The sequence below is a fragment of the Uloborus diversus genome, chromosome 3 (genome assembly GCF_026930045.1).
Source record: "Uloborus diversus isolate 005 chromosome 3, Udiv.v.3.1, whole genome shotgun sequence".
Taxonomy (NCBI): domain Eukaryota; kingdom Metazoa; phylum Arthropoda; class Arachnida; order Araneae; family Uloboridae; genus Uloborus; species Uloborus diversus.
This window is the reverse complement of record NC_072733.1, coordinates 157,343,772-157,456,742: the sequence shown is the minus strand read 5'-3', so window position 1 is coordinate 157,456,742 and position 112,971 is coordinate 157,343,772. Positions and strand designations below refer to the sequence as shown.

The following is a 112,971-nucleotide window of genomic DNA, read 5'->3' as shown; positions in this document are numbered from 1 at the left end:
TTATCCTTTCGTATATTATATATTTTTTCGTTTACTTCAATTTCATTTTACTTATACAAGTTTCAAAAGAAATAAGATTTTTAGAATAAAAAAATAAAAATGAAGGAGAGATTAAGCATGAAATTATTGCTTTACTTCTAGTAAAATAAAATCTGTCCAAGTATGTTTGTAGTATTGAAACTACAGCCATTTTTGTATGTACACTATCGAACATTATCTTATTGAAGACACGTTAGTTATGAACACAGAGGCTTCCCAATGGGAGGTCACTGTGACCTCCCAAAAATTTCCTTGTTCGGTAATTTTTGTCTGACGATTCGGTAAATTTGGAAACGTATTTTAATGCTGCAATTTTCAAATGCCTGATTGTCCCTTTTAGTAGATGTTCTTTTGTGTACCCTTATTTTATCATTCTGCAAAATTTGGAGTTCCATTCGGAAAATTGAGAATTTCTGCCTTCCCAAAAGTTTAAGGTCGGGGTGCCCCTGTATGAAAGCTGAGTTATAGTGAACCTTCCCTCTTTGCTCAACTGAACTCTTTTTAAAATTACATAACTTTTTAAGCGTTCATGGTGAATTTTTGAGGTGGTAAATGCCGCTTAGAGTGATTTAAAACTGCCCTTCAACACATATTTTTCACTTAAGTTCTTCAAAGTTAACTTTATACACGCTATACTACACTACACTGCGAGGTTCTCCGTATGTACCACTATATTTCAACATAACTTAATAAACGTGCATTGGTATCACGAATACAGCTAAACTTCTATGTCAAATCCGATTTTTTCTAAAAAACCATGGATTCTAGGGATTCACTCGCTCCTGTAAACAGATCCCATTATTCATACCCCCTTAAAAATCCAGTCAATTGTGGAAAGGATAATTGTTCCACCTAGATTTTCGAAACATAGGCAATGATTCGTGATAATTTTTGGGGAAAATAGTGAATAAAGTATCAATTTCAATTACATAAAGTTTACATGTATAAATGTGAGTTAGTTATAGTAGTTTCACATTTTAGGTTTTACAATGTATATTTTTCAGAAGAAACATCAACTATCTTAGTAATTTTTTGATGAATAGGGAAACAACTCGCTGTGAAAAACTCCCTGTGGTCAATTATGAACCCATAGAGCTCAATTCCTGATATAGATTATGAATTTCCTAAATAAACGATGCTTGGACAGCTCTAGAGCAATCCGCATTATGACATTTTCCAGAAAACTTTGTAAATTCAAGACCCGGTACTTTGTCCTCTTGCAGACGGTTAATTGTGGCTGACTAAGTTTTTAGGTTTCACGCACGTTCATCATATCTGTCCGAAAACTTCAAAGTAGGAGTGGAATTAATCTTGAAATCATACATGCACGTGTAGTTTGCCTTAAATAAAGCAAATATTTTTTCGACGGACCAAAATTGCCTTTCAAGCAATTCAAAAGCTGGTAGAATTTAAGAAATAAATAAATACCCTTGTGCAGAGGAGTGAAAGGAAACATCCACAAAAATACAAATAGCACAAAATTACGGATTACTGAAAACCGGGGTTTCAAGGAACCCTTTTTTCAATGGAAAATAGTGTGCTTTTGGATGAAAGACATCCGGAAATTTTGTGCTACAAAACGTTGAATATTTTCTTTTACTGGTAGAACTTATCGGATGATTTACTAGAACTGGTCTATTCAGTAATAAAACGAAATGCTTTTTTTGCACTCTCAGATAATGTTCTATTTAAAATGCTTGTCGATGAAAGATAATTGAGGCAGTGGGAAGCAAAGGGATGTAAGTGGCAAAATTTAAAATTTGGAGATAACCAGTATAAATTGTTGGAGAACCTCTCCTCTGTCTTGAGGCAAGAGAGCCCTGGTAGGTGCTGCTGTACAGCATCATTTAGGGGAAAAAATTCAATGAAAGTCTACCTAGGTCGCTATCTTTAAACGCATTTTACTCAAAACTTGAAAATGTCCACTTGCATCCCTATGCTTCTTACTGCCTGGTATGTTCGGAAGCTCGGTTGTAGGAGAATCTCAAAAGCGAGACAAATCTTCCCAAAAAAGAAGACAGAAATTTCGTAACACCGAAAACGTTACGAAAGACTCTTCACGCTTCTGGCTACAGATTGTACAATGGAATTATTTTTTAGAAATCTTTCGTGGCATAGCCTCCGCCAACTTCGCGGGACTTACCTGAAATGGATATTAAACCACTCAAATTCTGACGCAACACTCATCAGAGAAATACAAAAAATTCCTGTCATAGGCAGGACTTATGGAGAGGCGCATCAAATTTGTGATGGAGGGCTTCAATAAAGAACATGAAGTTGAATATATTTATATCCGAGAAACACGAAGTTTTAGATTTATCACACTGTAAAAACAATTCAGAAACGTTCCTGAAGCATAATGGGCAGCTAATGTGCCCAATTTCTGCGAGTAACATATCTTGAAAACAACAGGAATGTTTCAATCGGAACGCATCCTCTTTTGTGTATTGCCATTAGTCTTGAATCAAGTTTTTCTAAGCAAATGCTTTTCGTCGCAAGCCAATCCTTCCAACGCCAGTTGTGGTTTTCTAATACTCTGATCAATTGGCGCAATGGAAAAGTGAATGTCAACTTTCGACAATTCAAAATTCTCCGACAAATTCAAAAATAGGACCGTAATAATGAACATTGCGTTTTGTTTGACAGCACCATGATCTCCAGCTAATGCCTTCAGGCAAGCATATGTGACATTTTGGTTGGATTGGTTCAGCGGATAGGCCACTAGGGTTTCTTGTACAGGGTAAACTTCTTTTACACCGACCTGTATATTAGTATTTATCTAAAATAATTAGGGATACAGATTAATCACAGTACCGAGAACTTCAGGGAAAAGAAAGGATTTGAAAGAAACTCAAAGGATTCTAACTCAATTAAAAACGTCAGATCTTATTGATAAAAATTAATTCATAAATTTCAATTTAGTTTAAGTAAATAAGAGCACACACACACACACACACACACACACACACACAAAAAAAAAAAAAGATTTGAACTCTATTTTAGTGTTGCATAGGAGAAACGAAAGACCTTTATGCGAAAGTAAACTTTAAAATGTTGCATGTATGCTTAAATTTAGACTAAAGAATATTGCTCTGTTTATTTGAAGTAAAAGTGTAACTATTTAGAGAACTTGAACCCTGTAACGTTGCGTACAATGAACGAATGCTATTTGCATATAAAAACAAATGAGGTATTATTCTTGAAATCTTAGAAGAAGAGAGGACAATTAACCTTTATATTAGGAAAACCGCAACGAGAAGGTATGGTTTATTCTGTGAAATCTCGCTAAGGTTCTTACATAAGCAGATAAGCATGAATCACATGTGAGAAACGTTCAGTAACTGCTTTGAAATGTTTTCTTGAATAAAGTTTTAGTTATTGGGTAATAAATTCAGAAATATAACGTGCATTCAATATGTTTTTCTGAAAAGTGTTCGTTTATAAAGTTTAATTTTAATTAATTTAATCTTAATTATTTTATAACTCAAGTTTTATAAGAACTACTGAGTTGCATAATAGCTCATTTTATAGAGAAGAAACTGCGTCATCAGGTTTTGCACGGTCTACTTCGAAAATAAAAGGTTTAACAATTGAGCTTAAATTTTAAAAAAAGTTTAAAATTGCCAATAAGAATAACAACAACAGTCCCGAAAATCCCAACTGACATATGACGTAAGTCCCTAAAGGGTACCGTTTGAACACAAAGTTGAAACTCTCCTAAAACTCTCAATTCCTCTAGATTATGTCAGGTGCTGCGTGAGCTATCTCAACTGTTGCATCGATCCCTGTCATAAAAAAATGAACTGCGGGCATATGAGCCATAAAACATGTCCTTTTCTCTTGAATAAATGAGGAGAATATAGCTAGATGAGTAATTAGAATGAAGACAACATTCCTACAATAGTGCAAAAGACCCTTTATATAATCATTAGAATTAAAACAACAGCCCCCCAAAATCTCCATTACAATCTCGATATTAGTCCCCAAAAATCCTTTATTGAATGAGAACAAGTTCTTAAAAGATTCCTATCAGAGTAATGATAACTGTCCCTAAAAATGTCCATTAGAACGAAGACAATGCTCTCCAAACCATTGAGAAGAGATAAAATAGAGAGGAAGAAGACTTTCATTTGTTAATCAAAGACCCTAAGTCACGTGATAGATTTTAAAGCAAAGCATTGGAAGAAATCAGGTTTCTTTCGCTAGTTTCACACAAAACGTGTCAACCATTCGTCGTTGTTAAGTCGTGTGACTTGGAGTCTTTGCCTCAGCTTTTGCTAAGTCAATGACTATCCTTGCTCCCTTCATTTACTAATTCCTGATCCAAACTCTGAACTCTCCATAAGAAAAAACAGTCCTTAAAATTCCCTCAAACAAGGACGTTAGTTTCTAAAAATCCCTGTGAGAAAAGGGTTACAGTTTTCGAATAACATCAACAGTCCCTCGAACAATATCTATCCGGAAGAGTAAAATAACTCCAAAAGTCCCTTTCAGAATGAGAGAAAAATTCAAAATAACATCTCTTCTAAACCCCATCAGAGTTAGAACAATAGTTTCAAAAAATTTCTTTTTGAATAAGTTTTCTAAGAGTTCCTATTAGAATAACGACGTCAGTCCCTCAAAATCCACATTAGCATCAACTTTTCTGAAGGCAAATCTAAAACGGTTCGGAACCTTTTTTGCTTTCGAAAACCTCTCTATGACCCTTTCCAGGTGCAAAAGTTCGCCAAATTTGGTTCAGGATCCGACGTAAACTAGATTTGTATAGAGAACACAAACACACATACATACATTCATACATACATATTCTGTTTTATTTATACGGATTGCATTCATGGTAATTAGATCAGTAACTTTACTAATATTTGAAAAAAAATTCTTCTGCACGAAATATAAAACTTAAAAATTCCAAAATTTTCATGATACTGTCCTTTGAAAATTTTGAAAAATATATATGAATTTTAATGCATTTTTACGTCTAAAAAGTTTTAGGGCGGGACCATTAATTTTTTTTGAATACATAAATTTTAAAATTTTGTGACAGCAAAATGTTTCTAAAAAATTTATTTAAGTTATGTATCAAATTAAAGTGCATGTAAGTGTCTTTAATATAAGCTATTATATGTAACTCTGTAGTTCCAGTAGAACTTGAGTTACAACATTTTACTGCAATTCCGGCGAGTAAAAAAATCTGATTTTAACGAATTTCAAAAATTGATTTCTCATCAATAGATCATGATAGATTTTTTAGATAATTACATAGAAATTTAAGATGCCAAAGAGTTATATTTCTGAAAGTCTCACAAAAATCTGAAGATCAGATTGAGAAAATATTTTGTTTCTTTGGTTAAGTTGAATAGTACTATTCTTGAGAGAGATACTATTCTTGATAGAAGTACTATTCTTGAGAAAAGTTTCTTTCAATTATTAATTTGCGTTCGATATGCCTTTATTATTATTATTTTTAACGTCTTAACCAAGGATTTTGCACTATCCGTAATGTCAACCTAAATAATCCTGCATAAAATACGAGCGAAAGAGTACGTGCTTTAACGTACTAGGTTAAAGGTGTTAGATTAAAAAGAAAAATATAAAATCCGAAATAAAATACAGCTGCAAAACCAAAGAAGGAAAACCATACTTCGAGAGCATGTATCATTTAGATCCCATATTTAACAGGATGTATAGTTTCTTTCTACTGAAAAATAAATTAATATGATGAAAGATACCAGATGTGGGAACTGAACCAACACGTTACGTCTGAGAAAGCACGTGGCGTCCTGAAATCGACTGTTAAAAAAATTTGTGATAAAAAGGTGCATTTTCTTTTTAAAAATACCGCTAGGGGAAGCACGTATATATATATATTGGCAAGCTAAGCACAAAAGTCGTATCAACACTTTTTCTCAAATATGTAACACTTCTTGTCACATATTTTACCTAAATACGATGTTTTATAGTCATTTGTGAAGGAGGAATATTTTTTAAAGAATTCTGAAAAAGATGCATCTGTATCAAATCCTATGAAGGTACACAACTTTAAACGGCAATTTCTCATTGTGAACTCAGATGCAGATACGATTCTTGCCCTTAGGACGGCAGTATATATAGTTATCTTAAAGTCCTTTTTGCCCATTCTGTCATCTTTAACACACGAGTCTTTAGCTTTTTTTTTTTTTTAACTCAAGGGCCGCATTGCAAACTTTTAGAGGCGAGGCGAGGTAACAATGCTTAACTTTGAATGATCTAGTTAACGTCATCCCCCTCCCCCATTCACTACGAACTTGTTTTAAATTAAGCTTCTAGGGGTGGTTTTTGTGGCTTAGTTTTCTTTAATATATGTTCTAAAGGAAATATATTATCAAACAAAGAACTTTTTTTTTCAGTTGCTAGCTTTCCGCAGGCAGGACAAAATCTGTTCGCGAGCTGAATGAGGCCCCGGGACTCCTCTAAAATCGGTCGAAGACTCCTATTTTAGCATATTTTTGAAGATTTGACTCCGCTTGACTACGATTACGTCGTGCGTGTGCATGTGTTGCTCTTTACAGAAATCTGCTGTTCACGTCCTGTGCGTGTATTTGTTTGTTCCCCATGCAAATCTTCAGTTTGCATCAAATCTTGACAGAATTTGGCACAAAGATGCTAGGAACCCGACAATCGTCGTAGAAAGATTTTTCAAAATAGAGAAAAAGATCCAATCCCTTCAAATTTGCATTCAATAGCCATAGCACTGCTCGTTTTATACAAAATAATTACTGCCTCCTTTCGAATTTAGGATAATTGAAAAGTACGGAAAAAATGCCCAGAATCCCGTCAACATTCGAAAGTTAGTAGAGTTATAATATTTTTAAGTGAGCGAATCCTAATTCTTTAAGTTGTCCAGGGCACAAGTTGTAAGCAACGCGAGACGTAACGACTGAAAAAAAAATATAACTGAAATATACAGGGATTGGACAAAAATATGGAAGCATCTAAAAAAAACAAAAAAAAAAAAAAAAAAAAAAAAAAAAAAAAACATAATATCACACCTAATACCATGTAGGACAACAATTGGCATTTAAAACAGCTTGGATTCTGTTAGGTATCGATAAATGCAGGTCCTGTATGGTTTTCAAGAGAATCCTATACCATTTTTCCTGCAAAATAGTGGCAATTTCAGTTAGAGATGATAGAGGGGGATAGCGATCATGCAGTTTTCTCACCGAAGTAGACCACAAAGGCTCAATAATATTGAGATCTGCTGACTGTGGTGGCCAGGGGAGATTCAACAAATCCTCCTCATGCTCATAAAACCAGTCTTGGACGATGCGAGTGGTGTGAACAGGGGCTCAACCGTCTTGGTACACAGCATTACTATTGGGGAACAAACACTGTACCATGGGATGGACTTGATCGGCCAAAATGGTCACATAATCTTTACCAGTAATACGACCTTTTGAATCATGGGGCCCACAGAATACCACGATATGACTGCCCAAACCATGACCAAAACCCCGCCGTGTTTTACTCTTGACAGCAAGCAGTCTGAATCGTACGCTTGTGACGGCGTTCACCAGACGTAAACTCGGGTCAGAAGTTGGAAACAGCGTGAAACAAGACTCATTCGACCAAAGGAGTCTTCCATTGCTCCATCGTCCAGGTTTTATGGCTTCGCACCATATTTTCCTATTACAGGCATTTGCATGTCTGATGAGTTGTTTTGGTATTGCAGCTCGCCATGCAATTCCCTGCTTATGGAGCTATCTTCTTATTGTTTTAACGCTGACAGGGTTTGTCAGACAGACATTAACTTCAGAAGTGATTTTAGCAGCTGTCGTCAGAATCATCTTCAATGACCGTCTGTTACAATCACTCAACATATAAACTTCGATACCGTGCCTCTTGAGACACCAAACACCTCGACTACCTTGGTTACATACGCACCTATAATTAGAGCTCCAACAATTTGTCCGCGTTCGTATTCACTTAGCTCAGACATATTGCACTGGAAACTACACAGAGTACTATTCTGACAACAACTGACACTTACAACGTATTAAGGACATTGCACTGATGGTGTTAGTGAGGAAATACAGCAGCGCAACCTACAGGTTTACCTAGAATCAACTATTACGTTTAAGCAATCATTTCACAAGGTGTTTCCATATTTTTGTCCAACCCCTGTATTTCCACAGTAAAAAAAAAAAAAAAAATCTTTTAAAGTTATTGTCTCTTCTTTGATGGAGTTGCGCTTTTAGTACATAACAAAACATGTAGTGTAACTATTAGAAACCACTATAAGGTTTGTACTAAATGTAAAACCATTCATTTTATTCCTCAAAATTTGGCTTAATGTCCGAAGAATTTGGAGCTACTAATATTAAATTATGGAAAATAATGCATTTTATTACCTGCGATTTCTTTCCCCGTCCAACAGATTTTTTAACAGTTTCTTTAAAGTCAACTTCACTGCAAAGAGACTACACATTTCCATTTATTATTTAACTTTAATGTAGTTTTTTTTTTTTTAATTTCAGTGTTTGCTTATCGCACGAAATCTGTTTATTGACAATCTGAATTTGATCACGAAATTTCACGCTTTAAATGCATACAAATGATAGTACATTTATGAAAAATGAACAAAGACACCTTTTGCAAAATTCACTTCAATTTCTCCTTCTCAGTTGCAAGTTATAGTTATTTTGAAGATTACATGCAAAATCTTACTGTGGTTTTAAATTGTATACTATAAAGTAAAGCTTTTATCCATGTTTTTAAACTGTTTCTCAAAAATATATTTTCCATGAGTTTTCTGAAAAATTTCATTTAATTGTAAATGTATATCACTTATAAATGAATAGTGTTTGTAAATAAAACTTACTTATAAGTAAACATAATTTGAAAGTAAATATTTCCTGTGAATATAAGTTGTATGTGTAGGATGTGAGCAAATATCATGTAAATATATACTCATTCATTTTCATCATGTATTGAAAGTTATGACTAAAGATGTGGATCAGTGTTAACCCTGAAATTGTGTACCTCGCAGAGAAATGATAATAAATGTTGCAGAAAGTCACCTTTCCATCGATCGGACTATTAGGTCCTAAAAGCGCTTGTTAACTATGATCGGAAATGAGATAAAAGGCGCCGTGAAATGACTTCGCATAGATTATGTGCAAAATGAGTGATTTTGACGCTCATTTTCGGACGTCCGACGCGAGAAGGTAGTTACATATCTGGAATCCCTTCGATAATATTCTGTTTGTGTTTTCAACGACCTATTATTTGGTCGTGATCCGACTCTTGGATCTGAAACACCATACTTTTTTTTCCGGTTAATTACTTAAAATGAAGTCATTGAAAGGTGCTGTTTTTCATGAGTGTCTAGATAAAAGAAAAAGGAAGCCAATATGTTTTTTGCCCTCCATAAAGAGAAAATAAAAAAAAAAAAAAACATAAAAGACGAAATATGAATGCCATAAAGAAACTGAAATCAGCATTGTTCGAACTTTGCTTAGCCAATTTAAAAAAATGAATAAAATCATAATAATAATGAAAAATAAACTTTGTAACGTGAAAACATTTAATGTTTTTAAAATATATATTAGGAAAGACTTTATATAATACTTTTATTAACTATTTATAAATATTATATCTCTTGCTCAAAATTTGAAAGGAAAAATACCTACATAGATATTTTCCGAGTCATTAAGGTAAAACCTTAGTCCAATAGTTGGCATTGCACAACTAGTAGACACTTATAAAGAAAAAAATAAATTAGCAAAAGAGACACAGGCTTTAAAAGATAGGCTAAAAATAAGCACTGCAAGTTTAAACATATTTTTTTTGGATTACATTGTAATTTTTGCGCAATTTTATAATTTTCTTTCTAAATTTCAACTACTAGTTCAGTATCAACTATTAGTCCCGTGTTGATTACTAGTGGTTTTGTTTTAAATCTTCTGAAAATAAAATATATCTTGTAAAGTAGTTGTCTATAATATGCAAAGTAAAAGGACGTGGTAGAATTGTTTTGCAATTCATTTGTAGTATCTATATTCATTTTTCGAAAATGTTATTCATGGGATTACATTAATATGCTTATTATTATAATTGCACGTTGCATTTCGTAAGGAAATAAAAAACCCCTTTATTTTTAGGATATGGGATCAAAGAAATTAATTTTAGAAATATGTGGACGTTATCATAATTAGCCAAAGATTGGATTACAATAAAAGTAGGAATTGGAAATGGCAAAGTATTGGTTGACGTCTCTCTCTTGTATAATGCTGCTTGTATTTGTTCCTAACGTCAGAGGCAGACATCAAGAACTTCGAAAAGATCTCTTATCTATTAAAGATATCATAGCTGGAGTAGAAAGTAAGTATTTCTAAAGTTGTATGTCAAAAGTTGTAAGTTGTACGTCAAAAGTTGAAAGTTGTATGTCAACTATCTTATTAAAAAAAAATAAATAAATAAATGAAGTAAAAGCCTATCAATTTTTATTGACGAATTTGCTTTGTTTTCTTCTTATATTGATATCTTATTATTATGTCCACAATCATTCAGCAATAGTCAATAAGTATTGACATACGCCGTTTTCCTTGATTGCAATGCTCTTGTACAGACACATCCTGATTGAAAAATCTGCTATTCTAGTCATTAAATATTTCAGTTAGCAAGGAAACAAGTTCAGGCGGGGATCTAGGATATGTACCTTTGAGGACATCTCACTTCCAAGCTTTTAAAATAGCCCTATGTTATGAAGGATATTTTCTTAATATTCGGATTGGATGTTGCAAAGGAGGTTTGTGCAAACTTGATGAATGACGTGCTATACTGCTTGTTAAATAAGCTGCAATATGATCTTCCCTCTTCAGCTATTGCTTGTTTAGTTAGGGAAATTTTTCATGTTGTCACTGAAGATTATTTATGCGCATAATTTTAGCTTACTCCACAATAACCATTTATATACAGTGGTGGTAAAAAAAAAATGCATCACCCGCACCGCAAAGGAGAGGAATATCATCCCGACTGCAATCAACACACAGTCAAGCATCCCGTATCCCAGATGATTTTGGAATGTATTTCAGATCAAGCAGTTGGTGGGCTTCACTTTGTGCAAGGAACAGTAAACGCTCAGGTGTATATTGGCATTTTGGAGGAGAAATTGCTTCCTACTACCCGGGATCACTTTACTTCAGTTCCAAACGTCATTTTCCAGAATGATTCTGCTCCGTGCCATAGGGAAAAACTGGTAAGTAACAATTTAAAAACCTTTATCCTGCCATTAGACTTAAATTGACATGGGGTTAAGTAATTTTTTTTCTCTAAACTCACACGCAGGTTCAGAAGTGGAAAAATGGGGTCAGCAGTTTGCCTTGGCCCGGAAACAGCCCCGATCTACGTAAACAATTATCGGATTCCTGCTGTTAAATGTTTATTTCATAAGTTTTTCAGAATTTCACATACATTCATCGTCAATCGGTCGACCAACACTTTTCACATAATCCCATTGTTGTGAAAATGCGAGGGTGTTGCATTTTTTTTTTTACCTTCACTGTATAGTATATGGTAGAATCCATGTCAATTCAACAAAGGGCGTAACATGATGGTCTCGGATTTTTTTGAATTTAACATATGTTAAAATTCATAAAAAAATAAGAAATACGTTTTTCTTATTTTGCCCAAAAAAGTTCCTGGGCCGAGATACAGGTCGCCAAAGATGGCGACCTGTATCTCGGCCAAAGATGATTTCTCATTTGGGATTTTCGTCAACATTTTTAAAGTCCATTATCTCAAGGATGGTAGAACATATTTTGTTGCAGTTTATTTTATTTAAAAGGATATTTTTTCTTGTTAAAAAACCTATGCAACATTTTGAAATATATGGTTTAGTTTTTTTCCCACAGTCTTTTGAATAAAAAGTTTAAAATATTTTATTTTTCTCAAATATGTCTATTTCAAAATTTTTTTTTTACAGTTTATTAGTACCACTGAGCACTACGTTCCCTGAAAAGGAGAGCTTCCATATTTTCATTTAACAGGTTTTAGAGGCATTTGAAAGAATGAGGGTTTTTAATGAACTTTTACGTAAAGGCAGACCTGAAAATTCAAATTTTTTTTCGCAGCAAGTGGCCAGAAAACACTTTTAACTCAGTTCATATAGCGAAACTTTCACTTTGAGTCGCCATTTTATCCAGGATATTGAATTTAATCAGAACAAGATGGCATTGCGATTAACGATTCTTTCGGCGGTACGCTGGAAAGTTGTGCGGGTAAATGCAGCGAATCGGCTGGAGGCCGCGTTCTTGTTTTTATAAAAAATAAAACTTCTGGATAAAGTGGAGACTCAAAATGAAAATTTCGTTGTATAACTTAATTAAAATTGTTCTCTGGCCGCGTGTTGCGAGATTATTTTTTGAATTTTCAGCTCTGCCATTACGTAAAGAGTTCCTTAAAAACCCTCATTTTTTCAAATGCCTCTATAATCTGTTAAACAAAAAAGTGGAAGCTCTCCTTTTCAGAGTACGTAGTGCTCAGTGGTACAATAAACTGTAAAAAAAAAAGAAAAATTTTGTAATTGACATATTTGAGAAAAATTAAAAAAAAAAACTATTAAACTTTTTTTTCAAAAGACTGTGGAGAAAAACACTAAAGCACATATTTCAAAATGTTGCATAAGTTTTTAAACAAGAAAAGATATCCTTTTAAATAAAACAAACTGCAACAAAATATGTTCTACCGTTCCTGAGATAATGGACTTTAAAAATTTTGACGAAAATCCAAAGTTAGAATTCATGACAGGACCGTCATCTTTGGCGGCCTGTATTTCGGCCCAGGAATTCTTTTGGGAGAAACAAAAGAAAAATGTATTTCTTAATTTTTTTTGTGAATTTTAACTTATGTTAAATTTAAAAAAATCCGAGACCATCATGTTACGCCCCTTGTTGAATTGACATGGATTCTACCATATATAAACCAGGTAAGATGAATTTTTTCTGGAGAAATGAACGGAATCATCTGGAGATACATTTTTACAGGTGTTAAAAATATCTGTCTTTCTTGATGTAGTATAACAATGTACTGAGCTTCTATATTAGGTTAGTTGCTTGCAGCTTGATTATATCTGTTTCAGACTGATGAACCCAAAACAAGAGTGAAACAGCAGTTTCTTGATGCTGTAACTGAGATCTTCGGTAATTCCTTGCAGCATCAAGAATATTGACTGCAAACTGAAATTATTTTGCGTAGTATATGTCTAATTTTTGCATTGCGTAAAGTTTAAGGAAAAAATATAAATACGTATAGTGTCGCTTGAAAACAAAAAGAATTTTACACTTAATTGAAGAAAAGTATGAATCAGAATAATATTCATATTTATAAACGTTTTGCAGCAAATGCTTTTTATCCTGAATTACCAATAGGAATTCGAATTCCCATAGAACCGTATATTCAAATAGATAAACGAACTAAAACTTGCAGTGTAACAAACACGAAAATTGACCCTGTCCATTTTCGTGTTTGTTACAATACAAGTTTAAGCTCGTTTATTAGTCCATTTTATTAGTTCCATTAGTCCATGCATTGCACAACCATCAGTTTAGAGGGAAAACATTGGGCCTTCTCTCTTTAATCTTTATGATGATAGATTTTAGACTTTCAGTTAAAAATGAAGCATATCGTGAAATCCCATGTCCCTCAAGGCGTTGATATTTTCAAGCATCAACAACTGAGGATTCGTATTCGGGCTGTAAGTTTGCATTTGTCAATGCATTAGCGATTTTGGAGTTTACAAAGAAATTGAACAGATTCATCCACAGATCTATTCTTCTGAATAGGAAGGAAAAGAAAAAGATAGCGATCGTAACTCCATTTGGTACTGACAGAACATGAGAATCAATCCCACCTTGGGGGATTAAACAATAATCCATCCAATTGCTTTACAGCAAGTCTTGTTCCGAATGGAAGAAAAATTTTCCTGTTTTATAGATATAATCGTATTGCCTAAAATGTTAAAGCTATATGAAAAAAAAAAAAATCTGAAGAACAGAGAGGATTTTTGTTCCTTGTATTCCCTTAAGACGAAGGTCTGCTTGACCTGATAAACCTGACATCATTTGTCAGTTATTGCGGATGTTTCCTGTCTTTGGCACTCTCCCTACAGAATCAAATAAAATTCTTTCTTTTTATCTTTTTGTTCCCCATAAAAGTTAGTTATTTCAGATATTTGAACTTGCAGTTAATGCAGTATACAGAAACACTAGATGGTAATATTTTTAGTATTTTCAAATTAGTTTTTCCTACTTGGTTTTGTACACTTTCAATTTCCTATTAACTTTATACGAGGCAATAGCCAGTATCAACATGTAATATAAATGTAAGTTTTAAATTTGTTTAACATAAACATTACTTACATGGCGAAACTTTTGAATAAATCTGCAGCGATGCTTTTATCAGCTTCTTTGTGTTCATTAATGTTCAATACTTATTTACTTTAACTACGTTACTCCATACGTGATGAGAGTGTTTCTAAATGGCATTAAGTCGATTTCTTCCATTCTTGAAAATAAAAACTCTGTTTTTCTATGTAACATTTAATATTGAATTTAAGGAAAACATAATGTTGTCCTAGTAATGTATAGATGATAGTTAAATTAAATTAAATATAATAAATAATAAAATTCTGACTGTATAGTTATTTAAAAATACAGTGCTGGTAAAAAAATTTGCATCACCCTCGCATTTTCACAACAATGGGATATTTTGAGAAGTTTTGGTCGACCGATTAACGATGAATATATGTGAAATTCTGCAAAACGTATAAAATAAACATTTATTAGCAGGAATCCGATAATTGTTTACGTAGATCGGAGCTGTTTCCGGGCCAAGGCAAACTGCTTACCCCATGCTCATTTTTCCATTTCTGAACCTGCGTGTGAGTTTAGACAAAAAAAAAAAAACCCCATGTCAATTTAAGTCTAATGGCATGGTAAAGGTTTTTAAATTCTTACTTACCAGTTTTGCCCTATGGCACGGAGCAAAATCATCCTGGAAAATGACGTTTGGAACTGAAGGGGGATACGGGATGCTTGACTGTGTGTTGAATGCAGTCGGGATGATATTCCTCTCCTTTGCGGCGCGGGTGATGCATTTTTTTTAACCACCACCGTATGAGAAAACAAATGACTTAAATCCATTTGGAGCAAAACTATATTACTTCCCATTTTTTGGCCCAAACAAATAACGAAATTTGCGATTTATTTACATTTGAAAGTAATTCAAGATTTATTTGTGAAGCGGCACACGGAAGAATCTTTTCCCCGTACATCCTTGTGAAACAAAACACGTGATATGAAGAAACGTTGCGATTATTTAATCATGACTTAATCTCTTTTAGTACAAAACTTGCCAGTAACTTAATTCATTTCAGGGGGAAAAAAACACGAATTCCCCGTTCTTTTTTCTATACGACTAAGCATTGTTTTGGAAAACCTACTTATGGTAAATATATTGTTAGACATGGGCTGCTATCTTTTCCATCAAAAAGTCTCTTTTTTTTCTTTTAAATTTCGAATTAACGCCTTTTTGAAACAAGATCTGCACCAAAATAGCTAAACAAAAAAAGGACTAACTACAAATATCATAATTTATAAAATTACTTTTAAACGTGATAAAATTTTGTGTGAGGTTCCCATACTTTTTTTTTTTTTTTTTTGCCTTTTTTCATAGCAGAGTTAAGTACAAAGGAAAGTATGGAACTGATGTTCAATATTTTCCTTTGGAATAATGGATGGTCATATGATAATATGAAATAATGGATAAATAATGGAACTGATGTTCAAGATTCCTTGGTTGTGTTTTGTCGTTCAATTTTTTTTTGTTTTCAATAATTTCTCTACTTCAGATCTAAAAATCAAATCGTACTCACATCACGAGAGACATTGTCTTATACTTTACAACATTTACACAATGTTTTAGGTACAGAAATCTTTGGAATTAGAAGTGAGTATAAAGTTTTAAAGTTTCGTCCTACTGTTTGTTTTTACTTTTGAGAATGCTACAGTGCAGCTCAAGGTAACGGATAAGTTGTGAGAAAAAAAAATAAAAACGGATTGGTTTTATACATAAAACTATTTATTTTTGGTACGAAATTGTTCATTTGAAATGTTAGAAGTATAAAGTACCATTTTTATAATATTTTGTTGTCGAAAGTTTTACAGAAGTTTCAATTTTTGTATAAGTGTTTTATTTGTTAGCATAAAATGTATTGGAGCTTGGTGGCAATTCATATGTAGATTTAACGCAGATTAAACCAAACATTGGCTTGTACTTTTAACTAATGCATGAACATATTAACTTATGGTTACGTTAATTTTTAACTTAATCTTTCCATCACTTTTTCAGGAAAACTTGACGCCTTTTCAATGGATAATGCGGGAAGAATTCAAAGCATTGAATCAAATCTTGGGATTTTGCTCAACAAAATGAGTGATATTAACAGAAAAAGTCAGTTATTAAGTGAAATACATCAAGACAATGACGCTCGAAGAGACATCCTACAGAGGATATCCAGAAGCCTGGAAGAATTAGGACGTAAACAAATTACTACAACCGGAAAGAAAACCGGAGCTGAAATAGACCGTTTGGAAAAGTTATCAGAAAACGTTCAAGCTTTGTTTCAAATTTTTGGTGGAATGAATAGGAAGTTAGACGATTTACAAACCAGGATTGAGCGAATGCCAAATGTGTGCCCAACAAGTGACTTGAAATTTTTTATAACAAAAAAAATTGATTCTCTTACAGCATCTACTGCTTTGCTCTCAGAATGCATTGAATGTGACAGAGAATCACTAAAAGATGTTTTACATTCTTTTATACGAAGCCCTTTAGACAATATTGCTAAAAAGTGTAGCACAGGAGATTTAGAAAAAAGTATAAGTAGGATACTTGAATCAAAATGGAAAGATATGATGGATTCCGTGCAATCCATAGTTCACTTTAAGATGGAGAGTTTTAGTAGTCGGTTAGAAAATGCTGTTCAGGATTGCAATTGCGCAAGTGGAAGTCAAGCCCAATATACAGCACATGATATAGCATATTCACATGATACCCCTAGGGAGCTTCGAGCTTCAAGTAAGGCGACAGCTGAAGATGGGAGCATTCCCAGAGAGACTCCAGGAAGGATATTTCGTAAATTATGGAGGAAAATGACTGAACCCATCAATAAAGTAGGTGAAAAAATCGAAGCATTAGCACAAACTATAGAGACATCCAATGCAAAACATCATAATGATACTATAACAAAACTTAAGGAAGTTTCAGGAAAAGCTAAACCAGGGGAACCTTGCACAAAGCAAATACAAGCAATTTTCAATGCCACAAAGGATACGGCTCAAAGAATTGGTCATATAGAATCCAGGCAACTACAAGTGCAAAATGTTTGTGCAAAAATCTTGTCGGAAGTTGAGAGGGTTAAAAGCAAAATTCAAGTGGGAAATTCTGCCTTTATCCCTGGTGTTCCAGAAGTGCACCATGAAGTTGTTGGGGAAGGTTATTTAGCAGAAAGTTGTGCCGATCTACAAACACAGGGTACCATAAGGAATGGTGTTTACAGCTTGAAGCCTAAAAGTGTTGAAGAAGCATTCTTAGCCTTTTGTGATCTCGAAACCGAGGGAGGAGGATGGACAGTATGTACACTGCATGTTTTTCTTTCAGTATTATTCATATGTTGAAATGTTTATTATTTTAATTAACTGGCTTATTGAACAAAACTCAATTAAATATGACGCTGGAATAAGTTGAATGATGAGACGAAGTTGATATTATGTCTTCAGCTTCACTTACCATGCTGTAAGGCATTTGAAATATTAAGAATAAAATATTTGGGTGGTTCTCCAGAAACCTCAAATTTTCTAATAAAATTCTTAAAAAAAAAATAAAATGCTTTAAAATTTATCTGACTAATTTATATTGAGTTTTAATAATAAGAGAAAAATTAAAGGAATTCACTTGAACCATATAACATTTTAGCTATGCTGTTATGGTATATTAAATATCAGGAGGGACATTTTTCTTACTCATAGTTCATTATCTAGGCCCGGAATCATATTTAAGGTTTAAAATATGTTATTTTTTATTTTTCTCTCTTAACTAAATTACCCACGACAGGAATAGTATTTAAAAAAAAAAAAAAAAACCTTTCATTAAAAACAGAAGTGTTGTCCTGGAAAACGACAACAAAAATGTTAAATACTTCGATTTTGAACTTCAAAACTATAGTAAGACCACCATGCAAATCAGAACTACTGAATAATCTAAGAATCCAACGAAATGGGGGAGAATAAACGTGTTGCTATGCAGCAGGTTCAAAATTCCCCGTTTTCACCTGTGATAACTTAACTCATTCCTAGGCGAGGAAAGTGACATGAAAAGCTTGGGAAAAACTTTTAAAAGATGTTCCTTGATTATTTAAATAGCTAAATAGATTAAAATAAGAATATTTTTCACCTCTTAGTATAAAGAATTTAATAATGCAAACTTAATTTGTGGAATGTTGATATAAAATTTTAAAATAATTTAAATACATTTGGGGAAAATAATTAGTGAGACCAGGAGAGTAACTTTCTGGTTGTTCAAAAATGTTCTTAAGACAAACGTAAATAAGTTCTTGTTGTCATATAAATGGAAATACTCTAGGAAAACTATTTCTAAGAATTATAAAAAAAAACTTTGTGGGTCAAGCAATTCTAGGGTTAATCTTCCCGGACACCACACTGATAGAATTTTGGAGAATCACCTATTTACCTTCGTGCCTAAAATTAAATGCTTAAAAAACAGCTTAAAAATGCAGTTTTAGCTGTGAAAATTAAAGACGGAGTTGCTAAAATTCATGTTTTCATGCTTTATCTTTTCCAAGTATAACGTACAGCCTCTGTTCCTGAGATTTCTCTATAAAAAAAAGACAGTTGTTTTCCTAAAGGATTGGGGGGGGGGGTTAGGTGTGATCCTCACAGTGTGACACCCTTAAGGTAGGGCTAATGCCCAGTATAAATTAGTAGGGAAGATATAAATGCTACTTCTGCATGGAATTGGTTGCTTAATTTTGTTCATAAATTTTAAACTGTATTTTATTTATTCAGTGAGTTACCGCCCTATAACCTGGGCTAAAGCAGAAATACATGAAATACACAGCCAGCTCAGTCAATTCCAGTCGAAGATTGCAGTTTCGTGCTTATTAGCACTCATCAGCCCGGCATAGGAGTGACTGAGCTGGAAGTGGAAAACCTCTTAAGGAAGACAAGAGTGCCAAACAATTACTAATACAGAATTACAGAATTACGAACCATTGTTTCGGTCACTTGTCTGGTCAGTGCTAATTCTGTATTAGGTACCAGTTTGTTTGGCACTCTTGGCTTCCTTAAGAGGTTTTCCACCTCTAGCTCAGTCACTCCTATGCCAGGCTGATGAGTGCTAATAAGCACGAAACAGCAGTCCTCGGCTGGAATTGACTGAGCTGGCGGTGTATTTCATGTAGTATTTTATTTGTTTAGCATTATATGTTTCATCATGACAGTTCAGCTAAAAACTCAGCTTAAAAGCTTTATTCTCTTTTTATTTTTGCTTCCTGATTCGATAATCGAGTTATTTTTTCCTCAAAAACAACGTAAAAGCGCGGGGGGGGGGGAACAATAATAATTACAGACACATGCTTTGGGATTGCAAGGAACCCCCTTTTCAGTGAAAGAAAAAAACATTCGATAATAACCTTTTCTCGGAGAGTCATTGCAACTGCTAGGGCTAGGCATGCATGTAAAACTAGTGTGATGTGGATATCTCCAAACGCTCTTCTACATTATTAAATTTTATTACTTTAAATAATATAGGTGCGTAATCCTCCCTATCGTTTGTAAAGATGGTAAATTAGGTGGTTGCTTCAGACAATGTGAAATGCAAGTATTTCAAATTAAAACTGAAAGAAGAATGACTTTAAACATTAAAAAAATTAAACTAGCATAATAAGCTTTTTTTGATATGTATATGCTTTCATATAATTTTATACCATTGCTAGACGCTATATTTTCTCCCAAAAGGCGTTATTGACGGCGAGTGTAAAGTGGTGTAAGTCACAAAACGCTGCTTTTCATATCTCAATGAATATTGATCGTGCTAATGTCAAACTTTTTCTGTAGGAATTATTTTTCAATGGAGAATATTTCCCTAAATATAAGTTAGGTGAACTATGGCCCGTATTAAAAGTGAATTTTGTATTTTTTGACTCATTTTTATTCTTGCTCCAAACTTTCAATATCTTAAGTCTGCATCTGATTTTGAGCATTTTTGCAATTGGAAGTATGTATCTAGGACTAACGATTGCTAAAATAGAAGTTTTGCATGTTAAACCGGAACACCCTGTATAACACTGTACGGGCATAGATAAAAAAGCTGAAAATGCTTTTAAACTGCATGAGCAAATTGTTTACTTCGTACAAGTTCAAACTATATGTTCTGTGTTTCTTTCTAAAAAATACTACCTTACGTTGATCACTTCCGTTTAGATGAAGACATCTTGGCAGAGGACCAGCTTGTCTAGAAAATTTCGTTTGGCAGGTGTTTAAAATTTTCATAAATAACTTATTTGAAAAGTATTAAAAATATATAACTCGGAAAAGTAGGGAAAATTTTAGGTTGCAAATCAAAAGATAGAGATATTTTTTTTGGTTTTCATTGGATGGATTATTAAAAATAAAATTGTGGAAAAACTGTTTTAAAGCATCTTGTTTTCGGAATTCATAAAAACTATTTTAAAAATATTCATATTAATTTCAAAAGAAAATCTTTCTCGTCATATTAAAACTTTTTATCTCTGAAACCAGATCAAAATATTGTGTAATTAACACTATTAATCCGGTGTACTTAAGGTAAAAAATGCTCTAAATAATAATAATAATAAAAAACTTTCCAATTATATTTAGCAAAATCCAGTCCCAGTGACGCACGAATTTTTCAAAAAATACACTTGCTTGTCAAATTTCATGTTTTCAGACCTTACAGTTGTTTTACCCGTAAAACGGTACAACTTATGTTCCGAACGCTTTCTGTATGATATAATAGGCATCACTAGGGGATTTTAGAGTACTGTCCGGATTCGAGGAATACTCTATCAGTAGTAATTTAAAAATGAAAATGATTCATCAATTTTGCATGGACTTTTTTACGCAAATTTCTCCACACAATTTTAAATTGCATGTAATTTGCTTAGCTGTATATTTTAAGTTTAAAAAAAATTAAATAACCTCTTCATAATTTCTATTTAAAAAAGCTGCTTTCTCGGATTTTTTTTCTTCCAAATATTTACTACCCGACAGAATAATTGTATCCTCTTCCATGACGTCAGAGTTCACTTCTGATTGACTTATTTTATTATTTTCTGTATACTTTTTGAAATTTTTGAATTAGTTGGAAGTACGTAATATTTTTTGTACAACAAGTACCTTTTTCTTACCTTTCTTCTCTGAAGTGGAAAAAGAAGCAAAGTAGATAGCATAAAAAAGGAACGTAGGTGTCTTTAAGTAAAGACTTATTTTAAAGGATAATCCAAATGGCCAGCTACGCTTTAATATGAGTTAAAAATAATTAATTTGGGATTATAATACTCCCTTGTTTTAGCACTTGCATTTACAAATGAAATATGCAGCTCTTATTAGAGTATTCTTTTATCTAAAAAGCAGTTTTTTATCCGCTTAGCTGAGCTTATATTTTCATTTGTTATAGTTAAAAATATTTTATCCCTTAGTTAAGTTACTTATTTTTTAATACAAATTTTGCAAATGTTTTACATTTTTTTTCTTTTTTTGTGAAGAACATTTGTAGGATAATATTGTCTTACGTGTACAAACTTGATGCTGGAATGCTACATAATGAACCGAACTTGCGTTCATAAAATTAACTGTAAGTACTAACAATGGAAAAAGCGAGCTGATGTGTGCATCGCATGACTTCCTTTTACCCCAATTTAATGTCATTTCCACATTACTGGCAATTTTAATGTGATTCAATAGTTTACTCTCTAAATATCACCAACAGTGGCCAAATTGAAATCAGATTTAAAAAAAAAAAAAAAAAAAAACTCACGAAATTTGTCGCCAAGTTGGCTACAAAACTTGGCGACCAAAAGACTGGCGATATATCGCCAAGTGTCCGTAAAATTATAACACCACTTGAGTTTACATCGAAATTAACAATGATTCCCCCCCCCCCCCAAAAGGGACAAAAGACTCTTTTAGGTACACCCGAATGCAACCAAAAGGGGAGGTGCACTACTAGACCCCATTAGGAGTCTACGTACCAAATTTCAACTTTCTAGGACTTACCGTTCTTGAGTTATGCGACATACATACGCACATCCGCACATACATACGTACATACAGACGTCACGAGAAAACTCGTTGTAATTAGCTCGGGAATCGACAAAATGGATATTTTGCCTGTCTATAATTTCTTAGGCACTTATCCACGTGTGGTCGAGTCGAAAAAAACCTCATCGTTCATTCAAGGGTGAGTAAAATGGAAATTAAGGTCTATTTTTGAGTGAAATTTTTTTCGCGGATACAATACTTCCTTTTTAGTAAAAGGAAGTAATAAGAGTTGTGCTACGTAAAACTGGGATCGAATGTTTTGCTGTTACATTGCTGAATATTTAAAATATGTGATGAAGTGAAATACTTAATATTCATTCACAGTTATGCTATATCATGCGCAATAAAAATCGATTCTTGTTTTCTTGCGTAGTTTTCACTTTACCTTGAAAGGATTTTATTGTCTGTAAAAATCCGTGATAACAGAAAATCACCAGAAAAAACAAAAAAACATCTTGGATTTTTTTTCTCGTTTTATGCAATCAGTGACTAAAAATAAAATATTCACTCCTGAAAATACGTTAATAATAATAATTCAGGTTAATTTATTACTTTAACGGAGCGGAGTTACCTAAATTACGTTTTTAGCAAACAACCTTCACGCTGTATTTTAATTCGTAATTTTATTTCGTATGCTCTTTTTCGAAGTTGCATTCCCGGAACAATCGTTAGAGGCATTTGGATATTGAAATAGAGAAAAACTGGAAAACTTGTATGAGGCAATAGGATAAGTGTTAGACAACGTGTCACCACAGCCATTTTATCTTTTTGTATATCCGAGAAAGAACTGCAGGTTTGACGTTCGAGTGTGTGGAAATTTCTAGTGACCAGATTCTTCGGTCACGATTTAAAAAAAACTAAGTCTTAAATCAACATTTTTGCAATCAATTATATATTAATGCGGAAATTTAATCGTACACTGAATCAGTTATGATTCAGCGTACAATTAAAATTCCGCAGTTATGATATCAGTTATCGAGATTGATTAATAGTCTTTAGAATGTTAGAAAGGGCGACACCGTAAACTACTTCACTGAGTGACATTAGTTCTAGATACGTCACTCATAACAGACCAAGATAATGCAATGAAAATGAGTGAAAAAAAATTTCTGAATTCAAAACTGAAAATACGAACACTTGTGACTCTTAGGCAAATTAGAGCGAGACGAAAAACAATTTATTTTCTCCGAATTCCTTCAGCATGGATGTAAAACATTCACTTTGCTCGTAGGGGAAAGGGGGGCACATGTGAACATTTTTTCTTTCATTTCTTAGCTTCCCAAAAAATATTACCAATTTCTCAGAGCAAGTGTCCCCATGATTGAATAGTCTTTTCTTTGTGCCCTGGTGTTTTTTCAGATTTAAAAAAAAATTATTTCTTTAGTTCATGGAAATAAAAAAAGAGGTTTAATTGTTCAAATGCGTCCCTATAGGGGGGATACATGTGAACAAGCCTAGGGCACATAGGAACACGATTGAAAAATGCAGGACAAGCATCACGTTTCAGCGAAAAACTCTTTAATATAAAACATATACGTATATACAAATTACATTTAAAGGTTTGTAACTTTTAGAGAATCAGTTTAAATTGTACAGTAAACTGGCAATAAAAAATATATTTTCCGAATTTTTAACTCTGCTAACTGTAAAATTTTAAAGTTTCGTTGCATATTCTAATCACTGGATCGACAAGAAAAAAAACTTAATGAGACTAAACTAAACAATACAAAGAATATTTTATTATGAAAAGTTTATTTTTGTTATATACTGCGTTTAAGCTTCAAACAGAATATGATGATTAATTTTAAAATTATTTTAAACTTCAGTTTTTAGTTAAAGGAAATAAAAATCCTTTTATTTCCTTGTAAATATTATACAACACTAAATTTTTGGCTAACTATTTAGTAAAAAATAATTAAAAAAATGAAAAATAATAAAATAAATAAATAATCAATTAATAATGATGTAATCATAAGGAACAATAAATTTACAAGCACCTTGTACGAAAATAATAATTATAAACCTTTCCATCTTTTTTTAAAATTTATAATAAGCCTACACCAATGTTATATTACGAGAGGAAACGGGAACTGTTCCCTACACGTTGTGTTCACAAGTGCCCCGTCATCCACCCTATAACTAATGTTACAAAATGAAGAATTCTTAACTCAATTTAAAAAATTAAACACTGTCATATTTACTTGAATGTTCATATAATTTGCAATAATTAATTTTAGCTAATTAGTTAGTATAAAATGTGGTTTTACGTAAAGAAGAGAGAGTTAAAATTACAACAGCATCTGCTAAAACAAAGAAGTTGTTACCACTAGAACATAAACTGGCTCATTGCTCTAAAAGCCAAGAAGTCAAGAAGTAGGACTGGTACTGCCATAAATTGAGAATTTTTAAAGATTTTTTGCTTGACGTTATCCTAGTAAAACATACTATGTTCACATGTGCTGTCCTTTTCCGTATTTCAAATTTTGTTCAAAAAAAAAAAAAAAAACTTTTGCCCATTATGAAAGAAATAGATAGCAGCAAAAAAAAAAAAAAAAAAAAAAAAAACGAGCTGATGTGTGCATCACATGACTTCCTTTTACTCCAATTTAATGTCATTTCCTCATTATTGGATATTTAAATGTGATTCAATAGTTTACTCTCTAAATATCATCAACAGTGGTCAATTTGAAACCTAATTAAAAAAAAAAAAAAACCAAATTTGTCGCCAAGTTTGCGACAAAACTTGGTCACCAAAAGATTGGCGTTATATCGCCAAAAAGGAAGTATTGTATTCGCGAAAAAATTTTCACTCAAAAATCGACCTTAATTTCCATTTTGCTCACCCCCGAATGAATGTTGAGTTTTTTCTTTCGACTCGACCACACGTGAATACCACGCCTAAGACCACGCCTAAGAACGTATAGAAACACGAAATAACCATTTTGAGGATTCCCGAGTTAATTACAATGAGTTTTCTCGTGACGTCTGTATGTACGTATGTATGGCGCATAACTCAAGAACGGAATGTCCTAGAAAGTTTAAATTTGGTACGTAGATTCCTAGTGGGGTCTAGTTGTGAACCTCCCCTTTTGGTTGCATTCGGGTGTTTCTAAAGAGGTCTTTTGCCCCTTTTTGGGGGGAAATCATTGTTAATTTCGATGTAAACTCAAATGGTGTTATAATTTCGGGGACACTTGGCGATGTATCGCCAGTCTTTTGGTCGCCAAGTTTTGTCGCCAATTTGGCGACAAATTTAATTATTTTTTTAATCTGGTTTCAATTTGGCCACTGTTGGTGATATTTAGAGAGTAAAGTATTGAATCACATTAAAACTGACAATAATGAGAAAATGACCTTAAATTAGAGTAAAAGGAAGTAATGTGATGCACACATCAGCTCGTTTTGCTAAAAGTTATTATGCTGGGAGAGAAACAATCTATTGTTTCCAAAAAACACAATAATACCAGTTATAATCATACTTCTAATAATATTAGTAAAAATAGTAGGGGAGACTGGAGATACTTGATCCTCACTTTAGTTTTCAATTTTTTCTCTGCTACGAATGATCAGTTTTTAAAAAAACATACTTGAACAAAAATAATTTTTTCCTCTTTCGGACAGTATTTTGTTAGTTGAAATTAAACAGATAGTTTTGGTAAAAAAATTTTTTCAATAATTTCATAAAGGCATCATGTATCCCCACATCAAGGGTTACTTGATCTCGCTGAGAAAATGCATAGACTTTTCAACAGATCAGCAATTTATTTATGGATTTTAGTTTCCTGCATAATGTTTCTAAAAAATAACACTATTTCTAATTTTCTTTATTAGATTATAATGAACACAAAATAACATTGTTTTAAACTCCACTAGGATATTTGTAAAAACAATGTACACAACTTTAATGAACTTATGATGCTTTTGATCAGTTACTTATTCTCCAATACAGTTGTGAACAATATATTTAATAAATAAAATTAACATCTTTTTAAAGTAGTTTTAAAGAAGCTAAAACTACAGTACATAAACGAACAAAAAAAAAAAAAAGAATGTCAAGCACAAAAATCAACTTATTTGCTTCTTGACTCGCAATAATAAAGTTAAGAGTTTTATCAATTGAATTAATTTTAAAAAAGAGGGAAGAAAAATGTAAGTATCAGTGTACTTATGAAAAAGAAAAGAAAGCCTAGCATACGTTTTCAAAACCTGAAAAGTCAAATGCAAACAACTCGTTTGTTTTAGTTCTTAAAGTTCCTCTCAACGCAACTGGATGTGTGCAGCTTGACACATTTTGTCAATTCTTCAGGAAAAATAAATTGATTAAGCATATTACCTTTTCGCTCTCGAAAACTTATTTCAAACTCTAGAAATCCAACCTTGCATTCTATCTGTTAATGGGTCTACATAATGGGCATCTCACTTTTTTTTTCTTTGTAAATCTAACTATAACAAAACATTTTTTTTTCATTCAAACAAAGATTTGACATCTATTTCAACTTGTTGAAGCTCACATGACTGATCAGAACATAATTCATCAGTAGAGTTAGTTTATGTTTATATATTTGAGGTATTATGTGGGTTACAAGTGCGAGCTGATATTTTAATTATTTAGCATATTTACTGCAGTGATTGTTTAAATCTATCATTCTATTATAAATTTTATTATGTTAACACTAGCTACGTGCCCGGCGTTGCACGGGCTACCCAAAACATGAAAGAGATGTCCAGTTGATGATTTTGTTGTACTCTGACATCAGTTTCAAACACGTTAAGATTGATTACGTAAAATTAAAGCATCAATACTTAACAAATACCATTAAGCATTAATTTAATACCAAGTCATCAGATTCCAATTAAGCTTTAGTTAAAATCATTAAGAGCAAGAATCTGAGAGAGTGTCACGCTTGTGATTCATGCCATCTCAGATTTTCTTCAAAAAATTACCAATTATCACTTATCTTAATAAAACTTAAATCCATAATTTTTTGTTCTGAAGTTCAGTTGTTCAGTTTTTAGGGGCCCTAAAGGTCAACGCACGGCAGCAAAAATTGAGCGGATTTACAAGACATGGAATTTGCTATGAGCCACAATCGTTGCCGAGAACAATTTGCCTCCAATTTCTTTTTATGTATGAAGGATAGAAGGTTCAAACTTTACAAAATGAATGCTAAATTTGTGGCAAGTTATTGCCGCAAGGTCAATGAAGTTCACAAAAAAAGTGGCTTTTTTGACGTTTTTTAGCATTTTTGAGGTCGAAAAACAGATTGCACCTTTCAGTTGCCACGGCAAAAGTACTGTCGCTTGAAAAGTAAATATGGGCACTTTGAAAAAATGCATATTAACTGAGTCAAGTTTATTGTGCTTTTAGTTACATTAGACCGAAATAGCGAAAATGTCACATTTTACTGATATTCAAACTGTCATAACTCCTTTCGCGAACAACATATTTAAATAATTTTTTGCTCTTATCATGCCCTATTATTGGTCTTACCAATACAATGAACTCCATTGAGGCGAAATGCTTTACTTTTTTTTTTAAATATAATAAATTTGCCTATTTTTGTCGTCATGGATTTTTTTTCCTTCATACTATTTGCCAGAATTTCTGGTATTCTAATAATATAGTTTGCAGAATAAATTGATGTTTTATTGTTCTGTGACACATATATGATATTTTTGATATTCTTTTAACTTAACATAAGCTTTTAACTTAACTAATAACATTTAAAGTTTGCATACTTCAGTGCAAAGTAATTTAGTCAACACTACCAATGTTATTATATTGAAAATTCTTTTTTTTTTCTTGAAATCAAACATATAGTTCCATCTAAAACTCCTGAATGTGTTTTTAGCACGGCACTTTAAAACGGATCAGTTTCAGATCGTTTCTGTAAAAAAAGAAAAAAAAAATTTTTTTGCACATTTTGTACTCAAGGCTGCTATTTCTTCTCGAAGCTACTTATTTGATCTATTACATTTTTAACATTCTAATCAGAAATAAACGTAAGATAAATTAGTTTTTGTGTGTGCGTGTTTTCAAATAATTCGCCCATTTAGCTCAGAAAAAAAACTAGGACAAAAATCAGAGCCAGAAATATGTATGTCTTGGCCGAAAATTCGTAAGTTTACAGTTTTGTCCTGCAGACAACTGTACTTGCACATTTAAAACTGCCAATGAGTTATCAATTCATATAGCAAGAGGCGAGCACAAAATTCCTTAACGTCTCTAAGGAATGGATAAAGCGAAAAATAAATTTGCAAAAATAATGGAGACTATTACAAATAAAAAAAGCTATCTAACTATCAACTCTTCTGAAAGTGCTACTGCATCGAGTAGCTATGCAATGTTTTCAAGTCAGGTTTTACAATATGGATGGGCACTAAAGCCCCCCCCCCCTCACCCAAAAAAAAAAGTCACTTGGCTAGTCCCAAGTCCAAAGCAATTTCTTAAGTGTTCAACAAAGGGAAAAAAAGGAAATAAATGTACAGTCCATAACGTTGTAAAAATGATGAGATGTTTCATTGTTCAGGGAAAGAAAAAGTTTAGCCCAGAAGAATATTTAACACAAGAGCAGGTTATGTCCTATTTTAGCAGAACGAAGAGCACGGCTAAATATTTTGATGCTGAAATGGATGACGATAATAACTTTTTCATGTCACAATTTAAGAAAGTGATATTGCTGAAAAGAAAATATCAGGGGCGAAATCCACCTTTTTGCAGATGCAGAAAAATAATTATTTCTCCATTCATTTTATGACTTTGCTCCTAAATATAAAAGTTGTAAATGTTAAATGTCATGTGCAAATTTAAATGGATGTCTATGTGTCACAGAACGTTTTAAAATATCAATTTATATTTCAAATTATATTATAAAAATACAGCAGTTTAGGCAAATAGTATGAAGAAGCAAAAAACCATGAAGACAGAAATAGGCAAAGTTATTTTTTCTATCTTCTTTTATTTTCATTTCTTTTTTTTTAAATTTAAAAACATTGGAAATTCAATTTCAACACTGATTGTTCTGATGGTTCGGATTTATTTATAATGTAGTGGTAAGAAGACAAAGGTCAAAAAACAAATAAAATAAAAAAGAATTCGTTTTGCTGCGAATTATGTTACTGAAGATGTAAATTTTAGAAGTTGAATCAATAATGTTTTAAAATATATTTTGTCAAAAACAAAAACTGATTTATTTTACCTTCATTTCTTATTCGAATGTTAAAAATTTACAAATAAGTAACTTTAAGAAGAGAAAACAGCCTTGAGTACAAAGTTTAAAAAAAAAAAAAAAAAAAAACTTTTTTTTTAGAGAGAAATTGTCTAGTATTGATCCGTTTAAAATGCCGTGCTAAAAACACATTCAGGAGTCTTAGATGGAACTACATGGTCCGATCCAAAAGTAATGAGCCTTAGTTTAAAAAGACAGATTTAGTGAGCTAATCGGTACAACTGCCTAATAGTCTTAAAAATACACACCTCCTGCAACAATGTACTTCTGTAGGCAGCTTTTCCATGACTCAAAGGAATCCCTGAAGTCCTGTTTCGGACATCTGTAAGGGCTGCCTGAGATGCGCTTGGATGTCCTCGATGGAGTCGAAACATTTCCTTTTCAGAGCTGATTTTAGTAGTGGAAACAAGAATAAATCAGGAGGCAACGAGCCCAGACTGTAGGATGGCTAGGGCACCACGGAAGAGTTGATTCGAACCTTCTTCAATCAGAACTCTCTGCATAAGTTTCGCTCATACTTTCCGCATGTGCAACTTCTCCGTAACAATGCGTTGCACCGTTGTTTCTGATAAGTACAGGACTTTTGCTACTTGGTAAAGACTCAAACACCAGTACGTGTTCAAAAATTCACACACTGGTTGCACATTCACGTCAATACGGGCCGAGAACGGGCGTCCACACTCGGGGTTCGTCAGTCACCACTTCCCGGGCCTTACGAAATGCCTCGTGCAACTTTTCTACTTGCGAATAGGACGACAGACACTCAGTTCCAAACGCCTGTTGAAGCATTGTGAACATTTGGGAAGGAAACCGAAAGCAAAATTTAATCTCTTTGCGTTGCTCTGATGAACTTTCTATATCGCCGTGTCACGCATCGCCGTATAGGGGTTACTGTTAAAGCTAATGGTACCGCTCTGAAAGCTGAAAGGCAATTGACATGCGTTGCGCTGTTAAGTCAACAGCCCCCACCACTGTCGCTGTCAAGAGGAGCGAGCTGCAGGGTGTGCATGAGTCAGTATAATGTGAGGCTCATTACTTTTGGATCGGACCTTGTATATGTTTGATTTCAAGAAAAAAAAAAGAATTTTCAATATAATAACATTGAAAATGTTGACTAAATTACTTTGCAGTGAGACACGCAAAACTTAAATATTATTGTCTTATGTTAAGTTAAATGAATGTCAAAAATATCATATATGTGTCACAGAACAATAAAACATCAATTTATTCTGCAAACTATATTATTAGAATACCAGAAATTCTGGCAAATAGTATGAAGGAAAAAAAATCCATGACGACAAAAATAGGCAAATTTATTATATTAAAAAAAAAAGTAAAGCATTTCGCCTGAATGGAGTTCATTGTATTGGTAAGACCAATAATAGGGCATGATAAGGGCAAAAAATTATTTAAATATGTTGTTCGCGAAAGGAGTTATGACAGTTTGAATATCAGTAAAATGTGACATTTTCGCTATTTCGGTCTAATGTAACTAAAAGCACATTAAACTTGACTCAGTTAATAAGCATTTTTTCAAAGTGCCCATATTTACTTTTCAAGCGACAGTACTTTTGCCGTGGCAACTGAAAGGTGCAATCTGTTTTTCGACCTCAAAAATGCTAAAAAACGTCAAAAAAGCCACCTTTTTTGTGAACTTCATTGACCTTGCGGCAATAACTTGCCACAAATTTAGCATTCATTTTGTAAAGTTTGAACCTTCTATCCTTCATACATAAAAAGAAATTGGAGGCAAATTGTTCTCGGCAACGATTGTGGCTCATAGCAAGTTCCATGTCTTGTAAATCCGCTCAATTTTTGCTGCCGTACGTTGACCTTTAGGGGACCATAAAAACTGAACAACTCAACTTCAGAACAAAAAATTATGGATTTTGGTTTTTATTAAGATAAATAATCATTGGTAATTTTTTGAAGAAAATCTGAGATGGCATGAATCACCTCATAATGCTAGGCGTGACAGTTTCTCAGATTCCTGCTCATAAAAGCAATTTTTTAGTTCAACTCTGTTTCCTTTAAAGAAATTCAAACACTCTTAATTTAACGTGTTCTTTTAATTAAACAGGAAGGAAAAAGAGTTGTAATAATTCTGAAACTCATCCATAGAGAGGGAAAAGGTCAACAAAATAAACATAAATAGTCGCACATCTTAAATTTACCGAAATATGAGGCTGGTAGTGATAAGCTCACATTACAATTAACAAATATAACTACAGAAATAACTTTCATATGCTTAAAAGAGTTGAGAACGTTGGCAGTAAAAGATAAAAAAAGTCAGACGATAAATAAAGGTTATGTCCGAATAGAGCAACCGATTAACCCGGTTGGTTGTTTTGATGACGTCAGTCCCACTGAAACAATTGTTAAAATTTTATTTATTAACAGAAACGTAAAATGGCAACAGAAATAAATAAAAATCATTGCTTAGAATAAAAGAGAAACGAAGCTATTTTTTTACAATAAATTTCTAAACGAAAAGATATTTTAAAGAGTAGTTTTAGAATTTATGTATGAGAATAAAAGAGACAGTAAACTAATTTAAAATAAAATTCTAGATGGAAACGTTGTTTTAAGATTTGGACAGCAGCCAAAAAAAAAAAACCTTTTAAAACAATTATTAGAATTTTATTATTTGCTCCCCCATATGCAAAAATGTTCCCGAATAACATAATGTTAAGTAACGTTTTAATTAATATCTCTACTATCTAAAGTCGTACAATTACGAGATTCGTCCTATTGTTTTTTCTTTGGAAAATTTTAATTTGATCGGTATCTCGTTCGATTTCGACTCGCAGCGATTCTCGAGAAGATCTATCTTCAGATGGACAGACAGACAGACGGACGCGAACAGATTTTAATAGTATGGATGGGTTTGAATGCTTAAAGTTAATGTCAACTAAGTAAACAACAATTATATTGTTTTCATTGTGTTTAGATTGCCATATAAATACTTGCTCCCTGGGATCATGTATCCCTCTAAACGAAGGGATCAAGTACCCCTAATATGCGATTTTTACAAACATACTTGTTCTATTATTAACAATCAGTGGCCATTTACTAAAAATATGTCTCAATTATCAAAAACTGTCTATACTTTAACATTACACTTCGATATTTTTTTTAAAGTTGTATATAACGGATAATAGAATGCTTTCCTAAAAAAAGTTTCCCTTGACAAATTCAGACAATCGTTTCTTGTGTTAAAACAAAATGGCTGAAAAAAACAAAATGTTGCTAGTTTTTACGTATCAATATAACTTTAATATAATTGCCAGGTTTCAAATCTCTACTTGATGATTTTGGTACATTTTTGGCTGTGGGATCAAGTATCCCCAGACACCCCTAAATAAAAATAAAATTAAATAAAAAAATAAATGTTGCGTGATATTTTTTTGATACAATAAGAGCTAACATTCTGTGTAGCATGGTATCTTTGCAAACTTAAAAATTTCCTTAAGTAAGAAAAAATCGAGGAAACGAATCACGCATTAGTTTTGCTGCACTGTCTTGTCAGCTGAAATTCCAAGTCTTATTCACATATTAGCTAAAAGAGTTCTTAAAACTATAATACAATGTTGTCACTCACTGTGACACATTGGTATTTAGAGAAGATGTAGTTATTAGTATTTTAGATTTGATTTTTAACACAATATTTCATATGGATTTAATAGCATCTCACATCACTGTAATAAACACCTTTACTAAAACTGCTTCCGCTGAAAAAGTGCCTAAGATAATTTTTGTATCTGAATGCGAAAACCTACCTTCTTTTTTTGTCTTTTTAGAAAGTAGAAATGAAAACGGAAAAAAATAGATAAAACACCGTTTTTATACTAGTGAAACACATTTGAATAGGGAATGTTAAACGACTGTTACCCTGCCGATGCATTGAAAGGCTTTGTCAAGTTACGCTTGGGTGGTGACCTGTAGCAGCTATTGTTAGATTTCTATGATTGAAACAAATTTCTATTACTATGACACTATCAATGCCTCACAAATTCAACAAGTGCGTTTTACAGATGGAACAGGGGACTCTTTAATGACTTTACCATGGATTTTGAGCGCCTCTGATTAAGGTTAGCAACCTTTATTCTTAAGCATGACAAAATTTCCCAAACTATTTTGAAGTTTTTTTCTTCAAGTTCTGAGCGAGGGTTCTTGGTCTATCGGGAATATGTTATTAATTAGACGTTTTTCGTTTCATTTAATAATCTTTTTGGACAAATAGCTTAGTCAATGAAGTAGAAGAATATGATATTACGGTAATATTTTATAGTGTACTCAACATAGATGTCGATATTATTATCAAATCTCTACTTTAAAAATATTCTTTTATCCATAAAATAAAAAGAAGAAACATACATTTGGCATTTTCTATTACTACTTTTTATTCGTAATAATAATAATTGGTAAGAGTCTATGCTTCAAATTTTCTCATTTTTCATCTGGATTGAAAGTGCAATTTGTACTTCAAAATATTTAATTTCTGTTCCACGTAAAAAACTCCTAGCCCCATTATTTCAGCTTTTTTGCAAAAATTAACCCTTTTTTTATTTCCTTTTACAAACGAGCTGATGTGTGCATCACATGACTTCCTTTTACTCCAAATTAATGCCATTTCCTCATTATTGGCAATTGTAATGTGATCCAATAGTTTACTCTCTAAATATCACCAACAGTGGCCAAATTGAAACAGGTTATAAAAAAAAAATCGTCAAATTTGTCCCCAAGTTGGCAACAAAACTTGGGGACCAAAAGACTGGCGATATATCGCCAAGTGTCCGCCAAATTATAACAGCACTTGAGTTTACATCGAAATTAACAATGACTTTCCCCAAAAAAGGAGCAAAAGACCCCTTTAGAAACACCCGAATCCAACCAAAAGAGGAGGTGCACAACTAGACCCAACTAGGAGTTTACGTACCAAATTTCAACTTTCTAGGACTTACCGTTCTTGAGTTATACGACATACATATGCACATACGCATATCCGCACATACATACGTATATACAGACGTCATGAGAAAATTCGTTGTAATTAACTCGGGAATCGTCATTATGGATATTTCGCATATCTATACGTTCTTAGGCACTTATCCACGTGTGGTTGAGTCGGAAAAAAAAAAAAAAAACTCAGTATTCATTCGGGTGTGATTTTACTCACCCCCGAATGAATGTTCCCCCCCCCCCCGAACCGATCACACGTGCATATATACCTAAGAACGTATAGACGCCCAAAATATTAATTTTGACGAGTTAATTACAACGAGTTTTCTCGTGACGTTTGTATGTAAGTATGTGCGTATGTATGTCGCATAACTCAAATTAATATCTCTACTATCTAAAGTCGTACAATTGCGAGATTCGTCCTATTGTTTTTTCTTTGGAAAATTTTAATTTGATCGGTATCTCGTTCGATTTCGACTCGCAGCGATTCTCGAGAAGATCTATCTTCAGATGGACAGACAGACAGACGGACGCGAACAGATTTTAATAGTATGGATGGGTTTGAATGCTTAAAGTTAATGTCAACTAAGTAAACAGCAATTATATTGTTTTCATTGTGTTTAGATTGCCATATAAATACTTGCTCCCTGGGATCATGTATCCCTCTAAACGAAGGGATCAAGTATCCCTAATATGCGATTTTTACAAACATACTTGTTCTATTATTAACAATCAGTGGCCATTTACTAAAAATATGTCTCAATTATCAAAAACTGTCTATACTTTAACATTACACTTCGATATTTTTTTTAAAGTTGTATATAACGGATAATAGAATGCTTTCCTAAAAAAAGTTTCCCTTGACAAATTCATACAATCGTTTCTTGAGTTAAAACAAAATGGCTGAAAAAAACAAAATGTTGCTAGTTTTTACGTATCAATGTAACTTTAATATAATTGCCAGGTTTCGAATCTCTACTTGATGATTTTGGTACATTTTTGGCTGTGGGATCAAGTATCCCCAGACACCCCTAAATATAAATAAAATTAAATAAAAAAATAAATGTTGCGTGATATTTTTTTGATACAATAAGAGCTAACATTCTGTGTAGCATGGTATCTTTGCAAACTTAAAAATTTCCTTAAGTAAGAAAAAATCGAGGAAACGAATCATGCATTAGTTGTGCGGTACTGTCTTGTCAGCTGAAATTCCAAGTCTTATTCACATATTAGCTAAAAGAGTTCTTAAAACTATAATGCAATGTTTTCACTCACTGTGACACATTGGTATTTAGAGAAGATGTAGTTATTAGTATTTTAGATTTGATTTTTAACACAATATTTCATATGGATTTAATAGCATCTCACATCACTGTAATAAACACCTTTACTGAAACTGCTTCCGCTGAAAAAGTGCCTAAGATAATTTTTGTATCTGAATGCGAAAACCTACCTTCTTTTTTTGTCTTTTTAGAAAGTAGAAATGAAAACGGAAAAAAATAGATAAAACACCGTTTTTATACCAGTGAAACACATTTGAATAGGGAATGTTAAACGACTGTTACCCTGCCGATGCATTGAAAGGCTTTGTCAAGTTACGCTTGGGTGGTGACCTGTAGCAGCTATTGTTAGATTTCTATGATTGAAACAAATTTCTATTACTATGACACTATCAATGCCTCACAAATTCAACAAGTGCGTTTTACTGATGGAACAGGGGTCTCTTTAATGACTTTACCATGGATTTTCAGTGCCTCTGATTAAGGTTAGCAACCTTTATTCTTAAGCATGACAAAATTTCCCAAACTATTTTGGAGTTTTTTTCTTCAAGTTCTGAGCGAGGGTTCTTGGTCTATCGGGAATATGTTATTAATTAGACGACTTTCGTTTCATTTAATAATCTTTTTGGACAAATAACTTAGTCAATGAAGTAGAAGAATATGATATTACGGTAATATTTTATAGTGTACTCAACATAGATGTCGATATTATTATCAAATCTCTACTTTAAAAATATTCTTTTATCCATAAAATAAAAAGAAGAAACATACGTTTGGCATTTTCTATTCTTACTTTTTATTCGTAATAATAATAATTGGTAAGAGTCTATGTTTCAAATTTTCTCATTTTTCATCTGGATTGAAAGTGCAATTTGTACTTCAAAATATTTAATTTCTATTCCACGTAAAAATCTCCTAGCCCCATTATTTCAGCTTTTTTGCAAAAATTAACCCTTTTTTATTTCCTTTTACAAACGAGCTGATGTGTGCATCACATGACTTCCTTTTACTCCAAATTAATGCCATTTCCTCATTATTGGCAATTGTAATGTGATCCAATAGTTTACTCTCTAAATATCACCAACAGTGGCCAAATTGAAACAGGTTATAAAAAAAAATCGTCAAATTTGTCCCCAAGTTGGCAACAAAACTTGGCGACCAAAAGACTGGCGATATATCGCCAAGTGTCCGCCAAATTATAACAGCACTTGAGTTTACATCGAAATTAACAATGACTTCCCCCCAAAAAGGGGCAAAAGACCCCTTTAGAAACACCCGAATCCAACCAAAAGAGGAGGTGCACAACTAGACCCAACTAGGAGTTTACGTACCAAATTTCAACTTTCTAGTACTTACCGTTCTTGAGTTATACGACATACATATGCACATACGCATTTCCGCACATACATACGTATATACAGTAGGGTGGAACGAAAAAAACAAAGTTTTTATTTTCGAATCGTAATAGTGCGGAAAAGTTGCGATTGGTGAAGACTTACAAAACAAAACAAAAATTTTAAAAATCGGATAATATCTTCCGATCCCGCAACGAGCCTGAATATTTGAAAAAATGGAAAAATTCGTGTTTTCTTAGTGATTTTTCAAAAATTTTGTTTTAATGTTTCTTTTTAAGGCTCTAAGACGGAAAAGTTATGATTGGTAAAGACTTCAGAAATAAAAAAAAAATTGAAATCGAATAATACCTTCTAATCCAGAAACAAGCCTAAAAAATCGAAAAAGTTGAGAATTTCAGGTTTTTTTCCGAATTTTTAACATTTTTGGTTCAATGTACTTTTTCAGGCTACAGAACGGAGAGGTTACGTTTAGTGAAGACTTCAAAACAAAAAAAAAATATCTTTTTGAAATAAAACAATATCTTCGGATCGCGCAACGAACCTGCATGTTTGAAAAAATGTAAACCTTAAGCCCTTTTTCAGCTTTTTTTTAATTTTAGTTTAACGATCCTCATAAGTTCGGTATGAAATACTAATGGAAGAACGTTTGTTTATAAAACAAATGTGATATTTTAGTATTAGCCTGCCTGTGAAATTGTCCACATGCCCTTTTAATCCCGCGAGACTTATATTTGTTTATGCCGCTCAGTAAAGTGCATGCATCTAATACGCCCCATTATCGCCTCACGATCTTGAATTTATGAGCTTTCTAGTTGGATTGTGTCTGTAAGTATCTTACTTAAATGAATAAAGCAGTCGTGGCGGCATCAGTATTTCTCAATGTTTCTAATGTGCGTGTGAAGTCGATTTGCTCTGCTAAACGTGTTTCAAACATGAATCCATCTTTGCAGAAAAGAATTACGAGAAAGTCCTTTGAGTGCCCAATATTTGGCCACCCGAGAGATTTGCCAACAAATAAGCTCCCTACTTATGAAAATGTACTTCAAAGTTGCTTTTAAGAGAGATTTGAGTTAGCTAGAAAAGTCAATAACACGAAAGTGAGTTTTTCCATTGTTAAGGACATAGTGGCGCAAAAAGTTAAATGTATCTTTGATAAGGCCTCGATTCCTACAGTTTCCGTGAAAAGAATTGCTCAGCTCATCGATATCTTCTGCAAAAAATATCTCAATTTCATGAGATCTTACAACCGAGACATTATACTGGACGACCATTGCAATGGGCTATTTGTTTATTACACTTTATTGAGTTGCCTTTTCGCCATCTTTTTCGGTATTTGGATGGTAGAACAACTGGCTCAAATTCGTTTTCTGGACCAATAGGAGAACAACTCGGAGGTTGTGAAAAACTGCCAGTAATAGATTTTCAAGCAATTGACTGTACAATACCAGATGTAAACAGAAAGTGCTTGAGCAAGGATCAAAGATATGTTTTAGATATATCTCATGCAATAAAGGATGGCAATTGCCCAAATGATTTGTCAAATCGTGACCCTGGCCCATTCTCGCATTCCAGATGGCTCACTTGTGCAAATAGAGTCCTTAGACTGTACGTAAGTGTATCGGTCCCATCAGGTGACTTAAAAGACATAGTGGCTTTTATTTTGAGATGTTACATGCCGGTCTGGTTTGAAATAAAGAACCGCAAAAATTTCACAGACGGTGCCATTCATGTTTACAGAACAATTCAAACCTGTCGATACTTACCTGACAATCTAAAACAAGTTGTTTACCCTGTCATTGAAAGAAACTCTTTCTTTGCGCATCCCGAAAACTTATTAATGGCAATGGTATTTGATGAAAGGAGGCACATAAAAGAACTAGCGTTTAAAAACGTCTTAAAAGCCAGGGAGTCTGTTTCTAAAGGCAAAAGCATTAGAAACTTTATCATTCCATCTCTAAATTTCGAAGCAGAAGATTACACAAAGATTATTAATTGGAACACGACAAAGCTATCTTCCCCACCTTTTCTTCGAAAAGTTCCTAACAAAGACATTGAAAATCTTATTGCAACAGGCACTATACCCGACTGGGATATAAAACTATTCCCCTGCCATACGCAAGCTGTCGAATGATGTGTGAAGCTAGTGACGGAGGCTTCACTCAAAGTGTGTGGATTTAAATCAAGAGATGGCTACATAAGAGCAACATTGAAATCTAGGTCAATTATGCCCGAATTTTCCAAAAAATCTGATTATAAATTAGCTTTAACAAGTAACACTTAAAACAATAAGACTTGTATACTAGATTGTAAATTTGGTAAATATTTTATAACTTTCTATTATTTGAAAATGTTTCATTGTTGTAAAGAATGGTAGTTTTGCATGTTTAGAAGATACCTTAAAAGTCAAGAAATAAATTAATGTTTATGTGTAATATAGTGTTTTTTAAAAGGCTTTTCCTTGTAACACCGGAACAAAAAAACAAGAAGAACAATTTAATTTTTAATCACTATAAGAAAAGATGAAATTTTCCTTTTTTTTTACTTTTCATGCTTGTTCCTGGATCAGAAGGTATTATTTGATTTCAATATGTTTTTTTAAATTTCTGAAAGCTTCAGCAATCGTAACTTTTCCGTCTTAGAGTATTAAAAAGAAACGCTGGAGCAAAACTTTTAAAAAATCGCTAAAAACGCATAAAATTTTCCACTTTTTCAAAATTTTAGGCTCGCTGCGGGATCGGAAGATATTATCCGATTTTAAAAATTTTTGTTTTGTTTTGTAATTCTTCACCAATCGCAACTTTTCTGCACTATTACAATTCGAAAATAAAAACTTTGTTTTTTTCGTTCCACCCTAATATACAGACGTCATGAGAAAATTCGTTGTAATTAACTCGGGAATCGTCATTATGGATATTTCGCATATCTATACGTTCTTAGGCACTTACTTATCCAAGTGTGGTTGAGTCGGAAAAAAAAAAAAAAACTCAGTATTCATTCGGGTGTGATTTTACTCACCCCCCGAATGAATGTTCCCCCCCCCGACCCGATCACACGTGCATATATACCTAAGAACGTATAGACGCCTAAAATATTAATTTTGACGAGTTAATTACAACGAGTTTTCTCGTGACGTTTGTATGTACGTATGTGCGTATGTATGTCGCATAACTCAAGAACGGTTTGTTCTAGAGAGTTGAAATTTGGTACGTAGACTCCTAGTGGGGTCTAATTGTGCACCTACCCTTTTGGTTGCATTTGGGTGTTTACAAAGGGGTCTTTTGCACTTTTTGGGGGGGAAATCATTGTTAATTTCGACACTCAAGTAGTGTTATAATTTGGTGGACACTTGGCGACATATCGCCAGTCGTTTGGTCGCCAAGTTTTGTCGCCAACTTGGCGACAAATGTAGTGATTTTTTTTAAAATTTGGTTTAAATTTGGCTACTGTTGGTGATATTTAGAGAGTTGACTATTGAATTACTTTAAAATTGCAATAATGGGGAATTACAATGAACTACTTGAATGATCAGGTGTTATACGCTTTATATTTTGTTTCTCTTTGTTCGTCTTACTCGTAAAAATAGGGGGGAAGCTAAGTAAAAAAGGTTGAAATAAAATGAGTAGTAACCATTTCAACATATATTTAACATAGGAAAATAGGATTTCGAGAGTGAAAAAGTGTCTCGGTTTCATTTTGTCTGTCTTTCTGGGTTCAGTTAGGATAAAGTTTGCATAAACCTGCGACAAAAATTTAATGCTTTATAAATATTGGTCAGACCGATTGAATTGCTTTTAAAAAATAGGGACTATAGAAGTGTGTTTTTTCTTCTGGATTGAATAAAAAACAAAATTCTCGATAGTATTGCTCTATTATTGCTAGAACTTGAACAATTCAGAAATATTTTATATGAATAACTATGAATAAAATTCAATTAGTAAAAAAATCACTGACAATAAGTACCTATGCGTTTTTTTTTTCATTAAGAATCCCGAGAAATTCCACATGTTCTGATTATACGGTTTAACTTTGCATTTTTTTAAGCAAAAGAAAGTTGTGATAACAAAATTAAAGAAAAAAAAACGAAAAAACGCAGATTTTGTTTCTGACGCATTAAATTTTGGCAGTCAAGGATTGCAATTTTGGAATAATAGTTGTTATTGTTATTGTTGTTGTTGTTATTATTATTATTATTATTATTGTTATTATTATTATTATTAGTAGTAGTAGTATTAGTAGCATCATCATCATCATCATCATTATTATTATTAGTAGCATCAGTATTATTATTATTATTATTATTATCATTATTTGAAACGTTATTTTTCATCTTTTGGAACTTCTATATGTTACAGCTGGTTACTCCTTGTTTCTGAATGTTCTAGTTTTGCATAAACTTCAGGCTATGTTTTTCAGATTTTTTATTTACACTTACTATCCAAGTGAGAAGAACATAAACAAATCGGTGATTTATCACTACACATCGAGCAGTCATCAACAAATACATTATCTATGCTGTAAGACATATGCACAATTGTAATATTTAACGAAACATACAGTCAAAAATTAGAATGTAGAGGAGGGTGACCCAAAGCGGCTAGGCCTTCGTATGCCCCCCCCCCCATGATGTGTAAGCGGCGATGAATATTGCGTTATTCTAACACCATCCATCTTCAAACTACAATAGCCATTTCGTTTGTTTCTTTAAATTTAAGGTTATAATTATTGAAATAAAGAACGTGCCTTTGGGCAAAGCGGATATAGGATTTAATCATATATTTATTCATAATTTCTTGACTCGTGTGCTGACGTAGATTTTCTATTTCAACAGGTAGTTCTATTTCAACAGGTAAGTATAACTATAAAAAGTTATTTTTTAGGATGGCAATTAATTAGTCTAAGAATTTAATCAGTAATTTCTTTATGTTTTATAAACAAATGTGTTGACTTTAAATTGGATAAGTTCAACTTTTTTATATATATTTTTTAATAATGGCATGTAGCTAGTCAACTATTTTAATCATTTATAACTTCATATTTGATTGGCAAATGTACCAAACCAAAATTAGTTAAGCTTACCCGCTTTGGGCTCCCTGGTAGGGCAAAGTGTGTTTTTCAAATGTTTGTAAAGTTTGATAATAAATAAATATTGGGTTTGAAATAATACAAAAATCACGTTTTATTTTGAAGTTCAATAACCTTGCTAGGAAATAAAACCGAAATTGTTGCAATAAAAATCCAAAAACTAAAATTTTCGAGCGTTCTTCGAAAATCTATCCGCTTTGGGTCACCATCCCCTATTCATTTATAATGTTAGTGTATCGATAATATTTCTTAGTTTTGCAAGATAAAAAAAAAAAAAAATGAAATCGCATAAAAAATGACGGCTTTGTCTCAATAGGGGTCGTTTACAAACGAAGTTTGTGTAATGGTGACAGCTTGGGATAAGGTGGAGGAGGATAACAAGATGCACAACATTGTTTTTATAACAATGCGCTTACGTCATATAGTGTGACATGAGACAAGGGGAGGGGAGAGGATTAATTGAAGCGCGACATTGAGACAAAGGAGGAGGGGTCATATACCATGAAAAAAAGTGTGAGATTTTTGGAAAGTCTCGTGTGACAGATATTTTTCGATTACAAATTTGTTAGTTTCATTTGGAATATAAATTCTCTTTATGACTATGATCGTCTTTTTGTCACTTTACGATATAGTATAGATTTTTCTTCTTTGCGTAGTGTTTCGGAAGTATTTATTTTCAATGATTTGAGAAAAAAATCATTTTTGCACCAGAAAAAGGATAACTAGATTTCAGTTATTTTACAGAATAAAGCTATTTCTTTTGTAGGTGCTACAAAGAAGAGGAGATTTTGGTGATGAATTTCGACAAAATTTCACTCAAAGCTGGGAAATGTACAAACGTGGATTTGGCGATCCACAGCGGGAATTTTGGATCGGAAATGAAAAGATACATTTTCTATCAACTCAAGAAAATGTTAAGCTAAGAGTTGAGTTAGAAGATTTCGAAGGAAATATATCGTTTGCAGAATATTCTAGGTACGTTTGCATTATTATTCAATAATTTCCAACGCTTTGTAAGTTATAGAAATATTACTCAATTGATTTTCAGATAATGGTCTGCGTGGAATGAAAATCAGGGGAATACATAACAAACTTTGGCCTTCCCTGCTCTGAAATACTCATGAAGATTTAGTGTCTAATAAGTGATGACTGTAGCTTAAAATTTACTCCTGCGTTTAAAAAAAGTAAAATAATAATAATAATTTGAATTTTGACATTTTAAATTCAAATTATGTTTTTCACAATGACGAATGTGTGTTTGTGTGGGTATGTGTGTGTATATGTGTGTAGGCGTGTGTGTTTGAGTCTGTGTACAGGCTTGAGTGTGTGGATGTGTGTATATGTAGGCGTGTGTGTTTGTGTGGGTATGTGTGTGTGTAGGATATGGATGCAACCTGGAGACGGTTTTCGCTAGAGGAGCAGCATCAGGAGTACCCGGTCGACGGTGGTGCTGCAGAGGGAGGCGGGGGGGGTTAATAAAATCAGCTTAGCGCCAAGGACAGTCAAATGAGAACAATAAGTAACGTGATTGCTCAAAAAAAAAAAAAAAAAAATGCGCGTAATCAGTTGTGCGCCGACAATGTTATAACCTTTTTTTATCTTTATCATCTTTTGAGTTAATTTTAGTTCTTGCAAAAACAAAGTAGATAAGAGGTTTAGCTAGAATATCCATAGAGTTATTAATTAGTAAATGAATTTTCAATTCCATTTACTAAATAATTGCTTAATGAATACAATATTCATATACACATGATTTATACGTGTCTTAAATTTGAATTTATTTTGGCTCTGTATTTTAGGAAAGTTTTAAAATTTTCAGGTTCAGAGTGGAAGACGAATCTCAGCAATTCCGGTTATCAGTGGGAGAATACCGGGGAAATGCAACTGACTCCTTGAGTTTGCACGATGCAAAAATGTTTTCTACTTATGATCGTGACAATGACGAAGTTGCTTCCTGTTGCAATTGTGCAGATACTTTTAAAGGCGGATGGTGGTATTACAGGTAAAACAACTTTTTTTACTAAAAAAAAAGCTCTTGCTGCAAGCAGTTAAAAGCATTTTTATGTGTTTTGTTTATTTTTCTCGTTTCCACTTCATTTTTTTGTAACGTCAAAGTACATATCAATCATAGCTTTTGAGTTATGCGGGATTTTTCAAACAACATTGGACAAAGTTGGAGAATTGTGGCAAAGCTCTCTCCTTAAATCTGAATGAATCACCCGTGTTACAATTTACAGCAGATAAAAGACATCATGTATGGAATTCTCTTTTGAAAAAAAAAACTTACTGTTGGGTAACTTACTTTCTTTCTTCGTTTTTTGAATTTATACTGACAAGATTACAGGACAGCTACAACAACAAATGCAAAGAATTATCCCGAGAATAAACAGTAAAAATAAGTAAAAAGAAAAGTATCTGAAGCTACAGACTACAAATGTGAAAGGATTTATAGCTAACAATCTAGAAAATACAAGATAGCGTTTGGTTGTATCTTAGCAAAGGGCCAAATCCTTCGTGCCACGTTTCAGATCAGAGAGGAATCAGGTAGGGCTTGAAACTTCGTGAAAACAGTGCAGGTGTTTCGGGAGACAGTCGTGGCCAGTGGTGAGCCTAAACTTAGCATTACGTTACGCCTGGGCCATTTTGAGACTGGAAATAATTTGTCTTTTCAGAACTTTTGACTTGCTCTAACCTCTGAAAACCTCTGTATTATCTATTAGCCACGATATTTTTGATTGATCGTTTTGAAGTTCTGAGAGATATAATGGAAGAATATGTTTTTAGTGTCAAGGCACCTTTTATGGTCAGTTAATCGGAAATATCAATGCCTTGTATTAAACGATGTCCAGGGATTTATTGTAAAACAACGTCTTTTTCTCTAACAGATAGCATTCTAACAGTCTTTAGCATTCAAGGATTATGGAGAACAAAGAACTCGAGGTTAACATCAACCATTGCGACGAGGCCCGAGAATAACAATGATTGGCTGCTTTGTAAAACTTATTTAAGTGGCAGGTCAGTTGAGAAGAATCAATCTTGATCACCAGCAATTCTCTATCAAATTCTGTTGCAAGTGCTCCAGATAGATTTTCAAAAGAAAAAAGGGTACAATGGACCCCTGCTGCAGTTTCAGAACCCTCCAATGAATAGAAACTATCAGAACAAATTTTGAGTAAGTCTAGTCTGACATTAGATTAAAGGTGTTTATGGTCTCACAAGCGAAAGCTCTTAAGAACTCCGAATCTGTGAAAAACTTCCTCGGAGAGATTAAGAGGCACTCCAAAATCAGGAACCATAGTACTGAGCTATTCCATCTGACGAAACAGAACAATTGGAGCAAATTTTCAGCTTATTTTGCTTCATAAATACAAATAATATAAGCTGGAAATCGTATTTTTGATAGCAACAGTAAAGATTTGTCATAAGGACTATGTAGAACATCATAAGTTAGTCAGTTTGAAGAAAATAGTTGAATGACATACAGCAAAATGCCAGTGACGGAACGGGATACATACGAGTCCCGTTCCGTCACGGGCATATTATTGCATATTCTTCAATAATTTTTATTAAAAACAAAAACAATTAATGTTCTGCGTAATTCTTATGACAAATCCTTGCTGTTTCTATCAAAAATAAAATTTCTAGCTTGTTTGATTTGCATTTATGAAACAAAATACACTGACAAAACTACTCCAAATGTCCCGTTCCGTCGCATGGAATAGCCCTACTGCAAGGAAGCAAATGCAAAGCAATTCAAGGTCCATCACCAATTTCATGACTCCCTGAATATACTCTTTTAAAGGTTTTTATAGAGGTTAAGAGGCATATCGTAACGAATTTCTGAAGCGCCGGAAATTCGCCATATTTTATCTCACAGCAAAAGAGCTTTGACTTGGATAAGTGATTTTGTTTATTTAAGGACTTATATAAATATGCATGGCTTCTATTGGTTTTAAAGGTCACAGCGATGAAGCAAAGAACTTGATTAAATCCAATTTCAAGAAGCCCAAATTCTGCCCATATATAGTCACGAAATGTATGCAGCTTACGCTTGAAAAAGGCCGAAAGATAGCTTATAATGGTAGAAAATGATGGTCTGTATTTCAAATATTAGGTTCCTAAAGTTGACAATGCATTGCGAAAGAAATAAATCAATTTATTGCAAAACTTATTGAGTCATCCTAATGCTATGTGACTAGGATGTATACTTGACATTAAATAAACAAATGTGCAGAGTTCATCATAAAAGACAATTTAAAAAAAACGTTAATAGACGATTCTGAATCATTGCAGAATAACATAATATCTAAAAGACTGTAATAGTAATTATATGATAAGGTTAAAATATTTTTGAACATTCATAGGCCCGAAAATGGGGTAGTTTCCTCGTGTTATTATGAAATAATTAATCTCAATGAATGCGACTAACTAATTAAACTCTAAATGTTCCTCAGTGGCAATTGTGTAATGTTTTAGCAATGGTATCATCAGTGACACTAATCTTAGCCGCTTTGCAAACGAAGCTGCCACTCACGTTAACTAGAGATAACGTATTGCGTATATATTTCGAGGATTACGTCCTGTGTTCTAGAAGTGAAATGTTTTATGCATTTCCTGATTAGTCAGTTTGCAAGCTCTGTAAATCATTAGTTAATCATCGCAACACACAGCGTTAATGATCCGTATAATTGCATATTTGTTTGAAATCAATTCGGATCAAGTTAAATCATTTGTACATTTCGCGAAATTCAGCTCTAGTGAAGCATATGTTATGCATTCTCAAAACGAACAGATTCACTTAATAGTAACAACAGATAAAATTTAAATTGAGTGGAAAGAAGTAAAAATAAGTTAGGGAACGATTAGACACATTTTAAGAAATAAAACATCGTTTTAAAAATTTATAGTATCGAAAAAAGCGTTTTTGAATCAACTTTTTTAAATTTGTTTTTAACATTTATGGTGAATTTATCTTTAAATTTTAGCAGCAGTTCAAAGTATAGTTTTAAATCGTATTTTAAATTAAAATAGTTAAGGTAAAACCAGCAGTAGTTGACACTGCACTAGAAGAGCAGATACTTATGAGAAAAACATTAATTAACAAAATAAGCATAAGCGCCAAAATATCAAAAATTTTCTATTTGTATAGCATAGCTATCTCGTAACAACAATGCAGACTATTATGCCGCCAAGTATAACGAAAAGTCACCGCGATCGTCTGATAACAACAGTGTGTGTTTCTTAATCATTTAGAGTACACTGTAAAAAATATCCGTACTATTTTGAACCAATTTATGGTGCACTTGTACAAATATCGCAAAAAAGAGGTTCAACTAAAATTTTTCAGAAGCGATGATGGCTCGAAATCATGGTGCAACCGCTCGAAATTATGGATCTCACCGTATTTCAGTTCAACTAACGAAGTGAAGTAAAGTTACTCACCGGCCGTCATCTTTATTTACTTTCCGCGGCGCAGCACAGAATTTAAAGCTGCAATCCAAAGGTTTGTAATATTTTGATGTACTTGATATTACTATGATTACTTTATGTTTCCATATTTTAAATATAACAAACGCAGATAATTTATACTGTAAAATATTTGCATAACCTTCATTATTTTGATTTTAGTAATGCATTTAAAGGTTCGCTTAGGCTTAGCTGTAATTATATTTAGAGCTTTGCTTATAGTAAGTGCGTGCCTGTTTGTAGACTCATGGTTTGAACAGTGGTTGGAAAAACTACTTTTTTTTCGTAGAGAACTACAACTACTTTATTACAAATGTAGTTAACTTCAACTACAACTACTTTTTCAAAATGTAGCAGCTACAAACTACTTTTGAAAAGTAGTCGCTACTTCGCTACTTTTAAAAAAATAAATAAATAAAAGCATACACATACACACCGTTTGAGGATTGAACAAAAAAATTCAAAAAGTGGTTTAGATTAATAAAGTGACTCATTTAAACATGGAATATAACAAAGAGTTATTTATTCTTTCATTCCTTTATTGAGCCAATACTGAGCCACTTTGTCATTCCAAACATTTTCTACGATTTTTACAAATATTCGCTGCAAGATAGGATTGAAAAAGTTGAAGGAATTCAACCCTTCAAGTTTTTAATCCTTTCCTGACAGTGAATATTTCATTCAAGAAGTGCAAAGAAAATGTAAATAAATGCAGTCATAATTTGATTAAAAAATTTTATGTAGGCATACATACTATATTTGCATAAAATTGATTTAGATCATGAAAAACATCTTTTAAAAGAGAAAAACTTTAATTTTCATTATAGGAGTTAATTCTATAGGAGCTTATATTTTGCAGGAATTAGTTAATTGATTTTGAACTTCAAGCTAGGGATCCGGACCTGGACACCATCTCCTTTCTTACGCTGCTGATGATAGCAAGAGCAGTTTTCAATTTTACCGAATGACATCAAAAACTGACAATATTTTTTGATAATTCACTTTTATTTAGCTGATATATCAACACTCCATCAGTAAAAAAGAAAATAAAGAAATAGGAAAAATATCCCGAATGGTACCAGTGTTTATAATCAAATATTAATAAATATACGAAATATGAAACATAACTAAGAATGCTTATTTTACTTCAATGTGCAATTTTAAACTGCAGTGGACTCTCGCTCCAATGTGATTCGACTTACGCGAAATGGATAAATAATGAACTTTTCTCGAGTAACGAATTTCGGAGCTCACGCGAATTCCTCATCCCGCAACACGAAAGTTTTCGGAAGGGAATCGCAAGGCTTAGGTATCACCTTCTTTATTGGGTACTAAATATCAGTTTCGTAAATGGACTTTCCCTTGACCATCACTGAAAGCAAAAGTACCCCGCACTGTACTAGTCGAAACATCGCTTTGTTAATTTACAAATCGTCACTCCGCATCTTTTTCATTTTAAATATGAAGCTGATGAAACATAATTCCACGTAAGCGGCTGTTTATCTAAATTTTTAAAATGGAAGTAAAAATTAAAAGTTTCTGGCAACTAAAGAAATTTAAAAAACGTCGATATGCTTGAACAACTAAAAAGTGCGTCGAATATAATTACTGTGTCTACTGTACAGTACTATTGTAGTACTGCATTTTATTCTTGCTACATACTATATGTACCGTCTAATTTTATGCCAGTCTCTCCCATTGATTTTGTGCATTCTAACCTTTTTTTTATTCAATAACAGAGCATTAATTTAAATACAGTAAAATTTCAGTTCTCTATATTTAAATTCGATAATAGGAAGTTAAGAAATGGGTTAAAACATGTTGATGTCTAAAATAATAGTTATGTTCAAAAAAAAAAAAAAATCACATAGATACCCTTTTCCACAAAGCGAAATTTCAACCTGCGTGCACAGGTGTATGAGGGCCGAAGAACCTTAAAATAAATTCAATTATTATTCATGATTAAATTATCACCTTGAAAAGGCTTAAATTGCTGTACGAATGACCTTCAGTTGAAGCATTCAGATTTCTGTATTGTCACCTCGGAGAACGATGCATTTGAACATGTCCAGGGACCATGGGAGTTATGTTTAAGCGGAACATATGGTCACCTCAGTCATACCTGTTGCTTTCCCACTTAGCCCTTTTTTGCATTAATATTTCTTTTTTTTTTCATTATCTTTATCTGAGTTAAGTGATTTAATTAGCTACTCCATTTTAAGATACATTTTATGTCCAAATGCTGCGCTAAATATGTTGTACACTTTTATGTTTTTCACAGAACCTTACTCAAAGTGGCCCTCGACAGGATCCCGACTTTGTGATCTGCTGTCTCAAAAAGATATCATTCTGTGCAGGAGATGTGCTTATGGGCAAGGTTAACCAGTTGATAAGGTCAACCAGATGGTCAAATTTTGAAATTAAAATTTCTAAACAAATGAGGTGTCATTTTAAAGGTAAAAAGTTGTATATTTTGAAATGTCTGTCTAAAATTTGATCACTTCAGTTATAAATAAGTTTCAGGAGGTTAAAGTATTTTTAAACAGTATTTGGTGACTCTCAAAGAAATTCTGTTTTTCCCAAAAAATACTTACTAATATTATGAATTGAGATAAATCACCATTTAAAGATACAATGTGTTGCTGGTGATGTTGCAAAAATGTGGCAAAAATATAATTCATTTTGATTTGTAAAAGAATTACTTTGGGGTACATTAAGTGTTTTAGGTTCGACACCAAAATGTGCAGTTAATTATGCTGAGCCAATAATTTTAAAGCTACATACATGTATTTTTGGGTACAAAGTAAGATTTTCAATCTCATTGATATAACCTATTTTTATTTTGTAACAAGTGAATATTTTTTACTAAAATCTAAGCGTCGGACGTAAAAAATTTTTTACGTCCGACACTGCTACATTCCTTTAAACATCATATGTTTTCAACTGTGTTTCTCCTTTTTTTGCCTTTGATTTCAAAGTTAAAGTGAAACATGCATAAGAAACAACTTAGTGAATTTACTGTATAACATTTAGGGTTGCTAGGGGTAAGTAGGACCCCTTTTGAGAAAAGGGGTGTTGGATGAATGTAATACAGTTGATTAAGTTCAATTTTGGCAAATTTGCCAAAACTATGATTGGAAATTGCAATTGGAAACACTAAATGACTACGTCTATGTGTAGTTGGCTAAGGAAGAACCATTATCAACATTCCATCCATATAAATCTTGATGGTTTTCTATCAGTTAAGTTTCACAAATAACTAATCACCAGCTTTTGTAGCTGAACTATCAATTCCTACTAAGTCATCATAGTTGTCTTGTATTTCACTAATACAAATGTTACAGCAGAGAGTTGCTTTTGATTTTCATATCCTCATTGTTTATGGGGGAACTACTTACCCTATAGTGTTGGGATCTCTTCTAGTGAAATTTTACGGGGTAAGTGGGGCTCCTCCTCTAAAACAGTTTTAAACAATATTTTATTCAAAAATTCTAATTGCAGTATGCACTCTAAGTTAAACTGTACAGAATGTTTAATGATCATAAAAAATATATGCTAACCGGGAAACACTTTGAAAAATTCTGCTTAAACTCGCCAAAAAAATGTTCAGATTTTTTTTTGATTAAGTCAACTGACCTAGAAAAAAAATTCCACGTAACCCAATTATATTCAAAACTAATCACTGTGATGAACCATGACATGATCAATGTAAAAAAGTATAAAAACTATATACATATTTCAGTTTTAGGGGGTGAACCACTTACCCCAGTGTCCCACATCCCCAATCAACCCTATTTTTGAATTTATTTCATAAATTTTGTTTCAGTATATGTAACCTATATTGTATATTTATAACTGTAATCATTGTTATGTATTTACATTTAAGAGCAATAGTTTACGTCCAATATGAACAATTTACGTCCGACACCAAGCTAAAAATATTTTTTAAATAATTTTATTCCTTATGATATCATTTGAAAACTGAAATATGCTTCAATAATAAGTATACTTTATAATTATGCTGTTTTTAAAATTAAAATGTAAGCCAATTCACAGACTTTTAATAATTTTTAAGTAAACCATCAATTTTACTATTTGTGTGTTTACTTCCGACACCAACTCTTTACATTTTTTTAATTTATGCTTTAGGGATCTATTGTGAAAAACTAACATGATTTTTTATTCTGTGGGATGTAGTAAGTATCTTGTAAATAAATTTGATCAGTTTGGAACAGTTTATATTCGGTAAGTGGAATTAAAACTGAGAAAATTTTCTTCATTTTTTACGTCCGACACCATGGAATTGCCCTTATTTAATGTTTATTTATTTTATATTGTTTTATTCATTTGTTTATTTATTGTACATTCATCTTTTTTTTTTAAATTCATCTTTATTTACTAAGTCATTGTTACTATTTTCATCTCTTAATGAAGATAAAATGTCTATTAAACCATGAATGATGAGTGTGGTACCACCATTTCTATTCTGTTCATACTTCCAATATTTACACAAAGGGTCCACTCAAAGCAGATAATGTAAAAAGACTGAAATTCTTTTTTTTTTTTTTGACATTAAACATCATCTATCTGCCCACTAATCTAAGGAATGAATAGAATCGTTTTTTTTTCTTGGAGATCAGTTTTCTTAAGCATTCAATAAAAAATACATACTGGTATATTTTACTTAAAATACTCACAACGAGTAATAAAAATATTTATCTCTCTCATTTTGTTTTTAAAATTTGTTTTAAAAAAAAGAATGCAGGTAAAATGTCATTTCTGTACCTTGTCCACAACATGCATTCTATCGATTTTCCAGCAAGTTTACTGTATAATGATGCTGTGTTAGAAATGTATACGTACAAGTATTACGTAAAATAGCATAAATCTAATTAAAAGTGTCAAATCGATACTCCTAAAATCATTCCACATTTTGTATATGTGTCCATAGATACTGCTATTAGTACAAAAGAAAAATAGATCTTAATATACATCTTAAAGTGTTAGCCACTTGAACTCCCCCCCTCCCCATTTTTTTAATCTTAAGTCAGCCATTCATAATTTTGTTTTGAATGTAAATCAAAATGTAAATTTTGAATGTGAACTATAGTTAAATTTTGATAAAAATAAACATTTAGCAGTTGATTAGTTCTATTGAGATCCCTGGTAATTCCTATTGTTAATTAAATTTTAAATGTCCTGTTTAAATATTGTTTACTTAGTTCAGAATATTTTGTCTTATAAAAATACTTTTAATTTTTAGAATATGTAGAACAAAACGGATGTTAAAAAAATGTTTTTTTTAAGAGTAAACTTTTTTTTTTGGTCCCTCTTAGCAATTTAATTGAAGTTTGCTATTCTCATTTTATCCTTCGTAAAATTTGAATACTATCAAGCATTTGCATAATTGTTTTTTAACTGAGTATTGCTTTCATATTACATTAATACACTAAACTGTTTTCTAATTTTCTAATTAGTTTTTATTTTCAAATATTTTCAGTATACACTTACATATTTTTTGTTTTAACTTCTAATAAATAGAAATTTGGATACCAACTGCAAAAAAACATTTTTTATGTAGTCTGAACCAAAGTTTCAGTTTACTACTTATTTCAGTTTCTTGACTCAAGATATGCTACATAAATGAAAGAAAGTCAATGGGGGAAAATACCAGTGTAATAAAATGTAGTATTTGTGAGGCCAAAAGCATAAAATTAAGGAAACATTCCTGAAAGCGAGATTATGTGTAGCAACATAATAAATGTGCCATCGTGCCCAATTTATTTCTTCTTCTGTGCAACAGACAAATAAAATAAGCAAAATATGTTCTGAAATGTTAAGGAATGATCTTATTTATAAAAAATATTACATTAAAAAAGTCTTGAAACAAAGCAAAATTATGTTAAAAATAAAGTTATTGTAATTTCTGACCCGTCCTTGCTGCTCCTTGAAACAGAAGTCGCAATTTAAATCAGCAACTTTTTCATTTAAAACTAAAAATATTATGTATTTATTTACAAAATTTGATCCCCTTAAATGTGTTCACCTAGTTACTATTAAAACGTACAAAAAAGTTTTGCTAACGTACAACACCAAAAATTCTTGAGAATAATCAAAATTCAAAATATTTCTTCACAATTGTTGCCATTTTTTTAAAACATACTATTGAAATTTGAATCAACATTTCTTAACATTGTCTTTTGTCTAACTTTTCAATTTTAATTACTTGAAAAAAAAATTAATCTTTTCCTGAGTTTGTGAAGCATTCAATTTAGGACAGTAAACCCTCATTAATCCAAACCCAATTAAACCTCTCTTTGCTTAATCTGAACAATCATTTATGTGTACATGCTGTATAAATGAAAGGCCATTTAAAGCAATAATGTATTTTTGTTGGCTGTATTTCGTATTTTTATATTTTTCTCTTATGCAGTTTTATATTTCATTGTCTTGAGTTCAAAATTTTACTATGTACAGTAGTTTGTTTATGCACCTTGGCTGAATTTGTAGGTTAAACTTTCATTGATTCAGACGACTTGGATCACATATTAGTTACTACATTTAGATATTTTTTCGACCATTGCATGGTTTTCATGTAAGAGTTAAAACCCAAAATGTTAATGCATGAGATGAATGTTTCAACTTACCATAGGCAAAAGTTAATATACTCGTAAAATCACCCATGTAAGTATTTTTTACATTTATAGAATTTTTTTATTGTATTTCCTTTTGGTTATGAGAAATAACATAAACATGTTTAAAATTGAATATTTTAAAACTTTTTATGTACATTTGTGAATAAAGATATTATTTAATTTATATTTTGTGTTCATTTACTGATTTTTCCATAATTTTCAAGTATGTTTGGTTAATTTTAAAAAGCAATGCTGTAGTTGGAAAAAAATATTTTGGGGAACTCAAAAAAGAAAAGATGGTGTGAAACCAGTTACACAGTATTTGCAATATTTTTTGCAACAAAAAAACATTTTTTGGAGACGGCATGCCCCGTACCCCCAACTGCTGCCGCTGCTTATATGACATATCCGTAACACGCAAACAACACTTTTCCTTACTTTAATTGACTATTATTAATGTGTCGCTATGTCAAAATAAATGAATGTGTTGCTTAGAAAAAACTTTGATGTTTAAAAATACAGTGGACGTGGTTAATTGAATCCGAAGTAAATTCAATCAAATGCGTTATTGAATCAAATCTTCAATGCCACTTTATTGAATCAGCCACTTTACAGAATCAAAATTATGTAGAACAAAGGGGGTTCATGTAAGAGGTGGCCACTGGATAAACCATAAAAATAATGGAAGGGGTTGCTTTGAGGGGTATTTTTCTCTTTTTTGGAGGGGGGAGAGTTTGTGGCATTTAGAGAGGTGCTCCCCTGCTTTTGGGGGGTATAATCATCCCTGTGCTATGTATAGATTATAAAATGGAGGGTTCTGTTGAGCAATCACGATTGCTTACTGTTTTCACTTGACAGCAGTTGATTTGTCTTTTGATTTTATTTTTATATACTTATAATGTGGCGTTATGTGCCTTAGAATCAAATTACATTGGACGCCGCTTCATGTGATTACATTTAATATTTGTGTAACACAGTTTTTATCAGCTGAGCCTTGTTTGGTTGTGCATATGTACATTAAACTTTTCTCTTTTATTATAATCAGCCAATTATTGATATCAAATCACTTTCGCCCAAATGTAATCACATTAGGTGGTGTCTGCTGAATTTACAAACCACCACCTTGAGTTGACACAATCTTTTTTACGCAAAATCGGTATACACACATAACATCTAACATCCAACCCATGGCATTCATTTGAAATTTGACGTCTTGAATTCAAAAAATGGTTGCAATAAAAGCCATTAGTAGATACAGGAAACCCAACGTGTCGAGTCCTATCACAGTTTGTGATTGCAAAAAACATGATTTTTATTAAAGGTCTCAAAATCCAATTTTTTTATGTATAGTAACAATACACAATTTAAATGCTAAACAAATTCAAACAAAAACTTACTATCTGTTGTGTTTTTTAAACATACTTTATATTAAAACACTACCTGCATATATTTATTTATTTTTCTTTCTAAAAGAACACCTATTGATTACAAAGTCAGCTTGATTACTTCCTAACAATCTTTGAATTATTTTTTTTTACTCAAGTTTTATAAAATTGTAATTTGCTTTTCCTTTTGCACAAATACTGTGCTGTCATACCTGTCAATACACTTATACCTGTCAATTTTATTAATTTTGATTATCAATTAGTTTATGCAATTAATTCGGAGTTTTAATTCAATGAAAAAGTTTGCCTTGCCTCTCCTAGAGGGGGGGGGGTGATGTCCTTTTTTCACCCCCTCCCCCTCCTACATTAATTTTTGTATCAATCATACATTATTTAAAAAATGAAATGTTTACTTGTGTGCAAAAATAGTTGAAGAAAAATTCGATGCATGAACGAAAAAAAAAAAAAAAAAAAAACGTAAATTGCTTGGAATACATTTTTCATCACACAGAAACGAAATAAAAGTTCAAGCACATTTGAAACAATGTATAATATTTATATCATGAGATTAATTCTTCCCCATTTAAAAGAGGTTCCTTTTAACCCCCGAAACACGTGTGCAGTGTCCTGCAAATTTGGACATTAACGTTGTATTATTTATGTTGTGTTTTACTTTTCATCACAAAGGCAAAAGCACAAATTTAGCTTTTACTTTTAAAGCTGCTCATATTTTTCCTCAAAAGAAAAAAAAAGTGATAACAACAAAAATAAATAAATAAAAAATCTCTGAAGTTCTGTATTAGTTAAATGAAATATTAAAATTGTAAGAATTGTATAATTTTTATATTTCATTTTAATAATTCAATAATTATTGAAAAAATATTTTATGCCTAAAAAGTAAAAAAAAAAAAAATCTTGTTTTACATTATAATTATTACTGGATTCAATAGTAATAAAATTAATAATGAAATCGAAAATCGGCGTAGGTGATTACATGAAAGAATGCAATAGAACCAGAATTTTTTTTTACTCATTTAGATTTAAATAACATTGATTTTTATTTTATTTTCGATTTCTTAGAAATACTTAAAAACAAAATAATAGTATATTAAACTACGCACTGCTTCTACTATTAAAATTGGGCCTAAGTACAGTTCGATCACGCTCTAAACCTTCGCATTAAATAAAACCATTTCATTGTTTTACCATATGCTATTCACCCGCGCTCAACCGATCAATATTTTGGTTCAACCTCGCACTAGTCTTTTGCGCGAGCGAGACTAATTCTAGGTTTCAGCTTTCACCATTCGTGCGGGAAGAAAACGACGTCGCTTTATGGTTCATTCTTTCCCGAAACAGAAGAGCCATCAAATTTTCTCCCGATTTTGGTTTGATGTTTCACGGATATTTTTTACAGTGTAATTTTCTTAGGAGTTTGCTAAGAATAAGTTCAAAGATAAGCATTGAAAATGTACACATCATTTTTATAATGTTGATTAAAAAACCATTTGATTATTTTCTTTGAACTCCAAAGTATGTATAGATTTATTTAAAATGACAAAAAATATAAAACCTTCCTCTGTTTGACACTGTGTCAACTATTAAAGCTTTAAATGGTGTAATATTGAATAGTTCTCACGGGGTGTCAATCACTGGGTAGTAGGACAATTTAATATTAATGCTATATTGAAGTGTTATTTAGTTGTTTACAGAGGGAAACTTTCGATTATTATAGCTTTTAAAGCATTATAGAACCACAGTGTCTAGTAGTTGACAGTGGGTGTCATTTGTCGAAGTTACTGCGCGTCAACTACTGAATTATTCCTTCTTTCACTTTTTAGACGCCTCTAACAAAGGGAACTTTTAGAACTGTACCCGATTGCGACACATCTTCTGCAACCACTGAATGTTTCGTTTTTTAGGCGAGTACCCACTACTTCCAAAACTTTAAGAGAATTGGAAGCAGAGGATATGCAGGAAAGGTTATCCGATTTGAATGCTCTCTCTTTACCTAAACTTCTAAAAGGACGATTAAATGCGACTATCCAGGAAATTTGTTGTAAGAAATATAGACTGCTTCTATAGAACCTAGAAGCTGCCGCACTCCCTGAGTTCAGTCAGAAAAAGTGAAGAAAACGGAAGATTATCAAAATGGGGATTCGGTTTCTCTATCACAGTATTCCTGAAACCAAGCTAGAGATAAGAGTTGGAAGAAAAATATCACTATTTAAACTGTATCAGAATACAATACTAGAACAGAAAGTAGTTTGTTAGATGCACCTGGTCATTCCAATAAATCCATCCATCATCCAATTTCCATCCTGAGGGTCAATGAAAGCAACGAAAATGGGAACATGTTATTTGTAGCGCTCACTCCAGGTCGTATCGACTAGTCTATGAATCATACCATTGATGGTTACAATCTGCCACCTAAAACGAACATCCCTACGTTTTTCGACGAACTTGCTACAGGTAGTAATATCATATCTGCTTTTTGTCAAGCTGGACCTTCTTCAGTATCCTTAGCAGGCCCTTGGCCTTTCAAAAAACACTTCATTTATGAAAGACACAAAGATGAACCGAAAAAGATACCACCTACGAAGAAACAAATGCTATAGATCTTCTCAAGACAGCTGTGCTAAGAAAATTTTAGAAAGAAGTCGGAAAAGAAGGAAGATTAGAATAGAGAAAAGAAGAACGTGCTACGAGATTCAAAATAAAAGATATCGAAACGAAAAAGTTCAGCAACGTAAAAAAAAAAAAAAAAAAAAAAAAAAAAGCAGGCAGTCATGGGACTGCCGACTGAAGTGAAAACTTAATAATACCAATGAAATTTCGTATGTTCGTACGCGCGCGCGCACGTGTGTGGTGTGTGTTTAATTTTCATTTAAAACTAATTGTAGTTTCAAAAAGTAAAGTTTTATAATTTGTAAATTCAAAATATCAGCTACAGTCTAGTTTTAAAGTTTATCAGCAATGCGAGCATCAATTATATATATTATGGTTGGTCTATTACTGTTCGTTTACAAAGTAAGTATTGATGCAAATATAGGAAATATTAGAAAATAAATTCTTAATTTGTGTTATTCAGTTTTCCAAGCATAAAAATAACAAACAATACACATACTGAACTTTCCACGCAATTTACTGCATTAACCCTCTTTAGCTGACTTGGCGGAAAAGCCGATATGCCGTGAGATTGACCAGCACACCGGAAAATTCTAATTTAAGGCATGCCAGATAATTCTGGATTCATTTCAAAAAAAAAAACAGATTTAAATTTTAAAAAAAAACTAATTTTTATTATTTTTTAAAATTTATATAAAGCATTTATATTAAATATCATGTTTTTTTTTTTGCGCCATGATCATCATCATTATTACGTTCCGAAACTGATACTCTAGGTTTATGTGGTAACCAAAATAGAAAATAAAAACTTTGATTCGAATCTGTTTAAATATCGTTTAAAGACTGCATCAACTTCTTTTTTATACCTCGTTAAGATAAGATAACAATAATCAAACATCGTTAAATTAAATTCTCCATTTAAAAATTCAACTAATGGTAGATTTTTATCATCCGCAAAGTTGATGTTGAAATCCACACTCAAATTCAGTGGCAAATCCTCAAATTCTTCCCAAAATCATCAAGCTCTTCCCAATTTTATCTTGAAGTAATGCAAAAGCGTCATTAGAATAAATAAATAAATTTTCATTCAGAAATTCTCGTATTGCGCCTGAAGACTTATCCGGTGAAATATGTATAAACCGCAATTATAACAATTAGCTGCCCATTTGCAGAGTGGCAACAGCAAATACAATGTGTCACCGATATTAGAAACATAATATTTTCTCATCTCAAAAAATACCCAGCACCTAAAGAAGCTTTCACTTCAGAAATATTATATGAGGGTAAGCATTGAACTTACGATGGGCAGCTTGTTCGATTCTTGAAACTGGTGTGCTGCCGATCGTGCCACTGAGCCTCGTAATCTTAACGAAAAAATCGCACGTAAAGGATCAGAGAGAAGCTGCACATGCACTGTATTCCGGTGTTGGTAAGGTGACGGCTTTTTGGTGTCGTGAAATGGATGGTTTTTTTCCCACCTCAAACGTGCTCAACGCGCCTAAAAAAGTTTTCACTTCCAAAAAAAAAAAAAAAAAAAAAATGCGAAGCAGTTGATTCGTTACGAAGTCAGTTTTGACTCAAATATGAATAAGCTTCCATCCGACAGTAAAGGTGAATCTTAAGTTGAGAGAGAGAGAGAAAAAAAAAATCATAAACAATGAAAATTAAAAAAAAAAAAACATTTGAGAGAAAAATAGCAGAGTATATATTGTCATTTTTTACGAAGAAGAGTTATTTCCAGGGTTTTATACCTGATGTTTCTGAAGCCGCTGCTACAATTTAAGCAATGCAAAAATCTGGGAGTCTTTGAAAATGGCCAAAACGTTGGATAATTGGACTGTAAATATGCTGCTGTATTGTACCATGGTGATGAAGTTTTAAAAATAAGTACGTGAAATATTTACTCAGCACCCTAACTGGAATTTTCGTGGAATTAACTTCTTGCAGTGTCATAACTTGGCATAACTTATAACTTGCGACGTTAAGAATTAATGTCTGCGACTTTCTATAACTTTTATTACAGCTCTATATTTATACCAAGTTGCCACGATTTAATTTACAAAGCCATTTTTTTTTCATAAGCAAATGTCAACAACTGTAGCTAAAGAGTCAACTACTAGATGTTCACGTTTTTACTTGGTGTTAACTACTAACCCAGTGTTCTTTTTTAGTTGAAAAAAATATAAACTTATCACATTAGTTTTATTAATCTATTTCTTGTCAAATTATGATAGGGGAACAGTTTGTGAAGCTCTTACTAATTATAACTTTTCCATGCAATGAATTCACTCCAAGCTATGTTAACAATCAAAGAAAGTAAAATCTTTCAGTCAACTACTCTGGTGATCTAACCTTATAACAAATTAAAAATAAATTTTAATTCTTAAAATGAAGCAATTAGAAGCGGTAGTGGTGAATAAACGGCGCTTCTGGTTATATCACGCCTTTTGCAATCTTATAACTTACTACCAAGCGGCACGACCTTGAGGGTCACGGATCTGGTCGAAATTCTGGAAATAGGTCAATTTCCACTAGATATGAGCTCAGATAAAGCGGTTTGACTGCATAGGGCCTAGCTCGGCTATAATGGGTGTCCAAAGGTTCTAGTTTGGATCTAGAAAAGCAATGCTTTTTCTTTTGAAATTAATCTTTTGTTTAACTCTTTTCTCGATATGGTCTTGCAGTATCGCCCAACTGAATGCATTCACAGTATAGAGGGAATTTGTTCCTGCTCCTACGTTGTACTAACAAGAGACGCGACAGATGTTAGGCGAGCAAATATTGTGTGGAAGTTTCAAATTCCAAAGAAAATGCTATTGCAGTTCCGGAGACAAATAGAATATTTAGACCCTCCTTGGTACCGAACTACAGCATATATACGCAAACTACTTTAGCTGGACTAATATCTAGTACGAATTGACCTAAATCCAGAAGTTTATCAAGATTCGTGACCCCTAAGTTTTTGCCGTCTGTACCACACTGATTTGCAGGACTCCAAAATTGCAGAGGCGTTTTTATTGGAATTTGAAACTTTGGGACAATATCTATCCTCCCAAGACATTCAGCGTCTCTTGTGAGTACAAAGAGAGGGGGTGGGGAGGGGTGGATTTATTCTATGTTGTGAATGCATTTAATTGGCTCATACTGCAATGCAAATGCAAGAAAAGGGTAAAAAAGGTTTAATTTCAAAGCAAAAACAATTGATTTTCTGGACTCAAATGACAACTTTGGTCTCCCGTTGCAGCCGAACTAGGGCCTATGCAGTCAAACCGCTTTACTTGAGTTCATATCTAGTGCAACCTGACCTCAATCCAGAATTTCATCTAGATCTGTGACCCTCAAGGTCGTGCCGTTCGGTAGTTAGGTTTACATTCGGCATAATCTGTAAAGGAGATGTATATATTTTTCAATTTCATATAATCATATCCTACATAATATGTTAATTCCTTTTTAAAGGTGTTTTGAAGCTAATTTGAACGGCCCATATCATACAGATCCTACTGAAAATGGATACTTTCTTGGCATCATATGGGAACGCTGGCGTGGTGATTACTCTCTGAAATCATCCGAAATGAAGATTCGACCACTTTCTTTCGATGATTTGCAAGACCCGTGAATCTGTTTGCTGTTAAAAGCCATTTCTAGTCTTCCACGGAGTTGCATCGAGTCTGTTGGCGCAGTAATGCACGTCTGTTATGAAGATATGAAATTAAGAGTGATGGACGATGGCTCGAAGAAAAGCTCGTTAATCTGTCAACTTTTGAAATAAAAGCATTTAAAAAATAAGAAAAAAGTGCATTTGGGATATTTTGCTTTGCTGTACTTCTACTATTGATTAAGATGGAGATAATAATTTAAGAGTTGGTATTTCAATCTAACGTTTCCTACGTTTCTAATTCCTTTTTGCTGTAGAAATCAATGCGTAATTACTTTTTCACAAAAAATGCTAGTGAAGGCTATTTTGCATAAAATAGGGCAAACTGACCAGGAAATGAATACAAGTGCAATTTTATTTTCAAAAATTCATATCTTCGTTTAAAGTGTAGCATTTGCTGCTACATCTAAAAAAAAAACATTAGTGACTGTAGATATAATTTAATTGATGCATGCAATTAATTTTTAAAATTTCGGAGAACTTAAAGGATTCTGCATCAGATTTTTTTGGGAGGTTGAAAAAAAAAGTGTACCAACCCTGTGAATGAACATCCCCCCCCCTCAACCAGAGGACAAACATAGTCTTTTCCAGTCGTTTTCTTCTTGGACATGTTTAGAAGGAAGTTACTACTGCCAATTTATCTAAGAAAAAAAACTTTAGTGTCCTTATTTAAAAAAAAAACGTAACGACTCTCTAAGGGGGGGGGGAGGGGTTAATTCACTGGTCGATCTACCGTATATGTTCAATGAAATCACGGAGGAATAAGATTTTTAGAATCCAAAAGCGTGGGTGAGACTTTTAGTCTGGAGTATTTAAATATCCAGTCTCTCAATATTTATTGTCATTTTTTACAGACCAAAAGTATGCAAGATATTAAATAAAAATTGCTTGTTGGTCGATGTGGGACGAAAACCACGATTTTAATCTTCGAAACGAAATTAAATGGCATTTAGAAATATTTCTAGGATAAAATTTTGTCAAGATACTTTCTTATGCGTTTGAAAGGCAATATTCTGAGTTGCGAAATGTTAATACACAAAGTAATTTTAAAATCCATTTTTTTTTTGTCAGCCTTAGCAAAATGATGGTTTTGCCCCATGGATGCTGCAAAACCGGATAACGGGTGGGTAAAACCGGATGCGTGATAAATTCAATGGAAACAAAGGCTAGCTCAAAAAGTTTGATCAAAATAGAAAAAAAAAGATACTGCACAAAATGATGAAGCTTTTATGACGACATTGGAAAAATTTGTTACACGCTTACGTCCCTAACTGTCATTGTTCTCTTTTCTTCTTTCAACTCTCATTTACTTTTGTTCTACTTCAATACCAGTTACATTCTCCTATTATAATTATATTTTATAAATATGTAGATAATAACTGAAAGTAATGAAGTTACTATTTTCCAAAAAATTTTTATCTTTTTGTTTAAATTTCAAAAAGGTATTTTTTTTACTTTAGTTGGTTCAAATACAATCATTTATTACTTGGAAATCATGAAAAATTACAAAAATGTTCTTTTAAATGTTAGTAATATGGAAACTGAAGTTCACTCATTTTCTTAGCTTTTTTCAAAATGGTGGGGCAAAACCGACCATAAAGCGATTTTCTCCAACTAGGTAGTGTATAATTTTGCCCCTCTGTATATAGCGAAACAAATTTGGTCTATTTTGGGCTATGGAGCAAAACGTGACTTTTCATAACTAAGATAAATTATGCTAAAAAATACGGTCAATTCATTTATTTACCTATTTCTTAAAAGGTCCTTATTCTTTCTGACATAAAATAGAATGCTTAGTACTTTAAAATGAGGCAGAAAGTTGCGAAAGTTTTCAATACATTTTCACACCTAACCTAAATGACTGACCACACTAAATATAGCGTCAACTGCTTTTTTCAATAGTTACCGTAAACATGGGCTACTTTGGAACTTTTCTCATCTTTTCTCAATAATTTTGTAACTGTTCATATTTCCGATCTGTGGAAACGTTTTTTTACACTTCTAGAGTTCTCTTAGTTTAATTTTTGAATAGTGATCATTTTGTTTCCAATCATTATTTCCTTTCATAATTGTTTCTTATTTGGGCATATGTTACTTTTGCATTTGGTTTACTTTGGCCCAAAGTGGTTTTCCCGATTTAAAATCATGGTTGAACTAACTAGAGCCAAAGAAAGACGTGTGTGCATAGGAAAAACTATTTATCCGGCAGAAAATTACATTTTACAAGAAGTATGAGTCACACACATTTGTTTTAAGGGAAATAAGAAATCCTTCAAAAATGTGTGTGTATGCCTAGTTATTGTCTCGGAAATTGCCGACAAAGAATAGTCAGCTTTTCATTAGTTTTTGAGGTGGATTAATTTTACTAACAGATTGTCAGTCACTTTCAAAACTTGTTGGTGCGTTCCATGCTCTCAACATAAGTTCCTTCTTGACGCACATCAACAACTATTCGTCGAAACCGGAGCCCATTCCATTCAACAACGAAATTCCATGAACTTTCCAGCAAGTTTAACAAAATTTGTAAGAAGTAGATGCAACTGGGTCAATTTTTTCTAAACCTCCCACAACTTTCAGTTCATCTTCATCTTTCATAATAAAAGTTATATAACAGCCCTGAGGAATTGAGTCTGTAATCGCTCTCTTTATCCGTTGCTGAGAATTCCAGGATTTTTCTTGTGTTTTTCCTGTTTAAAGTTTTACTTTTCTTTTCTTTTCCAAATCTCTCTGATGGATTTTTCCGCGTTTTTGTACTGGGCCATTGTAGGTCGTAATTTTTAGGTTACGAAATATGTTGTTATTGTGAAATTTTTATGCAAAAACCTTAACAGAAATGAGAAGTAAAACTAGACTACTGCATAAAGTATTAACTAGTGTTCATAAATAGATACTTAACAAACTCTTAGCTAACGTCGAACTGCTTCGACATGAAAAAGTTTGAGAGGTTATAAAAAATACATGTTAGCAAAAGGAACGCAGAACCACTAGTGTTGGTCCTTGTGGAGAGCTATCGAACTGCTTGGTGTACGTTCCTGAGTGCTTGAGCGGTTCTCCAGAGGATACTGTCGAAATTAATTTAAAAATTGCTTCTTGAAGGCAAGAAGAAAAAGTTGAATCTTTTTCTTAGTTTGGACCAAAGAAAGATGCTAGGGCCAAAGTTGCCCGCGATTACGGTACTTTAACAATGGATTTTATTTTCACCTGATGGAGGTACATAATACATAAAATTTGGAAGGGTTGGTTGAAACCTTCTGTACGGTTTTGCACCACTTAGCTCTATTTTTCTCTCTCTATGTCGGTAGAGTTTAAAGTTAGACAGACTGAAATATTAAAACGAGATGTTAACTTTTTTATACGTACAGCATAAAGAAAAGAACGGAATATATTTTCGAAAAATAAACATTTTTAATACATTATTTCTATGGGGTTAAGCGTTTCTGGAATAAACTGCATTAAAAATTTAAATATTCAGTAAGCTTTAAATGAATTTTTGGGATAGTAATTTCCTCATGTTGTTATTTTACAACTGAAGGTTATCTATATCTTTGGTGTTAAACATATATTGGAAAAAAGGCAAAAAAATATGTCTGTCCCGTCATAGAAAATATGAAGTGTCTTATTCATCCGACTGCCAACTGTAAATTAAAAATATTTTCCATTCTATTATATGAAACGTTCAGAAAACATTGTAGTTCTCAGTCGTCAAGCTTTTTATGTATGTTGTCTGCTTCATAGAAGAGAGTATATATCGTACTGTTTGTGCATTGAAAATGAAGATTTATATAAATGTTATTTAATCCTTTGAAAGGAAAGATACTTAAATGTATTTCTGTACATGTAGCTCAGTGACTGTACATTCTGAACAACCACCTATTTTTAATGTATTCATGAGTTTTAGGTGTGTTTTTTTCGTATGAGTGATGCTATTTCGAGCATGTAAAATTTGTCTTTTTGTATTCATATTCACTTTGCATTTATTCATCTATGGCTTTTTTTTTGAAATCTTTTTTACTTTTGGCAAACTATCAGCAGCACAGATAATTTTGTGAATTAAAGAAAAAAGGTTTGTTAAATAGCACCATATAGTAAATTTAAACTGTTTCAAACATTAGAGCATACATTATTTGTGTGAAATATTATGACAATTTGAAATTTCGTACATTGCTTTTAGCCTAATTTCCCGTAAAAGTTAGAATTTATGAATAAATAAATAAACCTGAAACCAGCATCGTGAAATATTGCAGAAAAAATTCAAAAATAAATTAAACTATTGCATACGTATTGAAAGATTAAAACAAATGAAAGAAAAGTTTTTAGATAGGGGAATCTTTTGAATGTAAGTCTATCTATGTATATCAATCCCTTAAATACCTTTTTTACGTACGGTCCGATCCGAACAAACTTGTTTTCATCCAAAAGATCTCTGACAGGAGGACATCATAAATAATGAATTACTTCTCGGGAAACTGAGGTAACTCATACTTTATTTTTTTGAACTCCAAAGGATATTTGAATTCCAAATTTCATCTTTTTTTGAATTCTAAACCAAATTTTCTTCAATCTTTCAGCGTCGTATGCAATTTTTAAAGTATAGTCACAAAGAGAGATGGATTTAAAAGCATTTTCGATATTTTCTTCTGCCAGCTGAGTTGGAAGTGTAATATTTCAGGTCGTATTTTGGAAAGTACATTACCAGAACATTGTTAGAAGATTCCGAAAAGTATAGATTAGTTGTGAGCAACGATCCAGGTTTTCATGGGCGTCCAGCAGTTTCCTGTGAAAAACAAGTATATTTGCTAAAACGTTTCCTATATGGCTACAAACTTCATGAATGCAGACTTTTCACTGCTGTGAACGACGCTTTTAGCTACCAGTGTGAAAATATATTCAGCTTTTTTTACGTCTTCGCAAGGGCGAAGTGCATTGTCTGGATGTTCCAGATTTGCAAGAAGTTCTTGAAAATAATCTGTTCGGTATTTGTTAGCAACTCTGCCTTAGATTCAACCATATTTGCTTTAGAGGCTCTCCAGATAAATCAGGAAGGTGCGAAGATGTTACAAAATAGCAAATCTAATTCTTATCTGAAGGATTCTGACTTATTCCAGAAACATGACTAGATTCTATTGGGAAGGTTTTAAAATTCTTCAGAGAATCTCCACTTTAATTTAAGAACGGTGACTGATTTCTAGCGGGAAAAGTTCCTGCTTTTTGCTGGATATATTACTGGCAGACATTAGGCACATTATTTGCCCATTATTTCCTATGAACACTTCGATTTTTTTTTTACAGTGAAGGGTTATTTCATGTCAAGTCAGCCATAGCTATGTATCATCCTACCTCGGACATTTAAAAATATTATTATACCTAAATAGATTTGTATGAGATTCCTAATTTTTATAATTAAAAATTCTGCTTCGAGTTTTTTTTACTCACGTTTCCCTTTGATGTTTTTGGTATTTTTTAAAATCTTGATCTTTGAATAATTATTCAACCAATTAAGCTGGTACGTGGTATCAAATTAAATTTAATGATTTTCTTTTTAACGTAAATCATGAATGCAATGCTAAGGGCATCGGGGGTGGTGCTATTCAGCATGTAAAGTGACTTTTTTATATTTTTTCTATTGGTATTGAATTTCAATGATTTGAATAAGTTTTATACCATAACGAAACAAAAGTTTTGTTGCAAAAATATTACTTCAAAGTCAAGTTTTCTATAAATCTGAAGCATTAATGAATATTTTGCTTCAAAAATAGCAGTAACATGCACAATAATCGTTGATTGGACTTTGGAAAAAAATTCAATTTGAGAAGCGCACCGCTTTTTTTTTCTTTTAATTTAAGAATTCAGCTGTTGATAGTAATCAAAACGCTGTTTTTTTTTTACTAGTAAATCAATTTTGAAAATATTTTGAGTAGACAAGTAATAACTCGTATTTAGCTTTTTTCAGCAAAAATACAAATAGTAATATTTTTTTATACATAAAAATATCTGTTACTTTCAATAAAATACAGCCGAAAGTTTAAAAACTTTTGCAGAATCGGTAAACATTGACTTAAAAATTTACGAAATTGCTTTATGCTGCCTTTCACAGATTTTCTCTTAGTTGAATTTCTTAGAAAAAAAAAGTTCCGCTATTGAAGGAACTTTCTATTTTCATTTAACCGGTGTAATCTTTCTTCTGGGGGTAAATTTAAAACTTTACTTAATTTATCAAGCCCTTTAGCAAGCAATATTTTGTACCTAAAAGCGATTTTTCCTGTTAAAAGTTATACATGTTCATTTTGTTCTCTTGTTGTGTCCAATATGTCCATGTACTCATACATGATAATTTTAATCACACTGTTTTTACTTTTTAAATGAGCTTATATGAAGGTATATAATTTTCTATAAAATCGTCTGTTCCTTTGTTGTATTGCAATCGATAGATAGCTCAAATATAAAGTATAAATACTAGAAACCAGCCGTTTTTATGTTTTTTTTTCCAATATGACGAGTTTTGATAGATTTTTTTTGAAATTTCTTAGATAAAAATAAGTTTTACTTTATTTCTTTCCTAATATTTTGTATCTTTTTAGTAATCAATTGATGTATTAAATAGGTTATAGAAGACTGCAAAAATATATTTTTCGCAGAATAAAGTTAAAGGCTTCTATGGTAATGTTAAAAACTATAAGGAAATGCAAAGAGTTGTTACTTTGGTATGGCAAGACGTGGTTCACTGGATCAAATATCATTTTGTTTCGGTAATGCTAAGTAAAATGTGATGTGCACCAGAGGATTTTCTTTTCATTATAGGTTTCTTAATATTTTGAAGGTCTTGTCTTCAAATATTAAATACTAAAGTTATTAAGTAGTCATTAAAGAAAAAGAAACTGCTCAAGCCATGAGCAGTTTCTTTTTTGTTTCATTCAGAATAATGTTTTTGAGTCAATTACTGAAGTTAAAAAATATGATGATGCTGACATTAAGAGGAAATTTATCGCGTTAATATAAAAACTATTGAAATTTAATTTTATTTTGCTTTTAAATTAACATAGGGTTCCAGATTTTAATTTTTGAAACAGGTTAATTATAAAACAAAGTCTTTCCTACAAAAATAACGATTTAGTGAAATGTTTTTTCTGACAGATGAAAGACTGCTGCGTCTTAGATCGCTTCTTTGTTCTTTTACTAATTAATTATTATTATTATTTATTTATTCATTTTTATCTGTTGATTTATTTTATTTATTTATGTATTTAATTACATTTTAACATTACATTTTGTGCTGAGTATATTTTCCTGTTCACAACTGCATTTAAAACCTTTTATTTTTATATTATGGAATATGATATTTAGTCGGAACTTATAAAATGTTTTTTTTTTTTTTTTGAAATATATCCCCGACAGTATAAATCCTCAAAGGAAAAAACTACAGCTTCACTCGGTTAAGTGATCTGGTGCGTGGGCAATGAATCGGGCCACCTCTCCCAATACCTTTCTTGTTAAATGCTCATTCCAAAAACTGCGAACGATGGCATCACAGTCGATTAATATATTCTAACTGTAGCTGTTTCAAAAAAGAAAAAAAAATGTTTATCCAATACAGAAATGAAGAAGGCAGCTGATAAAGTAGGTATCTCCAATTCCAATTTGTTCACAAATGTGTTTTTTTTTTTTTTTTCAGTTTTTTAATGGCAATAATAGGAAAGGCTAACAATCTGAGACAGTCAAACAGTATCAGAATGGTCTCTTAAATGACTTAAACGAAACAGGAAAAAAATTATTGTAAGTCATATCTTTTTGTAGCGACAGATGTGCAAATCCCCCCTTTTTGGAGATACCTACTTTTGCAGCTACATGCTACAAATATTTTTTTCCATACTCATTATTTTATTAGTTATTAGTTATAAATATGAGACTCTTATCAAAATTGTATACAAAGAATTTGTACTATTTTGTTTAGCGCTATTTAGGTTTTTAACGGTTAAGATTTTGATTAATGAACCACGTCATTATTTTCCAAGTTGAGAAACGCACAGCAGTACATTGTGAAAGCACTGAACTGTATATATAATGACTGTTACTGAATATGTACTTCCTCATTGTTGATGGTTATCTATGTGAAATAAAATAATACATTTTGAAAATTGTTGCTTATATTTCTTAAAATTCTTTCCTTTAGAATTAGAGTGTGGATAACACTTGCTCAATCAAAAAAATTAACAAATAAGCATCCGCACTTCGCAGTATAACATATAGTGGGAAATCTGCACAAAGCACACTAAAAATATGTGTAAGGTTAGCAGTATTAATGGGTGTAAAAGGTGTAACGTTACACGAATTCTGAAGCGTGTAGCATCATTGTTTTAAAAACTCAAATTGTTCTAGGAACCTTGCACTATGGTTTCAGAAGAATTCAAAGCGCATTCGTAAAAATTAGAATTGGCGCAAAGCAGGTAAATTCTTATTATCGAAATGGAAACCGTCCTTGGTGGCCGAGAGGTATAAGCTCTTGCTCTGCGATCTGTCTGAAATTCGCGATCATAGTTCGGACACCACTCAGGTCATTTCCTCTCTTAGTGCAGTAAAAATGTCTCATTTGTATATTAAAATGAATAAATAATTGGTGTACATTGGTTGTTAAAAAGCATGAACTTGATAACTCGTTCAAGAAAGTCAGATGAAAGCTTAATTTTTGTAGAATACTGAAAATTCTGGTGTAACCTTACGAAGAAATGAGTGAGACGTTACGCTATAGTTTCATTACCATGATGTAGCCTTTCACGAGCGATGCGTAATTTTACATCAGTTAAGATACTCCAGAGCAGTGGAGACAGCTAAGTTGCCACCGATTTTATGGAGAGTAAGGTTACACATTTTTTTTTTTTTTACAGTGCATATAATTTTATGACTTGTGTACTTGATTCAAAGAAAGGCATGCTCAACCATCTTATAATGTATGTATTACAAAATTGATTGAAAATTAACAGGAAAGAAAATAAAAGTTTATGACACTGAAAAAGTTAATACAATGATTTTACAGTTCATTGAAATGATGGATGGCAAAAACAGATATTTACAGATTTGATTTGTATTTGCCGTAATTTATTTAAGGAAGTACAGATAAAATAATGTTAAAAATTATAGTTTGAGTGTAAATTTTAACAAAGAATTACACATACACATATTTTATCAAAACAATTTATTGAAACGTGGCAGAACTTCAAATGATCTTCTAACAGGGCACGTGAGAAAAAAAAATTACATTCTCTTTTTTTTGTAATGATTTAAAATAACGTGCGTGAAAGAAATGAATGTTGTAACTATTAATTTTGGATTTAAGGCACATAATACTTTATCTTACGCTTTAATACACTTTGATCATGTGTAGTTTTATTATAGTATGAACGGATTGTTAGCAGATTTAAAAACTCGAGATGAAACGAAATCGTTGCTAATGGAATTTAATATGAAATTAATACGTAGTAGAAAAAATATCTCCATTAAACGAAAAAGATGCTTTGTTTTTCAAACTAAAATATTTTTGACCTTTCTTTTTAGTAAAGACGTGACAATTACGTAGGGACATACTGTGGTACAAGTTCCTTTATATTCAATTTACAAAGTACTATTAAATGTTATAATAATATTTTACGTTCAACACAATCAATCTTATAAGGAATACAAAGCGTTCCTATGATGATGTGATTTTTTCCACGACCTCAAGTTTTTTAACTAAATAAAATGTTTCGTTTCATCTTTTCTTCATAAACTTTTAAAATAGCTTAAAAAATTATAATTCAACGACTAGTTATTGATGCAGAACTATATACAAAAGTAAGAACTATGATAGTCTTCAAATTAATAGCTCTTATTTTTGCACAGCTTTCGGTATGGGTTGATAAACTTCGTTGCTGCAGTAATACGTGCCCACTTCTTTCATCGTGCGCTATTATCAGATGAGCATTCAGTTAAAATGTGTATATGAGCGATACAAATGCAGGTTTTGATACCACAAGAAATGTCTTCTCTCCTTTTCGTCCTTAATTAAGCTTTTTGAACAGTAGCTTGGAGTCCGTGATAAAATGTGTTGAATTGTTGAACAATTGTGGCTCTAAAAAAATACAAAATAAACAAATTACTATTATTTATGAACCATTTTAAGTCAATCAGGTACACAAAATACAAGTATAAAATAATTACATTTTTACAATTATTTTTTTTGTATGAAAGCCCATAGTATTGTCTTCAAACGTCAATCGAATCTCCTTGATATAGTAATAAGATAGCTTTGATGGTATCCGAAGTCGTCTCACAATGACAGCTAGTTTGAAGACGAGTCAGATTTAGCAACGTAGGGTATTAATGCCTTTGTGAACGTTTAGAATGCTCTAAATATTTCAATGATTAACTCACATAAACTTAAATGATAAAACTTACGAACATTTAGAGTGATCTTAATAATTTTTATCCTTCGCCAATTTCCGCTATTAAAGTATTTAAATACTTAGTAAATTAGTAGTAATTGCAACGAACATCATTTCTTTCGAATATGTCTCTTCGTACTGCAGAACATAAGAACCACATAAAAAACTATTTTACAGATGAAAAAAAAAAAAAACTGTAGGGGAGAGTACCTTGGGACACTGCCAATTTCTAAGAATCCATTTTTAGCAGCCATGTTTTTGTAATCTCTAATAGTAACCTTCACAACTAAATGGTGCCATAGTAAAAATCAGCATCAAATGAGTAAAATTGACGCTTTTGTGAGAGAAAAAAGAATTCATGACTCAAAAGTAAATATTTTATTCATTTTTATTTCATTTTATGTCTTTGTATTTGTAAATTCAATCGACTGAATTTTATTTTGTTATAAAAGAGAAGTACTTGAAATAATTTGTTTATGGGAAAATAATGATAGTGCATCGAGATCGACCATCATTTTGGTTTTTCTTAAACCACTTGGTGATTGTACCTTGGGACAGCCAAACATTTTGTACCTTAGGACACGTTCTAAGGTACAACATATGCATGGTTCTTAATAATTAAGATATGTTTAGGAACATGAAACAATGTTCTAATCTTATGTAGTCTTTTAAACACCTTTAGTTTAGATAATAAATTCATAATTCATAATGCATTGTTAAATATTCATGATTTATATCACTACCATGAATTTTTTTTTTTTTTTTTTTTGTTTTCTGGTGCAAAATTGGTTCAAGTATATGGCTATTTCCTGAATCATGAAGACTTTCTCATAGTGCAACAGGATGTTGTACATTGGGACAGCTTGGAACTTTTACTTTAAAAATGGCTGGCACCATTTTATTTTCAAACTGTCTGAATTTAAAAAATATATATATATTGCATAGAAGTATGTTGTGGTATTTTAATGTGACTTTTGTATTTTAAATTTGATTCCAATAATTGATGTAATGATGGTGGGAACTTTTCTCGTGAAGAACGAACAGTAGGTATAAATCTGTTAGAAATTGTGTTACTGTGGTTTTTTCTGTCAACAAAACTTCTTTATAATTTCAAGAGTAAAGTTTTAAAAAAGACTCGAGCCGAGTCAGTTAGGGTAAATGAAGACATAAAGTATTGCCACCATTGTGGTAAGTTTTGAATCTGAATCATTGGCCAGTAAAGACTAGTCTAATAAAGACGACATTCCGAGACTTCTACATGTTCCCAAACAATTGTCTCGACGTCATCATTGTTTTAAGATGGCACTAAGGAAAAAGTTGTTTTTGAAAGTCTTGTGATCTTTCATTTTCCTCTCCAGCAGGTCTACAACTACGAGGTAACTGGAAGAATTAGTGTTGTTTGTTGCGTAAAAGGTTGCTAAACACATGTAGTTATGAGTTATACCTGCCTTGATTACCTTATTTACCTGCCCTGATTCCATTTGCCCCACACATACTGCACACTAGGGTAAATGACAGAAACTAATGTTGTTATTCTTCCTACTTTTAGAATATTTAACTTTAATGTAAACTTCATTTTTACGGGTATTTTGTGTGAATATATAGCATTATTTAACTTTTAAAATTATTTTTCTCTTTGAATGGTTTTAGATCCCATTCAGGGCTTCAGTTGCTCACGTCATGGGCTTCTCATTGAGTATTGTTTGCTATGTGCCTGAATCAACTTCATGGGAAAAGAAATCAATTGCCATTTACTCTTTGTCTCTGGGGCAAATGGAAAAGTGCCAAAAATCACATAAAACGTTTAATAATATTTTTTTTCCAATTAAATTTTCAAAATTGAGTTCCGAGGTACATCAAATTACAGACACAAACAAATATCTTGTTTTATTATATGCATAGATGATATAAGCGTTTCTATCAAAAATACCTATGTTACTTAGGTGTTTTGCGCATAACAGGCAAAGTTTTCTAATAACTATTACCAAACTTTCATAAAACTTTAAAACGTTCCTGCGAAACATTATACTGAAATTTGAAATAAAAGTATCGAAAATTTCATGAATTATGAACATTTAAAGAAATCAATATTTGACAGAGCATGTGCTAAAGATAGCAATTAATAACCTTCGTAGTTCATATTAAATAAAAGCAATGTAACTTATTTTCAAATCTCCAGTTGAATATCATAAAAATTTAGGAATATTTTTTCTGATCTAACAAACTTATTCTCAGATAGTAAATGGATGATAAGACAGGGGTGTCCACGAGAGGATCCTTGGCACAGACTGCGCCATTGGAAAAAAAATCGTTGGGGGGGGGATTCTGTGATCGTATTTTGAGGGCTCTAATGCTAGTAGTTACTACGTAACAATTAAGGGGGTGGGCCATCGCACTTGGGAGAGATGTTACCCCCACCCAAGGATAAAGTAATAGGGCAATTTTTATCTTGAATCATTGAAGGATTCTGAACAAGTCTTAATGATTATTGAAAAATAATATATGTCTATCCAACAATCATCGAAATGCAATTATCGATCTTTTAAAACATTTTTACGATATCTACAGGATTTCTTAAAAATAAGTTGACCTATATACACTTGGCTACAAACTTATGACGGTTATGAATCTGTATATGTCGTGTATGCGCAACAAAAAAATCCTTTAAATATTCACATTGTTTATCATATTTTGAATACTTTAGTTTCATTTTTTTCAGAATATTTCTATTTTTATGGTGTCAAGTTTTGTGAATGTTCGGTCAAGTTGTTGAAAAATTGTTATGAGACAAAAACTTTCGCAGAAAATTTTTATTTTTTAAAGAAATGCTTATACCTTCTTGAATAAAATGATACTTTTGCAGAAATATATAAAATAATTTTACATACCAAGTAAAACTAATTTTTTAAGTTAAGAGGTTATTTTCAGCTTTTTTTTGCGATGTGGGATGGGCAAAAAAAAAAAACATATTTTGTGCTTCTTCAAAGTGTCGCTCATCCCTCAAATGCAAGAATGCAAGCGTAATTAAATTAAATTTTACTGAAAAATTATAGCTCAAGCAAACTTTTAACCTGACAAAAGTTACAAAAAAAAAAAAGAGCGTTGGCTAGTTATCTAGAAATTCACCAAAATGTCAACTTTTGAGAGTGTTTTAGTCTGTTAAATGTATCTTTTCCACCTTTCGTTTTTTAAGTTTTCGAACCATTGCATTCGTTGGTTTTTCTGCATCATATACTGATATCAACAGTATATCACTGAGATATTAAAAAAAAAAAAAGAATATTTGTATTTTGTAAAAACACACGATAGTAATGAAATTTTTTTATTACATGAAAAATCTACATTAGGGAAAAGGGTTGCGTTGCCTGTCAATTCGACGAACTCGATGAATCAGTGACTCATCCTAGAACCCCTGCAGAAGACAGGCTAAACTAGCGGTCGGCAACTGGCAGACCGCGGTCCAGATACGGACCGCGATCGATCCAAAATTACTTTGATCGATCGTAAGTTATACTTTGAAAGTATAACTTACACAAATAAGTTACTTTAGAATATTTTTCAGTGGAAAGCAATGCATTTGGTAAGTTAAATTACATAAAACTATTGTTCTGCGGATCACAATACCATCGTTTTTAACCAGTTTTCTAAGTTCTAGTTTTCAGTCCATCATAAAAAATTCTAAATTATCAGTTGACTGATTTGTACCATTGACTTGGCAACCATGTATGGTTAACATACGTTTGGGAAACTTTTGAAGGGCAAATATGACTCAAAACTTAGGAAAAGAGAATTATATCGGTCGGGGACTGTCCCTGAGCCCTATCTCTTTCCTTAAACACAGCAAATATGGTATATAATTGTGTTTTTACGACATCAATACTGAAAAGTTTCCAAGGAGGCCACCAGAATCTTTTTTCCCCAGATATCACCAAATAATTTTCGAAAGTGTATGCAGCCACCCATACTGTGTTTTTAGAACAACAATTTCAAACATTTCGAAAGTCTGTGTTGCCGCCCACGAACACAGACTCGTTGCATTAGCAACTGTTCCTTGCAAAATCTCAAAAGCTCACTTACAAAATCTCAAAATCGTGAACGTAATTTCTCCCGTTGATTTTTGAATACAAATGCGCCTATCGGTTCTATTTAGATCGATTTCAGAGTGGAAAAAAAAGTAAAGCATACATTTTTTTCCCTAGACCTCGATGAATTTTTTTTTAAAAGTATCCGAACTCGAATTAAAACTACTTGCCGACCCCTGGGTAACATAACCTTCATTTTGATTCCAAGAGCGTTTTGGATCCAAACTCGTTTCAAGTACTTGTAAATGAACTTTACTACAGTTTCTAGTTGCTATGTCGCAAAAATAATTGATGAAAAGTTCGGTAAAATGAATTTTGAGCATATCTAGGAAGGTAACTAAATTCTTAAAGTAAATAATAGCTCCTCTTAAATATTTTCCGTTAAAAATCAAATTTTCATACCTCGTTTTAAACGAACTCGTTTCAAATATGAACGAATGAAATCTTCTCCTTTTAATAACTGAAACAGTCGAACATCAATCAAACTATCCGTCTGAAGTTTAACACCAGGCTTTCTTCAACGCGGGTTTCGTTTGCATACTAATACTGCCGCACAGCGCAGTTTGCCCTGCAATCTCAGTGACTCAATCAATAGAGAGCGAAGCTTCGAATCCATTAGCCCCCGGATCGAGTCCCAGCCAAGATGTTTTAGGCATATTCACAACAAAGTTGTAAATTTAAATTAAAAAAATTACATTATAAACCAGGAGAACACCGAACAATATTTGAAACGCGTTGCTTATACACACGTGTTTCAACGGACACTCTGTTGGTAACCAGCAGCTGTGCTCAATGGGGTTGCCAACTCCTAAAAATGTTTCCCCCTAAACTCAACTCATAAAACCCCTAAAAACTCCTAAACGCGATTGGATAAATGCATATGACGTCAGTAAGTCACGTGATCCTTTAACTGTGACGTCACAAGTGGGATTAAAAGATTACGTGACCATTGCTATTTTTCATTACTGAGTGAGTAAAGGCATTTTTATCATTTTTATGTCATTTCTGATCAAAAATCGTCGAACAATAGCATTTCCAAAGGTAAAATAAAAGCATTTTTACCTGATAAAACCCTAAAATTCAAACCCCTAGATTTGCCTCGAAAAATTTTATCCCCCTAAAAAAATCCCATTCTAAAATTTTCCCCCTAAATTTTGGGGGAAAACCCCTAAGTTGGCAACCTTACGCCTGAACGCGCGGACAATGGGAAAGAAAGAAAGCAAGAAGAGCGCATGTGCGAATTAACCTCACACAAAAACAACTACGTCACTTCCGCCGTCACAAAAGCTGGGGGATCAGAATTTCAAAGCCCTCACATTAAAAGTCTCCCTTCAAAAAAATGAGAGAGATGTTTTAAAAAAGTAAATTAATTTGACAGTCGGAATCAAAAATGATTTACATGACTATTTACAAAAACCATACCTGAATCGAACATTTCCTGATTCTTGAGGCGCTACCCAAACAAGGGTAGCAGATTTCTTATCTCTGTTGTCACTGTGTGACATGCTGGCACACTCTGAAATTTTTTTCAACCCGACTCCTTCAAGGAACTCCCCAATTGTGTTGTTGGTTCTTGGATCATAAGCTTGAACCATCATGCCTTTGAATGGAGTGCCAGTTGGTGCTTGTACATACACTAAAACAAACGAAATTAACATTAAGTAACTAATTAGTATTTGATGTCTACTTCTACGAATAGGCATTGGCTTCTTCACTTTAAAAGTTTTTCTAATTTCAGTAATATTGATTAATGCGCGAAAATAAAAATATAGTTCTTAATTAAGGGTCTTCTGTAATTATTTCATCCTCAAGCATCAAAAAAAAAAAAAAGATACGCAAAAAAATTTTTTTGAAATCTAAGAAGTTTCTTTGCATCTTAAGAAGTTAATGCATGAATATCTTTTAAATAAAAAAAAGTGATACTAAAAGTTTTATTTTTCCATTTTAAGGAATTAATGCGAGAAGTTTGCTTTATTTTAAGAAAATATTAAATGTTATGGACACCATTAAAAATTTGTGTTTTGATTTTTCTTAGGAGTTTAAATTTGTAAAGTTTTCTTTTCGCAACTAAATTCAGTTTATATAATATATTTTTTTTGCATTCATTACATTTATTCATGTATGATTTCTACATTTTATGCTTCGGAAAATTTTCAACCAATGCAGAATTTTTCACTCTATTCATATATGTTTTTTCATGATCCAAAACCAAAAAGAGAAAAAAAGAAAGAAAATAAAGCAGTTTACCAATGAAACAGGCAAAGTACATGATAAAACCAACGCTATGGAAACACGAAATTTCAAAATTATTGAATACCTGAGCTTCGGAATTACAAAAATCCCGTTTTTTCGATGCAGAATAAGATTTTTTGAGCGAAACTTCTACATTTAGTAGGCAAATAAATTTACTTTTCTTATAGCCTTATTAAACAGCGATTAAACATTTGTACAATAGTTCTGTAATTTTTGTGCTTTAACGGCTCTAGCTTCACCATTTACCATAGATAGACGAAATACAAACAGATAATTTGAAAAATTCCCTAAACGTAAAAAAACTGACAAAAATAGTGAAAATTAAAAAAAAAAAAAAAAAAGAATGCAGCATGATTGAAACGGCTGTTACATATGAGCAGCGAACAAAATCCGAAGAGAGCAAGTAAGACGGCGTTGTCATTTGTCACTTACAGCACTAGCTTTTTATATTTTGTTATAGAAACCATGTGCTCCGTCTGCATTCGTCACCTTTTTATGGTACCAAAATTCATAAGAAACTTTTGTCTTGTAACATAGTGTATAATTTTTGCTTAAGTGTGCTTATGTGGGACTCTTACAACTGAAATAAAAATTTAAAAAAGTCGTGCTTCTTTAAACACTCACGCTTCTATTTTCATTATTTATTCTACTTTTTAGTTTACTTTTTCATAAAAAATAAATAATAAAGAAAACATATAAAAAATAAAATTAAATGTTTATGGCCGCAATCGTAGGGTTTCTCGTAAAAATATCATGATCAAAAGTAAAAAAAAAAGTAATAGTTATAATAATAATGATAATAATAGTAATAATAATAAAAATAATAGTTATTGCAACAACAACAATAATAATAGTAATAGTAACAGTAACAACAACAATAATAATAATAGTAGTAGTAACAACCACAATAATTATAATAATAATAATAATAATAATAATAATAATAATAAGAAAAAAAAACAAAAAAAATTAAGTGAAGAAAAACTCAAAAAGAAAATGAAAAAATAAAATAAAAAGTAAGTGGTTGAAAATTTTGCAAAGAAACGAACTTTAATTACGGAGCTTCAACATACCTATTACTTGGTCACCAGGTCTGTAAGAATCTGTAGACTGAACAAAAGAGAATGGAGACAAATGTGCTGGTTGAGGTCTGTTACTTCCGTGCTTAGGCAGCATAGCTTCACATGCTTTTGCTGGTGCACCAGTAGGCCATCCCAATGCTAAAGGTGCAATGACAATGGAAACCACCAAAAATGCTCTCAGCATTTTCTTTGATTGAACTGAAAATAAACAAATAGACAAATAAATATTTATTTAATGAACCTGTTCTTGAAGTTATTAGTAAGGAAAAAGAAATCTTCTAACGACTATCTTTTTGTTATTATGGTACACCACTGAGGATGTCATAAATTGGAGTGTTGTCTCGGTAGATCTGATAAAACAGAATAGCAACTTCAGAAGAAACTTCTCTTTTAGAATAATTTAATAAGTTTTATCCTCAGTTATATTTTATTTTCAGTGCAAAAGTACTCTTGCGGGCATAAAAATTAACATAACGAAAACAAAAAAAACGTGTTTACACTACACATTTTCTGCATCAAATTCAATTTTAGGTCAAATTTTAATTTTGAAACGAGTGTGCAGGGGTGCTCCGAACTTAAATTTTTGTGAGGGTGGAAATTCTCATTTTGCCGAATGGAACTCCAAATTTTGCCGAATGATAATAATTACGCCGAATCGTCAGATAAAACGTTAATAATAACGTTTTAAACGTTAACCTAACGTAATAAATAAGGTTAGGTAGTACAGTTTATAGGAGGTCCCGACTTCAAATGGTTATTAAAAATTAAGAGATTGTATATAATTAGTAAGGTATTAAAATAATTCATCGTATAGTAATTAAAATCAGTTTTCATTTAGTTAATTTTTGTACTGAAATTATAAAATAAATTTAATTTATACTTTTGGGCAGGAAATCGTATGCATGACCAATTATTTTTTACTTTTTAGTTCCTTTTTGTTTTTGAAGTCGGTTCTTTTTTTATTTGAAAAATATTTATTTTAAAGATCGCTATTAGGTGGCTACTGGCAAATATTTTTTACTTTACCCTTTTTCCAATTCGTCATCCAGTGGCTGGTGGCGACAGTTACATACATGATATAGTATATGTAGTAATTTTGACGGAAATAAAATCTGGATAAAATTAGACAAGCAACATATACTTTATTTCAAAAAGTCTTACGTCAAAAAGTGCAATTTGCAACAAATATTGCATCTACGGTTACGCGCGCAATCTACGGTTCATACGCAGTTACAGGAGATATGAGTATTATCCCATCCGTAGAAACCTTGGTTTGACGCCATATTGCCAATCCTAGTACGTTAATATATGTTCATGTATGGACAGTTGTCAGCATCCCCGTCACAGGAAAATATTTTACTAATAAGTGTATCTACTTGATTTGGAACTGCAAGGAAAAGTATTTTTGCACGAAAACGTTTTGAGTTTCAAGAGGGTTCGATTTTTAACTAAAACTAAGGCTCCTTGTTTTTTCAAAATGATTAGCAATATTTTAATTACGTTGTGCTTTTGAACGTTATTTTGTTGCAATTTGTTTCTACGTTTTTCTACGAAAATGTTTCATAGGTTAAAGATTTTAACTTGGTCAATGTGTGCCTGTGCATGCAAGAAAATAGTCAATATATAAATGGTTTTTACTGAAGAAAGAAGTGAGACTAAATAAAAGAAATTACATGCCGCGATAAAAGCTAGCATAAGACAGTGAAAGTAAAACAGAAAAGAGTTTTTTTGAGTTTTTATAAAAAATAAACTAAAAAACAGTTTTAGCGGGAAAAGCTTTGCTATGTACAAATATAAAATTACCCTCCAAACGAAATCAAAGGAAATTTGAAAAATACTTTTCACGGGAGCAATTATTACATCTCTTGATCTCATTTAAACTATTGCAGGTATATACAAAAGAATATGAGTTCCATGCTTAGTTCAAAAATACCTATTTGCTCTCAAACACACTACATTTAAATAAAGGTTCATTAGAAAAAAAAAATGTACAATTTTCTGGCCTTATAAAGTGGGGATCAAAATTCAATATAAGCTTGGTACTAATACTGGATGAATGTGAGAAATTATGAATGTGAAGTTCAATGATGATTTTCAAAATATCACATAATGCTCGTATATTACATGAATTTTGCTTTAATCCTAAGGCGAACAACTTTTTTTTTTAAAGCGAGCTGGTGGCGTGATGGTTAGGCGCTGGCCTTCTACGCCTGGGGACCCAGGTTCTGACCTGGGTGGCCAGTCGGTGGATTTTCGAGATGCAGAAAATCTTCAGCGCCCATGTCGTATGATTATGCGGGATGTAAAAGATCCCTTGGGTATTCGTTTGGCTTAGAATATCCCTCGGCTAAATTAAATTCCTAGTGCAATTTTGCATCAAAGAGAGCCCAGGTGCCTCCATCTGGTGGAAACTGGGCGTCAATGACACAGTAGTGTTACTGTGTCATGCATCAGCGCCTTAATGGTGACACACAAAAGACTGATGCATTGTTGGGGAGCGCACTAGGTCTGGTTATGGCCCAGACGCCTCTTGAGGTGGGTCTCTTATACAGCCCTATTGGAAAGAAAAACAACTTTTTTTAACCAGTGAGTCATACCTAGGGCTTGATTTAAAAGAAGTGAGTGAACCCTGCAGTCTTAAGAAACTACTTTAATATGTAAATAGCCTAAATTACGCCGATAATTAAAAAAAAATAAAAATAATTAAAAAGTATGGTAGCTGAGCTCCCGTACACTCCTATACAAATTAAGTCCTGGTCATAAACGCAAGAGCATACATAATATTAAAATGTATTTCAATGTTTGGAGACAGTACGGGGGAAACGCGGATAAGGGAAACAAAAGACAACTTAACTTAACTAGACTTAATAAAGACTAAGAGTGTTTATTAAGATTACAAAATGCTTATTTTATACATACGAAGCTTCCATCCAATTTTTTGAAAACAATTTCAGACTATTCGGCTTCAAATTAGCAACAACCACTCGTAATAAATAATGAATATGTTCGTTTGTTCTGAAAAATTTCAGAATGTATTTTCCTATTACATTAAACATGACAACTGTCCACATGAATCCGCTTTGCGGGGCATGTATGGCACTCGAGACATACTGTAGTGGTCGGACAGCAATGCTTCAAAGTATTCAAATTTGCTTAGTTTACTATGTAATCTAAGAAGGGACAATTGATGATTCAAGCTCCATTTTTTAAAAATTTGTTTATAGTATCTTTAGGAAATAACAATTTTATTCATTGTTTGGAAAGGATGAGACTTATTGCAACAAGGTTCGCACAAACATAAACAAACCGCAAAACAGAAAGCAAAGTGTATAAATTGATGTTCAGTTTCTTTAAAAAAAAAAAAAAAAAAGAAAAAAAAAACGCAAATGATTAGCTAAAGCAACACCTGTAATCATCGAAGACGTAAAGTAAAGAGATCAGACAACAAGTTAAGTGATAGCACGTGCGCTGAAATGGAATTCTTGAGAACAAAACATATGTATTACTTTAAACTCTGAAACACACATCCATCACTTCGAATTTCCAGGTGTGCAATACCCATTCAGGTAATTTATCAAAAAAAAAAAAAGGAGTGAGAAAGAAAGCAAAATAGTCTTGATCATATTTATTTATGCTTGACTGCTTCAGTAGTTACAGAAAGCGGCTGATGTGAATAAATTTGATCTTTGACGTTATATCGTTAGATCGATGTTGCGAAACGTTGAGATAAGGTGACTTTTGTCGACTGTTTCAAAACACATGTTTCTTCCGATTAGTTTGCGTCACTTTTCAGAAAAGCCTAGTTTCAAATCGAAAATTAATGTTACTTCTTACAAGATACTAAGTTTAGCATTACTTATTCCTGTGATAGGTTGAGTTTATTGTGATTCTAACCTAAATTTAAATGGGAGAAAATATTACAACTGCTTCACTCATGAGAGATAATGATATTAATCTTTTTTTTTCTTTCTTCATTTTCTTCCTGCATTTGCTTTCCAAATGAAAATTTAGAAAACATATTTGTTTGATATTTTAATTATGCGTCATTACACTCTCCCATATTAGGGACCTGACATAGACGAAATAATATACTTAATTGCTTTTGTTTCAAAGTGCAAGTAATTTTGATTTGTTTGCTATTTTTAAAAACTGTTTCATATATATACAGAGAGAGAGAAGAGATTTAAAGTGAATAACGTCTATTTTCGCAACCGTTAATCCTAGATGCATTATTGTATTTTCAAAAATGGTCAGAAAAGATGCAAAACTAAGGTATTTTAAGGATAAATATATTGTTTTTTTTTTACTTCGACAAACGCCTTTATGTTTGTTCTGCAAAATTTAATATCTTATCTGTGCATCCTTTTTTGACCACACATTACTGGAACAATGTCCAATTTATCCTCTCAAATAGTAAGCATTACATTCTTGTAATTCTTACAGATTTTTTTTTTCTTTTTTAATCAATCACATTTTTCATCAACCGTAGTTTTGAATCGCAATGAAATTTTCCCCATTTATGAAATTAAAAAAAATGAATATGCAAACTAACTGAATAAGTACAGTATGAAAAATTTAATATTTTACTAAATTACATAAAGTTTCTAATTTTGAGTGAAACATATTTACTTTAAAATCGATGCTTTCTAAAAGTTAAAAAAAAAATTCTTACTCTTCCAACAAAAAAAAAAAAAAAAAAAAAAGCTTTGCCCGAATCAAACTAATTCTTTATAAGCTATCAGGGGGAAAGAACAAATAGATCTTCATACTGCCAGACATGTTTCTTCGTACGAGGAAAACCGTACGCTCATGATTCTTGGTTTTCAATATTCCTGAAGTTAATCATTTTATCTTTAGCATCTTTAAATGTGTGGTAGTAGTTTGGCGGTTCATTAAGTCTGCTCTTGTGCTCGCCCACTTTTACGGATAAGTAGGCTAAAAACCGCATAACGACAATGCAGGAGTTTATAGAAGTCGAAAGTGTTTTTGATACAGTTGTTTTGTGTCTTAGCTTTAAAATACTAGATTTTTCCCAAAGTCACGCATAAATATGCAATTCTATGATACGAACTTTAAAACTTTCTTTAAGATCTTGTGGTATAATTATATATCTATACTTTAGCAAACATTTCCAAAAATGTGTTTAAAACCATCGATTAATTGTTTGCTCTTCAAAATTTTACCAGAAGAAAGTAGATATTACACATTCATTAACTTTTGCCCGTTTCATCATATTTCGAAAACCAAAAAGAAAGAATGTTAACTTTGACCCTCAAAAATTAAAATCTCTGTTTGAGGAAATGATCAGCTCATTGAAAAATAAATCTCTGTTTGAGGAAATGATCAACTCATTGAAAAAAAAATCTCTGTTTGAGGAAATGATCAGCTCATTGAAAAATAAATCTCTGTTTGAGGAAATGATCAGCTCATTTTAAAATAAATCTCTGCTTGAGAAAATGATCAGTTCATTGAAAAATGATCAACTCATTGAAAAATAAGACAGCATTTCTTTCCAATGACCCATTCATGCTTTTCCAAAATACTAACCGTAATATAGTTTTTAGTGTTTTCTTTTTACCTGCGATAAATACAATAGTTCAATTCTTGATGCATTTCGCTTCAACATCTTAGCGCTTAATATCCCTTATTTTCTTGCGATACACTTGATTATTTCCAAATAAGTCACTTATCAGTATTAACCTGTCTGAGAGCAGAAGAGAAAGGAAAAAGTTAGCCATAATGTTTCCACTCTTTGGGGAAAGCTTAAAAGCATCTATCTCCTATACTTCATCAGTTCGATTGGCTAAGCTCCTAAGGCTGAAACAACGGTAAGTCTTTTTCCTCTTTCACCTCTAAGTACTAAAAGGAAAGCAGAGATAAGGAAGAAACTTTCATTCTTTCAATTTTTGTTTAATCGCTAGCTCCCATTTCTAAAGAGGAATCATATTGTTGAGAAATTTTTGAAATAGAGGTTATCAATGTATTACTTGACTTGGTCAGCTGAAAAAGCATATTTTGATTTAAAAAAACGGTTTCATTTATTATTTTATTTTTCATGAATTTTCGTTATAAAAGAAAAGAAAATAGAATAAAAAAACTTATGAAAATGTTTCAATGTTTGCCTCAGTTGAAAAAAAAAATCTATTGATTTTAAAAACGGAACATTTTATTTAGAACTTCTCTAAGTAGAATTTCTAGTGCTGGAAAAATAAGAGTATTAGGTTTTCCTCCTTTATTATACGGATTGACAATGAAATTATATAAAGAATATTGAAGTTCCAGATTTTTTCCCTGAAAGAAATAAAGCAGTAAATGCGGAAAATTTTATTTTATAAAGCTAAGTCTAGTTGAAACTTTTTGCAGATGCAGCAATTGATATTGTGCAGAAGTAAGTGCCAAAGACCTGAAGTAAACCAGTTACCGTAGATAATGACGGAAAAATATTTTAATGGCATTTTTCGTTAAAACAAGACAGTGCGATAAATGAACACATCTTTAATTTATGTAAGGATCTAGTACTGGACTGAAGTAAATGTTTTTGTACTCAATATAACTTGTGTGCCCCGATTAAGTCTTTATATAACGGTGCGATATAGAGAAAAGTTTTGAAAAGTTTTAATGCAAATTTAGGAGGAAATTTCCAAGAAAATCTCTAATTAAATTAAAAAGTTCAATTAGACATCTTTTCTTTTTTTTTTGTTGGAAAATTCCAAAAGCTTAATATATATTTTCTTCAAGGCCCGACAAATTTCAGATGCTAGGTCACTTGAGCGATTAAAAAAATACCTTGGTGATAAGTTCAAACTGAACCGGAATTTTTTAGAAATCATGTTACACTGAGTTGTGAAAGTATCTATTTATACGCTGAAACCCTGATTTCACGTTTTTTAAGGAACTGAACTGATGATGGGATCCGATGAAAACACATTAAATGCGGGAAAACCTTAGATTCAGGGGACGTAAAATTGGGGTTTCACTGTATATATATATATATATATATATATATATATATATATATATATATATATATATATATATATATATATATATATATATATATATATATATATATATATATATATATATATATATATATATATATATATATATATATATATATATATATATATATATATATATATATATATATATATATATATATATATATATATTTCGCAGAGTAATCAAGTGACATCTTATTATTTGGTTTCTTCTTATGTCTGAAACACTTTGTTGCGATATTCTATTTTTGTTATCTTATACATGTGTTAGAGAAGGAAGACATTTCTGAAACTTGTTCCTACTACTTATCCATTTGTTTCAATTCACTGTCACGCAAAAGTTGCTTAAGGATCACTCAGACAACGACTCTAAGGCGTAGTCTAAACAACTTGGTGTTGACCTAATGCCAGTATATGCGAGCTGAGCTGACTCTAACGGCTGCCTTTGTGAGTTTGAAAAAAGCAAAGAAAAACATTGTTATCATAATGGGATTTTCCTTTCTTCTGGCCATTTACCCAGAATTTGCCATTACTTCCGGATTCAAAACTAGAAGTCAGAGAACCGCCTTTTCCTTTCTCTTCAGCAGCTCTTGGGGCAACGCACGTTTTAGACGTTTCTTGATTTTTTGCCATGACGTAAACGTCGTATCAAACTAACTCACGATTTGCGTGCCAATCCCCATTCACTGAACCAGGAGCATACATAGACGCTATAAAGAGTATTCTTTTTAAGCATAAAGCCTTGAAACATAATATCTGCCCTTTCATAACCAAGACATTAATGAAGCAATCTCAGGAAGCCATTGTTTCAAACGAAACCATAATCTGAATTAAGCTTTGTTTCCTCGGCTATGTTTAAACAAAGCCGTTAACGTTTTAGCTCTGCTCATAAGCATAGAAACAAAGAAATCCACTCTAATAAAATTGGTATTTCATATGTTTAGAGTGTTCAATATTGTAACTTTTATATTTCAATGAGGTCTCTCGGTCATTGTTACAAACATCGTGTCGCACTGCTTGTATGTTAAGCTCCATAAATAGTTTATGCTTTAGAGGTCTCTGAAGCTACTTTTAATCTGGATTGCATGTTACATATTGCATAATTGTGACCATGTCTGGACCTTCAAAATCTTTTGAAAGGGGGTTAGGTGGCATTGAAGTTTGACTTTTTTTTTTTTAAATTGCACAAACAAATACTAGTTAAAGAGAAAAAGGCATATCAGTCAGTGTTTCCTCAATGGCTTTCACATGATAATTATTCTCAATGACCATTGCTAATAAGTATTCAAAGGTCAAATGCTCCACAAATTATTTATAATTGAAGGTTATTTTATTGTATTTAAGACTTAGCAAACTTTTTGACTCATACCAGAATTTTACTCTAGGTTTCTAAAGTTAATTGTCAAAATTTCAAAATTGAAACGTATTTTGTTACGTATAAAAACAAGATGCGAAGATAGTTAAATTGGTAAAACCTAGTCATTTTGTTAATGATTAAAAATATGACAAATTCAGGCAAATTAAAAATGTAAAAACCATGATTTTATTTTTGAATGAAATAATTACTTAAACAAGCTTTAAAGAAAATATCTGGTTTTGATTCTGCTTGGCAAAGGAACATGAAATCTTATAATAGTTAAAATGATTTCATCAATATTCGTTCTAATTTGGTTTAAATCCATGTTAGAATTAAATACGGAATAAAATTTGGTATTCGGAATAAATCTACGTGGGTTTTTTACCTCTTTTTATTCTCTACTTTTTACTTCCTTTCATTTTTTTTCCTTTTGTAGTTGTTTTGATTTAAAAAAAAATCAAGTTTTTAAATACTGTACTATTACACTGCCAGGATTAGGAACCTGACACAGAATAGTGAAGATTGATAAGATCTTTTATTGGTTGTGCTCTAAAATATCAAGAGTTTTGATTCTTTTGCTATTTCTATGCTGTTTCACAACTTTTAAAATCTTCGGTGTTTAAAAAATGTCTTTTTCTCCGTCATTTCTTTCTTCAAATGTGTTTGTATGAAGTAATGTAAGTTAAAAGGAATCATTTGATACGTAGTTAATTCGCCCTCAGAACTTCGATTTCTTTATAACTAATGGTTCCCATATTCAATGTTTCTATGTCAGTACATACAACAATACGATTTTTCTTAACTTAAAAAAAAACAGAAATTTCTGCTAAGATTTTTTTTATGTATACTTGAGTTAAATTTAGACAATGTGTGCAACTTCTGATGTGAAACAGAATTCTTTTAACCACTTGTTTCTTTACTACAAAACCGGGTCCTTTTGATGAAACAATATTCGGAAAAAAAATATTTTCAGTATACAAAATGTGTGACCCATTATTTTTATTTATACCAAATAAACACACGTTCTGTTGTGAAGTCAAAAAATTGGTTAAATTATTTTTCGCGAATATAAAATACAAACAATGCTCACTTATTGGAAAGAAAACCCTTTTTTTGCAGACGAGATATTGCTACATTATTGTTCAAAAAAGATCAGGGCAAACCATGTATTCGAGAAAATATAAAAAGAGTTTCACGTAAAGAAAGAAGCATAATGTTTTCAATATTTTTTTTAAATATTGTTAATACATAGTACTTGTATTATTTGTCTTTCAGGCACAAACTTCATAAATTTCTACATATTATGGCTCAATGTTACGTCAATGTGTTATTTTTAATGTCTCTGGATAAAAGAAATGTAGATTGATAAGTCAAATGAGTTTAATAACATATTGTAATTTTACCAATATATTTAGAAGCTAACACGAAAGTGCTAATACAAAACGAACAATATAGAACTTATGCGCAAATAAAAGAAATTAAAAGTAAGTATCTTTTATTTGCTCTTACAGACGTTGTTTTTATTATTTTAACATATTTAGAGCAAAGTTGTCCGATTTTAAACACTTAATTACTTGATTGGAAACTGAGGTGTGGTAACTAAAAGACGGAAAAAATTTCCTTTGAAGACATCAACGATTTTACTATAAATTAACGGTTTATATTCATATTTTAAGTTTTCTCCATTACATTATATCATTCATGATGCTCAGTGCGGTAGTAAAATTATAACTGCAAAATCTCCTTCATATTTTCACGCATAAAAAAAAACAGCTAAGTTCTCAAAGTTTGCTAAGGGTTAAGTAGTAATAAGAGAGCAGTAATAGCAATAACAACAAAGTAGCAGTAACAATAACAAATTTTGGAAGGGAATTACTATTAATAAAATTAAAAATAAATGAGAAATAAAATGAATAAATAAGTAATTAAAATAATAAATTTAAATATCTGTTAATAAATAAATTAAATTTTTTTTTGTTTTAGTTTATGTGAGGACCATGCTTATATTTATTTGTTCAGGTTTTAAATAACAGAAATTTATCCTGATACTCTCAATATGAATACGTTCAATGCATTTTAGAATGCTAAGAATTAAACTAATTCTACTGACCAAATACTGCGCAAGTTTCCTCTTTCAAAAGATGAAAAATACAAAGCATCCTTCAACAATATTGACTCTCGGGACAATACATGCTTACGGCCTTGAAAATTAGTGAATAAAAATTTGAAATAAATGAATAAATAAATAAATAATCTACTACTCCTTTTTTAAAAAATGAACTGAATTAGATTTTTTCGAATTCAAAACTAAGATTCAGAATGAAATGTACATCATGCACAATAGTTTGAGTTGAATTAATTAATTACACTATTTCTTTATAAGAAGCAGTTTGTGACTGAATAAGGGTTATAAATATTTGTTCAAAGAAGTTTTATAGTTAACTAATTCCAAAAAAAAAAAAAACCCGAAGGAAAATTTAAGATAGAAAAAAGAAAATTTAAAGTAGAAAAAATGGAAATTTTTTATCTTTCTGCCAAAAGGATTTTGCTGGGAGAACCAGTTCGCTTTATAAATTACTCCGGTGATCTGTTTTCGATCACGTTTATAAAAATAAACTTAGGAAAGCCATTATTTTCAGAATTTAGGTCACAGACGTCATAAACCTATTTCCACTTTTAAAACTTTTCTTGACAATTAATTTCCGTTGTTAAACAATTATCTGTTAGATCTCGCTCTAAAATTTCAGTACAAAATTTCATTAAGGCATTCTCCCGAGAGCAAAAACCAGTTCCGGAACAAATTCCTGTAGCTTATTAAAAACTTGAAGTAACGTTTTAAAAATTGTTCTGTTCCCCAATTTCAAATCTTGCGGAAGATACCGATGTTAAAGAAGGGGGTTTTCTTAAGTTATTTTCTGTAAAAGAGGTGAAAATACACGTGTGAAAGTATAAACGTAGAAACATCATATGTGTCATAAAGACTATTGAACACTGCACTTCAAACTAACATGCAAGAGCAGGAAGAAACAGGAGAAAATCCCCCCCCCCCTCAAAAAAAAAAAAAAAAAAGGGCAGAGCTTTAGGAAAAAGACACAGATTTTTTTTTTCATGTAAAGTTTTTTGCTGAAGGTAATAAAGAAGTAGTTTGCGTAGTTAGCTAAGTTATAGGAAAATGAATGAATTCTCTTTTTAACAGTGTTGTCTTTAAAAAAAAAAAAAAAAACTGCAGTGGAAAGTGAATGAAGTACAGAATTTTTATGAAGGGGTTCAACTTTGGATTTTACTGCCGAAAAGCGGGAGACACTACCATTGTTTTAATTTTGAAGCGGTTATATGAAGTCAAACACTGTAAAAAATTTGTATAAGGATATCAGGGTTAGTGGGTGAGAGAATTTCAGCGGATTTTTTGAAAAACTATTTATTGTACATGACTCGAGACGTGATTTAGTGGAAATACATTCTTCGTACATATTTCTCAGATATAGCAGAAATAGTCATGGCTTATACTATATTTTCTTTGCTCGTTCGTACTTTGCTGACATAAGTTCGATCAATGAAATGGAAAAAATGTATTTGAAATCTGTTATTATAATGTTCGACCAGAATAGTTGTGCACAGTAAAATGTCTTTTTCGTACGAAACAGCACGAATCACATTTATGCGTATAATTGGAAGAATTTTACTGATGAATAACACATATAACAGTTTTACAAAGCATCCTCCGGTGAAGCGGAATCATGGAAAAATATTTTTTTTTGTCCTTTTGTCCCTTACTAGAGAGAAAATTAGTTTGCCTGAAGCGGAATTTCGACAATATAACAAGACGATATGACGCAGTGTAAGATCTTTTAGAATCGGCTAAGTACTCCTTGGAGTAAATAAAATATCTTTTAAAGATAGAGAAATACAAAGAAAAGAAACGAACCATGATTTAAAGAGAGATTTTTGTTTTTTAAACAAAAACAAAAGACTTTCGAAAATAATATTGATAGCTTTTAAAAGTAAAAGTACAAAAAATAAAATCTTATCTACTGGTCCTCTTAATACTTGGTTAAACGATCAAATGTTGAAAATGTACATTAAGGAGACAACTATACTAAATGCATTTGTAAATAGATGAAAATATACTTCATTTGATTTAAGGATAATACTGTTGTGTTAATTTGATTGCACAGTGAAATTAAATGATGGTGGACAGGTATCTTGGAGTACAAAGAAATAATTTTTGCGTAACAATTTTTTCCTCTTAACGAGTGCTTATTCAGTTTTCTACATTAAAATTTTTGAGCACTTCAATAACAATTTTGCAAACATTGCACATTAAATGGGCCTCTGAAACGTGTTTCTATAAGTAAATATAACTTTAACCAAAATACATGGCCTCACACAATATAAGTGAACCAAACTACTTCTACTGATGTTTAAAAAGTTTGTGCCAAATATACGTGCTAAATAAAAATTGTCTCATGAAATAAATTAACAAATCTATTTATACTAACTAGTGTTCGCCCAGTGGTCGAAATTCGACCATATTCATAAATGAATATTTGAGAAAACTTGTATGAATTTAACTATTTCCAACATTTTTATTTCTACTCTTACTCATGTTTACTGCATAGCTGAAAACATATAATTTTTATACGGACACACAATACCACAGTAATAATTTATTCCAAATTGGCTTTTTATCTGTTAATCTCAAAATAAATGGATGAAAGGGAAAAAATCGGTAATGGGATCGTTTCCGAAATTTTCAAAGTATTTTTTACTGAAAGAGGATGCTTAAAAACAAAGGTTTTAACCATTTTTTAAATAATTTGAAAAAATTTAATATTTTTTAACAACTATTTTAATCGGTGCGCAGATTGAAATTAATGTTTTTTCATCAAAAGCGATAAAATGCCACTCATTGATGCCATTAGAGCACAGTGCACCCGAAAACGTGGTTGAGAGCAAACCGTAAATATTTAGCGCGGCAATGGAGTCGCGCGCCAAAGTACATCACTTATAACGTCATAAAGACCACGCCTTATTTCCAAAATCGGACATTCAAAAAAGTTTTAAAAAAACATCTGTTGAGAAAATAAAAGTTTTTTCTGGCTCAACATTTTTTTTTTCTTATTCTATCTATTTTAGTGACTAAAAGTAGTACTTTTGATTGAAGGAAACAAATCTATTGAGAAATTCGTGTGGTCGACAAATTGCTGGCTTGAATAATTTTATTTTGGATATCATGTTGCTTTGTGTTAACCCTATGCAAATAAATATTTCTCTACTCTTTGTTTAAGTATGCAAAGGAAAAACATTTTTCGCGCTGGCATAGGAAACAAAACAAATTGACGCCAATGGATAAAAATCACCAATTATCCAATTTTCGATATCTTCCCGTATGAAATGAAGCATCAAAACTCAATTTATACGTAAAACTTCTGTGTGAACTATGTTATTTATAAAACGTCTACTATTATCGAGAAAGTTGCTTCTTCGTCATTAGAAATATAAATTTCCAAGTATCAAATAAACGAACTCTACTCGTGTCAACATATAACTGTCCATTCAAAAACACTGGGCGTCGTAATAATAGTACAATTTTTAAAAAAGGTCGTCTTATAGTGATTTGTTTATGGTTAAGGGCGGTGCATAACTGATGTCACACTTTTCAACATTTTCGACCCTCTCCACCCCTTTGTCACAATGCTTTACACTTATAACAGTATCATACCTTGGCTGATAGCTATCACGGGCTGTTACAGAACCACTTCCACCGAAGTATTATACCTTTTATCTGGACGCATTCCCCTGTTCCATTTGATGGAGAACAGACTCTCACTTCTCGATTTAAGACTAAATTTGTTAAACGAAATAATAATTAATGATTTAACCATCACTCCGGATTCTTTGGAGATGGAGCAATGGGACACCCATCCAGCCGACATCTCATTAATCGATTTTGATCATGCCCCCCCAGGAGCCATTACAAGAGTACAGTTTGTATACTGATGGCTCCCATCTAGATGAGTCTACAGGTCTGTCCTTTGTAGTATATTACTACGACAGCCTAGTCTCATCTTTCAGGCAAAAATTCGCTAATTATAACACTGTTTTCCAAGCAGAGATGAAAGCAATTGAACAAGCCTTCATTTATGCAACTAATTACAGAAAAGGTGCCACCCTTCACTTATACTCGGACAGTAGAGCATCTCTGCTTTTCTAATCCTAGTCAAGGACTTACTCCCCTAAAATTCCAAATACTAATTGCTTACAACAGACTCATTAATTCTGGCTTTAAAGTATTTTTTCACTGGATCAAAGCCCACGTCGGCTGGACGGGTAATGAAAGGGCAGATGCTGAGGCGAAGGCAGCAACAGTAATGAATGAGTACAAGCCTCTTAACATCTCGAGGCAAAAATACAGGTTCATAGCTAAGCAGAGGGCACTAGCTAGATGGCAGGACGACTGGGACAACACTGCAAATGGAAGAGGAACTTATCGTTTCATCAATAGAATTCCCAAAATTAAAATTTCGGATCCTATCGCTAATCAAATAATTTCGGAGCATTTTAAGACCCCTGCTTACTTAAGCAGATTCAACATTACTCAAAATTCGATGTGCACAGTATGTGACACACTCGGTACAATAGACCATTACTTAAATAATTGCTCTCTAATAGATAATTGCAGAACTTCCATAGGCGACAGAGTCCCCCCAGTTCTGGACACTAGCGGTAACCTCTGTAATGCGGATTTCATTAACTACTGTAATGCCATTAAGAGAACACTTACTGCCTCCCCTTTCTTCCAACAGGACACCGCAGCAGATTAACATCATCAAGGACGACCCTGACTGTGACAACCTCCCGAACGCGACGGACGAAGACCATACCTTGACAACACTGAGGACAGCCAACAGATGAAGACTGCGCCTAGTTACCCGGAGCTGGGACCGGATATGTAACTCCTACTTGTAGGCAGTGTTAATTCCCAGCACCCGCCAGAATAGCGGCTGGCAACGTCCTGTATATATTAATATTTAACCAAGAGTTTCTGTATTAGTACACTACCGTTCTGACCGGTAGCTCTGTAATTTACTCAAAATAAAACAGAGGAACGCAGCCGGATCGCTGGCTGGCATCATACTTGTGGTTAGACGACGAGAGACTCCCTAGCTTTAGCTAGTTCCCTGAAAAGCCTTCTGGTGGAGCAGGGCGGGGAGTCTCGATGGGTACCCCCTCTTCCCTTTGTCATATGTCACGCTGTTTTTCATAAACGTTCCTATTAAAAGAAGGCTTGTTGTCACGTTCTCCCCATTGTATGCTCCTCTTATCATGTCTTTCCACTCCCTTGTCACTAACTCTTACTATTTCGTGAACGCCCCCTTAAAGCGGGACTTCATTCGTGGACAGCTCCTATTTTGTGGCAACCGTATGCAAATATACATTTCCCTACTCTTTGTTTTCGTATGCAAAGTAAAAAGAGTTCTCGAGCTGCAATTGTTGAAAAAAAAATGACGCCATTAGAAGTGTAAAATTTCGCACAGTCAAATGAACTAACCCTACTTGCTGCATTAAAAATTGTCCACTCGAAAGCTCTGGACAGCGCAATAATAGTACAATTTAAAAAAGTTTTTATTTGTGATTTTTTTACGGTTAATGGCTGTGCATAATTGATGTCCCACTTTTTCCCGACATATTTGAACCCCTCACCCCTTTGTCACAAAGTTTCACACTTCACCATACCCCTTCTCTCTTTGGCACATGTTACGCTGTTTCTCATAAACATTCTTATAAAAAAAACCTTGCGATGTCACATTCACCCCATTGTATGTCTCTTTTGTCACCAACTGTTACAATTTCATTAACTCCACCGTAAACCATGACTTCATTCTTGGATAGCACCCTGCTTTGTTATAACCCAATGCAAGTAGATATTTCCCTACTATTTGTTTACGTATGCAATGCAAAACCAATTCTCACGCAGGCATTGGTGCCAAAAATTTGACGCCAATGGATAAAGATTGCCATTATCGCAGAAAAATCGAAAGCTTCCTGAATGAAATGATACCGCAAAATTCAGTTAATACGTAAAACTTCTGTATAAACAATGTTCTTTGTAAAAAGATTACTTAATCATGCCAAACTATTCAATAATATTGAGTACCTAAGTAGGCATAACCTTTTCCGTTAGAAATATAAAATTTTCATCTATCCAATGAACAAATTCTACTTGCGACAGGGTATAAATAAAATAAAGTATTAAAGTCGCAAAAACACTAAAAAGGGAAAGATTTTAACTGTCCGTAATAACCTACGAAGCCTCAATAATAAAAACGAATGCAAGAACTTAATTTCTTTACGCTAAAGCGAGAAATGGCAACACATAATATTATCCAGCAATTTCTTCACGCTAACTAAGTCGCGTGAAAAATCAAATAAAAACGAATTTTCGCTAACTTATAATTGCTTCTAACTCCTTTTCTATTCATCATAACAATTTTCGGTTTTTGAGCTGTTAACGGGGGGTAAACGTTTATAGAAGTACTTTTCCTGATCTTTCCAACCATACCAAATTCGAAGCATTAAATGCAATTTTCGTGTAGAAAAAGCGATTTAAAAAGTTAATTTAAACTTAATGTTTCACGCTTCCAACAATGAATTTCAACAATGGAAAAGTGATAAAATTTGTGAATTTCGTTAACTAAAAAACGCTTATAACTTTTTTTCTAGTTTATTTAGATTTTTGAACCTTGGGCTCTCTAACAATTTCTTTGTTAGGAGTATTTTTTAAAGACCTTTCTAACCATATCAAATTCGAAAAAATTCGACCATCCATTCGCGTAGAAAGAGCCTATTAGGACGAAAATGCATTTTTAATTAATATCTCCGTTAATTAGTGGTCAATTTCAAAATTTTTTTATTGATGACACTAAAACTCGGCAATAGCTACCGAACAAAAAAAGAATGAAAGAAATCGGTTCTCAAGCAGAGAAGAAATCGGCACCGAAAGAAAACGGCTTGCCTATTAATATATAAAGATGTTTTAAAAGATTAGAAAGAACGCGGTTCGTTTGGTTAGTCAAAATACTGTCATGTGAAATAAATTAACGAATCTGCTTATGTTGTTAGACTGAAAACAAAAACTCCCTTGCTACCAAAAATACGCTCTCATTTTAGAAATAATAACAATAATAAGGAACCTGCTTACACTGATGTTTTAAAAGACTGGACAGAAAAGCAAGTACTTGCTTAACCAAAACACAGCCTCATGAAATAAATAATTGAATCTGCTTTTACTAATATGTTTTAAAAGATTGAAAACAACGCAGTTCATTCGCTTAATCAAAATACAGCCCTAGTGAAAAAAAATTAAATAAGCTTGTATTGTTATATGGTAGAAAAAGAAAACACCCGTCACTTGTTTAACAAAATACGGTCTCATGAAAGAGTAATAACAATAATAACGAATATTATTTTCTGATTACTTGTTCTGATATGGCCAAATGAAATTAAATAAACTAATTCAGTTTTACCAAGGCTTTTAAAGATTGGAAACGGTAATATTTCTGTAAAAAGAATTTAAACTAATAATTAGTTTTAAGTTACGTAAAAATAAAATATGTAAAGAAAGAATAGTTGAACGTTTAGTTCAAAAACAAAGAAAATATTAGTCAACGTTTTCAGTATTCATCGCAAATATCAGACAATTCAGCAATATATTATAAGTAGAGCATACATTTTCCAAAATTACAAAAACAATTTTGATTTTCAAACTTACCACTAAGCAAGTAAAATAAATATCTTTGTGCATAAAAAATAAAATAACAAATAAATACGTCAAATAGCACGTTGACGTTCTTATTTAACTACCAAGCATATACTTTTGAGAATGAAAAATGGAAAAGTAATACTTCTTAGGTGTAACCGCAAGATAATAATAAATAATGTTACCAAAGATAACAATATACGCAAAAATCTCTTTTATTTTACCAATTTTTTTTTACTATCTTAATCACTTTGTGCAATTAGCGTTTAAATTATTAGCTCTACAATTACACACATAATTTCCCATAAAAATAAATTTAGTATTATGAAATTTCATTTTTATGAAGCTTAATCTAAAACCATTTAAGTCACTCGTGCACATCGCTTGCCATATAAAAATGATATCATTTAATTACTTGACTACAGCCCTAAACGAAGGTCATAAAGGCCCTTTTTTTGATTGAAGATCGATAATTGCTTTGAAATGATAGATAACGATCCGTTTATTAATGGTTGATGAAACCTGCGTCCTGCTGAAATAATTTAGAAAATTTAGTTCAAGGCTTTGAGCGTCCCAAAGCGCTTCACATCATCATTAAACCTTTAATCCTTCACGTCTTATGCTTCAAGTAAATTTTGGGAGAGCTTTTACGAACCAGTGAATAATTATTAATAACAAAGCGTAAATGCGTTTCAGAAAGATCTTTTGTTCAAACTATTGCATTGCATAAAGCATCTCTCTAAAGATAGAACTAACTACGTGGAGTGAGTTCAAAAAAAAAAAAAAAAGAAAGAAAAAAAAGTGAATAACTAAAACAAATAAATAAGATAAGTTAAAAATTCAAAGCTGCAATACAATTTTTAACAAACTGAAACAAGCTTTCATAGTGAAAGTTATTGACACTAAATAATTACTTTGAATGCATAATCAAGTACGTAGGATATCTTATCTATTCAATATTTGCATATCTAGTAAAAAAATGAAAGAGTAAAAGGGTCAAAGTCGCAGAACGTGAAAAGGAAATACAGGTATGTTATCAGTAACACATTAAAAAATAGATAGGGGGTAAGATGATTGAGTGAATGCTATATTTAGTAATCTTCACGTAACTTATTAAAAAGGATGTAAAGAAAAAACAATATTAAATTGTTTCATTTTTCTGGACTGCTAAGTTTATTCATATGGTAGTCTGAGCAACAAATCAATATTTAAGAACACTTTCAATTTCCGAAATTCTTTATATGTGAAAATAAGTCCTTAAATTCTTCATTTTTCGTTTTTTTTTTCTGCTTTTTTTCATTGTACGTTAGCTATATTGCACAAGCTTATTTATTTGGTTTCCTTTGAAAAAAAAAAGAAAAAAAATGTCTAATTCCAACATTTCCCTATTCTTAGTATTGAATCCAAGACGCGTTTCTTCAAATATCTCAAAAACTCATTTCTACAGATACTGCCTGCCCACTGCAGTGTAGCGATATTAAAAACAGCTTTATTGTTATCTGTAATCATTCAGAAAAAAAATTGAGCGAACTTTTAAAATCGAACTTCAGATTTTTTTTTTTGGGGGGGGGGGGGAATAACATGAAGATAAGGGGTAACAGCCCAGTAAATCGCACATCCAGTTCAATACCGCTATAAATGTAAATTTATTAGTTACGATTTTAAGGTGGTATTGCAGCGTTATCGTGATGGATTTTTAAATGAAATGTTATTAAACGTCAGTACGTAACACTGCCCTGAGCAGGTAGACGGCAGTACTATTTGGAGAAATGAGTTTTTGAGAAATTAGAAGAAACGCGTTTTGGATTCAATACTAACAATAGGGAAATATTTTAGTTAGATGTTTTTTTCGCTCTTTTTTTTCAACGGAAACGAAATAAGCAAGCTTGCACACGAAAGTTAACGTACAATAAATGAAAAAAAATGCAAAAATGAAAAATAAAGACTTTGCAGTTACTGCGCTTTACTTGCCCACGACAGAATAATTATGTATGGATAATGAAATTAAACAAGTTTAATTGTATTTCATTTCAACGTTAACCATTTTTGCACTACGATACCACCAAAAATCAAAAATTTAAATTCTGCTCTTATGGCAGTACTGACTGAATATAAGAAGCGAAGATATTTAACAAGTGAAACGAATGAAAATGTCTCGTTTTCTATTGAGAATTAGATAGAATAAAGCTACTGTTGCTAATTAGACGGTGTTATGCAAAAAATGGATCAACCCACCAAGCAGTACTTATGAGCAAATTAAGTTTGAAGTAGAGAAGTCGGTAAGCATTTTGTTCATTAGATGGCATACATAATTTTTTTAAATCGTTTTTGCATTCTATAGTACGTCAGTTTACCTACGAACCTATGTTAATCACTCATTTCTTAAATTTTTGTGGACTAACTCATTTGTCCCATTAATCTAAGAAAAATCTTTTGGTACCTTATATTAAGAAAAAGTACTGCTCATTAACGGGGGGGGGGATGATCATTCACTGGTCGGACTATCCTACACATAAAATGTGCAAAAATGGGAACGGAAACAATGGAAGCACGTTACCTGATTGGGAACGTACAGAGCATTATTTTGAGGAAAAGAAGTTAGCCGCAATCTCTCATTTGAATAAATATATTTTGAAGAAACTCCCTCTGCAGTAAACAGAAAGAAATTTTAAGATTTTTTTTCCTCCACGATCTATAGCTATATGTTGCAAATTTTTTGGGCTGCACTTTCTTCAAACAAAATTGTTTAAATTAGCAATTGCGTTAATGAGAACGGTTTTTTTTTCTTATCATGTAGCTTACTTGTTTTTAGAGTTCAGAGTTGTTATTTTATAGACAGTCGTAGCGTGTTTCAACTTTCTATTCTACTTTAATTTTTGAGCAAAGTAAAGTAGTGCTGATGAAAGTAAGGATCTTCTGATGTGGTTCAAAATGAAGCTTAGAATAATTTTCAGATCTTTAGGGAGAGATTTTTCGGTGTAGGGTGATTTGATTTATAAAAAAAAAACACAAGTTACAATATTTCTGATAATTTTCTATACATTGCAAATTTGTTGATGTACAATTAAATTAAGAAGCAAAGTGGTTAACTGATGTTCAGTAACTTCGTTCACATAGAACTTTCGTTGATTTATTTTCTACAACGTCATGGCTTCTAAGAACAAGTTTCCTAAAACAAACAATCACTTTTGTTCAATACATTCTGAAATAAACTATCACATATCTTTATCAAAGTCAACTGTCCTTAAAAAGCGAATCCCTTTTTGTTATCTAATTTAGTACACAAGAGAAATAGCCTTTATTTGTAAGGTGGTCAATGGTCATAAAATTTTAATTTCTTATGCAAAAAATAATAAGAAAACGTTTTTTTTTTTCCCTCCCCTTCATTTTCACACCTGATGCATCTGTATAGATTTATATGCATAGGAAAATCGTTAATGAATAGTCTGTCATTATGTTTAAAAAATTCTTAAGTTTATAGTTGCTAATATTATTTACGGCATGAGGCGATTTTAATGATCGAGACAAGTTACAAGCAACAACATTTCCAATAAGTGCAAAAAAATTTGCAAAATTGTGTCAAAGAAAATGATTTTTGTCACATTTTAAAAAGTTTCTTAAATATTTTATAAAATATATTATTTTACGACAGATTTCATACTTCATGAAATAATCGCAGTAGTTGCATAAATTTATAAAACTCTGATTTCTCTAACAATTAAATGAAGAACGATCTAAACAAACATAAATAAACACAATGCTTTCTGAAGTCGCTAAAACAATAACATTTGAGTCATTTTATTTTCAAGATTTTGCACTGAACCGAATTCATTTTACTTGCCTGCTTCTAAAAACGCACTTCATGCCAGGATCGAAAATTAATAAACGAACAATAAATATTGCTGCAAATAAAGAGTACCGCCGAATGTTTTAATCCCGTATAGCTCCATGACACCGGCACTATCAAACCAACAATCCACGAGAAAGAAAGGAAAAGCGGACTTACAATTCAGGGGATGGGATCTAGCAGTTGAGATGAAAAGTTAGAAGTGAAAAGCACGCTTCGGTATATATGTCGGACACCCAACTGGACTAGTTATTGGGGTCGTTGTACCAGACATAACCAATGGTAGGTGTCACTGTTGTCGAACTGACCCATTTCGAAGCTCTTTAGGAATCAGTAGTTGGACCACTGAGGTGAAAAAGGCGAAACTTAACTTTCTGATAGGATTTTACGTCACCTTTGAAGAAACAGCTATTTCGCACACCATTGGATGTTTCAATGGAAAGGATTATGACGCCCTTTTGCAAACCTTGCAGCAACAACTAGCACTGCAGAAAGAAACGTAACAGATGTTCATTATGAATTCACTTTATTTACATTGATTAAAAGAGCAACTTCTTTCTTTAAACGTAGACAAAGTATTCTAGCATTATTCTGCATTATTGAGGTTATTCATGCGTACTTCCTACTTCTCTTCATGAAAGAGCTGTATAATCTTCAAAAATTAACTACACCTAAAAAGCATATTATCGTCTATATTTGTAAGATTGAATGATGCAAATATATTAAAAAAATTACTTTTGTTTTACTAGCGCAACCTTTGCGAATTAAAACTCAAACTTAAATACTATAGTTTGAAACAACAAACCTTAATCCCAATCACTAACTTTTTTTTTCTTTATAAGATTCTAAAAAGGCATTTTAGTTTGAAAGAAGCTACATCTTTTATTTTAAATACTATTGGTTTTTTTAACCTTGATAAAAAGCAAACGACTGCCTTAAGTAGTATGTTACTTTGAAGTTGGAAAACATAATTGCATGTGAACTCGGGCATACCGAAATGCTGTTCATAGTTCTGGAATGAGTAATTAAAGGCTAAGCAAAATGCTTAAGAAAACTTATTTTGTCAAGTGAATTTTTACTAATAATAAAGCGGAAAGTCTCTCTGTCTGGATGTCTGGATATCTGTAGGATGTCTGTGACACGCATAGCACCTAGACCGTTCGGCCGATTTTCATGAAATTTGGCACAAACTTAGTTTGTAGCATGGGGGTGTGCACCTCGAAGCGATTTTTTTTGAAAATTCGATTTTATTCTTTTTCTATTTCAATTTTAAGAACATTTTCCGGAGCAAAATTATCATAAGATGGACGAGTAAATTACGAAATTATCATGACGTGGAATAGGGAGAGCGAATGAACATAGCCAATTGGCGAGAAATTCATCATTCATTATTTGTAAATATACAGGCGAACCGAATGACCTTTTAATTTTCAACTACGATCAAAGCTGTGCGGGTACCACTAGTTAAAAATATTTTGGAAAAATGAAAGAAGCGTCACAGAAAAAAGTTTTTTTTTTTTTTTTTTTTTGAATAAATACTTGCATATGAAATTTCTCCTTATTTTTCTGATGCTTAAATAATGTTTATAATCTACGTAATCAAGAATAATAGCTCATAAATTTGGAACCACAGCAAGTAGTTAATTAGGAGCGAAAAATCAATTGTTCTCTTTTGCATTTTTACAAACTGTTCGTAGCAGTATATCTTTCTCAGGCACAAAAATGGGTTTTAAAATATTTTTACTGCATTTCTTATTTTATTAAAATAAAAAAAAGAAACTTATAGTTTAATCATGTTTAAAATACAGTATAATCCTGTTGCAACGAATAGTAAAACAACAAACAATCTGTTTCAACAAAATAAATTTTCATTCCCCAATCAAGTTTCATTACATTACGTGAATTCAATCACAATAAAACTCCCGTTACGAAGAACAAAATTTGCGGTTATTTGAAATTCGTTATAACGGGCTTTCACTGTAATTGAATATATATTTTAACATTAAAAAATATCTCTTATTAAATGCATTTATGATAAAATTTAAAGCACTTTCAAAATGAGTGGCAAAAATTTATTTTAAACATGTTATGAACTTTATGACTTGGATAGGTAGGATGTCTGATTTCTGCCTACTCTCTTGAAATGTGTTACGGTGACAGATTATACAACGAACATTTTTTTATGCCTTTGCCCTGTAGCTATATTTAAACAGTTTATATGCAGGATAAAAATTTGTTTTCAAGTTCATTTTCTAAAAATAAAACTGGAATAAAAAAAGCTTACTGGCATTTTAAATGCTGATGAATAAATTTCACAAGAGATGCGTGTTATGAAAACCAAGTGTTGTATTAATCGACTTTAATCATCTAGACATTAAAGTAGTTTATTATGGTGTAAAGTAAACATTTATTATTTAATACCGTGAAAGAAAATATCTGCCTCAAATCCAATTTCTTCAGACAGCACATATAATTAAAACAAATATGTAAAATTATGTTAAAGGATCGCTACAGAAATGATTTTTGGTCAAGTGTTCATACAAATTTAAGAGCATGGGAAATCTGCGCCGTTCTTCTGAGAACGAATTAATTTCCATTACGAAACTTGCAGAAAAATACCTTCTACCGGGGTATTATTATTTAATCCCGAAGTTTAAGTCACTACCTTGTCAACTGTCAACGACTTTCAAATAACAGCACTGTAACTTCACTCTATAGGGTAGACCACGGCACGCTTACGCGGATTTTTTTCAATGAATTTTCTAGTTTTTATGTTTTAACTTGGGAAATTTTAGACATTGTAATTTCATGAAGTAGTTAATGGAGTCAAAATTGGTATATTCAGTTTTGCTCAGTTTCTGTTTTAACCGTTAAAAAAAATTATTTTTGAGTCCAAGTTGTGCGTAAACTTGCCCCGGAAACGGGGCACGCTTATGCAAATGTATTTTGACACCTAACATGGTTCTGTTAGTGTTTCGAACATAATGTCTTACCATCGTTAAAATAAAGCAAATTTATTACAGACTGAATAGTGTATAATGTTAAAGCTGAAGAGGCATGAAGACAGCACTATATGATTGTAAGCTATAAGAAAATAATGTGTAACTTAATTAAAAATTAAATGGTCATTTTCAAAACTAAATAGCCGGAAAATACTCAAAAAGTTTGAGACAGTGTGGAGCGAAAAAAGTGTCAGGGGCACGTTTAAGTAAGACACAGTGAGAGCGTACGTAAAGGTGCTCCGACGTCAACGCGTAAACTTACCCCGTCACCAAGTTTGGATGTATTTTTAACGTGCAAAAAAATTAAATAATATTTCAGTTCATACAAATACAATTCTCAAAATAGGACAAAATTCTGCTAATTTTTATACATTTGTTCTTTCTTAACTAAGTATTATTTATTCACAATAGGCTTCAAAACGTTCAACACAAAATTTACTCAACTAGGTAAAAAACATATTATTCTTCCTGCATCCTAGACCGAAGCTCAACTGATGCTCAAAAACTTGTGAGAATATTTGCTAGGGAACAGCATCAATCTGTTATAACTGTTGGCCCTCCAGTTATAATTCGTTTTGAAAAAAAGGCACTGCTCAAACGTTCCCCATGCGTAAATCCCTAATCAATTTTTAACTGTTCCGTATAGTTTTAAGTTTCTAATTTCATTTGGTATAAAAATTTAGTTAGTGAATTACATATGATTTAACTTTAAGGGTTCTTTCAGTATGCGAATCTTGTAATGCAGTTCAGACACTCTTACAAATTTTGAAAATTCCTTTCAGGTTTTTTTCCTTCAGTTTAATAACCTATTCAATCAGGGTAGCTTTGAGCCATATTGGTTAATTTTGCACCATTTTAAATGTTTTAGTATATTTGACCTTTTTAAAAGAAACGCGAGAAAGCTCAATGCTTCACTCACCAGGCTAATTTATAATTTTCTTACTCTCTATTTTCCAGAAAAAATAACAATGCATTGCACAGTAGAGTGGTTCGAAAAAATCGATATTTTTAGTTCGAAATCGCGTTACCTCTCAAAAGTTGTAGTTTGATATCCTCCATTGGAGGGAAAAAAATTCTGAGTTGACACTTTCAGTTCACGCAAGAGGTTGAAAGTTTGAAAAAATATGTAAAAATTGAATTTTTCAAAAATTTTAAAATTATTTTATTTTTTAATTTTTATAGTGCAACAACCATAAATTATCAGCATATAACGTAGTTTGGCCGAAAAAATATTTTATAGCTTTCACATAAGATCTTCAGTTCGCGCATACGAATTGAATTGTTCTAAAATCGCCTAAAATTTTAAATTTACGTATGTGCAGCTAAAGATTTTTTTTAAAAATCAGATCACAGTTTTATTGGTACGTGCACTTATACTATAAGCGCATTTTTGTCATAATTAAGATACATAAAACACCATCAAACTAATATGCCCATATTCAGTGAAGTAAAAGTAAATATTTCAGTTCTGAGCACATATGACCATAACTGATTTTTGAAATTCTTACTCAAAATTATTACTTAGAGTTGATGATGAAACAGCTAAATCTGGTAAACAATAAATAAAAAATACTGCCTCAAAAGAAATATATTTAATTCATTTATGTATTAATTTTAACTGTAGTTGTTCAGACGAAGCTTTCTTAAACGATTTGTCAGTTATCCATTTTTTTTAATTTTTATGTTACTATAGTTGGTAATTTGAAATTTGATTATATTTTATGGAAAGTAAGTGTTTTAATATTTTTAAATACTTTTTTGTGTATTTCCTGAAAATAATTGAATTTACCCTGCATGACCATTACTAGTTTTTAGTGTTCCCATAACTAAACGAGTGTGACCATTAAATGGTCAAAGTATTCAAATTTATTTTAAAAAAAGATTACATTATTTATTCCGAAAACATTATTGCACACAAAAAAGAGCATTTTTCATTCTTATTTTTTAATCAAAAACGCACTATTTGCATTTATGTCGGTATTGTTGGTATTGTAAGGAGAACAACTAGTAACAATAATGACATATTTTGACGCACAATAAATAATATCTTTGAAATTTAGTGCAAGAACGTCCTAAATAAAACGCAACTTTTTGAAATTTACACTTTTTACACTTTTTTTTCATGAAACAGTAGAAACACCAGATTTTCTTGAAAAAGACCTTATGCGTAGGAAAAAGTTCTATCAGTGGCTTAAAATATAGCTTCACAGCATATATCTTACTTTTAAACTTTAAAATCGCTCCCCCGAAAAATCACGTTTTTTTGAGATGCGACGTTTTTGAAAGGAGTGAACGATATTGAAAATTAATGAAAGTATCACAGCTATAAAGGTGCAATTTCTAAGTTCTAACATCGTGAAAATCAGCTTTTACCCTGAGCTTGAACTGTGATATCACTGTTCAACTAACACTTCAAATTATATATATATATATATATATATATATATATATATATATATATATATATATATATATATATATATATATATATATATATATATATATATATATATATATATATATATATATATATATATATATATATATATATATATATATATATATATATATATATATATATATATATATATATATATATATATATATATATATAACTTAACCATGCCCCACAACCCGTCATTTGCCGTTTTCTGCAACATCGTAAATTATAGAAATCTTTTTTCGTTGTGAAGCACAAATGGGGAGTAACACATTTCGAACTTTTATTTTGCTTTATTAAAGTTGCACTACTTTTGTTAAAACATTTTATTTTAAATCTCATATCTGAAGGGTTTCAAATTGACCCTAAATCGCAGGATAGCTTAAATCCAGTCTAATGATTCATTTTAAATGGATTTAATATCTCTCATTTCTGAAATATTGGATAACTATGTCATTGTTTAGGTGTTTTTCTTTTCGTTTTATACCAAAAAATACAAAAAAAAAAAAAAAAAATTAAAACGTTATTGGGACAGTAAAACAGGGAAAATGTTGCTCAAAGATACCCTGAATACAGGCCTTATATCGATTCAATTCGTACAGCATTTGTTCAAATTGAAATAACGCATTGCATAAAATTTCCATTAACAGACAGAAAAGACAAATATGGAGTTTTCCTTAGTATATACAACTCTTTGCTAGTTTTTGGAAAGTCATGCAAGCGTTACATAACTATTGTCCAAAAGCAGGATACTTTTAGAAACTAACACAATATGAGATAAACATTCAGCGTATATTTTTATACATAAAAGAGGAATTCGTCATGGTAACAATAAGTGCATCAATGATACAGTAATGTTGTTTTGTTAAACAAATCACTTTCAGATTTTGTTGATATCATCAAGCTTGATGCTTAATCAGCAAGAACGCAAATATGATCTGCTGCATTTTCAAAGGAAAAAAAAAAGCTGTAAACTAAACATGGCCAACATTCGCTTGAACCATTTTCGAAGGTAAGAATACGTTGGCGCCATGTTAACTAAGAAAGGGGGAAAATTGCGTTTTTCAAATTCGAAGTTTGCCGTAGTAGTCAAAAAGGGCTACTGGTTACAACTACTTCAAACGACAGTTTTTTACTCTAAAATTTGTCTATAAAAAGTGAAGTATTGAAAATAACTAAACGCGTCAGGAGGAAAAAAAATATATTCAGTGTTCTGACCTCTGCGGAAATTTTCTCATTCGTTAGTTTAACACGGTGCCGATGAATGCAGTGTCACAACGATTTTTACTCTAAAACAAGGCTAGAACATCTAATATTCTGATACTGTAACCAGGGCCGTTTCAATGTTTTCTGTCATCCTAGGGGAGAGTTCAAAATATTCCCCCCATCTAAACACATAGCTGTATATCTCAGCTTGAGTACATTGAACATAAAAGCCATAGTACATATTAAAAATATGGATAAATAAATAAGTAATTGAAATAAAATATTAAATTATCAGTAATATTTAATACGCAATACAATTAAAGCAATTAATTAGTAATTAAATGTATTTAATACATCTGCAACTGGGGTGAATATCTCTTCAAATAAGGATGACCAAGAGATGTCATGGTGTGGACTGCTCTATTATAATTATTAGAGTTGTTTTCAGTGTGTGTGTGTGTTTGTTTTTTTTGGGGGGGGGGGCGGTGATATCGTTCTTTCTGGTGTTCCGTAGTATTTGGGTGCACGTCACTGCTCTTGCGGGGGGGGGGGATGAACAGAAATTTCTTTAACATTTCAGATTTGCTTATCAACTATTGTTGCATTATTTACCTTATCCTGAAGCAGTAAATGAGTGAAAATCCGCATAAAGGAAAAACTAAAAATGTTAGGTTTTATTACTGAAAACTAGAGACAAGTATAAAAATCTAGTTTGTTCCTTAAATACAGTCAAATTTAATCAAAAAATGAATTTAATAAAATTGAAATAGTGGCTGCGTCTTATTCAGTCATGTACTGAAAATTTAAAAGTACACAACAGGCAAAAGTTTTAATGCAATAATGCTTAAGCCCTCGGTTTAAAATCTTTGATTTTTAACTTTCATTGATAAAGAAAATGCATCTAAGAATTATAAGATCGTATGATAATAATTATCACTGCAGCTTTTAGTTATTTGTATGATTTTATTATTTTTTCATTCTTTATTATAGACAAGCATATTTGCATTGTCATTCATTGTTTTTAAAGAGTGTACTAAATTATGTGTTCTTTGAACTATCAATTGTTTACTAAAAACAAAATCTGGCATCATATTTCTGTGTAGAATTGTTTCTCGTAAAATTCTGCTTTGCAGCTGCAATGTTTAGCTTTAGGAAGAAAAAAAAAGAAATATTTGAATTTCTCTTTCGAGTGACTCATAGTATCATTCTACCTGTAGAAAGTTTATTTCCGGAAATAGTTTAAAACAAAAAACAAAACTTCAAAATAAACTGCTCAATAATAAGTCGCTGAAAAAAAGAGGATATGTCTTCTCCCTCAAAACTTAAATGATTTTTTGGTAGCTTTGAAGGAGTCATGTCCGTAAAAGATTTTTTTTTAAATTTTAAACAATAACTTAAACTGCATTAAAGCATTCATCACCTCGAGAAGTTTTTAAACATATTGAACGCTGATATTACGGCCCATAGCCAGTAGTGGATCCAGCTGATCATTTTGGGAGGGGCGATTCAACATTTTTTTACAAACTTGCTTGAGACGTTTGTCGTAAGGATCACCGCTGAAACAGTGCCAGATCTTTGATTTCCCCCCAAAACCACTAACTTTACCCATCTTTACGTTTACCTCCTAATTTCCTTCTTTGGGGAAGAAAGGTTTGGTGACTCTCCTGCGAAAATTTCGAAAAGCAATATTTTAAACTATCTTTGGTAACCGTTAAAAGAGTTGGGGAAGTTCAAAGACTCTTTCTTAAGATTTTTCGATGTTAAAGTCTGGGAAACGCGACTGTTGGCTATCTTTGGTGTCATTCTGGGGATGCCCTAATATATTCGAAATAATAATTATGTTTCGAGGAGAGGGATATAATTTTTCTCCCAATTAAGACCTACATTTAAGGTAAAACACATGTGATAAATTTTCTTATTTTCTCAAAATATTTTCTCTTTTGCTTTTTTTCTTCTTAAAAAAATCATTCAGTTGCAAGGTTTTAGGAGGGGCCTTCCCCCTCCCCCATGGCCCTCCTCCAGAACCGCCCCTGCTTAGCTCTTCTGCAGCGGCTAAGAAGAAGGATTGGGAGGAAAATCATTCAAAGCGTCTGTTCCTGTTCTCAGCATTGCAGAAAAAATAAATAAATGAAAAGACAAGTTTTAAACTAAATGAGGTTCCCTTGAGCACTCCCCTGCCCAGCATCTCTAGTAGAGGTGGGCAATGTCGTTCTTTTTAATGACCCGTTCATCAGAGGACTGTTCATTCTTTTGATTCGTTCATTTAACTCGTTCATTTGAACGACTTCGTTCATTCAAAAACTTATTAGTGATCTCTCTGTACGACATACACACGTACACTCGAAACGTTTCATTATATCAGCAATATTCTTTGAAGGAAAAATGACTAAAATGTAAAAGTAGGAAAATATGGCCATGAAAAAAGGAAACAAATAAAATAATAGTTTAAGAAAACTAAAAAAAAAACTCTTTTGTAGCAAAATGAACTAAAAAGTAAAAAATAATCTTTGAATGGTAAAACACTTAATTCTAATGTAATAAAAAAAAGTGGGGTTCTGTCTATTTACATTTTTGCATGGACAAGAAATGGAAGAAATTCAAGACAACTAATAAGAAGCCCCCCACGCTTTTTTTGTATTACATTAAAATTAAGTGTTTGGTCAATTACTTTATAAACATTTAAAGATTATTTTTTACTTTTTAGTTTATTCTGCTACAAAAGTGTGTTTTTTAGTTTTTTAAACTATTATTTTCTTTTTCTTTTTTCTTCTTTTTTTTTCTGTTTAGTTTAACTTGTTTTACGAAAAAATATTCATTTCAACAAAATTCGAAATCTTTTATGTTCATTAAGTTTGCCCCCCCCCCAAAAGCGACTAAAATGCTCGGGCAGCATTCGAAACACGGTCTCTCGAACTCCAAAAAGAATAATTATGCAACGACCGTAATGAAGCTTTATAATGAAAAACCGCAAAAGTTAAAAAAAAAATGATGAATAAAGAAGAAAGTAAAAAGGTTCGAACTGAACATATTGTACAGCACTGAGAAAAAAGAAATTTGAGATTGATTAAAGTTAAAAATTTGAAGATAAATATATTTCAAAAAAAGAAAATGCGATTTTATCACAAGTGCATCAATGCAAGGTTCCAAACTGCTCACCGTTCAAACGAACGGTCGTTCACTTTTTAAGTGAACGAACGGATCCGTTCATTTTCAGGATTCGTTCTTTTTGACTCGTTCGTTCATGAACGACACATCCCTAATCCCTAGTACCATTTGATAGACTTTGATCAGCTTAGTACTTATGCAGTTTACGCTCTTGCTGACCGTATTCCCACCCTACAACACAGTGGGGGGACTAGTGAAAAATCTGCACATAGGAAGAAAAAGTCACCAAGAGAAGCTTAAGCTTACACTGTCCTTACCCTTTTTTTTTTTTCATTTATTCATTTGCACTCTCATGCAATTATAATGAGACTTACAAACGCTTTTTTTTTTCTTTTTCTTTTTTTTTCTAATTTTGCCGCTCTCACGATTCTGCCTCCCTAGGCAGCTGCTTATCCTTGCTTATCGATAAAAACGGTGCCATGACTATAAACCAAAGTGTGAATTTTAATACTAAAACATAAAAGAAAACTAGTATGTCAAACAAAACAAGAAAAAAAAACATGTTTTAATAAAGAGCTTATTTTTTCAGTTTTCTCACTTCATCGTTTATTCGAATAAGACAACTTTAAAACAATTTGATTTTTACAACACTCTTTGAATTACCATTGAGTAATTTAATTTATTTGTGCAGTAACATTTTTTTATTCAGCTCTTTGTTTACTTTTATTGCTTTAATAAAATAAAATCAAGGCAATAATTTTGAAATTATACGGCTATTTTCATTTTTGAGGGAAACTTAGTCGTCAAAGCTCGTACTAAAAAAGGTTTAAATAAAAAAAATCATCAGGAAAGGCGCTAGCTCTAAAACAGTTATTACTTTAGAGTTTTATTAATACAGATTTTTTATCTTTAAAGTTTTGCATTAAGGTACCTTCAAGGTAATGAAATTGACGCTATTTAAAGACATCATCAAATCCATCCATCATCAGATCCACCCATCATTAATACACATCTGATCAATGTTTTGTAATTTACAGAACTTCAACATTTATGTGAATTCCTTTAATAAAATAAATATTAATGTTCTTAGTATAATATTTATCATATTAAGCGGGGTAAGGGTGGGGTTTTTCATGATATAATCTTATTTTTCTTTTTTATTTGAAAATATTTCGTGTGTTACATGCTTTCATTAGAAAAATATTAAACAACATAATAGCTAAAACAAAAAAACATTCATGTAAAAAAATTCAAAAATTTTTAATGAAAACATAAATTCGTGATTGAAAAATTAATGATTGAAAATTA

General features: G+C 32.0%; 2 protein-coding genes across 3 annotated transcripts; one reads left to right on the top strand and one right to left on the bottom strand.

Moving 5' to 3' along the window:
- The first annotated feature begins 10,307 nt into the window (after nt 1–10,307).
- On the top strand, nt 10,308–62,457 carry LOC129219009 (uncharacterized). The gene is made up of 5 exons (XM_054853329.1): nt 10,308–10,401; nt 16,429–17,711; nt 43,114–43,322; nt 44,167–44,349; nt 61,918–62,457. Exons 1-5 carry the CDS (start codon nt 10,308–10,310, stop codon nt 62,075–62,077), a joined length of 1,929 nt encoding a protein of 642 aa, XP_054709304.1. The 3' UTR covers nt 62,078–62,457.
- Nucleotides 62,458–71,321: 8,864 nt separating this feature from the next.
- LOC129218268 (putative ferric-chelate reductase 1) lies at nt 71,322–95,149 on the bottom strand. 2 transcript variants are annotated; one of them, XM_054852493.1, is made up of 4 exons: nt 95,088–95,149; nt 79,937–80,143; nt 78,033–78,246; nt 71,322–72,215 (listed from the first exon to the last, which is right to left on the bottom strand). In XM_054852493.1, exons 1-4 carry the CDS (start codon nt 95,131–95,133, stop codon nt 72,149–72,151), a joined length of 534 nt encoding a protein of 177 aa, XP_054708468.1. In that variant the 5' UTR covers nt 95,134–95,149; the 3' UTR covers nt 71,322–72,148. The 2 variants fall into 2 exon arrangements, with proteins under 2 accessions (XP_054708468.1, XP_054708469.1); XM_054852494.1 differs by lacking the exon at nt 95,088–95,149 and adding an exon at nt 83,352–83,439.
- Nucleotides 95,150–112,971: the final 17,822 nt, after the last annotated feature.

Coding starts and splice junctions, on each gene's coding strand:
- LOC129218268 (XM_054852493.1), bottom strand. CDS start 95,133: ATGATGTTAATCTGCTGCGGTGTCCTGTTGGAAGAAAGGGGAGGCA. Junction 80,144..95,087: donor GTTGGAAGAAAGGGGAGGCA/GTAAGTGTTCTC, acceptor GTTTATTTTCAG/TTCAATCAAAGAAAATGCTG. Junction 72,216..78,032: donor TCAGGAAATGTTCGATTCAG/GTATGGTTTTTG, acceptor GTATTTTTTTAG/AGCCACAATTGTTCAACAAT.
- LOC129219009 (XM_054853329.1), top strand. CDS start 10,308: ATGCTGCTTGTATTTGTTCCTAACGTCAGAGGCAGACATCAAGAACTT. Junction 17,712..43,113: donor CCGAGGGAGGAGGATGGACA/GTATGTACACTG, acceptor TTTCTTTTGTAG/GTGCTACAAAGAAGAGGAGA. Junction 43,323..44,166: donor TCGTTTGCAGAATATTCTAG/GTACGTTTGCAT, acceptor TAAAATTTTCAG/GTTCAGAGTGGAAGACGAAT.